General features: G+C 48.8%; 1 protein-coding gene across 1 annotated transcript; it reads left to right on the top strand.

Moving 5' to 3' along the window:
- The first annotated feature begins 37,104 nt into the window (after window positions 1-37,104).
- On the top strand, window positions 37,105-116,688 carry LOC147111558 (unconventional myosin-XVI-like). Its single transcript, XM_085998630.1, has 3 exons — window positions 37,105-37,521; window positions 51,632-52,816; window positions 113,500-116,688. The coding sequence occupies exons 1-3, from the start codon at window positions 37,380-37,382 to the stop codon at window positions 113,688-113,690; spliced, it is 1,518 nt and encodes a 505-aa protein (XP_085854756.1). The 5' UTR covers window positions 37,105-37,379; the 3' UTR covers window positions 113,691-116,688.
- The last annotated feature ends 26,499 nt before the right edge of the window (window positions 116,689-143,187 follow it).

The following is a 143,187-nucleotide window of genomic DNA, read 5'->3' as shown; positions in this document are numbered from 1 at the left end:
AACTGTCGTCTCCAGCTCTCGCTCCTTAAAATGTCCTCTCCAGCTCTCGCTCCTTCAAACTGCTCTCTCCAGCTCTCGCTCCTTCAAACTGCTCTCTCCAGCTCTCACTCCTTCAAACTGTCCTCTCCAGCTCTCGCTCCTTCAAGCTGTCCTCTCCAGCTCTCGCTCCTTCAAACTGCTCTCTCCAGCTCTCGCTCCTTCAAACTGCCTCTCCAGCTCTCGCTCCTTCAAACTGTCCTCTCCAGCTCTCGCTCCTTCAAACTGTCCTCTCCAGCTCTCGCTCCGTCAAACTGTCCTCTGTAGCTCTCGCTCCTTCAAACTGTCCTCTCTCCAGCTCTCGCTCCGTCAAACTGTCCTCTCCAGCTCTCGCTCCTTCAAACTGTCTCTCCAGCACTCGCTCCTTCAAACTGCCCTCTCCAGCTCTCGCTCATTCAAACTGTCCTCTCTCCAGCTCTCGCTCCTTCAAACTGTCCTCTCCAGCTCTCGCTCCTTCAAACTGCTCTCTCCAGCTCTCGCTCCTTCAAACTGCTCTCTCCAGCTCTCGCTCCTTCAAACTGTCCTCTCCAGCTCTCGCTCCTTCAAACTGCTCTCTCCAGCTCTCGCTCCTTCAAACTGTCCTCTCCAGCTCTCGCTCCTTCAAACTGTCCTCTCCAGCTCTCACTCCTTCAAACTGTCCTCTCTCCAGCTCTCGCTCCTTCAAATTGTCCTCACCAGCTCTCGCTCCTTCAAGCTGCCCTCTCCAGCTCTCGCTCCTTCAAACTGCTCTCTCCAGCTCTCGCTCCTTCAAACTGTCCTCTCTCCAGCATTCGCTCCTTCAAACTGTCCTCTCCAGCACTCGCTCCTTCAAACTGTCCTCTCCAGCTCTCGCTCCTTCAAACTGTCCTCTCCAGCTCTCGCTCCTTCAAACTGCGCTCTCCAGCTCTCACTCTTTTATACTGTCCTCTCTCCAGCTCTCGCTCCTTCAAATTGTCCTCACCAGCTCTCGCTCCTTCAAGCTGCCCTCTCCAGCTCTCGCTCCTTCAAACTGCTCTCTCCAGCTCTCGCTCCTTCAAACTGTCCTCTCTCCAGCATTCGCTCCTTCAAACTGTCCTCTCCAGCACTCGCTCCTTCAAACAGTCCTCTCCATCTCTCGCTCCTTCAAACTGTCCTCTCCAACACTCGCTCCTTCAAACTGCGCTCTCCAGCTCTCACTCCTTCAAACTGTCCTCTCTCCAGCTCTCGCTCCTTCAAACTGTCCGCTCCAGCTCTCGCTCCTTCAAACTGTACTCTCTCCAGCACTCGCTCCTTCAAACTGTCCTCTCTCCAGCTCTCGCTCCTTCAAACTGTCCGCTCCAGCTCTCGCTCCTTCAAACTGTCCTCTCCAGCTCTCACTCCTTCAACCTGTCCTCTCCAACTCTCGCTGCTTCAAACTGCTCTCTCCAGCTGTCTCTCCTTCAATCGGCTCTCTCCAGCTCTCGCTCCTTCAAACTGCTCTCTCCATATCTCGCTGCTTCAAACTGTCCTCTCCAGCTCTCGGCCCTTCCAACTGTCCTCTCTCCATCTCTCACTCCTTCAAACTGCCCTCTCCAGCTCTCATCCTTCAAACTGTCCTGTCCAGCTCTCGGTCCTTCAAACTGCTCTCTCCAGCTCTCGCTCCTTCAAACTGTTCTCTCCAGCTCTCGCTCCTTCAAACTGCTCTCTCCAGCTCTCGCTCCTTCAAACTGCTCTCTCCAGCTCTCGCTCCTTCAAACTGTCCTCTCCAGCTCTCGCTCCTTCAAACTTTCCTCTCCAGCTCTCGCTCCTTCAAACTGTCCTCTCCAACTCTCGCTCCTTCAAACAGTCCTCTCCAGCTCTCGCTCCTTCAAACTGCTCTCTCCAGCTCTCGCTCCTTCAAACAGTCCTCTCCAGCTCTCGCTCCTTCAAACTGCTCTCTCCAGCTCTCGCTCCTTCAAACTCTCCTCGCTCCAGCTCTCGCTCCTTCAAACTGTCCTCTCTCCAGCTCTCGCTCCTTCAAACTGTCCTCTCTCCAGCTCTCGCTCCTTCAAACTGCTCACTCCAGCTCTCGCTCCTTCAAACTGTCTCTCCAGCTCTCGCTCCTTCAAACTGCTCTCTCCAGCTCTCGCTCCTTCAATCTGGCTGCTCCAGCTCTCACTCCTCCAAACTGTCCTCTCCAGCTCTCGCTCCTTCAAACTGCCCTCTCTCCAGCTCTCGCTCCTTCAAACTGTCCTCTCCAGCTCTCGCTCCTTCAAACTGTCCTCTCTCCAGCTGTCGCTCCTTCAAACTGTCCTCTCCAGCTCTCGCTCCTTCAAACTGTCCTCTCCAGCTCTCGCTCGTTCAAACTGTCCTCTCCAGCTCTCGCTCCTTCAAACTGTCCTCTCCAGCTCTCACTCCTTCAAACTGTCCTCTCTCCAGCTCTCGCTCCTTCAAACTGTCCTCTCCAGCTCTCGCTCCTTCAAACTGCTCTCTCCAGCTCTGGCTCCTTCAAACTGTCCTCTCCAGCTCTCGCTGCTTCAAACTGTCTCTCCAGCTCTCGCTCCTTCAAACTGTCCTCTCTCCAGCTGTCGCTCCTTCAAACTGCTCTCTCCAGCTGTCGCTCCTTCAAACTGCCCTCTCCAGCTCTTGCTCCTTCAAACTGTCCTCTCTCCAGCTGTCGCTCCTTCAAACTGCTCTCTCCAGCTCTCGCTCCTTCAAACTGTCCTCTCCAGCTCTCGCTCCTTCAAACTGTCCTCTCCAGCTCTTGCTCCTTCAAACTGCTCTACCCAGCTCTCGCTCCTTCAAACTGTCCTCTCCAGCTCTCGCTCCTTCAAACTGCTCTCTCCAGCTCTCTCTCCTTCAAACTGCTCTCTCCAGCTCTCGCTCCTTCAAACTGTCCTCTCTCCAGCTCTCACTCCTTCAAACTGCTCTCTCCAGCTCTCGCTCCTTCAAACTGCTCTCTCCAGCTCTCGCTCCTTCAAACTGCTCTCTCCAGCTCTCGCTCCTTCAAACTGCCCTCTTCAGCTCTCACTCCTTCAAACTGACCTCTCCAGCTCTCGCTCCTTCAAATTGTCCTCTCCAGCTCTTGCTCCTTCAAACTGTCTCTCCAAATCTCGCTCCTTCAAACTGCTCTCTCCAGCTCTTGCTCCTTCAAACTGTCCTCTCTGCAGCTCTCGCTCCTTCAAACTGCTCTCTCCAGCTCTTACTCCTTCAAACTGCTCTCTCCAGCTCTTGCTCCTTCCAACTGCTCTCTCCAGCTCTCGCTCCGTCAAACTGTCCTCTCTCCAGCTCTCGCTCCTTCAAACTGCTCTACCCAGCTCTCGCTCCTTCAAACTGTCGTCTCCAGCTCTCGCTCCTTAAAATGTCCTCTCCAGCTCTCGCTCCTTCAAACTGCTCTCTCCAGCTCTCGCTCCTTCAAACTGCTCTCTCCAGCTCTCACTCCTTCAAACTGTCCTCTCCAGCTCTCGCTCCTTCAAACTGTCCTCTCCAGCTCTCGCTCCGTCAAACTGTCCTCTGTAGCTCTCGCTCCTTCAAACTGTCCTCTCTCCAGCTCTCGCTCCGTCAAACTGTCCTCTCCAGCTCTCGCTCCTTCAAACTGTCTCTCCAGCACTCGCTCCTTCAAACTGCCCTCTCCAGCTCTCGCTCCTTCAAACTGTCCTCTCTCCAGCTCTCGCTCCTTCAAACTGTCCTCTCCAGCTCTCGCTCCTTCAAACTGCTCTCTCCAGCTCTCGCTCCTTCAAACTGCTCTCTCCAGCTCTCGCTCCTTCAAACTGTCCTCTCCAGCTCTCGCTCCTTCAAACTGCTCTCTCCAGCTCTCGCTCCTTCAAACTGTCCTCTCCAGCTCTCGCTCCTTCAAACTGTCCTCTCCAGCTCTCACTCCTTCAAACTGTCCTCTCTCCAGCTCTCGCTCCTTCAAATTGTCCTCACCAGCTCTCGCTCCTTCAAGCTGCCCTCTCCAGCTCTCGCTCCTTCAAACTGCTCTCTCCAGCTCTCGCTCCTTCAAACTGTCCTCTCCAGCTCTCGCTCCTTCAAACTGTCCTCTCCAGCTCTCGCTCCGTCAAACTGTCCTCTGTAGCTCTCGCTCCTTCAAACTGTCCTCTCTCCAGCTCTCGCTCCGTCAAACTGTCCTCTCCAGCTCTCGCTCCTTCAAACTGTCTCTCCAGCACTCGCTCCTTCAAACTGCCCTCTCCAGCTCTCGCTCCTTCAAACTGTCCTCTCTCCAGCTCTCGCTCCTTCAAACTGTCCTCTCCAGCTCTCGCTCCTTCAAACTGCTCTCTCCAGCTCTCGCTCCTTCAAACTGCTCTCTCCAGCTCTCGCTCCTTCAAACTGTCCTCTCCAGCTCTCGCTCCTTCAAACTGCTCTCTCCAGCTCTCGCTCCTTCAAACTGTCCTCTCCAGCTCTCGCTCCTTCAAACTGTCCTCTCCAGCTCTCACTCCTTCAAACTGTCCTCTCTCCAGCTCTCGCTCCTTCAAATTGTCCTCACCAGCTCTCGCTCCTTCAAGCTGCCCTCTCCAGCTCTCGCTCCTTCAAACTGCTCTCTCCAGCTCTCGCTCCTTCAAACTGTCCTCTCTCCAGCATTCGCTCCTTCAAACTGTCCTCTCCAGCACTCGCTCCTTCAAACTGTCCTCTCCAGCTCTCGCTCCTTCAAACTGTCCTCTCCAGCTCTCGCTCCTTCAAACTGTCCTCTCCATCTCTCGCTCCTTCAAACTGTCCTCTCCAAATCTCGCTCCTTTAAACTGCGCTCTCCAGCTCTCACTCCTTCAAACTGTCCTCTCTCCAGCTCTCGCTCCTTCAAACTGTTCTCTCCAGCTCTCGCTCCTTCAAACTGCTCTCTCCAGCTCTCGCTCCTTCAAACTGTCCTCTCCAGCTCTCGCTCCTTCAAACTTTCCTCTCCAGCTCTCGCTCCTTCAAACTGTCCTCTCCAACTCTCGGTCCTTCAAACAGTCCTCTCCAGCTCTCGCTCCTTCAAACTGCTCTCTCCAGCTCTCGCTCCTTCAAACAGTCCTCTCCAGCTCTCGCTCCTTCAAACTGCTCTCTCCAGCTCTCGCTCCTTCAAACTGTCCTCTCTCCAGCTCTCGTTCCTTCAAACTGTCCTCTCTCCAGCTCTCGCTCCTTCAAACTGCTCACTCCAGCTCCCGCTCCTTCAAACTGTCTCTCCAGCTCTCGCTCCTTCAAACTGCTCTCTCCAGCTCTCGCTCCTTCAATCTGGCCGCTCCAGCTCCCACTCCTTCAAACTGTCCTCTCCAGCTCTCGCTCCTTCAAACTGCCCTCTCTCCAGCTCTCGCTCCTTCAAACTGTCCTCTCCAGCTCTCGCTCCTTCAAACTGTCCTCTCTCCAGCTGTCGCTCCTTCAAACTGTCCTCTCCAGCTCTCGCTCCTTCAAACTGTCCTCTCCAGCTCTCGCTCGTTCAAACTGTCCTCTCCAGCTCTCGCTCCTTCAAACTGTCCTCTCCAGCTCTCACTCCTTCAAACTGTCCTCTCTCCAGCTCTCGCTCCTTCAATCTGTCCTCTCCAGCTCTCGCTCCTTTAAACTGCTCTCTCCAGCTCTGGCTCCTTCAAACTGTCCTCTCCAGCTCTCGCTGCTTCAAACTGTCTCTCCAGCTCTCGCTCCTTCAAACTGTCCTCTCTCCAGCTGTCGCTCCTTCAAACTGCTCTCTCCAGCTGTCGCTCCTTCAAACTGCCCTCTCCAGCTCTTGCTCCTTCAAACTGTCCTCTCTCCAGCTGTCGCTCCTTCAAACTGCTCTCTCCAGCTCTCGCTCCTTCAAACTGCCCTCTCCAGCTCTCGCTCCTTCAAACTGTCCTCTCCAGATCTTGCTCCTTCAAACTGCTCTACCCAGCTCTCGCTCCTTTAAACTGTCCTCTCCAGCTCTCGCTCCATCAAACTGTCCTCTCCAGCTCTCGCTCCTTCAAACTGCTCTCTCCAGCTCTCGCTCCTTCAAACTGTCCTCTCCAGCTCTCGCTCCTTCAAACTGTCCTCTCCAGCTCTTGCTGCTTCAAACTGTCCTCTCTCCAGCTGTCGCTCCTTCAACCTGTCCTCTCCATCTCTCGCTCCTTCAAACTGTTCTCTCCAGCTCTCGCTCCTTCAAACTGTTCTCTCCAGCTCTCGCTCCTTCAAACTGCTCTCTCCAGATCTCGCTGCTTCAAACTGTCCTCTCCATCTATCGCTCCTTCAAACTGCTCTCTCCAGCTCTCGCTCCTTCAAACTGTTCTCTCCAGCTCTCGCTCCTTCAAACTGTCCTCTCCAGCTCTCGCTCATTCAAACTGTCCTCTCCAGCTCTCGCTCCTTCAAACTGCTCTCTCCAACTCTCGCTCCTTCAAACTGCTCTCTCCAGCTCTCGCTCCTTCAAACTGTCCTCTCCAGCTCTCGCTCCTTCAAACTGTCCTCTCCAGCTCTCGCTCCTTCAAACTGCTCTCTCCAGCTCTCGCTCCTTCAAACTGTCCTGCCCAGCTCTCGCTCCTTCAAACTGTTCTCTCCAGCTCTCGCTGCTTCAAACTGTCCTCTCCAGCTCTTGCTGCTTCAAACTGTCCTCTCCAGCTCTCGCTCCTTCAAACTGCTCTCTCCAGCTCTCACTCCTTCAAACTGTCCTCTCCAGCTCTCGCTCCTTCAAATTGCTCTATCCAGCTCTCGCTCCTTCAAACTGCTCTCTCCAGTTCTCACTCCTTCAAACTGTCCTCTCCAGCTCTCGCTCCTTCAAACTGTCCTCTCCAGCTCTCGCTCCTTCAAATTGCTCTATCCAGCTCTGGCTCCTGCAAACTGCTCTCTCCAGCTCTCACTCCTTCAAACTGTCCTCTCCAGCTCTCGCTCCTTCAATCTGTCCTCTCCAGCTCTCGCTCCTTCAAAATGCTCTCCAGCTCTCGCTCCTTCAAACTGTCCTCTCTCCAGCTCTCGCTCCTTCAAACTGTCCTCTCCAGCTCTCGCTCCTTCAAACTGTCCTCTCCAGCTCTCGCTCCTTCAAACTGCTCTCTCCAGCTCTCGCTCCTACAAACTGCTCTCTCCAGCTCTCGCTCCTTCAAACTGGTCTCTCCAGATCTCACTCCTTCAAACTGTCCTCTCCAGCTCTCGCTCCTTCAAACTGCTCTCTCCAGCTCTCGCTCCTTCAAACTGTCCTCTCCAGCTCTCGCACCTTTTAACTGTCCTCTCTGCAGCTCTCGCTCCAACAAACTGTCCTCTCCAGCTCTCGCTCCTTCAAACTGCTCTCTCCAGCTCTCGCTCCTTCAAACTGCTCTCTCCAGCTCTCGCTCCTTCAAACTGCTCTCTCCAGCTCTCGCTCCTTCAAACTGCTCTCTCCAGCTCTCGCTCCTTCAAACTGCTCTCTCCAGCTCTCGCTCCTTCAAACTGTCGTCTCTCCAGCTCTCGCTCCTTCAAACTGCTCTCTCCAGCTCTCGCTCCTTCAAACTGTCCTCTCTCCAGCTCTCGCTCCTTCAAACTGTCCTCTCCAGCTCTCGCTGCTTCAAACTGTCCTCTCCATCTCTCGCTCCTTCAAACTGTCATCTCCAGCTCTCGCTCCTTCAAACTGTCCTCTCTCCAGCTCTCGCTCCTTCAAACTGCTCTCTCCAGCTCTCGCTCCTTCAAACTGTCCTCTTCAGCTCTCGCTCCTTCAAACTGTCCTCTCTCCAGCTCTCGCTACTTCAAACTGTCCTCTCCAGCTCTCGCACCTTCAAGCTGCCCTCTCCAGCTCTCGCTCCTTCAAACTGCTCTCTCCAGCTCTCGCTCCTTCAAACTGTCCTCTCTCCAGCATTCGCTCCTTCAAACTGTCCTCTCCAGCACTCGCTCCTTCAAACAGTCCTCTCCATCTCTCGCTCCTTCAAACTGTCCTCTCCAACACTCGCTCCTTCAAACTGCGCTCTCCAGCTCTCACTCCTTCAAACTGTCCTCTCTCCAGCTCTCGCTCCTTCAAACTGTCCGCTCCAGCTCTCGCTCCTTCAAACTGTACTCTCTCCAGCACTCGCTCCTTCAAACTGTCCTCTCTCCAGCTCTCGCTCCTTCAAACTGTCCGCTCCAGCTCTCGCTCCTTCAAACTGTCCTCTCCAGCTCTCACTCCTTCAACCTGTCCTCTCCAACTCTCGCTGCTTCAAACTGCTCTCTCCAGCTGTCTCTCCTTCAATCGGCTCTCTCCAGCTCTCGCTCCTTCAAACTGCTCTCTCCATATCTCGCTGCTTCAAACTGTCCTCTCCAGCTCTCGGCCCTTCCAACTGTCCTCTCTCCATCTCTCACTCCTTCAAACTGCCCTCTCCAGCTCTCATCCTTCAAACTGTCCTGTCCAGCTCTCGGTCCTTCAAACTGCTCTCTCCAGCTCTCGCTCCTTCAAACTGTTCTCTCCAGCTCTCGCTCCTTCAAACTGCTCTCTCCAGCTCTCGCTCCTTCAAACTGCTCTCTCCAGCTCTCGCTCCTTCAAACTGTCCTCTCCAGCTCTCGCTCCTTCAAACTTTCCTCTCCAGCTCTCGCTCCTTCAAACTGTCCTCTCCAACTCTCGCTCCTTCAAACAGTCCTCTCCAGCTCTCGCTCCTTCAAACTGCTCTCTCCAGCTCTCGCTCCTTCAAACAGTCCTCTCCAGCTCTCGCTCCTTCAAACTGCTCTCTCCAGCTCTCGCTCCTTCAAACTCTCCTCGCTCCAGCTCTCGCTCCTTCAAACTGTCCTCTCTCCAGCTCTCGCTCCTTCAAACTGTCCTCTCTCCAGCTCTCGCTCCTTCAAACTGCTCACTCCAGCTCTCGCTCCTTCAAACTGTCTCTCCAGCTCTCGCTCCTTCAAACTGCTCTCTCCAGCTCTCGCTCCTTCAATCTGGCTGCTCCAGCTCTCACTCCTCCAAACTGTCCTCTCCAGCTCTCGCTCCTTCAAACTGCCCTCTCTCCAGCTCTCGCTCCTTCAAACTGTCCTCTCCAGCTCTCGCTCCTTCAAACTGTCCTCTCTCCAGCTGTCGCTCCTTCAAACTGTCCTCTCCAGCTCTCGCTCCTTCAAACTGTCCTCTCCAGCTCTCGCTCGTTCAAACTGTCCTCTCCAGCTCTCGCTCCTTCAAACTGTCCTCTCCAGCTCTCACTCCTTCAAACTGTCCTCTCTCCAGCTCTCGCTCCTTCAAACTGTCCTCTCCAGCTCTCGCTCCTTCAAACTGCTCTCTCCAGCTCTGGCTCCTTCAAACTGTCCTCTCCAGCTCTCGCTGCTTCAAACTGTCTCTCCAGCTCTCGCTCCTTCAAACTGTCCTCTCTCCAGCTGTCGCTCCTTCAAACTGCTCTCTCCAGCTGTCGCTCCTTCAAACTGCCCTCTCCAGCTCTTGCTCCTTCAAACTGTCCTCTCTCCAGCTGTCGCTCCTTCAAACTGCTCTCTCCAGCTCTCGCTCCTTCAAACTGTCCTCTCCAGCTCTCGCTCCTTCAAACTGTCCTCTCCAGCTCTTGCTCCTTCAAACTGCTCTACCCAGCTCTCGCTCCTTCAAACTGTCCTCTCCAGCTCTCGCTCCTTCAAACTGCTCTCTCCAGCTCTCTCTCCTTCAAACTGCTCTCTCCAGCTCTCGCTCCTTCAAACTGTCCTCTCTCCAGCTCTCACTCCTTCAAACTGCTCTCTCCAGCTCTCGCTCCTTCAAACTGCTCTCTCCAGCTCTCGCTCCTTCAAACTGCTCTCTCCAGCTCTCGCTCCTTCAAACTGCCCTCTTCAGCTCTCACTCCTTCAAACTGTCCTCTCCAGCTCTCGCTCCTTCAAATTGTCCTCTCCAGCTCTTGCTCCTTCAAACTGTCTCTCCAAATCTCGCTCCTTCAAACTGCTCTCTCCAGCTCTTGCTCCTTCAAACTGTCCTCTCTGCAGCTCTCGCTCCTTCAAACTGCTCTCTCCAGCTCTTACTCCTTCAAACTGCTCTCTCCAGCTCTTGCTCCTTCCAACTGCTCTCTCCAGCTCTCGCTCCGTCAAACTGTCCTCTCTCCAGCTCTCGCTCCTTCAAACTGCTCTACCCAGCTCTCGCTCCTTCAAACTGTCGTCTCCAGCTCTCGCTCCTTAAAATGTCCTCTCCAGCTCTCGCTCCTTCAAACTGCTCTCTCCAGCTCTCGCTCCTTCAAACTGCTCTCTCCAGCTCTCACTCCTTCAAACTGTCCTCTCCAGCTCTCGCTCCTTCAAACTGTCCTCTCCAGCTCTCGCTCCGTCAAACTGTCCTCTGTAGCTCTCGCTCCTTCAAACTGTCCTCTCTCCAGCTCTCGCTCCGTCAAACTGTCCTCTCCAGCTCTCGCTCCTTCAAACTGTCTCTCCAGCACTCGCTCCTTCAAACTGCCCTCTCCAGCTCTCGCTCCTTCAAACTGTCCTCTCTCCAGCTCTCGCTCCTTCAAACTGTCCTCTCCAGCTCTCGCTCCTTCAAACTGCTCTCTCCAGCTCTCGCTCCTTCAAACTGCTCTCTCCAGCTCTCGCTCCTTCAAACTGTCCTCTCCAGCTCTCGCTCCTTCAAACTGCTCTCTCCAGCTCTCGCTCCTTCAAACTGTCCTCTCCAGCTCTCGCTCCTTCAAACTGTCCTCTCCAGCTCTCACTCCTTCAAACTGTCCTCTCTCCAGCTCTCGCTCCTTCAAATTGTCCTCACCAGCTCTCGCTCCTTCAAGCTGCCCTCTCCAGCTCTCGCTCCTTCAAACTGCTCTCTCCAGCTCTCGCTCCTTCAAACTGTCCTCTCCAGCTCTCGCTCCTTCAAACTGTCCTCTCCAGCTCTCGCTCCGTCAAACTGTCCTCTGTAGCTCTCGCTCCTTCAAACTGTCCTCTCTCCAGCTCTCGCTCCGTCAAACTGTCCTCTCCAGCTCTCGCTCCTTCAAACTGTCTCTCCAGCACTCGCTCCTTCAAACTGCCCTCTCCAGCTCTCGCTCCTTCAAACTGTCCTCTCTCCAGCTCTCGCTCCTTCAAACTGTCCTCTCCAGCTCTCGCTCCTTCAAACTGCTCTCTCCAGCTCTCGCTCCTTCAAACTGCTCTCTCCAGCTCTCGCTCCTTCAAACTGTCCTCTCCAGCTCTCGCTCCTTCAAACTGCTCTCTCCAGCTCTCGCTCCTTCAAACTGTCCTCTCCAGCTCTCGCTCCTTCAAACTGTCCTCTCCAGCTCTCACTCCTTCAAACTGTCCTCTCTCCAGCTCTCGCTCCTTCAAATTGTCCTCACCAGCTCTCGCTCCTTCAAGCTGCCCTCTCCAGCTCTCGCTCCTTCAAACTGCTCTCTCCAGCTCTCGCTCCTTCAAACTGTCCTCTCTCCAGCATTCGCTCCTTCAAACTGTCCTCTCCAGCACTCGCTCCTTCAAACTGTCCTCTCCAGCTCTCGCTCCTTCAAACTGTCCTCTCCAGCTCTCGCTCCTTCAAACTGTCCTCTCCATCTCTCGCTCCTTCAAACTGTCCTCTCCAAATCTCGCTCCTTTAAACTGCGCTCTCCAGCTCTCACTCCTTCAAACTGTCCTCTCTCCAGCTCTCGCTCCTTCAAACTGTTCTCTCCAGCTCTCGCTCCTTCAAACTGCTCTCTCCAGCTCTCGCTCCTTCAAACTGTCCTCTCCAGCTCTCGCTCCTTCAAACTTTCCTCTCCAGCTCTCGCTCCTTCAAACTGTCCTCTCCAACTCTCGGTCCTTCAAACAGTCCTCTCCAGCTCTCGCTCCTTCAAACTGCTCTCTCCAGCTCTCGCTCCTTCAAACAGTCCTCTCCAGCTCTCGCTCCTTCAAACTGCTCTCTCCAGCTCTCGCTCCTTCAAACTGTCCTCTCTCCAGCTCTCGTTCCTTCAAACTGTCCTCTCTCCAGCTCTCGCTCCTTCAAACTGCTCACTCCAGCTCCCGCTCCTTCAAACTGTCTCTCCAGCTCTCGCTCCTTCAAACTGCTCTCTCCAGCTCTCGCTCCTTCAATCTGGCCGCTCCAGCTCCCACTCCTTCAAACTGTCCTCTCCAGCTCTCGCTCCTTCAAACTGCCCTCTCTCCAGCTCTCGCTCCTTCAAACTGTCCTCTCCAGCTCTCGCTCCTTCAAACTGTCCTCTCTCCAGCTGTCGCTCCTTCAAACTGTCCTCTCCAGCTCTCGCTCCTTCAAACTGTCCTCTCCAGCTCTCGCTCGTTCAAACTGTCCTCTCCAGCTCTCGCTCCTTCAAACTGTCCTCTCCAGCTCTCACTCCTTCAAACTGTCCTCTCTCCAGCTCTCGCTCCTTCAATCTGTCCTCTCCAGCTCTCGCTCCTTTAAACTGCTCTCTCCAGCTCTGGCTCCTTCAAACTGTCCTCTCCAGCTCTCGCTGCTTCAAACTGTCTCTCCAGCTCTCGCTCCTTCAAACTGTCCTCTCTCCAGCTGTCGCTCCTTCAAACTGCTCTCTCCAGCTGTCGCTCCTTCAAACTGCCCTCTCCAGCTCTTGCTCCTTCAAACTGTCCTCTCTCCAGCTGTCGCTCCTTCAAACTGCTCTCTCCAGCTCTCGCTCCTTCAAACTGCCCTCTCCAGCTCTCGCTCCTTCAAACTGTCCTCTCCAGATCTTGCTCCTTCAAACTGCTCTACCCAGCTCTCGCTCCTTTAAACTGTCCTCTCCAGCTCTCGCTCCATCAAACTGTCCTCTCCAGCTCTCGCTCCTTCAAACTGCTCTCTCCAGCTCTCGCTCCTTCAAACTGTCCTCTCCAGCTCTCGCTCCTTCAAACTGTCCTCTCCAGCTCTTGCTGCTTCAAACTGTCCTCTCTCCAGCTGTCGCTCCTTCAACCTGTCCTCTCCATCTCTCGCTCCTTCAAACTGTTCTCTCCAGCTCTCGCTCCTTCAAACTGTTCTCTCCAGCTCTCGCTCCTTCAAACTGCTCTCTCCAGATCTCGCTGCTTCAAACTGTCCTCTCCATCTATCGCTCCTTCAAACTGCTCTCTCCAGCTCTCGCTCCTTCAAACTGTTCTCTCCAGCTCTCGCTCCTTCAAACTGTCCTCTCCAGCTCTCGCTCATTCAAACTGTCCTCTCCAGCTCTCGCTCCTTCAAACTGCTCTCTCCAACTCTCGCTCCTTCAAACTGCTCTCTCCAGCTCTCGCTCCTTCAAACTGTCCTCTCCAGCTCTCGCTCCTTCAAACTGTCCTCTCCAGCTCTCGCTCCTTCAAACTGCTCTCTCCAGCTCTCGCTCCTTCAAACTGTCCTGCCCAGCTCTCGCTCCTTCAAACTGTTCTCTCCAGCTCTCGCTGCTTCAAACTGTCCTCTCCAGCTCTTGCTGCTTCAAACTGTCCTCTCCAGCTCTCGCTCCTTCAAACTGCTCTCTCCAGCTCTCACTCCTTCAAACTGTCCTCTCCAGCTCTCGCTCCTTCAAATTGCTCTATCCAGCTCTCGCTCCTTCAAACTGCTCTCTCCAGTTCTCACTCCTTCAAACTGTCCTCTCCAGCTCTCGCTCCTTCAAACTGTCCTCTCCAGCTCTCGCTCCTTCAAATTGCTCTATCCAGCTCTGGCTCCTGCAAACTGCTCTCTCCAGCTCTCACTCCTTCAAACTGTCCTCTCCAGCTCTCGCTCCTTCAATCTGTCCTCTCCAGCTCTCGCTCCTTCAAAATGCTCTCCAGCTCTCGCTCCTTCAAACTGTCCTCTCTCCAGCTCTCGCTCCTTCAAACTGTCCTCTCCAGCTCTCGCTCCTTCAAACTGTCCTCTCCAGCTCTCGCTCCTTCAAACTGCTCTCTCCAGCTCTCGCTCCTACAAACTGCTCTCTCCAGCTCTCGCTCCTTCAAACTGGTCTCTCCAGATCTCACTCCTTCAAACTGTCCTCTCCAGCTCTCGCTCCTTCAAACTGCTCTCTCCAGCTCTCGCTCCTTCAAACTGTCCTCTCCAGCTCTCGCACCTTTTAACTGTCCTCTCTGCAGCTCTCGCTCCAACAAACTGTCCTCTCCAGCTCTCGCTCCTTCAAACTGCTCTCTCCAGCTCTCGCTCCTTCAAACTGCTCTCTCCAGCTCTCGCTCCTTCAAACTGCTCTCTCCAGCTCTCGCTCCTTCAAACTGCTCTCTCCAGCTCTCGCTCCTTCAAACTGCTCTCTCCAGCTCTCGCTCCTTCAAACTGTCGTCTCTCCAGCTCTCGCTCCTTCAAACTGCTCTCTCCAGCTCTCGCTCCTTCAAACTGTCCTCTCTCCAGCTCTCGCTCCTTCAAACTGTCCTCTCCAGCTCTCGCTGCTTCAAACTGTCCTCTCCATCTCTCGCTCCTTCAAACTGTCATCTCCAGCTCTCGCTCCTTCAAACTGTCCTCTCTCCAGCTCTCGCTCCTTCAAACTGCTCTCTCCAGCTCTCGCTCCTTCAAACTGTCCTCTTCAGCTCTCGCTCCTTCAAACTGTCCTCTCTCCAGCTCTCGCTACTTCAAACTGTCCTCTCCAGCTCTCGCACCTTCAAACTGTCCTCTCTGCAGCTCTCGCTCCTTCAAACTGTCCTCTCTCCAGCTCTCGCTACTTCAAACTGTCCTCTCCAGCTCTCGCACCTTCAAACTGTCCTCTCTGCAGCTCTCACTCCTTCAAACTGCTCTCTCCAGCTCTCGCTACTTCAAACTGTCCTCTCCAGCTCTCGCTCCTTCAAACTGCTCTCTCCAGCTCTCGCTACTTCAAACTGTCCTCTCCAGCTCTCACTCCTTCAAACTGCTCTCTCCAGCTCTCGCTACTTCAAACTGCTCTCTCCAGCTCTCGCTCCTTCAAACTGTCCTCTCCAGCTCTCGCACCTGCACACTGTCCTCTCTGCAGCTCTCGCTTCTTCAAACTCTCCTCTCCAGCTCTCGCTCCTTCAAACTGTCCTCTCCAGCTCTCGCTCCTTCAAACTGCTCTCTCCAGCTCTCGCTCCTTCAAACTGTCCTCTCCAGCTCTCGCACCTTCAAACTGCTCTCTCCAGCTCTCGCTCCTTCAAACTGTCCTCTCCAGCTCTCGCTCCTTCAAACTGTCCTCTCTCCAGCTCTCGCTCCTTCAAACTGTCCTCTCTCCAGCTCTCGCTCCTTCAAACTGTCCTCTCCAGCTCTCGCTCCTTCAAACTGCTCTCTCCAGCTCTCGCTCCTTCAAACTGTCCTCTCCAGCTCTCGCTCCTTCAAACTGTCCTCTGCAGCTCTCGCTCCTTCAAACTGTCCTCTCCAGCTCTCGCTCCTTCAAACTGCTCTTTCCAGCTCTCGCTCCTTCAAACTGCTCTCCAGCTCTCGCTCCTTCAAACTGTCCTCTCCAGCTCTCGCTCCTTCAAACTGTCCTCTCCAGCTCTCGCTCCTTCAAACTGTCCTCTCCAGCTCTCGCTCCTTCAAACTGTCCTCTCCAGCTCTCGCTCCTTCAAACTGCTCTCTCCAGCTCTCGCTACTTCAAACTGTCCTCTCCAGCTAACGCTCCTTCAAACTATCCTCTCCAGCTCTCGCTGCTTCAAACTGTCCTCTCTCCAGCTCTCGCTCCTTCAACCTGTCCTCTCCAGCTCTCGCTCCTTCAAACTGCTCTCTCCAGCTCTCGCTCCTTCAAACTGTTCTCTCCAGCTCTCGCTCCTTCAAACTGTCCTCTCCAGCTCTCGCTCCTTCAAACTGTCATCTCCAGCTCTCGCTCCTTCAAACTGCTCTCTCCAGCTCTCGCTCCTTCAAACTGCTCTCTCCAGCTCTCGCTCCTTCAAACTGTCCTCTCCAGCTCTCGCTCCTTCAAACTGCTCTCTCCAGCTCTCACTCCTTCAAACTGTCCTCTCCAAATCTCGCTCCTTCAAACTGCTCTCTCCAGCTCTCGCTCCTTCAAAATGCTCTCTCCAGCTCTCGCTTCTTCAAACTGCTCTCTCCAGCTCTCGCTCCTTCAAACTGTCCTCTCCAGCTCTCCCTCCTTCAAACTGTCCTCTCTCCAGCTCTCGCTCCTTCAAACTGCTCTCTCCAGCTCTCGCTCCTTCAAACTGTCCTCTCTCCAGCTCTCGCTACTTCAAACTGCCCTCTCCAGCTCTCGCACCTTCAAACTGCCCTCTCTGCAGCTCTCGCTCCTTCAAACTGTCCTCTCTCCAGCTCTCGCTACTTCAAACTGTCCTCTCCAGCTCTCGCTCCTTCAAACTGCTCTCTCCAGCTCTCGCTCCTTCAAACTATCCTCTCCATCTCTCGCTCCTTCAAACTGTCCTCTCCAGCTCTTGCTCCTTCAAACTGTCCTCTCCAGCTCTCGCTCCTTCAAACTGCTCTCTCCAGCTCTCGCTCCTTCAAACTGTCCTCTCCAGCTCTCGCTCCTTCAAACTGTCCTCTTTCCAGCTCTCGCTCCTTCAAACTGTCCTCTCTCCAGCTCTCGCTACTTCAAACTGTCCTCTCCAGCTCTCGCACCTTCAAACTGCCCTCTCTGCAGCTCTCGCTCCTTCAAACTGTCCTTTCTCCAGCTCTCGCTACTTCAAACTGTCCTCTCCAGCTCTCGCTCCTTCAAACTGCTCTCTCCAGCTCTCGCTCCTTCAAACTGTCCTCTCCAGCTCTTGCTCCTTCAAACTGATCTCTCCAGCTCTCGCTCCTTGAAACTGTTCCTCTCTAGCTCTCGCTCCTTCAAACTGTCCTCTCGAGCTCTCGCTCCTTCAAACTGTCCTCTCCAGCTCTCGCTCCTTCAAACTGCTCTCTCCAGCTCTCGCTCCTTCAAACTGCTCTCTCCAGCTCTCGCTCCTTCAAACTGTCCTCTCCAGCTCTCGCTCCTTCAAACTGCCCTCTCTGCAGCTCTCGCTCCTTCAAACTGTCCTCTCCAGCTCTCGCTCCTTCAAACTGTCCTCTCCAGCTCTCGCTCCTTCAAACTGTCCTCTGCAGCTCTCGCTCCTTCAAACTCTCCTCTCCAGCTCTCGCTCCTTCAAAGTGCTCTCTCCAGCTCTCGCTCCTTCAAACTGTCCTCTCCAGCTCTCACTCCTTCAAACTGCTCTCTGCAGCTCTTGCTCCTTCAAACTGTCCTCTCTAGCTCTCGCTCCTTCAAACTGTCCTCTCCAGCTCTCGCTCCTACAAACTGTCCTCTTTCCAGCTCTCGCTCCTTCAAACTGTCCTCTTCAGCTCTCGCTCCTTCAAACTGTCCTCTCCAGCTCTCGCTCCTTCAAACTGTCCTCTCCAGCTCTCGCTCCTTCAAACTGTCCTCTCCAGCTCTCGCTGCTTCAAACTGTCCTCTCCATCTCTCGCTCCTTCAAACTGTCCTCTCCAGCTCTCGCTCCTTCAAACTGTTCCTCTCCAGCTCTCGCTCCTTCAAACTGCCCTCTGCAGCTCTCGCTCCTTCAAACTGCCCTCTCCAGCTCTCGCACCTTCAAACTGTCCTCTCCAGCTCTCGCTCCTTCAAACTGCTCTCTCCAGCTCTCGCTCCTTCAAACTGCTCTCCAGCTCCCGCTCCTTCAAACTGCTCTCTCCAGCTCTCGCTCCTTCAAACTGTCCTCTCCAGCTCTCCCTCCTTCAAACTGTCCTCTCTCCAACTCTCGCTCCTTCAAAGCTCTCTCCAGCTCTCGCTCCTTCAAACTGTCCTCTCCAGCTCTCACTCCTTCAAACTGCTCTCTCCAGCTCTCGCTACTTCAAACTGTCCTCTCCAGCTCTCGCACCTTCAAACTGTCCTCTCTCCAGCTCTCGCTCCTTCAAACTGCTCTCTCCAGCTCTCGCTCCTTCAAACTGTCCTCTCCAGCTCTCGCTCCTTCAAACTGTCCTCTTTCCAGCTCTCGCTCCTTCAAACTGTCCTCTCCAGCTCTTGCTCCTTCAAACTGTCCTCTCCAGCTCTCGCTCCTTCAAACTGTCCTCTCCAGCTCTCGCTCCTTCAAACTGCTCTCTCCAGCTCTCGCTCCTTCAAACTGTCCTCTCCAGCTATCGCTCCTTCAAACTGCTCTCTCCAGCTCTCGCTCCTTCAAACTGCTCTCTCCAGCTCTCGCTCCTTCAAACTGCTCTCTCCAGCTCTCGCTCCTTCAAACTGCTCTCTCCAGTTCTCGCTCCTTCAAACTGTCCTCTCTCCAGCTCTCGCTCCTTCAAACTGCTCTCTCCAGCTCTCGCTCCTTCAAACTGTCCTCTCTCCAGCTCTCGCTCCTTCAAACTGTCCTCTTCAGCTCTCGCTGCTTCAAACTGTCCTCTCCACCTCTCGCTCCTTCAAACTGTCATCTCCAGCTCTCGCTCCTTCAAACTGTCCTCTCTCCAGCTCTCGCTCCTTCAAACTGCTCTCTCCAGCTCTCGCTCCTTCAAACTGTCCTCTTCAGCTCTCGCTCCTTCAAACTGTCATCTCCAGCTCTCGCTCCTTCAAACTGTCCTCTCTCCAGCTCTCGCTCCACCAAACTGTCCTCTCTCCAGCTCTCGCTCCTTCAAACTGCCCTCTCCAGCTCTCGCTCCTTCAAACTGTCCTCTCCAGCTCTCGCTCCCTCAAACTGCCCTCTCCAGCTCTTGCTCCTTCAAACTGATCTCTCCAGCTCTCCCTCCTTCAAACTGTCCTCTCTACAGCTCTCGCTCCTTCAAACTGCCCTCTTCAGCTCTCGCTCCTTCAAACTGATCTCTCCAGCTCTCACTCCTTCAAACTGTCCTCTCCAGCTCTCGCTCCTTCAAACTGCCCTCTCCAGCTCTCGCTCCTTCAAACTGATCTCTCCAGCTCTCGCTCCTTCAAACTGTTCCTCTCCAGCTCTCGCTCCTTCAAACTGCCCTCTCCAGCTCTCGCTCCTTCAAACTGTTCCTCTCCAGCTCTCGCTCCTTCAAACTGCTCTCTCCAGCTCTCGCTCCTTCAAACTGTCCTCTCCAGCTCTCGCTCCTTCAAACTCTCCTCTCCAGCTCTCACTCCTTCAAACTGCTCTCTGCAGCTCTCGCTCCTTCAAACTGCTCTACCCAGCTCTCGCTCCTTCAAAATGCTCTCTCCAGCTCTCGCTCCTTCAAACTGTCCTCTCCAGCTCTCACTCCTTCAAACTGCTCTCTGCAGCTCTTGCTCCTTCAAACTGTCCTCTCCAGCTCTCGCTCCTACAAACTGTCCTCTTTCCAGCTCTCGCTCCTTCAAACTGTCCTCTTCAGCTCTCGCTCCTTCAAACTGTCCTCTCCAGCTCTCGCTCCTTCAAACTGTCCTCTCCAGCTCTCGCTCCTTCAAACTGTCCTCTCCAGCTCTCGCTGCTTCAAACTGTCCTCTCCATCTCTCGCTCCTTCAAACTGTCCTCTCCAGCTCTCGCTCCTTCAAACTGTTCCTCTCCAGCTCTCGCTCCTTCAAACTGCCCTCTACAGCTCTCGCTCCTTCAAACTGCCCTCTCCAGATCTCGCACCTTCAAACTGTCCTCTCCAGCTCTCGCTCCTTCAAACTGCCCTCTACAGCTCTCGCTCCTTCAAACTGTCCTCTCCAGCTCTCGCTCCTTCAAACTGCTCTCCAGCTCCCGCTCCTTCAAACTGCTCTCTCCAGCTCTCGCTCCTTCAAACTGTCCTCTGCAGCTCTCCCTCCTTCAAACTGTCCTCTCTCCAGCTCTCGCTCCTTCAAAGCTCTCTCCAGCTCTCGCTCCTTCAAACTGTCCTCTCCAGCTCTCACTCCTTCAAACTGCTCTCTCCAGCTCTCGCTACTTCAAACTGTCCTCTCCAGCTCTCGCACCTTCAAACTGTCCTCTCTGCAGCTCTCGCTCCTTCAAACTGTCCTCTCCAGCTCTTGCTCCTTCAAACTGTCCTCTCCAGATCTTGCTCCTTCAAACTGCTCTACCCAGCTCTCGCTCCTTTAAACTGTCCTCTCCAGCTCTCGCTCCATCAAACTGTCCTCTCCAGCTCTCGCTCCTTCAAACTGCTCACTCCAGCTCTCGCTCCTTCAAACTGTCCTCTCCAGCTCTCGCTCCTTCAAACTGTCCTCTCCAGCTCTTGCTGCTTCAAACTGTCCTCTCTCCAGCTCTCGCTCCTTCAAACTGTCCTCTCCATCTCTCGCTCCTTCAAACTGTTCTCTCCAGCTCTCGCTCCTTCAAACTGTTCTCTCCAGCTCTCGCTCCTTCAAAATGCTCTCTCCAGATCTCGCTGCTTCAAACTGTCCTCTCCATCTATCGCTCCTTCAAACTGCTCTCTCCAGCTCTCGCTCCTTCAAACTGTTCTCTCCAGCTCTCGCTCCTTCAAACTGTCCTCTCCAGCTCTCGCTCCTTCAAACTGTCCTTTCCAGCTCTCGCTCCTTCAAACTGCTCTCTCCAGCTCTCGCTCCTTCAAACTGCTCTCTCCAGCTCTCGCTCCTTCAAACTGTCCTCTCCAGCTCTCGCTCCTTCAAACTGTCCTCTCCAGCTCTCGCTCCTTCAAACTGCTCTCTCCAGCTCTCGCTCCTTCAAACTGTCCTCTCCAGCTCTCGCTCCTTCAAACTGTTCTCTCCAGCTCTCGCTGCTTCAAACTGTCCTCTCCAGCTCTTGCTGCTTCAAACTGTCCTCTCCAGCTCTCGCTCCTTCAAACTGCTCTCTCCAGCTCTCACTCCTTCAAACTGTCCTCTCCAGCTCTCGCTCCTTCAAATTGCTCTATCCAGCTCTCGCTCCTTCAAACTGCTCTCTCCAGTTCTCACTCCTTCAAACTGTCCTCTCCAGCTCTCGCTCCTTCAAACTGTCCTCTCCAGCTCTCGCTCCTTCAAATTGCTCTATCCAGCTCTGGCTCCTGCAAACTGCTCTCTCCAGCTCTCACTCCTTCAAACTGTCCTCTCCAGCTCTCGCTCCTTCAAACTGTCCTCTCCAGCTCTCGCTCCTTCAAAATGCTCTCCAGCTCTCGCTCCTTCAAACTGTCCTCTCTCCAGCTCTCGCTCCTTCAAACTGTCCTCTCCAGCTCTCGCTCCTTCAAACTGTCCTCTCCAGCTCTCGCTCCTTCAAACTGCTCTCTCCAGCTCTCGCTCCTACAAACTGCTCTCTCCAGCTCTCGCTCCTTCAAACTGGTCTCTCCAGATCTCACTCCTTCAAACTGTCCTCTCCAGCTCTCGCTCCCTCAAACTGCTCTCTCCAGCTCTCGCTCCTTCAAACTGTCCTCTCCAGCTCTCGCACCTTTTAACTGTCCTCTCTGCAGCTCTCGCTCCAACAAACTGTCCTCTCCAGCTCTCGCTCCTTCAAACTGCTCTCTCCAGCTCTCGCTCCTTCAAACTGCTCTCTCCAGCTCTCGCTCCTTCAAACTGCTCTCTCCAGCTCTCGCTCCTTCAAACTGCTCTCTCCAGCTATCGCTCCTTCAAACTGCTCTCTCCAGCTCTCGCTCCTTCAAACTGTCGTCTCTCCAGCTCTCGCTCCTTCAAACTGCTCTCTCCAGCTCTCGCTCCTTCAAACTGTCCTCTCTCCAGCTCTCGCTGCTTCAAACTGTCCTCTCCATCTCTCGCTCCTTCAAACTGTCATCTCCAGCTCTCGCTCCTTCAAACTGTCCTCTCTCCAGCTCTCGCTCCTTCAAACTGCTCTCTCCAGCTCTCGCTCCTTCAAACTGTCCTCTTCAGCTCTCGCTCCTTCAAACTGTCCTCTCTCCAGCTCTCGCTACTTCAAACTGTCCTCTCCAGCTCTCGCACCTTCAAACTGTCCTCTCTGCAGCTCTCGCTCCTTCAAACTGTCCTCTCTCCAGCTCTCGCTCCTTCAAACTGGTCTCTCCAGATCTCACTCCTTCAAACTGTCCTCTCCAGCTCTCGCTCCCTCAAACTGCTCTCTCCAGCTCTCGCTCCTTCAAACTGTCCTCTCCAGCTCTCGCACCTTTTAACTGTCCTCTCTGCAGCTCTCGCTCCAACAAACTGTCCTCTCCAGCTCTCGCTCCTTCAAACTGCTCTCTCCAGCTCTCGCTCCTTCAAACTGCTCTCTCCAGCTCTCGCTCCTTCAAACTGCTCTCTCCAGCTCTCGCTCCTTCAAACTGCTCTCTCCAGCTATCGCTCCTTCAAACTGCTCTCTCCAGCTCTCGCTCCTTCAAACTGTCGTCTCTCCAGCTCTCGCTCCTTCAAACTGCTCTCTCCAGCTCTCGCTCCTTCAAACTGTCCTCTCTCCAGCTCTCGCTGCTTCAAACTGTCCTCTCCATCTCTCGCTCCTTCAAACTGTCATCTCCAGCTCTCGCTCCTTCAAACTGTCCTCTCTCCAGCTCTCGCTCCTTCAAACTGCTCTCTCCAGCTCTCGCTCCTTCAAACTGTCCTCTTCAGCTCTCGCTCCTTCAAACTGTCCTCTCTCCAGCTCTCGCTACTTCAAACTGTCCTCTCCAGCTCTCGCACCTTCAAACTGTCCTCTCTGCAGCTCTCGCTCCTTCAAACTGTCCTCTCTCCAGCTCTCGCTACTTCAAACTGTCCTCTCCAGCTCTCGCACCTTCAAACTGTCCTCTCTGCAGCTCTCACTCCTTCAAACTGCTCTCTCCAGCTCTCGCTACTTCAAACTGTCCTCTCCAGCTCTCGCTCCTTCAAACTGCTCTCTCCAGCTCTCGCTACTTCAAACTGTCCTCTCCAGCTCTCACTCCTTCAAACTGCTCTCTCCAGCTCTCGCTACTTCAAACTGCTCTCTCCAGCTCTCGCTCCTTCAAACTGTCCTCTCCAGCTCTCGCACCTGCACACTGTCCTCTCTGCAGCTCTCGCTCCTTCAAACTCTCCTCTCCAGCTCTCGCTCCTTCAAACTGTCCTCTCCAGCTCTCGCTCCTTCAAACTGCTCTCTCCAGCTCTCGCTCCTTCAAACTGTCCTCTCCAGCTCTCGCACCTTCAAACTGCTCTCTCCAGCTCTCGCTCCTTCAAACTGTCCTCTCCAGCTCTCGCTCCTTCAAACTGTCCTCTCTCCAGCTCTCGCTCCTTCAAACTGCTCTCTCCAGCTCTCGCTGCTTCAAACTGTCCTCTCCATCTCTCGCTCCTTCAAACTGTCATCTCCAGCTCTCGCTCCTTCAAACTGTCCTCTCTCCAGCTCTCGCTCCACCAAACTGTCCTCTCTCCAGCTCTCGCTCCTTCAAACTGCCCTCTCCAGCTCTCGCTCCTTCAAACTGTCCTCTCCAGCTCTCGCTCCCTCAAACTGCCCTCTCCAGCTCTTGCTCCTTCAAACTGATCTCTCCAGCTCTCCCTCCTTCAAACTGTCCTCTCTACAGCTCTCGCTCCTTCAAACTGCCCTCTTCAGCTCTCGCTCCTTCAAACTGATCTCTCCAGCTCTCACTCCTTCAAACTGTCCTCTCCAGCTCTCGCTCCTTCAAACTGCCCTCTCCAGCTCTCGCTCCTTCAAACTGATCTCTCCAGCTCTCGCTCCTTCAAACTGTTCCTCTCCAGCTCTCGCTCCTTCAAACTGCCCTCTCCAGCTCTCGCTCCTTCAAACTGTTCCTCTCCAGCTCTCGCTCCTTCAAACTGCTCTCTCCAGCTCTCGCTCCTTCAAACTGTCCTCTCCAGCTCTCGCTCCTTCAAACTGTCCTCTCCAGCTCTCACTCCTTCAAACTGCTCTCTGCAGCTCTCGCTCCTTCAAACTGCTCTACCCAGCTCTCGCTCCTTCAAAATGCTCTCTCCAGCTCTCGCTCCTTCAAACTGTCCTCTCCAGCTCTCACTCCTTCAAACTGCTCTCTGCAGCTCTTGCTCCTTCAAACTGTCCTCTCCAGCTCTCGCTCCTACAAACTGTCCTCTTTCCAGCTCTCGCTCCTTCAAACTGTCCTCTTCAGCTCTCGCTCCTTCAAACTGTCCTCTCCAGCTCTCGCTCCTTCAAACTGTCCTCTCCAGCTCTCGCTCCTTCAAACTGTCCTCTCCAGCTCTCGCTGCTTCAAACTGTCCTCTCCATCTCTCGCTCCTTCAAACTGTCCTCTCCAGCTCTCGCTCCTTCAAACTGTTCCTCTCCAGCTCTCGCTCCTTCAAACTGCCCTCTACAGCTCTCGCTCCTTCAAACTGCCCTCTCCAGATCTCGCACCTTCAAACTGTCCTCTCCAGCTCTCGCTGCTTCAAACTGTCCTCTCCATCTCTCGCTCCTTCAAACTGTCCTCTCCAGCTCTCGCTCCTTCAAACTGTTCCTCTCCAGCTCTCGCTCCTTCAAACTGCCCTCTACAGCTCTCGCTCCTTCAAACTGCCCTCTCCAGATCTCGCACCTTCAAACTGTCCTCTACAGCTCTCGCTCCTTCAAACTGTCCTCTCCAGCTCTCGCTCCTTCAAACTGCTCTCCAGCTCCCGCTCCTTCAAACTGCTCTCTCCAGCTCTCGCTCCTTCAAACTGTCCTCTGCAGCTCTCCCTCCTTCAAACTGTCCTCTCTCCAGCTCTCGCTCCTTCAAAGCTCTCTCCAGCTCTCGCTCCTTCAAACTGTCCTCTCCAGCTCTCACTCCTTCAAACTGCTCTCTCCAGCTCTCGCTACTTCAAACTGTCCTCTCCAGCTCTCGCACCTTCAAACTGTCCTCTCTGCAGCTCTCGCTCCTTCAAACTGTCCTCTCCAGCTCTTGCTCCTTCAAACTGTCCTCTCCAGATCTTGCTCCTTCAAACTGCTCTACCCAGCTCTCGCTCCTTTAAACTGTCCTCTCCAGCTCTCGCTCCATCAAACTGTCCTCTCCAGCTCTCGCTCCTTCAAACTGCTCACTCCAGCTCTCGCTCCTTCAAACTGTCCTCTCCAGCTCTCGCTCCTTCAAACTGTCCTCTCCAGCTCTTGCTGCTTCAAACTGTCCTCTCTCCAGCTCTCGCTCCTTCAAACTGTCCTCTCCATCTCTCGCTCCTTCAAACTGTTCTCTCCAGCTCTCGCTCCTTCAAACTGTTCTCTCCAGCTCTCGCTCCTTCAAACTGCTCTCTCCAGATCTCGCTGCTTCAAACTGTCCTCTCCATCTATCGCTCCTTCAAACTGCTCTCTCCAGCTCTCGCTCCTTCAAACTGTTCTCTCCAGCTCTCGCTCCTTCAAACTGTCCTCTCCAGCTCTCGCTCCTTCAAACTGTCCTCTCCAGCTCTCGCTCCTTCAAACTGCTCTCTTCAGCTCTCGCTCCTTCAAACTGCTCTCTCCAGCTCTCGCTCCTTCAAACTGTCCTCTCCAGCTCTCGCTCCTTCAAACTGTCCTCTCCAGCTCTCGCTCCTTCAAACTGCTCTCTCCAGCTCTCGCTCCTTCAAACTGTCCTCTCCAGCTCTCGCTCCTTCAAACTGTTCTCTCCAGCTCTCGCTGCTTCAAACTGTCCTCTCCAGCTCTTGCTGCTTCAAACTGTCCTCTCCAGCTCTCGCTCCTTCAAACTGCTCTCTCCAGCTCTCACTCCTTCAAACTGTCCTCTCCAGCTCTCGCTCCTTCAAATTGCTCTATCCAGCTCTCGCTCCTTCAAACTGCTCTCTCCAGTTCTCACTCCTTCAAACTGTCCTCTCCAGCTCTCGCCCCTTCAAACTGTCCTCTCCAGCTCTCGCTCCTTCAAATTGCTCTATCCAGCTCTGGCTCCTGCAAACTGCTCTCTCCAGCTCTCACTCCTTCAAACTGTCCTCTCCAGCTCTCGCTCCTTCAAACTGTCCTCTCCAGCTCTCGCTCCTTCAAAATGCTCTCCAGCTCTCGCTCCTTCAAACTGTCCTCGCTCCTTCAAACTGTCCTCTCCAGCTATCGCTCCTTCAAACTGTCCTCTCCAGCTCTCGCTCCTTCAAACTGCTCTCTCCAGCTCTCGCTCCTACAAACTGCTCTCTCCAGCTCTCGCTCCTTCAAACTGGTCTCTCCAGATCTCACTCCTTCAAACTGTCCTCTCCAGCTCTCGCTCCTTCAAACTGCTCTCTCCAGCTCTCGCTCCTTCAAACTGTCCTCTCCAGCTCTCGCACCTTTTAACTGTCCTCTCTGCAGCTCTCGCTCCAACAAACTGTCCTCTCCAGCTCTCGCTCCTTCAAACTGCTCTCTCCAGCTCTCGCTCCTTCAAACTGCTCTCTCCAGCTCTCGCTCCTTCAAACTGCTCTCTCCAGCTCTCGCTCCTTCAAACTGCTCTCTCCAGCTCTCGCTCCTTCAAACTGCTCTCTCCAGCTCTCGCTCCTTCAAACTGTCGTCTCTCCAGCTCTCGCTCCTTCAAACTGCTCTCTCCAGCTCTCGCTCCTTCAAACTGTCCTCTCTCCAGCTCTCGCTGCTTCAAACTGTCCTCTCCATCTCTCGCTCCTTCAAACTGTCATCTCCAGCTCTCGCTCCTTCAAACTGTCCTCTCTCCAGCTCTCGCTCCTTCAAACTGTCCTCTTCAGCTCTCGCTCCTTCAAACTGTCCTCTCTCCAGCTCTCGCTACTTCAAACTGTCCTCTCCAGCTCTCGCACCTTCAAACTGTCCTCTCTGCAGCTCTCGCTCCTTCAAACTGTCCTCTCTCCAGCTCTCGCTACTTCAAACTGTCCTCTCCAGCTCTCGCACCTTCAAACTGTCCTCTCTGCAGCTCTCACTCCTTCAAACTGCTCTCTCCAGCTCTCGCTACTTCAAACTGTCCTCTCCAGCTCTCGCTCCTTCAAACTGCTCTCTCCAGCTCTCGCTACTTCAAACTGTCCTCTCCAGCTCTCACTCCTTCAAACTGCTCTCTCCAGCTCTCGCTACTTCAAACTGCTCTCTCCAGCTCTCGCTCCTTCAAACTGTCCTCTCCAGCTCTCGCACCTGCACACTGTCCTCTCTGCAGCTCTCGCTCCTTCAAACTCTCCTCTCCAGCTCTCGCTCCTTCAAACTGTCCTCTCCAGCTCTCGCTCCTTCAAACTGCTCTCTCCAGCTCTCGCTCCTTCAAACTGTCCTCTCCAGCTCTCGCACCTTCAAACTGCTCTCTCCAGCTCTCGCTCCTTCAAACTGTCCTCTCCAGCTCTCGCTCCTTCAAATTGTCCTCTCTCCAGCTCTCGCTCCTTCAAACTGTCCTCTCTCCAGCTCTCGCTCCTTCAAACTGTCCTCTCCAGCTCTCGCTCCTTCAAACTGCTCTCTCCAGCTCTTGCTCCTTCAAACTGTCCTCTCCAGCTCTCGCTCCTTCAAACTGTCCTCTGCAGCTCTCGCTCCTTCAAACTGTCCTCTCCAGCTCTCGCTCCTTCAAACTGCTCTTTCCAGCTCTCGCTCCTTCAAACTGCTCTCCAGCTCTCGCTCCTTCAAACTGTCCTCTGCAGCTCTCGCTCCTTCAAACTGTCCTCTCCAGCTCTCGCTCCTTCAAACTGTCCTCTCCAGCTCTCGCTCTTTCAAACTGTCCTCTCCAGCTCTCGCTCCTTCAAACTGCTCTCTCCAGCTCTCGCTACTTCAAACTGTCCTCTCCAGCTCTCGCTCCTTCAAACTATCCTCTCCAGCTCTCGCTGCTTCAAACTGTCCTCTCTCCAGCTCTCGCTCCTTCAACCTGTCCTCTCCAGCTCTCGCTGCTTCAAACTGTCCTCTCCATCTCTCGCTCCTTCAAACTGCTCTCTCCAGCTCTCGCTCCTTCAAACTGTTCTCTCCAGCTCTCGCTCCTTCAAACTGTCCTCTCCAGCTCTCGCTCCTTCAAACTGTCCTCTCCAGCTCTCGCTCCTTCAAACTGTCATCTCCAGCTCTCGCTCCTTCAAACTGCTCTCTCCAGCTCTCGCTCCTTCAAACTGCTTTCTCCAGCTCTCGCTCCTTCAAACTGTCCTCTCCAGCTCTCGCTCCTTCAAACTGCTCTCTCCAGCTCTCACTCCTTCAAACTGTCCTCTCCAACTCTCGCTCCTTCAAACTGCTCTCTCCAGCTCTCGCTCCTTCAAAATGCTCTCTCCAGCTCTCGCTTCTTCAAACTGCTCTCTCCAGCTCTCGCTCCTTCAAACTGTCCTCTCCAGCTCTCCCTCCTTCAAACTGTCCTCTCTCCAGCTCTCGCTCCTTCAAACTGCTCTCTCCAGCTCTCGCTCCTTCAAACTGTCCTCTCTCCAGCTCTCGCTACTTCAAACTGCCCTCTCCAGCTCTCGCACCTTCAAACTGCCCTCTCTGCAGCTCTCGCTCCTTCAAACTGTCCTCTCTCCAGCTCTCGCTACTTCAAACTGTCCTCTCCAGCTCTCGCTCCTTCAAACTGCTCTCTCCAGCTCTCGCTCCTTCAAACTATCCTCTCCATCTCTCGCTCCTTCAAACTGTCCTCTCCAGCTCTTGCTCCTTCAAACTGTCCTCTCCAGCTCTCGCTCCTTCAAACTGCTCTCTCCAGCTCTCGCTCCTTCAAACTGTCCTCTCCAGCTCTCGCTCCTTCAAACTGTCCTCTTTCCAGCTCTCGCTCCTTCAAACTGTCCTCTCTCCAGCTCTCGCTACTTCAAGCTGTCCTCTCCAGCTCTCGCTCCTCAAACTGCCCTCTCTGCAGCTCTCGCTCCTTCAAACTGTCCTTTCTCCAGCTCTCGCTACTTCAAACTGTCCTCTCCAGCTCTCGCTCCTTCAAACTGCTCTCTCCAGCTCTCGCTCCTTCAAACTGTCCTCTCCAGCTCTTTCTCCTTCAAACTGATCTCTCCAACTCTCGCTCCTTGAAACTGTTCCTCTCTAGCTCTCGCTCCTTCAAACTGTCCTCTCGAGCTCTCGCTCCTTCAAACTGTCCTCTCCAGCTCTCGCTCCTTCAAACTGCTCTCTCCAGCTCTCGCTCCTTCAAACTGCTCTCTCCAGCTCTCGCTCCTTCAAACTGTCCTCTCCAGCTCTCGCTCCTTCAAACTGCCCTCTCTGCAGCTCTCGCTCCTTCAAACTGTCCTCTCCAGCTCTCGCTCCTTCAAACTGTCCTCTCCAGCTCTCGCTCCTTCAAACTGTCCTCTCCAGCTCTCGCTCCTTCAAACTGTCCTCTGCAGCTCTCGCTCCTTCAAACTCTCCTCTCCAGCTCTCGCTCCTTCAAACTGTCCTCTCCAGCTCTCGCTCCTTCAAAGTGCTCTCTCCAGCTCTCGCTCCTTCAAACTGTCCTCTCCAGCTCTCACTCCTTCAAACTGCTCTCTGCAGCTCTTGCTCCTTCAAACTGTCCTCTCCAGCTCTCGCTCCTTCAAACTGTCCTCTCCAGCTCTCGCTCCTACAAACTGTCCTCTTTCCAGCTCTCGCTCCTTCAAACTGTCCTCTTCAGCTCTCGCTCCTTCAAACTGTCCTCTCCAGCTCTCGCTCCTTCAAACTGTCCTCTCCAGCTCTCGCTCCTTCAAACTGTCCTCTCCAGCTCTCGCTGCTTCAAACTGTCCTCTCCATCTCTCGCTCCTTCAAACTGTCCTCTCCAGCTCTCGCTCCTTCAAACTGTTCCTCTCCAGCTCTCGCTCCTTCAAACTGCCCTCTGCAGCTCTCGCTCCTTCAAACTGCCCTCTCCAGCTCTCGCACCTTCAAACTGTCCTCTCCAGCTCTCGCTCCTTCAAACTGCTCTCTCCAGCTCTCGCTCCTTCAAACTGCTCTCCAGCTCCCGCTCCTTCAAACTGCTCTCTCCAGCTCTCGCTCCTTCAAACTGTCCTCTCCAGCTCTCCCTCCTTCAAACTGTCCTCTCTCCAACTCTCGCTCCTTCAAAGCTCTCTCCAGCTCTCGCTCCTTCAAACTGTCCTCTCCAGCTCTCACTCCTTCAAACTGCTCTCTCCAGCTCTCGCTGCTTCAAACTGTCCTCTCCAGCTCTCGCACCTTCAAACTGTCCCCTCTGCAGCTCTCGCTCCTTCAAACTGTTCTCTCCAGCTCTTGCTCCTTCAAACTGTCCTCTCCAGCTCTCGCTCCTTCAAACTGTCCTCTCCAGCTCTCGCTCCTTCAAACTGCTCTCTCCAGCTCTCGCTCCTTCAAACTGTCCTCTCCAGCTCTCGCTCCTTCAAACTGCTCTCTCCAGCTCTCGCTCCTTCAAACTGCTCTCTCCAGCTCTCGCTCCTTCAAACTGCTCTCTCCAGCTCTCGCTCCTTCAAACTGCTCTCTCCAGTTCTCGCTCCTTCAAACTGTCCTCTCTCCAGCTCTCGCTCCTTCAAACTGCTCTCTCCAGCTCTCGCTCCTTCAAACTGTCCTCTCTCCAGCTCTCGCTCCTTCAAACTGTCCTCTTCAGCTCTCGCTGCTTCAAACTGTCCTCTCCACCTCTCGCTCCTTCAAACTGTCATCTCCAGCTCTCGGTCCTTCAAACTGCTCTCTCCAGCTCTCGCTCCTTCAAACTGTCCTCTCTCCAGCTCTCGCTCCTTCAAACTGCTCTCTCCAGCTCTCGCTCCTTCAAACTGTCCTCTTCAGCTCTCGCTCCTTCAAACTGTCATCTCCAGCTCTCGCTCCTTCAAACTGTCCTCTCTCCAGCTCTCGCTCCACCAAACTGTCCTCTCTCCAGCTCTCGCTCCTTCAAACTGCCCTCTCCAGCTCTCGCTCCTTCAAACTGTCCTCTCCAGCTCTCGCTCCCTCAAACTGCCCTCTCCAGCTCTTGCTCCTTCAAACTGATCTCTCCAGCTCTCCCTCCTTCAAACTGTCCTCTCTACAGCTCTCGCTCCTTCAAACTGCCCTCTTCAGCTCTCGCTCCTTCAAACTGATCTCTCCAGCTCTCACTCCTTCAAACTGTCCTCTCCAGCTCTCGCTCCTTCAAACTGCCCTCTCCAGCTCTCGCTCCTTCAAACTGATCTCTCCAGCTCTCGCTCCTTCAAACTGTTCCTCTCCAGCTCTCGCTCCTTCAAACTGCCCTCTCCAGCTCTCGCTCCTTCAAACTGTTCCTCTCCAGCTCTCGCTCCTTCAAACTGCTCTCTCCAGCTCTCGCTCCTTCAAACTGTCCTCTCCAGCTCTCGCTCCTTCAAACTGTCCTCTCCAGCTCTCACTCCTTCAAACTGCTCTCTGCAGCTCTCGCTCCTTCAAACTGCTCTACCCAGCTCTCGCTCCTTCAAAATGCTCTCTCCAGCTCTCACTCCTTCAAACTGTCCTCTCCAGCTCTCACTCCTTCAAACTGCTCTCTGCAGCTCTTGCTCCTTCAAACTGTCCTCTCCAGCTCTCGCTCCTACAAACTGTCCTCTTTCCAGCTCTCGCTCCTTCAAACTGTCCTCTTCAGCTCTCGCTCCTTCAAACTGTCCTCTCCAGCTCTCGCTCCTTCAAACTGTCCTCTCCAGCTCTCGCTGCTTCAAACTGTCCTCTCCATCTCTCGCTCCTTCAAACTGTCCTCTCCAGCTCTCGCTCCTTCAAACTGTTCCTCTCCAGCTCTCGCTCCTTCAAACTGCCCTCTACAGCTCTCGCTCCTTCAAACTGCCCTCTCCAGATCTCGCACCTTCAAACTGTCCTCTCCAGCTCTCGCTCCTTCAAACTGCCCTCTACAGCTCTCGCTCCTTCAAACTGTCCTCTCCAGCTCTCGCTCCTTCAAACTGCTCTCCAGCTCCCGCTCCTTCAAACTGCTCTCTCCAGCTCTCGCTCCTTCAAACTGTCCTCTGCAGCTCTCCCTCCTTCAAACTGTCCACTCTCCAGCTCTCGCTCCTTCAAAGCTCTCTCCAGCTCTCGCTCCTTCAAACTGTCCTCTCCAGCTCTCACTCCTTCAAACTGCTCTCTCCAGCTCTCGCTACTTCAAACTGTCCTCTCCAGCTCTCGCTCCTACAAACTGTCCTCTTTCCAGCTCTCGCTCCTTCAAACTGTCCTCTTCAGCTCTCGCTCCTTCAAACTGTCCTCTCCAGCTCTCGCTCCTTCAAACTGTCCTCTCCAGCTCTCGCTGCTTCAAACTGTCCTCTCCATCTCTCGCTCCTTCAAACTGTCCTCTCCAGCTCTCGCTCCTTCAAACTGTTCCTCTCCAGCTCTCGCTCCTTCAAACTGCCCTCTACAGCTCTCGCTCCTTCAAACTGCCCTCTCCAGATCTCGCACCTTCAAACTGTCCTCTCCAGCTCTCGCTCCTTCAAACTGCCCTCTACAGCTCTCGCTCCTTCAAACTGTCCTCTCCAGCTCTCGCTCCTTCAAACTGCTCTCCAGCTCCCGCTCCTTCAAACTGCTCTCTCCAGCTCTCGCTCCTTCAAACTGTCCTCTGCAGCTCTCCCTCCTTCAAACTGTCCACTCTCCAGCTCTCGCTCCTTCAAAGCTCTCTCCAGCTCTCGCTCCTTCAAACTGTCCTCTCCAGCTCTCACTCCTTCAAACTGCTCTCTCCAGCTCTCGCTACTTCAAACTGTCCTCTCCAGCTCTCGCACCTTCAAACTGTCCTCTCTGCAGCTCTCGCTCCTTCAAACTGTCCTCTCCAGCTCTTGCTCCTTCAAACTGTCCTCTCCAGCTCTCGCTCCTTCAAACTGTCCTCTCTCCAGCTCTCGCTCCTTCAAACTGCTCTCTCCAGCTCTCGCTCCTTCAAACTGTCCTCTCCAGCTCTCGCTCCTTCAAACTGTCCTCTTTCCAGCTCTCGCTCCTTCAAACTGTCCTCTCCAGCTCTTGCTCCTTCAAACTGTCCTCTCCAGCTCTCGCTCCTTCAAACTGTCCTCTCCAGCTCTCGCTCCTTCAAACTGCTCTCTCCAGCTCTCGCTCCTTCAAACTGTCCTCTTCAGCTCTCGCTCCTTCAAACTGCTCTCTCCAGCTCTCGCTCCTTCAAACTGCTCTCTCTAGCTCTCGCTCCTTCAAACTGTCCTCTCCAGCTCTTGCTCCTTCAAACTGTCCTCTCCAGCTCTCGCTCCTTCAAACTGTCCTCTCTCCAGCTCTCGCTCCTTCAAACTGTCCTCTCTCCAGCTCTCGCTCCTTCAAACTGTCCTCTCCAGCTCTCGCTCCTTCAAACTGTCCTCTCCAGCTCTCGCTCCTTCAAACTGTCCTCTCCAGCGATCGCTCCTTCAAACTGCTCTCTCCAGCTCTCGCTCCTTCAAACTGTCCTCTCCAGCTCTCGCTCCTTCAAACTGACCTCTCCAGCTCTCGCTTCTTCAAACTGCTCTCTCCAGCTCTCGCTCCTTCAAACTGCTCTCTCCAGCTCTCGCTCCTTCAAGCTGCTCTCTCCAGCTCTCGCTCCTTCATTCGGTGTAGCCCATTAACTTTTGTCAGTTTTTACTAGCACTCCGTTCTCTCTGAGTTTGCTAGCTCTTTCTCCACCTGATTTTTCAACACATAGGGGACGGCCTTGCCTTACAACAGACAGACTTGGTGTTGAACTTGATGCAGATTTGTGTGCCATACCCAGTGCGGCCCTCATAACTGTCTGTGAACGTGCTTTCATACTTGTTCAGCATTGTGTCGAGTCGCATCTTTGAAGCATCTGCACTGAAGACGTTTTTCCAGTCCAGTTTTAACTTTCTCACCCAGTCTTTGCCCATGAGAGTTGGCCTGTTGTTATAGCTTGCTACAATAATAGGCAGCTTTACTGACTGGCCATTGTGTTGAATGGCACTTTCCATTTGTTCACATGCTTCTAGGATGTCTGCGGAGTAGGTTTTTAACACTACGGTACTCTTTGTAAGTGGTACTTAATTAAATTTACTCTCATATGTATCCTTACTCATGATAGAGCAGTCCGCTGCTGTGTCGATACATATATCAATATGTTGCTCGTTGATCAAAAGTTTTGTATGGAAATCTTTCTCACGACTGCTAGCGTTGCTGCTAATGGCATAGATACTGTAGATGCCTAGTTTTTCAACATCAGGGGGGAAAAATTCAGTTGCTTTGCGTCTCCCGTTAGTGCCCTAAGAGGGAGCAAAAGGGGCGCAAAGCAACCAGCGCCTGGCGCGGCGCTGCCAACACCTCCTGTGAAATTCAGCGGGCGGTTACTTGCAGCGGTAACTTTTAGCGTCCCGCGGCGCTGCCAGCAATGACGTCATCGCTGTGCACAGCGCCCCACTCGTGCCCCGGCCACGATCTACGGTAAAGCCCCTTGACTTACCTCCGGACGCTATGTCCGACGGGGTTAGGGGGACCTACCTGCAGCCGGGGCGGCGCTAATTAATGCGAGGTGCTGGGTGGCCATTTTTGTTGTTGGCCGCCCGCCAGCTCCTGCCCACATTGCCGTCCCCGCCCTCCTGACCAGCCCCCGCCCCGTGGCGTTCTGGCTGCGCTCCGTGAGCCCTGCACTTCTCTTGAGTGTCGGGCTCTTTTGCCGGCACTCTGACCCCTGGTGGCACAGCTGGGCCCCGGGTCGCGCTGTGCAAGGCCTCTCCCCTTTAAGAAGGGGAGGAAGGCCTGCAGTACCGCGGTGCGATGTGCCACAGTGCATGGCGCTGCGGCAGGTAGCGGCGCGATATTCCCTCGCAGCGCCCCAAGAGGGAGGCAGGGCACTTCCAGTAGCACCCCGCTTCCCTCTTGGGGCGCTACCGATGAATTTCAGCCGCGGGGGCGCTAACTTTTTCAGCCCCGGCGAAGTTAGTGCCCCAAAGGGGGCGCGACTCAATTTTGCAACCCTAGGTGTGTTCACTTCAATATTGTGAACTCCCTTTTGTTGTCACTGCTTTGCATTGCCACTGGACTTCCTGCTTTAGATCTAGCTCTGGAAGCTGTTGAAATATGGCCTTGTTCCTAGCAGTGAAAACACTTTGCATTTCTGTATTGGCAGGATTGTGATGAGTGATTTCTATTGCAGTGATAACAATTCACTGAACTGCTCTCACTGACATGCTTTTGACTCGGTCTCACAGATTTAGGTTTGGTGGTGGCTTTGTAACTGTAGACCGCAACTGCACTAGTCACTTGAGTTGGACAGAGCTCCCTAGCATTCTTAGATGCCACCTCCTTAGATAGGGCAATTTTGCATGCTATGTCAAACGTTAGGTTCGGAGTGTTCAGTAACTTGGACTGTGTGCGCTCATCCACCAGTCCACACACCAACTTATCTCGCAACTCACAATCCAAAAATGTGCCGAAGTTACAATGCAAAGACAGGTTCATAAGGACTACAATGTACTCACTGATGGTTTCATTTTGTTTTTGGTTTCTGGTACCAAGCTTATAGCACTCTGGTATTTCTAATGGCTTTGGGTTGAAATGGTCCTCGAGTTTCTCGACAATGTCTTCAAACGACGCATCCTTTGCTTCCCCTGGCTCGAGTAGGTTTGTCAACATTCCGTAGACATCTGGCCTGATCTCCATTAGAAAAATTGCTTTTTTCCATTCACGAATTATTTTATTTTGAGCTTGAATATTCTTGTCTGCACCTTCGGTCTCAATAATGTTATTGGCCTTAAAAAAATCTCCATCCACTCAATGTAAGAACTGAATGGTTCATGAGCTCGGTCATACATGCCGAGGCTTCTGATGACTCCCATAGGCGCGGCCATGATTGTCCCGTTCCTGTTGAACAGTGACTCAGCACGCTACCTGTGAGAATCAATGCTGCTGTTGCTGTGTATACATACACGTGAAGGCGAAGTGCAGATGATTCTGCATGAGCATTAGCGGTAAAACATCGCAAAAATTCAGTTTAGGTGTCACACATTCACCTTAAACTTGTCCACTCAAAGGTTGAACACTGTGTCCTTCCAAGATCCCTAAAGATGGCTTTGGGATCCCATCCTCGTCGCTAGTCCCATGAAAGCTGCTGCAATACTGTCCGCAGTGGCTGTGATATATGTGGGTAGAACAAATGAAGGATAGAGACACGATGAGTTGCTGGTCCATGTGCTTGCTTTATTAGGCCAGAGCGAACTGTGCATGCTCATTCCAAACTAAGAGATAATAATTTACAGTGGCCTAGATTTATTCTTTTTTCTTCCTTGTCATCATCCTCCCTTCCCTGTGGCTCTGCAAGTAAATAACTTCTCTTATGAATTAAAAGTGGATATAACTTACTTGGTGTTTTGTGGGACACCATTTTTGGTTATCTCACTTTAAATGAAATATGGCTGGCAACAGGTTCAACTGAGAATGTAGATATTCAGATTACACTCTATGCCAGGGGATAACGTAGAACAGCAATTCTAAATATACAAAATAGTGTCTCTAAGGCTCTTATCTGGAGGCTGGGTAACGTTCTCCCTTCATGCTCAGGATGGGAAGTGCTTTGTGGGGTGTGCAGAGAGACTCCAAATGTTCTTGATGCCTAGGGCCCCAAGAATTCTTAATCTGGTTGTAGCTAAAGCCAAACAGCCTTTTAATTACAGAACTGGTTAACATCAGATTAAAAGATATGGCTAAACTTTGATTCGGACACTGTTTATAGTCCCAGTCCCTTTCAACACGGTGACACCATGGAATCCATTCTGAATTACCATCTTACAAACAGGGATTTCTGGCTCATAAAATTCCTATTGTTTTTATTCAGATGGGCCAGAGTGAAGTGTTTATGAAGCACTGGCAAACAGATCACCTCAATGAGCAATGTCTTCATTTGCAGAAGAAAATTATCATCTGTCAGAAAGGTAAAAAACATTAAAATGATGCTATTCAATTTATTTCCTTTCATATTCTCTGTCAACACCGTGTTGTAATTTCAAGTTTTCACAAAGAAAAGGATGTTTTTATTGTAAGGTTTTATATATATATTTGTGATTTAATTTTATAATTGTAACAGTTCAGAAATTAATGAACAGACCAAACCAAATGAACCCAGTACAAGAAGCTGAAACATAATGTGCTATTGAATTTCTCAGGGTTATTAATTGACTATAGTTTTTGTTATCTGTTCACCAGTCAGTAGTATTGTGCTTTTTTCTGCATTATTGACTTGTACATTTTATTGTGTGAACTGCGGATGCATAATTCTGTTCCATAATGGTAGTTGTCAGAGAATTTCTAGCCCGCCAGCGGCTGCTGCAAAAGATGAACATCAAACAGCAAGAGGTCAACTCCATTGAAAGCTTTTTGCAGACTGCGGAAGATATGGGATTGAAAGCGTATGATTCCTTGGTCATTCAAAATGCGTCTGACATTGCACGGGAAAATGACAGGATTAGGAATGAACTTAACGCAGATTACCTGAGGGAAAAGTTAGAGGCACGACACAGAGACGAGCAGGCCACAAAACGGTAAGCATGGACTTCTGATATCCCATTCAGTACGAGAAATGATTGCTGGATTTGCAAGAAGCCAAGGCTTTTAGACCATATATAAGTATGTTAAAATGACTTTAAGGAGTCAAATAATTAACTTGGGCATGTTACAAATCTGAGCGGTGAAAGCCATTCAAAGGGATAAAAGATACTAATTAAATATTGCAGTAAATCTGAGCTACCCCAGTGTGCTGAAAGTTTCTGAGCTAGTGGTTTGATTTATCAAATGCAAGCAAATGTCACTTGAAGGGTTACAGTTCTGGCTATTAATATGCTGCACACAAATCCAATGAATAGGTTCTGTTTAACACCCAGGTGCTTCGAAAGTCTGGTTGCCACTAAATACTGGTTTGCTCCAGTGAAAGAGTTAACCGTTTTGTGTCATCCCACCAGCCTGTTTCAGGCAGGCTCGCAGCATCTGCAGCAGCCACGGTATTAGCGGGACTGCTTGCTGTCGTCTATTTTCCTATTTGCAAGCAGCCAAATAGATGGCATTGGAGGAACCTCAGCTCCCATTACAATGCATGACAATAAACTATTCAGAAACGTGTGTTTCTTTTTAAATCATAACTTATCAGTGTTTCTTTAAAGTCTTATATATAATAGAGGTAAAATAGTTAAAAGTGTTTTGATTTGCACAGAGCAGAAATGAACAGCAGAAGACAGCTGGCTTTCTGTGGATTTGTGTTTGACAGGAGCAGTGCTTCCACCCTCACCTCACAGTGGGGGTGTTGGTTGCCTGTTTTTTGTGAAAAGCTGGCATTACGTTTCCATGAACAAGTTCATTGTTCTAATTCAGCATCTGGACATCATTTTAATTTCAGATCTGGCATCGGGAGTGGAAAGGTCAATGAAGACAGTCTTTCGGGCTGCCGAGCGCCGAAGCCTTTTCACTCGAGCTCGGTGTCGGCACCTACCTTTGTCGATGGGTTGGCACATTCTGTGATTGGATCATCCATCAGATCACCCTCCCTTCACTCAGTATTCAGTATGGATGATAGCAATGGCCTGCAGTCACCACGGAAACAACCTCCTCCTAAACCAAAGAGGGACCCCAATACGCGGCTGAGTGCTTCATATGAGGCTGTGACTGCATGTATATCGGCGGCTTCTAAAGAAGCAGCAAATGAAGGTTTGAAGAATGATTGTTCACATTGAGAAATAGTGTAAAATTAGACTAAAATGGACAAATCTTCTTCATGATTAATCTGTCCATTTATGTGACATTTAGTAGCGTCATGGGTGATTTAACTGCCAGACTATAATATATATACCTTCTCAGGATATTGCCTTTTTTTTCCTGTAACTGAGACTTGTATGATATTTACTGAAAACAGCAAATCCTAGTAACCAGCTGCAAAATAAAGTGATAACACTGCCGTGGTGATGTCACAAAGCAGAAGTAGTATTTTGGGAACGTCACAGCCTCTTAAATAATAGTGAATAGTGCATCCAGTTTGTCATCGCTAGTGTAAAAACCACGCAGAAATTGAGTTAATGACTCCAACATATATATATCCTAAAATCATAGAATCTTACAGCACAGAAGGAGGCCATTCGGCCCATTGTGACTGTGCCAGCTCTTTGAAAGAGCTATCCAATTAGTCTGACTCCCCTGCTCTTTCTCCATAGCCCTGCAAATTTTTCCTTTTCAGGTATATATCCAAGTACTGAATCTGCTTCCACCACCCTTTCAGGCAGTGTGTGTGTATATACATATTTATATTCAAGGCATCATAATTCTGTGGGACAGGCTGGTTGGACCAGAGGGTCATTCTCCTGCGTGTCATTTTTTGTATGTTTATAGAGATATCAAAGAGTGAGCTTCTGTAATTTAAGCCCGGGAAATAGAATACATTTCTACATCACTTGAATTTTGCTGTTGCTGTCCCGCCATTAGACTACCACACTGTAAACGCACATTATTCACTCCATAAGGTAAATTTGCCAATTCTGTGGTCGCAGGAGGGAGCCTCACTCAAAGGGACCACTGGTCAGAGGGACAGTGCTATAGTGTTGTAGCTCTGTCTCCAACCCATGCTCCATTCATGTGTGACTTCCCACTTGGAGCATGAGATTGGATAATTGACCCTTTTCTGTCCAATAACAGCATAATTCACATAGTGAATGTTAAAGTATTCAACATTGTGTGTCAGAGGTAAATACAAATATTTCACATATACATTTTCTAATTAATCTCAGTTGTATGTAGAAATTAATTTAGCAGTGAAATTCTAATTTTGTTTTTAAGGAATTCTGCCCAATGTGCTCTTAAATACAGATAATTAGTTAATTATATATGACATCCAAACAGTGAGTTCAAGGAAGTAATTTAATTCTCTGGAGTATGTACCTCCCTCCTCAACATCATTAACATCAAGTAAAAAGAAAAAAAGAAAGACTTGCATTTATATAGTGTCTTTCATGACCTTAGGACATCCCTAAGCACTTTATTTTTGAAGTGTAGTCACTGTTGTAATGTAGGAAACATGGCAGCCAATGTGCGCACAGCAAGGTTCCACAAACAGCAATTTGATAATGACCAGATAATCTGTTTTAGTGATGTTGGTTGAGGGATAAATATTGGCCAGGACACCGGGGATAACTCCACTGCTCTTCTTCGAAACAGTGCCTTGGGATCGTTTATGTCCATCTGAAAGGGCAGACAGGGACTCTGTTTAATGTCTCATCCAAAAGACAACACTTCTGATAGTGCAGCACTGCCTCCGTACTACTTTGGAGTGCCAGTCTAGATTTGGTGCTCAAGTCTCTGGAGTGAGACTGTGACCCCACAACCTTCTGACTCAGAGGCATGTGTACTACCACTGAGCCACAGCTGACACTAATAAGTAAGTACAACATAAACACTCACAACCCACCACTGTCTCTAAGGTGCCCAAAATTGTACCCATTGCATCTGCATTTTCAGTTCTAATATTTTTCCAACATTCCTGTTATCTTCACAATTTTTGATTCTGTCTATTTCTATTTCCATCTTTAGTCATTACACCCTCATCTACTCTTATTGAAACCCAGCTTTCATCTTTTTCAACTCTCTCTTACACTCTTACATTTTCTTCTCCAACTTCTGACCCAAAGGAGGTGCACGTACTTATGTTTACTCTGGCATCCCTGCTGCTTGTCTAAACTCCCTTGAGTTTGATCCCCATTGGGTTAAAATATTCCTTGCTTCATTCATTTCTTTTGCTGTCTCTGTTACTCTTCAAACTTTACATCGCACTTGAACATCAGCATTTTATCAATCAAATGGAAGGTATCAAATCTTAACTTTCCCTATGCTGAAATCACTAATCTTACAGGATGATTTTCTTATATGTTGTAACAGTGTGAACAAACTCGAGAAATCAGTATTTCGAGCAAAATTGGAAAGATGGGACCGATTTTCCCCTTTTGAATCTGGGAGGAGCATGTAGAGGCAGATTGCATGTGGAGGATCACATGACCATAACGGATCCCAGTTGATTTTCCTGTACATGTTCAGCCAGATAATATTTTGTGCCCAAGTGTAAGAGAGTAAAATCTGACCCCCATTCTTTTTGCTTCTGATGTTACGATATTTAGAGATAAATATTCATTTTCAGGTTAGCCGGTGCCGAAGTTTGCATTCCAGGATTTCCAATCAGGAATTCAAGCTCACACCTGTAATTTAATGGTCAGAATGTCACAGGGACTTGTGCCTGAGTTCTTGATATGTGCTCCTGGTGCATGAATCATGGCACCAGGAGCGCTAAAGATAAGTTTGGCAAGAAAAAACTATCCCCACTGCCATCTTCATTCTCCACCACCAGTAATAGCCAATGCCCAGTCTTTCGCTATCCTGAAAAATGACAACCAACTCATCATTCAGCCTACCTGTATCATTGATTGGCCTAATAATTCACCTACACCTGGACTTTCTGTGGGCATTTTCTCAATCTGTGCCGTAACTTCAGCAGAAAATCAGCAGAACTCTAGGAGAAATGGGACAGGTGGCTAAAGATGATCATTTCTCCAGTGTTTCCACTGACATTGCAGTGAGATATCGGAGGACCCTGTGGAAATTCTCCCACCCCAATCTCCTAGGACATTTTCTTACCTCCAATCAACTCTGATATTGCATCTGTCTCTTCGCCTTTGGGATTTGCTGCCCACTGCCCCATATCTATGGGGAAAATGATTTGGAAGTCTTTCATTATTCTGTGAAAATGGTAATTGAGTGGCCTTCTTATTTTCTATATGGATTAATTATTTAAATGAGTACAAAAGCTTTCTGAATTAAATGTGGCTTTACTGAAGATTCAAGTGAATTTAATTAAATAAAGTGAGACGTGGAGATCAAAAAATAATTAATTAATTAAGCAGTTGGGCTTTACGAATTAGAAATGGCTTGCAGAGAATGAGAGGAAATGACAATAAATTAATAAAGTAAATAGAACTGGAAATGGAGCAGATAAAGCAGCCTTACACCAAATAGCGATCAAGACAAATGTTTCCAAAAAACCAGGACATAATGACTAAATTCATCAAATAAAGATCGATTTCAGCAAAATGAATTAAATAAAAGATAGATGAATTTAAAGTGGCCTTACATAGAATTGTTAGAAACTGCAGCAAATATATTAATTGAAGTCAGAGTGGCATTTATATAAGTTGGGGAGAAGCTTGTCAAAATTAATTAAATAAGGAGGTGGGCTTGAAGAATTCAGAGTAGCCTTACACATCAGCAAAAGACATGGGGGTTAATGAATTCCAAGCGGCCTTGCAGATTGTCTAAATTAATTAAAGGCGCAGGCTTCATTCGGCAAAATTAATTAAATAGAGAGGTGGCCTTTAAGAATTCAAAACTGGCCTTATGCATTACCAAAATTAATTAAGAGGGGGCTCTTAAGAATTCAAAATGACCTTTCACAACATCAGCTAAACAGCAGGTGTATTTGTCAGTTATACATGGAGTTGAAATAAAAGTGTAAAAGTAAATTTAATTTACCTGAAAATTTACAGAAAAGTAAAAAAAAAATCCTGGAAATCCACAGCAGGTCAGTCAGTAACTGTTGTGAACGTGTACCTGTTTTTTCTCTTTACAGATGCCGACTAATCTGCTTTATAATTTCAGCAGTTTCTGTTTTATTTCAGATATACAGCATTTTTAGTTTTCCTTACCATTTTATCTGAGAACTTAGCTGGCAAGAAAAGGAGGGAAAAAATGGCAGTCAGAGCTGCGAGACAGAATTCAGAGGCGCATCAAGGTGTCATCTAGTGCCCAGGGGATTGTATTACAATGGGATTGTTGATAAAGCAAAACTGAATGGGAATTTTAACATTGCAATTTACAATAGTAATGGCCCAGAATTCGGGTCGGGGGCTTCCCGCGGGTGTAAGCCCCCGACCTGCACTTACCTTGCGCACCGGCCGTTGTGCTGTGGGCCCCCGTGGAATTCCAATCCGGGGCCTGCTCCAACTGCCGGCGTGCAGTGCTTGCGTATCCCAGGGGCGCAGTTAGTTCGAAGCGTCCCCTGGGATCACGTGGGCCATGGGGAGCCAATCGGAGCAGGGAAATGCCCATTCATAAGTTTGACAGGAAGAGCTGTCAAAACTTAGAAATACTACGAGCCCCAAAACATCACTAAATCTTCAAATAAATTTTTTAAAAACATCACATTTTTTAAATAAACTATAAATTACATGAAATAACTTTTAAACAATAATTTTAATTTTTGAAAAAAATAATTTTATTCTCTAAAGGGGCTAATAATAAACTTATCTTTCTTTAAAGTATTTAAATATAATAAAACTGTGGAAAAAATGTTTTAATTTTAGTTAATTCACCACTTACCTTGAAAAAAACAGGCCTTACGCCTGCTTTTTAAATGTGTAACTTCTGGAGACTTACCCTCCCGGGAAAACCTGTAAAAAAAACCTAAGTTCGATGCGCACGCGCAGCCTCTCCCGTGCACGCATTCGAACTCTGAACCCCTTCTTTCAGGGGAACGGAAGTGCCGGTTTCCCACGCATGCGCGGTGCATGCAGGAAACTGGCACTTCCATTGGGCCTACGGGTGAGTACCCCGTGCGTACTCACCCATGGAGACCCGAAGTTCTGGATTAGTTCATGCAGAAGTATGACCAAAAATTGTGCAACAAGAAGTGAGGTTTCTGCACTGTGCAAGAGAGAGAGAGATGGATAGATACCTTTGACAGGTTTTTTATGTAAATGTCAGTGTTTCATAAACTCAACAGTTCAATAATATTTACTGAGGTCACAATATTTCCACATCATCAGTCGCATAATTACACCAAGATCAGACTCTAATTTTAAAACCTCAGGGAAGGGATGTAACCACACTAAATGGATAACAACTTATGCCTACTTTCAAATGGACTACATAAATTGTTATTAAATTGCTCTATAAATGTGACAGTTTATGTCAAATTTATTATTTCCAACTACCATTTTTACCATGAGATTACCTGGACTTGCTTACTTTAATGGATTTAGTCATATAAACCTCCAGAAGATTGCAATGGAAGTCTGTAATAAAGGGGTATTATAATTTGGTAAAAAGTGTCTTACAGGTCAACTTAGATGGTTTACTAACAAGGGAATGTGCAACGATGTGACTGACATTATTGCTTCAACGATTGTGTCTGCAGCTACAGTTCTTACACTTTACAGCTTATTGAGTTTGTTAGTGCCACTTTAGTTCATGCTGTCAGGGTGTGAGTAGGGATTTCACCCTCAGACCAATGTCAGGGAGCCCATGAAAACAAAATGGTGGGGATCTCTCTGCCTATACAGCATGGCTCAAATTAACTGTCGAGCCAAAAGGGGAGCTCACCTATGCCCTTCCACTCTATGACATGTTGGTAACTCAACCCAAGGCTCACTGTGCCACTATTCTAGTGATGACACACTTTGCGCTGTGGATGGGGGTATTGTTGCTCAGGGTAGGTTTTGGTTTGGGGGGAAGAATGTTGGAAGGGTGCAAGGCATTTTCTTCCCTGCCCCTTCACAAAACTCCTTAGAATCATAGAATCGTACAGCATAGAAGGAGGCCATTCGTCCCATCATGCCTGTGCCGGCTCTTTGAAAGAGCTATCCAATGGTCCCACATCCTTGCTTTTCCCCCATAGCCCTACAAATTTTCCTTTATAAGTATATATCCAATTCCCTTTTGAAAGTTATTATTGAATCTGCTTCCACCACCCTTTCAAGCAGTGCATTTCAGATCATAACAACTCACTGCGTTAAATAATTCTGCTCATACTCTTTTGCCAATTATCTTAAACCTGTGTCCTCTGGTTACCAACCCTCCTGCCGGTGGAAACAGTTTATCCTTATTTACTTTTTAAAAATCTAATCAAACTTTGTTAACATTGCTTCCTATTCCTTTCAATTACTCATTACTGTATGCATCCTGTCGCTTGCATGTATATTTCATTCCCTTTCCCAACACCCCTTCGCATTTCCTGTTATGTTGTGCTTCCTGCATCACAAACCCATCCACTGAACTTTTCTGTCACTGACTCCCCATTGGAATTCCTACCTCTTGCCTTTGCCACCACTCACTCCCCTAATCAGTACAGCCTCACTCCCATATTTTCTCTTGTGCAATGCCGCTTATATATTGCCATTCCCGTCATTCTGTGCCTTTAATCACTATAGCCTCCCAATAGCAAGACAACTCCCCTTTGTTATCTGTTGTTTGAAGTGGGTGATACATATTTAAATGCAGAACACAGCACTTTGGATTAGTTTACCTGTGGCACTGACTGATGCGCTTTGCCTCTGGTTCTTGCTTACAATTGACAGGAAGCAAGTGACGAGCACAATTCAGTGTCATCGAAAGATAGACCATATGGGACCCAATTTCAATCACAGCTGCTGAATGATGAAATTATAAAGCTATAACTCCTGTTGACGTCAGTGCAAGTTATTTTGTTTCATAAATGTTTAATAGGACAGAGGCAATGTAGCTCATTTCATCTCAGTTATGATTTGCTGCAACTTTCAAGGGAAGTCACCACAGTTTAACCTTTCACATTTCACTGAGACAGGTTAAAACCTAATAAACTGCATTTCAACTGGCTGAAAGCACGACAGGATTCAGGGAATGAGTTGTATTTTATGGAGTAACCCTTGGGCTTTAGAGGCAGTGTAGAAAACATAAATTTCTAATTGAAACATTAGTGAAGCGATACTTTGAAAAATTATCATCAGACCTTAGTATAAATACTTGTAGTAGCATGGATATATAACCTATGGTTAGCTATGTGTGAAACAGGCTCAAGTTCTGAAGAAGAAATAAGTTGTAATAATTCGCCTCCACCTAAGGTTCATTAGGCAGAATGTCTCTGTAACTCAGTAGCATGCATGGTTCATTACAGACATTCAAGATGCACAACTTCTGGTGAATGCAAACACATTTCTTTCTGTAACTGAAGTAAAATTCCATCTTCACCAATGTTCACTAGGTTTCAGCTCACACAAGAAAAGTAATTATTAAAGGACTATTCATGCAATATAAAGTGCTGTCACTCTAGCAATAGGTATATACTTGAACCATTCATTGCAAAATCAAAATTCATAAGGTTACTGATAGCACAGCATAAAGCTTAATCATAGATTCTCTGTTTTTGACTGTGGATAAGTTTCCAGTTTGTATTTCCTGTTTTTTCCTCCTGCATCTTGGTGCCAGCTTGATGCGCTCACCCTCATATGCCTGATTGTTTTACCTCATGGTCTCGTGCTATTAACCACTAGGGTTTATGCTCTCTGCTCAGCGTTTAACCTTTTTTCCCTTGTTCCAGATTTAATTTGGTACCTACCTGCTCTGACCAGCTTTCTGTTACCTGGATCCTCCAACTTGTTTCTTTGTTCCTCTTCATTTATTTCTCTGTAACTTCACTTCCTCTATCCCCTTTTCAGGTTCTCCTATCTTTATCTCTAGCTCTAGATCAATCTCTAACACCTTTTCAGGTTCTTCTGTCTCCATATTTATCTATATCTCTATCCCTCTTTCAGGTTCTCCTTTTTTCCATATTTATCTCCATCTATCTTTATCTCTGATTCAAGTTCTCCTATCTCCATTTCTAACTATATCTCTGTTTTAGGTATTTCATTGTCAGTCTATCTCTATGTCCGTCTCAGGTTCTCTTCTTTCTACTTTGGTTTCTTATCCTCCCATTTCTATCGCAGCTTCAAATCTCCTCTTTCTTTCTCAATTTCAGGTTCCCTTTTCTCTGTTTACTGGATCCTCCTCCTCTCCCCTTTTAACTCTTTAGTTTTGTTTCACACAAACATCACTGGTCTCTTACTTTTACTTCCTTTTTTGCCCATTCACTTGTTATGCCTTATCTTGTGATCCTATTGTTGATATCTCTCTTCACACTTTAATTTTTTAAAAATCTTTCATTACATTCTGCTAGCAAATATGCTATATTTTAATTTTGATATACTAACACATCACCTACATATTAAATGTTAGTACTTAACCAGGCTATTATTCAACAATCTTTGCCCCACCCTGTTCAGACAAAGATTTTACAACCACTTTACAACCTTTATTTTTCTTTTCAGATTTTGATGGAGCAACTCCATTTTCAGCACTTTTTATTTTTATTTCTGAGTTCTATCATTTGCAGTTTTTTTCTCTTTGCCTGAGTTCGATACTTTGTCTGATACACTAAGGATTGGCGATCAACTCAAACAGAAACTCCAGGTCTCCCTAATCTACTGCAATAAGAATAAAGGAATTAGGAGCAGGAGTAGGCCATATGGCCCTTCGAGCCTGCGCCACCATTCAATAAAATCATGGCTGATCTTCAACCTCAACTCTACTTTTCCGCCCGATCTCCATATCCCTTAATTCCCCGCGAGTCCATAAATCTATCTAGCTCAGCCTTGAATATAATTAGCAGCTCAGCATCCACAGCCCTTTGGGGCAGAGAATTCCGAAGATTCACAACCCTCTGAGTGAAGAAATTCCTCCTCATCTCAGTCTTAAATGGCCGAGCCCTTATCCTGAGACTATGCCCGCTAGCTCTAGACTCTCCAGCCAGGGAAAACAGCCTCTCAGCATCTACCCTGTCAATCCCCTTCAGAATCTTGTATGTTTCATTAAATCACCTCTCATCCTTCTAAACTCTAGAAAGTATAGGCCAAATCTACTCAATGTCTCCTCATAGGTCAACCCTCTAATCCCAGGGATCAATCTAGTGAACCTTCGTTGCACCGCCTCTACGGCAAGTATGTCCTTCCTCAGATAAGGAGACCTAAACTGTCCATAGTACTCCAGGTGTGACCTTACCAAAGCCCTGTACAATTGTAGTAAGACTTCCTTACTCTTGTTCTCCAGCCCCCTTGCAATAAAGGCCAACTTTTAATTTGCCTTCCTAATTGCTTGCTGTACCTGCATGCTAACTTTCTGTGTTTCCTGTACAAGGACACCTAAATCTCTCTGAACACCAACATTTAATAGTTTCTCACCATTTAAAAAATATTCTGTTTTTTTATTCTTCCTAACGAAGTGAATAACCTCACATTTCCCCCCATCTGCTACCTTATTGCCCACTCACTTAACCTGTCTATATCCCTTTTCAGGCTCTTTGGCCTAGAAATTGGGTTGAGGCGCCAAACTGACGCCAAGTTCGCCTGGGCGCTGGTTTTTGCACAGCGTTCGGAGCTGTAGCAATCGTCAGAAATTCAGTTGAAGTGTCCCTAGAGGGAGACGGGGCGAAGCTCGAGGCGCTCCGCGTCCCTCTTAGGGCGCTGAAACTGAATTTCGCAGCGCAACGTGTCGCAGCGCCACACTCTGCGGCACGGCACGCTGCGGTACTGCAGGCCTTCCTCCCACTGTTAAGGGGGAGGGGCCTGCAACAGCGCGAACCCCGATCGCTAGTGCCGGCAAAAGAGCCCGGCACCAAGGAGAAGTGCCGGGCTCGCGGGAAACAGCCAGCAATGCTGCGGGGGTGGGGGGGAGGGACCAGGAGGCCGGGGACGGAGGTGCTGGCAGGCGGCCGCCGAAAAAGGAGGCCGCCCTGCACCTCCACCTTAACTTGCGCCTCTGCCGGCGCAGCAAGGCCCCGTGAACCGGGTGCGGGTAGCGAACGGCGCTACAGCGGCGTTCGCTACCAAATATCGCGATCGGGGTGCTGCGCACACCGATGACATCATCGGTGGCGGCACAGCGCAACAGGCTAATGCCACCATTAGTGCCCCTGCTGAATATCGCGGGAGGCGCAGCAGCCACTGACTGCCTCTTTAGGCGCTAACAGGTGGCGCTACTCACCCAATTTCTCCCCCTTTGTGTCCTACTCACAGCTCACTTTCCCACCTAGCTTTGTATCATCAGCAAACTTTGATACATTGCACTCGGTCCCTTCATCTATGTCATTAATATAGATTGCAAATAGTTGAGGCCCAAGCACTGATACTTGCGGTACCCCACTAGTTACAGTCTGCCAACTGGAAAATGACCCATTTATCCCTGCTCTCTGTTTTCTATCCGTTAACCAATCCTCTATCCATGATAATCTATCCATGATAATATATTACCCGCAACCCCATAAAGTAAGTAATGTCAGAAGTGGGATTCAAAGCCATATCTCCAGAGGAGATTGTAACCTGAACACAGTGCCTTAGACGGCTTGGCCATCCTGACTCAGCACTAATCTACTGCAAAATGCAGTGCTTATAATAGGGAGCTTAACTGAAATCACAGAGGCTACAGCATGGTGTGGGCCTTTCTGATCAGCAAAAAACTCAAAACCAAATGACAAAAAACTTTACAGTTGAGCTTGATTTCATCTAGTGCTACTTCTTCTTCTTCTTAGGCAGTCCCTCGGAACCGAGGATGATATAACTTTTTGCATGTTTGAGTTTTTACAATCATCGAGATTAGGGATGCCAGTGATGGGTAAGGAGACACTTTCCATTTCAAGCATCCACTCTCAGCACCAAGTGCTCCCAGGTCAAGCAATAGCAAGGTTAGATGCAAATAAAAGTTCTTTAGAATTTAATGTAAAATATGGGACCATTTATTTTGGCTAAGTCTCTGTGTTTATCTCTATTCTAATTGGTTATTTTCATTACTCACCTTTCATATCAAGCTAAGTCTACCTAGTTTCAATTTTTTCCCAATCACATTCCACCAAAAAAACTCAACCCAATTACATTGCTGAAAAAACAAGATCTGAGATACATCTACTCTGACGGTCCCTGACTAGACTCCAGCTAAAAGGAAGATTATTAATAATAGATAAACTTTCCGTTTGGACTGAAAATTACAGTCCTTCTATTGATTTAAATGTGAATTATGAAGTGAGCAGGTTATTGTGTTCCTCTATGAACAAAATAACAGAGAGATTATCTGCACATTAATATAAAGACCAGGCCTACCATAAGCCTCAGATTCAATTTATGGAGTCTGTGTCCTATTCTGCACCTAGATCCATGTAATGGCCTCTGCCTGCTGCTCTGTTCTGAGATCCACCTGTGAGCCTCTCTTCACCTTAACGTTTTTAAAGTTTAAATTTAATTCTCTTTCTTTTACAAACCACCTGCCTCCCACAGATCTAATACCTCAACCCGTCACATTCTCTCACCATACGTCTCAGTGATGGCTTCCATCCAGCTGCCTTCCCTGCATCTGGCTCAGTCCATCGCACAACCCTCCTGTTCTTCTCTTACTAATTGCCATGGGTAATCCTTCAAACAGGACTCTCAATGTTCAAAATAAAACAACTTGAGATCGCTTCACCAATGGTGCTTGCAACAGTGGAGATTAATCTTAAATTCTTGGAGACTCTATGACAAGCCAGGGGACCAACCCTAGTTCAATAAGGAGTGTAGAAGAGCATGCCAGGAGCAGCACCAGATGTACCTAAAAATGAGGTGCCAGCCTGAGGAAGCTGCAACCTGAGGACTACATGCATGCTAAAAAGTGGAAGCAGCATGCTATAGACAGGGCTAAGAGATCCCACAATCAACAGATCAGATCAAAGCTCTGCAGTCCTGCCACATCCAGTCGTGAATGGTGGTGGACCATTAAACAACTAACGGGAGGAGGAGGCTCCATGAATATCACCATTCTCAATGATGGCGGAGCCCAGCACGTGAGTGCAAAAGACAAGGCTGAAGTGTTTGCAACCATCTTCAACCAGAAGTGCCGAGTGGATGATCCATATCGGCCTCCTCCTGAGATCCCCACCTTCACAGAAACCAGTCTTCAGCCAATTTGATTCACTCCACGTGATATCAAGAAACGGCTGAACGCACTGGATACAACAAAGGCTATGGGCCCCAACAACATCCCGGCTATCGTGTTGAAGACTTGTGATCCAGAACTAGCCGCGCCTCTAGCCAAGCAGTTCCATACAACACTGGCATCTATCTGACAATGTGGAAAACTGCCCAGGCATGTCCTGTCCACAAAAAGCAGGACAACTCCAAGCCTGCCAATTACCACCCCATCAGTCTACTCTCAATCATCAATAAAGTGATGGAAGGTGTCATCGATAGTGCTATCAAGCTGCACTTATTCACCAATAACATGCTCACTGATGCCCAGTTTGGGATCTCCCAAGACCACTCGGTGCCTGACCTCATTACAGCCTTGGTCCAAATATGGACAAAGGAGCTGAATTCCAGAAGTGAGGTGAGAGTGACTGCCCTTGACATCAAGGCAGCAGTTGACCGAGTGTGGCATCAAGGAGCCCTAGTAAAACTGAAGTCAATGGGAATCGGGGGGAAATCTCTCCACTGGCTGGAGCCATACCTAGCACAAAGGAAGATGGTTGTAGTGGTTGAAGGTCAATCATCACAGCCCCAGAACATCGCTGCAGAAGTTCCTCAGGGCAGTGTCCTCGCCCCAACCATCTTCAGCTGCTTCATCAATGGCCTTCCCTCCAACATAAGGTCAGAAATGGGGATGTTCACAACTCCTCAGATAATGAAGCAGTCCATGCCCACATTCACCAAGACCTGGATGACGTTCAGGCTTGGGCTGATAAGTGGCAGGTAACATTTGCGCCACACAAGTGCCAGGCAATGACTATCTCCAACAAGCGAGAGTCTAACCACCTCCCCTTGATATTCAATGGCATTACCATCACCGAATCCCCCACTATCAACATCCTGGAGGTCACCATTGACCAGAAACTTAACTGGACCAGCCACATAAATACTGTGGCAACAAGAGCAGGTCAGAGGCTAGGTATTCTGCGGCAAGTGTCTCTCCTCCTGACTCCCCAAAGCCTTTCCACCATCTACAAGGCACAAGTCAGGTGTGTGATGGAATACTCTCCACTTGCCTGGATGAGTGCAGCTCCAACAACACTCAAGAAGCTCGACACCATCCAGGACAAAGCAGCCCCCTTAATTGGCACCCCATGCACCACCTTAAACATTCACTCCCTCCACCGCTGGCGTACTGTGGCTGCAGTGTGCACCATCTACAAGATGCACTGCAGCAACTCGCCAAGGCTTCTTCGGCAGCACCTCCTAAACCCGCAAACTCTTCCACCTAGAAGGACAAAGGCAGCAGGTGCATGGGAACACCACCACCTCCATGTTCCCCTCCAAGTCACACATCATCCTGACTTAGAAGTATATCGTCAATCCTCATTGTCGCTGGGTCAAAATCCTGGAACTCCCTACCTTACAGCGCTGTGGGAGTACCATCACCACACCGACTGCAGCGGTTCAGGAAGGCAGCTCACCACCACCTTCTCAAGGGAAATTAGGGATGGGCAATAAATGCTGGCGTTGCCAGCGATGCCCACATCCCATAAAACAATTTTTTTTTTAATCCACCAGGAGTGTTGGCAACCCTAGTCAGGGAGGAGAAAATTGACCAGCGTTCCTGAACCTGGTAGAAGTTCCCACTGAAAAGAAGTGGACCGCAGAGGCAAACAGGAGTCAGCTTGGCCGATAAGTCTCACCCACCCCGCCCCCCCCCCCCGCCCCACCCCACTGATGTAGAGCACCAAGATCACTGCCTAAGCCTCACTAATGAATAATGTCCGACAAGGTGCGGTATCGAAGAAATACTAATACCTTTGGAACTGCACCTCAGCAAAAAGAGGCTGAGGGGAGGGGTAATAAGCACTATTTTAAAAAGATCCAAAGAAATGCAATGCTTTTTGTACCTATTACACTTACAAACATTTAATTACAGCAGGAAGATAGGAAGTGAAATAATTGCTTTTTGATTTACCTAATTTTTTATTCTTTTTCATCCACAGTTCTGACTAAACCAAGACCCCACAGCGATGATTACAGCACAATGAAAAAGATTCCCCCACCAAAGCCTAAAAGAAGTCCCAACACCAGACTGACAGGTTCATATGAAGAGATCTGCACAAGGAAACCAGCAGCACCTAAATTCACAAGCACAATGACTAAAGTAGCTCACAGCACTGGAACAATTCAACGAGCCGCATCTGCTGATGGGCCCCACTACTGCAGGTTAAGTCTCCATCTGTCACAAGAAGAAGACATGGAGCCTGTTTATATAGAAATGGGAGGGACTGGTGGGACAGGTGGAAATTATCTGACAGAGGTGGAGAGTCCGGATCACGGAGAATCTGTTTATGAAGAGATGAAATATTGTTTGCTGGAAGGCAGCTTAGGCTCTTCTATCTTTTCAAAGCAGGCAGCTTGTCCTCCTCCTCGTTCAGAAAGCAAAACCCCGACATTGTCTGAGGATTTCACAACAGGCTGCCCTACAGGCTGCAAAGAATTAGTATGTGACATTCCACCGCCATTTCCAAACCTCCTCCCCCACCGACCCCCTCTGCTGGTATTCCCTCCAACACCAGTGCAGTGTTCACCTGCCTCTGATGAATCGCCGCTTACACCACTTGAGGTCAAAAGGTTGCCGGTGCTGGAAACTAATTTGAATTACTCTGTGCAATCGGATGGCATATCACCCGCTTCTCCACAATACTCAAGCCATCAAAAAGGAGAAAATGAGCCACCAGCATCTCCTGGACTGGGTGTGTTCAGTATATCAGGAAAGATGTCTCCTCCCCCAACGCCTCCTCCTCTTCCATTAATTGCCACTCCTCCTTACAGGCCAACTTCACATTTTATTTTCCCACCAGACACTTCCTCCCCTTGTTTTGCCAATACAGGAAAACTAGCTATGAGCACAGATATTCCCAAAGTACCTCAGAAACCGAATCCCTTACAAGGAGGAGCTTCATCTACAAACTCTACAAGGTTGCCTTGCTCACCAGTAAAAACCTGCAGGACAGAACCTGGGAAGCACTTTTCCTCCTCAGCAGGGAACACATCGCTATTTCCTTACTCTTCCACTATCCCTAGGCCAATTACCAGCCCACTTGATGAGCTGAACAGTCTCTTCAGCTCAGGTCGAAGTCTTCTGCGAAAATCAGCAGCGGGAAGGAAGATACGGGAACAAGCAAGTGAGTAGATCTAACTTCTGTACAATAAATCTAAGAAGTCAACTGCGTTAGGAGGAGGGAGATATATCTGTCTATAAGTAATGGAGTAATGGTGTTAGACTTGGCTCAGTGGTAGCACTCTTCTATCTGAGTCAGATTGAAGGGATAATTACAGTCATAGAGTCATAGAGTATTACAGCACGGATAGAGGCCCTTCGGCCCATCGTGTCCGCGCCGGCCATCAAGCCCTGTCTAATCTAATCCCATATTCCAGCATTTGGCCCGTAGCCTTGTATGCTATGGCATTTCAAGTGCTCATCCAAATGCTTCTTAAATGTTGTGAGGGTTTCTGCCTCCACAACCCTTTCAGGCAGTGAGTTCCAGACTCCAACCACCCTCTGGGTGAAAAAGTTCTTTCTCAAATCCCCTCTAAACCTCCCGCCCTTTACCTTGAATCTATGCCCCCTAGTTATTGACCCCTCTACTAAGGGAAAAAGCTCCTCAGCATCCATCCTATCTATGCCCCTCATAATTTTGTACACCTCAATCATGTCCCCCCTCAGCCTCCTCTGCTCCAAGGAAAACAAACCCAATCTGCCCAGTCTCTCTTCATAGCTGAAGTGCTCCAGCCCTGGTAACATCCTGGTGAACCTCCTCTGCACCCTCTCTAACGCGATCACATCCTTCCTGTAGTGTGGCACCCAGAACTGCACACAGTATTCCAGCTGTGGCCTAACCAGTGTTTTATACAGCTCCATCATAACCTCCTTGCTCTTATATTCAATGCCTCGGCTAATGAAGGCAAGTATCCCATATGCCTTTTTTACCACCTTATCCACCTGTTCCGCCGCCTTCAGGGATCTGTGTACTTGCACACCCAGATCCCTCTGACCCTCCGTCTTGCCTAGGGTCTTTCCATTCATTGTGTATTCCCTTGCCTTGTTAGTCCCCCCAAAGTGCATCACCTCGCACTTTTCCGGGTTAAATTCCATTTGCCACTGTTCTGCCCATCTGACCAACCCATCTATATCGTCCTGCAGACTGAGGCTACCCTCCTCGCTATTTACCACCCTACCAATTTTTGTATCATCCGCGAACTTACTGATCATACCTTTTACATTCATATCCAAGTCATTAATGTAGACCACAAACAGCAAGGGACCCAGCACCGATCCCTGTGGTACCCCACTGGCCACAGGCTTCCAGTCACAAAAACAACCTTCGACCATCACCCTCTGCCTTCTGCCACTAAGCCAGTTTTGTATCCAATGTGCCAAGGCACCCTGGATTCCATGGGCTCTTACCTTCTTGACCAGTCTCCTGTGCAGGACTTTATCGAAGGCCTTACTGAAATCCATGTATACCACATCCACTGCGTTACCCTCATCCACACACCTAGTCACCCCCTCAAAAAATTCAATCAAATTAGTCAGACATGATCTTCCCTTGACAAAGCCATGCTGACTATCTCTGATTAATCCTTGCCTCTCCAAGTGGAGACAAATTTTGTCCCTCAGAATTTTTTCCAATAATTTTCCTACCACTGATGTTAGGCTCACTGGCCTGTAGTTCCCCGGTTTTTCCCTACTACCCTTCTTGAATAATGGTACTACATTAGCGGTTCTCCAGTCCTCTGGCACATCCCCTGTGGCCAGAGAGGTCCTGAATATATGTGTTAGAGCCCCCGCAATCTCTTCCTTTGCCTCACACAGCAGCCTGGGATACATTTCATCCGGGCCTGGGGATTTATCCATTTTTAGGCCAGCTAAAACCGCCAATACCTCCTCCCTCTCGATGTTAATATGTTCGAGCATATCACAGTCCCCCCGCCCTATTTCTATGTCTACATCGTCCTTCTCCATAGTGAAAACAGATGCAAAAAATTCATTTAGAACCCCTCCTACATCTTCCGGCTCCACACACAGATTGCCACTTTTGTCCCTAATGGGCCCTATCTTTTCCCTAGTTATCCTCTTACCCTTAATATACTTATAAAACATCTTCGGATTTTCCTTTATTTTGCTCGCCAGTGTTATTTCATGGCCCCTCCTTGATCTCCTAATTTCTTTTTTAAGTATCCCCCTGCACTTTTTGTACTCCTCTAGGGCTTCCTCCGTCTTTAGCCTTTTGTATCTACCAAAAGCCCTCCTTTTTTTCCTAATCCATTCTCGTATATCCCCTGACATCCAAGGTTCCCTGTGGTTTTTGGAACCACTCGTGACCTTTACGGGAACATGTTGCCATTGTATGATCTCAATCTCCCTTCTGAAAGCCTCCCATTGCTCCGATGCGGATTTTCCTACAAGTAGCTGATCCCAGTCCATTTTGGCCAGATCCTGCCTTATCCTATTAAAATCGGCCTTCCCCCAATTTAGAACCTTTATTTCCGGCCCATCCCTGTCCTTTTCCATGACCACCTTAAATCTTACCATATTATGGTCACTATCACCAAAGTGCTCACCTACTATCACTTTTTCCACTTTGCCGGCCACATTCCCTAGAATTAGGTCCAGTACCGCCCCCTCTCTTGTAGGACTTTCTACATGCTGGCTCAAAAGCTCTCCTGGATGCACTTTAAGAATTCTACACCCTCTGAGCCTTTCACACTCTGACTATCCCAGTTAATATTGGGGAAGTTGAAATCCCCCATTATTATTACCCTATTATTTGCACATTTCTCTGAGATTTGCCTACATATCTGTTCCTCTATCTCCCCCTGACTGTTTGGAGGCCTATAGTACACTCCCAGCAAAGTGCTTGCCCCCTTTTTGTTTTTAAGCTCCACCCATATGGCCTCATTAGAGGACCCTGCTAATATATCATCCCTCCTTACTGCTGTAATTGACTCCTTAATTAATATTGCGACACCCCCTCCTCTTATACCTCCCCCTCTGTCTCGCCTGAAGATTCTGTACCCCGGAATATTGAGCTGCCAGTCTTGCCCCTCCCTCAACCATGTCTCCGTGATAGCAACAATATCATACTCCCATGTGTTTATCAACACCTTCAGTTCATCCACCTTATTTGCAAGACTCCTTGCATTAAAATAGATGCCATCCAGCCTTGCCCTTATATATTTGCCCTGTCTACCAAGCTGACTTGTTTTATTCTCTATAATTGGCAGCACATCACCCCCTATTTCAGCTCCCCTCTGTATCCCATCCCCCTGCCAAGTTAGTTTAAACCCCCCCCAACAGTGCTAGCAAACCTCCCCGCAAGGATCTTTGTCCCGCTCTGGTTCAGGTGCAACCCGTCTGACTTGTACAAGTCCCACCTTTCCCAGAAGCAGGCCCAGTGATCCAGGAAAGTAAAACCCTCCCCCCTACACCAACTTTTTAGCCACGCATTCATCTGCTCTATCCTCCCATTCCTATACTTACTAGCACGTGGCACTGGGAGTAATCCAGAGATTACAACCTTTGAGGTCCTGCTCTTTAATCTGTTACCTAGCTCCCTAAATTCTTGATGCAGGACCTCATCCCCCTTCCTTCCTATGTTGTTGGTCCCAATGTGGACCACGACCTCTGCCTGCTCCCCCTCCCCCTTAAGAATGCCCTGTAGCCGCTCAGTGACATCCCAGACCCTAGCCCCAGGGAGGCAACAAACCATCCTGGAGTCACGTTTGCGGCCACAGAAACGCCTTTCTGTTCCCCTTACGATAGAATCCCCTACCACTATTGCTCTCCCCCTCTTTTTCCTCCCTTTCTGAGCAGCAGAAGCGTCCCTGGTGCCAGGAAGCTGGCTGCTGCTGCCTTCCCCTGGTGAGTCATCCCCCTCAACAGTATCCAACTTGGTATAATTGTTTGAAAGGGGGATGTCCGCAGGCGTTCCCTGCACTTCCTGCCTGCCTCTGTTGCTCCGCCTGATGGTCACCCCCTGTGCAGCCCTACCCTGAGGCGTGAACAACTCGCTAAACGTGCTATCCACGACCCTCTCAGCATCGCGCATGCTCCAAAATTCATCCACCCGCAGCTCGAGCGCCGCAATGCGGTCTACAAGTAGCTGCAGCTGGATGCATTTCCCGCACACATGGTCGTCAGGGACACTGGCAGCGTCCCTGATTTCCCACATGGAGCAGGAGGAGCAGAACACGGGTCTGAGCTCTCCTGCCATGACTTACTCCTTTAATTAATTTAAAAATGTATTCAATACCCCAGTTACAGGTATACTCTAGGGCGCTTTATTTACCAACTGTCCCCACTACACCAGAGACCCTAGAAATTTAACACCACAGAAGTCAAGCTTGTATTGAAAAGAGAGAAATACTCACCAACCAATCACTTACCTGCTCCCTGGTGACGTCACACTCTGATTACTTTTTACCTCTCTCCTCTGCTGTTGATTTGGTGTGCCTCACCTCACCTCGCTGCTCCCTGTGGTTGGGCCTCGTTGGTGGAGCCGGTTTTTAAGCCGGGCTCCGCCTCACCTCGCCTCGCTGCTCCCTGTGGTCGGGCCTCGTTGGTGGAGCCGGTTTTTAAGCCGGGCTCCGCCTCACCTCGCCTCGCTGCTCCCTGTGGTCGGGCCTCGTTGGTGGAGCCGGTTTTTAAGCCGGGCTCCGCCTCACCTCGCCTCGCTGCTCCCTGTGGTCGGGCCTCGTTGGTGGAGCCGGTTTTTAAGCCGGGCTCCGCCTCACCTCGCCTCGCTGCTCCCTGTGGTCGGGCCTCGTTGGTGGAGCCGGTTTTTAAGCCGGGCTCCGCCTCACCTCGCCTCGCTGCTCCCTCTGGTCGGGCCTCGTTGGTGGAGCCGGTTTTTAAGCCGGGCTCCGCCTCACCTCGCCTCGCTGCTCCCTGTGGTCGGGCCTCGTTGGTGGAGCCGGTTTTTAAGCCGGGCTCCGCCTCACCTCGCCTCGCTGCTCCCTGTGGTCGGGCCTCGTTGGTGGAGCCGGTTTTTAAGCCGGGCTCCGCCTCACCTCGCCTCGCTGCTCCCTGTGGTCGGGCCTCGTTGGTGGAGCCGGTTTTTAAGCCGGGCTCTGCCTCACCTCGCCTCGCTGCTCCCTGTGGTCCTAGCCCTTTTGGGCTATCCCAGATCAGGCGTATTGCCCAGATGTTCACTCTCAACTTAAGTTAGAGATAGCCGAATTCCATAAGATGCTTAAATGGGTCTAAAGGTTCAGGCTATCTTTCCCTAAAGGAAAGGAACAACTGAAGATATTACCACCCTCCAGATAGTACTTTTAATAAGTTGAACTAGACTGTAACCTTCCGGATATTATGAGGGTCCAGAATACCCCCCAGAATTCTGCAACTCCTTACAAAATAATGTACAGAATTTGGGTTTGCGAGTTTGTACAGAATTACTCTGAGACAATTCTAAAAATATATCGTTTTATTTAAGTGTCAACATTCAGTTAACATCTGTTGAATCAGTCTCAACATTAACAATTCAAATTAAAATTAGCTTACATTTCTTATTTCTCAGAGATCCTTATTCTCAAATCTTTATTTCGTTACATTTCTTATTTCTTACTTATTTCAAAATCCAGAACATCCACCAAAATCAATTGCTTTGACTCCCCGAGACTCATAGTTAAAGACTTACAGAGATGCCTCTGAAGAGTTGAGAAATGCTTTGCCCGTTCAGCGAGTTCTGCCTTTCTGTTGAAAAGGTCTATGTTTTATACTCTTTTGGCAGTGGTTTCTTCTTTGATGTTCTCTGCTGATGTCAGCTAATTGTCTTTATTGATACCTCTTTCGAATGCTTTCTATTCTTACTGTCAATTCAACTATTGCATGCATAATTATTTCTCTACCTTTAGGTGTTCCAAAAACTATCATAAAAACAATGACAGCAATGGTTTCTGTTTGATGCCATTCTTATCGAAGATTCTTCATTCAACTTTTAATATTGGCTTTACTGGTTTTTAGCCGACATTGTGACTCTCCTTACTGCTCCAAGTTCCATACAAACACAATGTAATTGCTTGGTGCATCTATTGAAGTTATATCTTCAACGTCTCCTTGTTGGTATCATATTTACTATATCTATATTAAAGACACTTTGACCAGAGTGTTTCATGCATTTCTAGCTATCTCAATTGGTTGCATATTTAATCATGTTTCCTGTCATCCAAGTTCAACATAAAACTATTTGATCAGTATTGAGTCTGTGTTTCCAAATGTAGTTATGCTGAATAACTGGACACAGACTACAGAAATAATTAAACAGGTCTTTAGTAATTGAGGGTCAGGGCTGAACTGGAATACACTTTGCTCCACAGGGTTTATATACCGGTGTGGTCACCACCGGTACTACAATGTACAGGAGCCATCAAAAAGTAGTCCATCACCTTAAGGTATCCTCTTAAGGTGGTACAGGTTACATACACTGCAATTCCTCCCCTGTTAGCTTAACAGTGTACACCCCAATTTAAACATTACATGGATAACATATATACAACTTTCACACAAAACTGTTCAAAGATTCAGGCCTAGAAATTCAGTTGCGTTCGCCAGCCGTTAGCGCCATAAGAGGGGTAGATTTTGAGCGCTAGGCACTTAGCGCCTGGGCGCAGACCGATCTGCGCCTACGCCCAACTTCAGTTGACATTTAGCGCCGGCGCAAAGTGTTTGCGCGCAGCTTATGACGTCACTTCGTCGTGCAACGCCGTTTGTGCGCCCCAAACCGGAACTTCAGTGGCGCCCGCCCAATGTGGGCGTGGCGCTGTTAAGAACTGTGAAGTGGAACGCAGCAGAGGCCCTGCGGGCCTCGGGGAGCGCTAATTAAAGGGCACTTAGACTGAACTATAAAGGCCAGCCATTTTGCTGCAATGACTTTAGTGCTACGGATTTCTGGACAGAGACCAAGGAAGAGACCTTACTGAATTGGGCCAACATAGGAGAGGTATTTTTGGCTTCTGGCCAGAGCTTGCAAATTTGTCTCATTGTGATTTCACTGTTTGCAAGTATATTATGGGGGCTGCATGGGGTTCCAACCCTCAGTTCCAGCATTATGTGCGAAGGGCTCGCAGACGCTGTGTGAGAGGGGCAGCCATGCCTAGACGCAGAGGGGCCATCAGGCGTCGGCAACGTAGGCCTTACCCACTCAGGGAATACCGCCAGCAGGTGTCCTATCTCACCATGACTGCCGCGCAGTGTGTTAAGAGGCTGCGCTTCAGAAGGGAGGTGGTTGCAGAGATCTGCCAGCTGCTTCACAGAGATCTGCGTCCACAGCTGATGTGCAGGACGTCTCTGTCGGTGGAAGTGAAGGTCACGGTGGCTCTGAACTTTTATGCAAGCGGCTCCTTCCAAGCCGCTGCTGGGGACATAGCGAACATCTCCCAGTTCGCCGTGCATCGCTGCATCCGGCAGGTCACCGATGCCCTTTTCGCAAGGAGACACCAATTCATCTCCTTCCCCATGACCCTAGAGAGGCAGGAGCAGCGTGCAGTCGGATTTGCGAGGATCGCCGACTTCCCCATGGTGCAGGGCGCCATTGACTGCACGCATGTGGCTATGCGGGCACCTATCGACAATGCCGAGGATTACCGCAACCGGAAGGGCTACCATCCCCTCAATGTACAGCTGGTGTGTGACCACAGGCAGCGCATCCTAGCTGTCAATGCCCGCTTTCCAGGAAGCAGCCACGATGCATTTATCCTGCGCCAGACTACTGTGGCTGACATGTTCCAGGCACAGCCTCCCCCAAGAGGATGGCTTATCGGGGACAAAGGCTATCCTTTGTGTACATGGCTCATGACCCCGCTCCGCGCGCCCAGGACCCCTGCTGAGGAGGCATACAACGAAAGCCATCAAGCCACAAGGAACATCATAGAGCAAACGATTGGCGTCCTCAAGCAACGGTTCCGCTGCCTGGATCATTCCGGCGGATCTCTACAGTATTCGCCGGATAGAGTCTCCCAGTTCGTCGTCGTTTGCTGCATGCTGCACAACCTGGCTATCCGCAGGACTCAGGCACTGCCACCTCACGTTGGACCACCACCTCAGGAGGACGAGCAGGAGGACCATGAGGAGGAGGAGGAGGAGGAGGAGGAGTACCAGCCCAGGAGGGAGCCACAAGGTCCAAGGGCCGTCCGTCGGCGGCTTATTGAACAACACTTCTAGGCCCCCTGTCAGGGAATGGCTTGCGGCAATGAACGCACCTGAATGCAGCCGCTCCGCAAGCCCTCAGCCGGTTAACGCAACAACCACTTGAAACATCACACATGGACAAGCTGAATAAATAAAAAACTTTATTGAACAAACTCAGGGCCCTTCCCACATGAAACCCAAAAACAGGCAAGACCCCCAAAAAACAGTCAAAAACATATCTCACTCCCACAACCTGGGGAGGAATAACAAAACTTGTCCATCCAAATGGCCTTCATCCTCGGCCTTACCAAGACAAACCCCCCCATAGAGAACACAAACACCCCCATCTAAAAAAACATTTGCCTTCATCTTCGGCCTTACCAAAATAAACCCCCCCATAGAGAACACAAACACCCCCATATAAAAAAACATTTGCCTTCATCTTCGGCCTTACCAAAATAAACCCCCCCCCATAGAGAACACAAACACCCCCATATAAAAAAACATTTGGCAACACACTCTACTTTGTGTGCCGAGAGGGCGAGTCCTTGTCCAGGCTTTTCCGGCCCCTGGCCGACCTGCTGCTTCGCCTCAACCTGGGCCCTGTGGGTGTTGCAAGGCTGGGGGAAGGCTCCTGAGGGGCACAATGCGTGACGGCAGATGCCCTTGGGGGTCGGCCTAGACGAGCTCCGGCCCTGGAGGGGCCGGCTGCTGACTGCTGCAGCTGTGGCTGGGCAGCATCAGTCTCTCCAGCAGCTCGTCGCAGCTTTGCTGGGGGAGTGGCAGTGGCGGCTGCAGCAATGGGGGCAAGCTGGCTGATGCCAGGCGCTCGCTGGTCGCCAGAGACACTGGCAGTCGGCCGGGCTGGCACTGCAGCAAGCGCAGCAATCTGGTGAAGCCCAGACCGCTGTGCTGCAGCAGCGCGGCGGGTGCCCTGGCGATGCGTGCGTGACACAGCGAGTGTGGCAGCAGTGAGTGCCCGTACTGCCCTGGTCTGTGCCCGCATCAGACCAGCCAGTGACTGCACGGCACCACTCATCAACTCTGCACTCGCTGCCTGTGCTGCCCTGAAATCGGCCCGACTCGCGTCCTGTGATGCCCTGAATTCTTCGTGACCCCTGCCCTGTGCTGCCCCGAATTGTTCGTGACCCCTGGCCTGTGCTGCCGCGAGTTCTTCTAAACCCCTGGCCTGTGAGGCCCCGAAGTCGGCCACACTATGAGCCAGGGACTCAATGGCCTCAGGCAACCGTCCCACAACCCCCATGAACTCGGTGTGCCGACGATCCGAGTCCGCGGACATTTGATCAAGGAGGTGCACCTCCTGGGCGAGGACCGTCTCCGGACTGGAGGCCGGACTCTCCCTCTGGGGAGAAGGCCGCCGAGCTGGCCGACCCTTCTCGCGTGGCTGGACGCCACTGGGCCCAGCAACTGCACTCCCCTGCAACACTTCCCCCCTCTGGGGAGAAGGCCGCCGAGCTGTCCGACCCTTCCCGCGTGGCAGGATGCCACTGGGCACAGGAGCTACACCCCCCTGCAACACTTCCCCCTGGCTCTCCTCCAGGCAAGACGTGTCCCCTCCATTGCCATCCCCTGGCGCGGATGAGGGTTCCCCCGATGTGCCGCCTTCCTCTTGCTCCTCGTCGTCCTCCTCTTCCGAGGGACTGACACTCGCAGCTTCAGGGACCTCCTCCTCACCAGCTGAAAGCAGGAAGGCACAAGAGTAGCTTTAGAGTGAGGACAGGGCGTCAGCGAGGGAGGCATGAGTGGTGGCATTATGCGCATTGGTCGGACAGTGGCAAAGGATGTAGATCTGAAGCGCAAGGGGAACGAGAGAGGTCCAAATGGTCATGTCCTTACCATTGGGGCCCAGCACAGGGTTGGCATCTCCAATTGCAACGGGGCCAATCACCCGGGCACCCATGAGTCGACCCACGCGCTCCTCCAGGTCACTGAGCTCCTGGAACTGGGCACGGCCTCCCCCGGTGACAGTCCGGCTCTTCAGATTCTCAGCCAGCTTGGCCTGCAAGAGAAAGGACGGCTTCTAAGTACAGTGTGGTGCCCTGTTGTTGTGTACACTGCCTCCCATGGTCGAATAGCTTGGCCAGTGTGGTGCCCTGTTGTTGTGTGCACTGCCTCCCATGGTGGAATAGCTTGGCCAGTGTGGTGCCCTGTTGTTGTGTGCACTGCCTCCCATGGTGGAATAGCTTGGCCAGTGTGGTGCCCTGTTGTTGTGTGCACTGCCTCCCATGGTCGAATAGCTTGGCCAGTGTGTAAAGTGCAATTGATGTTCATGCCAGTGCCATAGCTGCTGGAGGAGGGCTGGCCATTAGGCCTTTGAGGTCCCTTTGCCCATAATGTGAGGTGCACATGCAAGGATGAGGAGGACACTGGAAAGGGTACTCACCCTGACCAACCGAGTGAGGTCGTTAAACTTTTTCCGGCATTGGTCACCAGTCCTGGGGACATCGCTGTTGGCTGTGACCCTCTGGCCGATTCCCTCCAGGCTCTCCTGTACAGCCTCTTTGGAGTCTTCTTGCCACTGTCCGGGAACAAGATATCTCTTCTCCTCTCCAAAGCCCTAACCAGCACCTTTAAATCATGGGCAGAGAAGCGCTGCGCTCGCTCACGGGCCCTCTGCATCCTTGCTGGTGCTATTTCTCTCCAGCAGCAGTGTTTAGGCCTAGCTGGAGGGCTGCAGTATCCAGGGTGTGGCAGCAGACCAAGTCGATCCTTCCCCCTTTAAGAGCTGGCCGGCGCCAGGGTGTCTGCTGTCAATCAAAACATGACCGCACCTGCGCTGCGCCCGGCCTCGGCGGTATCAGTCTGCACCGCCGGCTTAGCGCCTAAAGATAGGGGTGCAACGCCAGTTTTAGCGCTCGAGCAAACTCCTTGGCCAAAGCTACTGAATATCGGCGAAGTGGCCTCCACTTTCCGGCGGGCGCAAACTTTAGCGCCCGCCCGACTTTACCGCCCCAAAAGTGGCTATACTGAATTTCTAGGCCTCAGTCTCTGAGGAGGCCTCCTGATCCGGGCCGGATAACGCCTTTCAGGGGTCTCTGGTTCTCGTTGCTGGGGTGACTCATCCATTTGATCTCCTATGGATTGAACATCATCATGTACGTTCGAGTCTGAGGTAGATGCTACAGGCTCAATAACTTCTTCAACTGGTGTCTCTGCCGTAGACATGGGGTCGACCCTTGTTCTCGATTCCACAAGTTGGTCAGCATGACGTCGTATTACGTTCTCTCCAACGTCTACCGTGTACATCAAGGGTCCTTGTCGGGCACGAATTGTTCCGGATTGCCATTTATCATTCCTATAGTCCCTGGCCAACACTGGTTGTCCTATTTTGAAACTCCGAGTGGCCTTGTTATTTACGTGCTGGAATTGCTTGTTTTCGACTTCCCTACGCACATTGGGTTTTAACAAATCCAAACGGGACCGCAACCTCCTGTTATAGAACATTATGGCAGGGCTTTGATTTGTCACTGCATGCGTGGCGTTTCGATATGCCATCAGGAAATTGTCCACCTTGTGTTGTAGTGGAATATGGTCTTCGCTCATGGCCTTTATCGCCTTTTTGAACGTTTGTACAAATCTCTCGGCCAACCCATTTGTAGCCGGATGATATGGGGCAGATGTATAGTGTTTCACCCCATTCTTTTTCATGAATTTCTGGAATTCTTCTGACACGAACTGTGGTCCGTCGTCTGAACACATTTGTTCCGGCAACCCATTCCTTGCAAATATGGTTCTTAGAACTGCGATCGTCTTTTCAGAGGTAGTGGTCGACATCTTAATCACTTCTGGCCATTTAGAATGTGCGTCTACTGCTATCAAAAACATGGAATCCATGAATGGACCTGCAAAGTCGATATGCACAGGTTGCCATGGGGTTGAAGGCCATTCCCACGGATGCAGCGATGCAATTGGAGGTGTGTTTTGAACTTTTTGGCACCCTGAGCAGCTTTTAGTCAGATCCTCTATTTGTTTGTCGATACCTGGCCACCACACATAAGCCCTAGCAAGGCTTTTCATCTTGACTCCCCCCAGATGACCTTCATGCAATTCCTTCAGAACTCTCTCCCTTAATTTAGGAGGAATAATCACCCTTGTTCCATACATCAATGTTCCTTGACAGACGGACAGCTGTTCTCGTCTGGCTGAGAATGCTGGTAACAGTGGGTCGCCATGTGCTGGCCACCCCTTCACTGTCAAATCGTAGACCCGAGACAGTGTCGGGTCGTTTCGGGTCTCTCTCTCAATACCCGCATTGGTGACTGGTAAGCATTCGATGATGGTCGAGTGAAATATCTCGACAGGGTCAACTGCCGGTGCCTCTTCCGCTGTAGGTAGTGGCAGGCGCGACAGCCCATCAGCATTACCATGTTGCTTTGTACCTTTGAATTCAATATCATATTGATGTGCCCCTAGGAAAAAGGACCATCTCTGAAGCCTCTGCGCCGTCATAACCGGAACACCCTTCTTAGGGTTAAAAATGGAAACCAACGGCTGGTGATCTGTCAGCAGCATAAACTTTTGGCCTTGCAGGTAATGGTTAAATTTCTTAACTCCCCACACGAGGCTGAGAGCCTCCCTATCTATCTGAGCATAGTTGCGCTCTGCGGAGGTCAATGATCTGGATGCGAACGCGACTGGCCTTTCCAAGCCATTTGGAAACTTATGTGAGAGCACTGCCCCGATACCATATGGAGAAGCATCACAAGCTAAGCGAATAGGCAGCGTTGGGTTAAAGTGAGCCAACACTTCCTTAGAGGTGATCAGTGCCTTGCTTTTTTGAAAAGCCCGCTTACAATCATCGCTCCACTTCCATGGTATTCCCATTTGCAAAAGAGTGTTCAGCGGGTGTAACACCGTGGATAAATTTGGAAGAAACTTGTGGTAATAGTTAACCAACCCAAGGAACGACCTCAACTGGGATACATTTTCCGGAGCGGGAGCTTTCACAACAGCTTCGATCTTGTCAGGTGATTTCTGGAGCCCCTCCTGGTCAATGACGTGGCCGCAGTACGAGATTCGCTTTTGAAAGAACTCACATTTCTGGCGATTAACTCTGAGCCCATATTCTTTCAATCTGGTGAGCACCTGCTCCAAATTTGCGAGGTGATCCTTATCATCATCTCCTGTAATCAGAATGTCGTCCAGGTAGCATTGTGTGCCTGGGATTCCCTGCAATACCTGCTCCATGGCCCTTTGCCAAATCGCTGGAGCCGATGCCACTCCAAAAACCAGTCTATTATACCGATATAAGCCCTTATGTGTGTTGATCGTGAGATACTGGCGTGACGCTTCATCAACTTCCATCTGTAGGTACGCCTGCGCCAGGCCTATCTTGGTGAAGTGTTTCCCGCTAGACAGCGAAGCGAAGATATCTTCAATCCGCGGAAGCGGATATTGCACCGTGTGAAGAACCGGATTAATAGTGATCTTGAAATCGCCACAGATGCGAACCTTCCCAGGTTCCCCCGGCTTGTTGCTCAACGAACGCTTCATGACAGGAACAATGGGTGTGGCCCATTCGCTCCAGTCCACCTTTGACAGTACTCCTGAACGTTCTAGCCCTTCCAGCTCTGCTTCCACAGCAGGTCGTAACGCATAAGGTACCGGTCTGGCTTTGAAAAATTTTGGGTTTGCATGTTCTTCAACCTTGATGTTTGCCGTAATTCCTTTCAGTGTTCCCAGTCCCTGTTGGAACACCTCCTTAGCATCGTCCAATATTTTGGACAGTCGTTTAGGTTTGACGTCGTCCTCTTTACAGGAATCTACAGTCAGTGCTTGTATGGAATGCCAGTCCACATTTATTCTCCGGATCCATTCCCATCCCAGTAGTGGCGGACCTCCATCAGGTAACACATACAAGTCCATTTCCTGACTTTCTTTACCATTGTAGACCACATTTACTTTTATCTTTCCGATGGGGTATACTATTTGCCCCGTGTATGTTTTCAATACAATCTCCGTATCCCTCAGGGGAATGTGCGAGAATAACCTTTTGTAATCTTGCTTATTCATGACCGTCAATGCCGATCCAGTGTCCAATTCCATCTTCACTTGGACTCCTGCTATCCGAAGCATGACCCAGATAGTTTGGTGGTCTGCTGTGTTACCCACATTATGTATTTTTAGACAACCCAGTTCCTTACTGCTGGAGTCTGAATCCATCTTCTGTTCATCCGAACTGTTCTCTGCCACCTTGTGTACTTTTTTGTACTTCTCCTGCGGCGACTTTTTGCTGCTGGTCTTCTTTCCTGACCGGCATACTCTCGCTATGTGACCAAGTTTGCCACATTGCCTGCATTCTTTATCTTTGAACCGGCACTGGTTCTGGTCATGCGTTGTCCTTCCGCAACGATAGCACTTTACTGCGCCCAATGCCATTTCATTGGTGCTGAATTCCAATGGCCTTTGCTGTATCTCTGCAGCGCCTCGTGCTGCTGCCTCGTGCGATGCTGCAACACTGAAAGCTTTGTCCAGCGTAAGATCCTTTTCCTCTAGCAGTCGCTTCTGGGTTCCTTCCCTTAGGAGCCCACACACAAACTTATCTCTCAGTGCGTCTGTTAGTCCTGTACCGAACTGACAGTACTTTGATAACTTGCGCAGTTCGATTAAGAATTCAGAGTTGCTTTCCTCTTTAAGTTGAATTCTTTTGTAGAATTTAAATCGTTCCGCTATCAGCAGCGGCGTGGGGTTTAAATGCTCTTGCAGGATAGTAACAATATCCGCAAAACTCTTTCCTACCGGTTTATCTGGTGTTACAAGGTTCCTTAATAACCCGTACGTCTTCGCACCCATCGAGTTTAATAGGGTTAGTGCTTTCTTATCCTCTGGTACCTCATTCGTTGTACAGTAAACTTCGACGCGTTCCACATAAGTGGCCCAATCTTCCACATCGCTATCAAAAGCAGTGATGTTACCCGTTTTTGGCATCCTTGTTGAGTTTCCTTTCCTTCGGATATGATTATTATTTTATTTTATTTTTTTCAAAATGGCGGCTTCCCGCACTTGGCGGCTTTTCCCGCGCTTGTCTTCTTCCCCCGCCGACTCAAAATGGCGATTACCGCGCTGTTGCCGTTCTCGCCTCCCAGCGGTCCTTTATTTTCCCCTACGCTGCTGCTATTGTTCCCTGCCGCTCCCGCGGTCCTTGTGGACATAAACGCTTTTCTGGCTGCTGCGCGTCTCTGCCCCGATTGCAGTCCGGCACCTGACACCGGCTGCAGTCGTGTTCTCCGCCCTTTTCGTCGTTTCCCTCCCCTTCTCTTACTGACAACTCGGCCGACTTCCCCCCCGTGCCGCTCGATCGGGCTTACCCGCCGCTGTTGTCGAAGGGATGTTCACTGATGTTTGACTTCGTGGCCAGAAACCAACCCGGGTTCCCTATTGCCTCCCGTGCTATGCAGTGCCCAGCAGGATGTTGAGGGTGGATGTCCTTGATCGACGCCCGTTTCAGAGGCGAAGCTTCCTTTGATGCAACTGCCGCTAGGTAAGATCAGACTCGTCGCCACTGTTGAGTCTGTGTTTCCAAATGTAGTTATGCTGAATAACTGGACACAGACTACAGAAATAATTAAACAGGTCTTTAGTAATTGAGGGTCAGGGCTGAACTGGAATACACTTTGCTCCACAGGGTTTATATACCGGTGTGGTCACCACCGGTACTACAATGTACAGGAGCCATTAAAAAGTAGTCCATCACCTTAAGGTATCCTCTTAAGGTGGTACAGGTTACATACACTCCAATCAGCAGGTGTTTCTTTTACTTGATGTCATGTTTCGAAGGCACATGGTTCTTTTAATATTTGTGTTTCTGTTTTACGTGTTAGCTTCTTAACACTTTAAACTGGGTCTTCTCATTGTGTTACCTCCAAACTCTAGACCTTTCGGAAGCACCAATGATTTGCTTCAATCTTTCATTGTTTTAGTATATTTATCTAATTCCCATTTCAAAGCTTGTTTACAACTTTGTTATCAATTGATCTTTATCTCAGAAGCCTGTTATCTGTTTACAGCCTATGTCTCTGAGATTTTACAGCTTGTGTCTCTGAGGCTTTAGATTTTTAAACCCAATATATCATGTATTAATAATATTAGAAATCTGTTCATGGTATCGTGCATTTCTCTGAATCATGGCTATTCCTTCACAAGATGGTCATGGGTTCAAGCTCCCACTCCAGAGACTTGAGCACATAATCCAGGCTGACACTTCAGCACAGTATTAAGGGTGTGCTGCACTGTCAGGGGTGCCATCTTTCAGACGAAACGTTTGCCCTTTCAGGTGAGTGTAAAAGATCCCACTGCTCCATTCAAAGTAGAGCAGGGGAGTTCTCCCCAGTGTTCTGACCAACATTTATCCCTCAACGAACATCACTAAAACAGATTATTTGGCCATATATCTCATTGCCATTTTCTGGGACCGATTTATGTGCAAATTGGCTGCCATGTTTCCCTACATTACAACAGTGACTACACTGATTGTAAAGCACTTTGGAACATCCTGAGGTCATGAAAGGTGCAATATAAATGCACGTTCTTTCATTCCCTTTTTTTAACGACATTCATGCAGTTCATTGAGCAGCTTTGGAAAACTATTTGGCCTAGAAATTGGGTGGCTAGCGCCACCTTTTAGCGCCTAAAGAGGCAGTCAGTGGCTGTAGCGCCACTGGCTGCGCCTTGCACCATATTGAGTTGGGGTGCTAATGGTGGGGTTAACCTGTTGCGCTGCGCTGCCACCGGTGACGTCATCGGTGTGCGCAGCGCCCCATTCGCACCCCAATCGCGATATTGGGTAGCGATCGCCGCTGCTGCGCCGATCGCTACCCGCGCCCGGTTCTCGGGGCCTTACTGCGCCGGCAGAGGCACAAGTTAAGGTGGAGGTGCAGGGCGGCCGGTTTTTCCGGCGGGCCGCCTGCCAGCACCTCCGTCCCCGGCCTCCAGATCCCCCCACCGTGCCATTGCCGGCTGTTTCCCAAGAGCCCGGCACTTCTCCGTGGTGCCGGGCTCTTTTGCCGGCATTCGCGATCGGGGATCGCGCTGTTGCAGGCTCCTCCCCCCTTAACATTGGGAGGAAGGCCTGCAGTACCGCAGCATGCCGTGCCGCAGCGTGTGGCGCTGCAGCACGTTGCGCTGCGAAATTCAGTTTCAACACCCTAAGAGGGACGCGGAGCGCCTCGAGCCGCACCGCGTCCCCTCTAGGCGCACTGAAACCGAATTTCCGACGATCGATAATGCTCGAAACGCTGCGCAAAATCTAGCGCCCAGGCGATTTTTGCCACGCTTTGGCACCTCACCCCAATTTCTAGGCCTATATATTTATAAAATAAATGGTCCTCCCTGAATAAATAGGTACCTACTTAAACATTTAGAGTAAGAACTTGCATTTATAAAACACCTTATCACATCTTTAAGACATCGCAAAGTTGTCTACTCCAGTGAATTACTTTTGAAGTGAATCACTGTTGTTTTGTAGGCAACTATGGTGACCAATTTGCACACAGCTAGATCCCACAAACAGCAATTTGATAAATGACCAGTTAATCCTTTTGTTTCTGCCTCATGGACAATAAATTTTAGATAAACCCCCAGTCCTGATTACTGCACATTGACATGCAAGCATTCATAGGCTGGACAGAACGATTGCTGCACCACTTTGATTGGACTGCCAGATAATGACAGAACCATGATACTAACAGAGAAATGGCACAAGCTCTTGTTGTAGGACTGATTGCACGATCGGGCGGGAGGTAGAGATGAGGGTCTGGTTGTGCCCCTGCTGTATGAGGAGAATGGGGTGGAGACGTGGGTCTGGTTGTGCTCCTGCTGTGGATGTGGTGTATTTGGACTTTCAGAAGGCTTTCGATAAGGTCCCACATAAGAGATTAGTGTGTAAAGTTAAGGCACATGGGATTGGGGCAAGGTATTGACTTGGATAGAGAACTGGTTGGCAGATAGAAAGCAAAGAGTTGGAATAAACGGGTCTTTTTCCGAGTGGCAGGCAGTGACTAGTGGGGTATGGCAGGGATCGGTCCTTGGACCCCAGCTATTCACAATATATATTAATGATCTAGACAAGGGAACTAGATGTAATATCTCCAAATTTGCAGACAACACAAAGCTGGGTGGTCGTGTGTGCTGTGAGGAGGATGCCGAGAAACTACAGGATGATTTGGACAGGTTGGGTGATTGGGCAGAAGCATGGCAGATGCAATATAACGTGGATAAATGTGAGGTTATCCACTTTGGTGGCAAAAACAGGAAGGCAGATTATTATCTGAATGGCAATAGATTGGGAGAAGGGGAAGTGCAACGAGACCTGGGTGTCCTTGTGCACCATTTGACAAGGTGCCACACAAAAGATTATTGCTTAAGATAAAAAATCATGGGATTGGGGGTAATATTCTGGCATGGGTGGAGGATTGGCTCTCTAACAGAAAGCAGAGAGTTGGGATAAATGGTTCATTCTCAGATTGGCAACCAGTAACTAGTGGTGTTCCGCAGGGGTCAGTGCTGGGTCCCCAACTCTTTACAATCTATATTAACGATTTGGAGGAGGGGACCGAGTATAACATATCAAAGTTTGCAGATGATACAAAGATGGGACGGAAAGTAGTGAGTGAGGAGGACATAAAAAACCTGCAAAGGGACATAGACAGGCTAAGTAAGTGGGCAGAGATTTGGCAGATGGAATACAATACTGGAAAGTGTGAGGTTATGCACATTGGCAGGAAAAATCATAGAGCAAGTTATTATCTTAATGGCAAGAAACTGGAAAGTACTGTAGTACAAAGGGATCTGGGGGTCCTGGTGCACGAAACTCAAAAAGTTAGTATGCAGGTGCAGCAAGTGATTAAGAAGGCCAATGGAATGTTGGCTTTTATTGTTAGGGGGATGGAATATAAAAATAGGGAGGTATTGCTGCAGTTGTACAAGGTATTGGTGAGACCGCACCTGGAATACTGCATACAGTTTTGGTGTCCATACTTAAGAAAAGACATACTTGCTCTCGAGTCAGTACAAAGAAGGTTCACTCGGTTAATCCCGGGGATGAGGGGGTGGTCATATGAGGAGAGGTTGAGTAGATTGGGACTCTACTCATTGGAGTTCAGAAGAATGAGAGGCGATCTTATTGAAACATATAAGATTGTGAAGGGGCTTGATCGGTTGGATGCGGTGAGGATGTTCCCAATGATGGGTGAAACTAGAACTAGGGGGCATAATCTTAAAATAAGGGGCTGCTCATTCAAAACTGAGATGAGGAGAAACTTCTTCACTCAGAGGGTGGTAGGTTTGTGGAATTTGCTGCCCCAGAAAGCTGTGGAAGCTACATCATTAAATAAATTTAAAACAGAAATAGATCGTTTCCTACAAGTAAAGGGAATTAAGGGTTACGGGGAGCGGGCAGGAAATTGGACATGAGTCTAGGTTCGGAATGGTCATGGCCCTGTGGGTAGTGGAGTGGGCCCAGGGGCCGTGTAGCCTTGTTCTGCTCCTACTGTGTTCTAATTCTGTGTTAGATTTCAGGAGATGGTTTTATTCCTGTTCCTGGCTGGGGTGGAGATCGCCTTTACAGAAGGTAAGTACTGTAGAAAATATAGGGACAGAGTAATCTCCTGAAGAATTTCGATTGCCTAGATGAGTCGGAGAGGAATTGCCCAGATTTTTTTCTCCCAAATTGGCCATTGGGTCTTTATCTGGTTTTTCGCCTCTCCCGGGAGATCACATGGGTTCGGGTGGATGCAGAGTGATAGAAGATTTGAGGTTAGGATCAGATCAGCCATGATCTTATTGAATGGTGGAGCAGGCCTGAGGGGCCGATTGGCCTACTCCTGCTCCTATTTCTTATGTTCTTATGTATGTTCGCTGAAGGTAAGCATGCAGGTGCAGCAGGCGGTTAAGAAGGCAAATGGTATGTTGGCCTTCATAGCGAGAGGGTTTGAGTACAGGAACAAGGATGTCTTGCTGCAGTTGTACAGGGCCTTGGTGAGACCACATCTTGAGTATTGTGTGCAGTTTTGGTCGCCTTGGCCTAGAAATTAGGTATAGCCCCGCCAGGTCTTTAGCGCCCGAAATTTAGCGCTCGGCTGGATTCCCGTAGCGCCCGCCTGAAATTCAGTTGCGCCGCCCCAACACGGAGGCGGGCGCTATTGGAGGGTTTGGCCGCCTCGTTTGGGGCGAAGAATGTCAGTTTCAGGCGTCCAGCTGCCGCTGCGGCACCCGATGCGGTGCGGCAGGCTGGGGTACTGCAGGCCTCCTCCTTCTCTTAAGGAGGAGCTGCCTGCAGCCGTGAGATCGCCGCTGGATTCCCCCGGCAAATGAGCCCGGCACCACGGAGAAGTGCCGGGCTCGCGGGAGTGACACACCAATGCCGCGGGGGGGTGGTGCAGGAGTCCGGGGAGGGAGGTGCGGCCAGGCGGCCGCCGGGAAAGCGGCCGGCCGCCCCTCCACCTTTATGCGCCGGCCTCTCGGAGCTGCAAGGCACCGTTTTGCAAACGCTGTTTGCGGCCGCCACGGGAGAGGCGGCCGCAACTGAATTTGGCGGTCGGACCGGAATTGCATTGGAACCGGGGCGCTGCGTACACCGATGACGTCATCGGTGCCGGCGCAGCGCTACCGGCTAACGTCGATGTTACGGACCAACTGAATTTCGGGCGCGAAAAAACTTCCGGCGCAAACCACTTTATAGCCCATAAGTGGGCGCAAACGCGACTGAATTTCTAGGCCCTTATCTGAGGAAGGATATTCTTGCCATGGAAGGAGTTCAGCGAAGATTCACCAGGCTGATACCTGGGATGGCAGGAATGACGTATGAGGAGAGATTGGGTCGATTGGGCTTGTACTCGCTGGAGTTTAGAAGAATGAGAGGGGATCTCATTGAAACTTATAAAATTCTGGCAGGACTGGACAGACTAGATGCAGGGAGAATGTTCCCGATGGTCGGGGAGTCCAGAACCAGGGGTCACAGTCTAAGGATAAGGTGTAAGCATTTTAGGACAGAATTGAGGAGGAATTTCTTCACCCAGTGAGTGGTGAACCTGTGGAATTCTCTATCACAGAAGGCAGTAGAGGCCAATACATTAAATATATTCAAGAAGGAGTTGGATATATTTCTTAAGGCTAAAGGGATCAAGGGGTATGGGGAGAAAGCAGGGAGCGGGTACTGAACTTGCATGATCAGCCATGATCGCATTGAACGGCGGAGCAGGCCCGAGGGGCCGAATGGCCTACTCCTGCTCCTATCTTCTATGTTTCTATGTTTCTATGTATGAGGGGAATGGGGTGGCGACGAGGGTCTGGTTTTGCCCCTGGAGCTGGATAGGTATGTCTGTTCAGAGAATCACCCCTTATATTCAACAAGAAATTAGACCTGTCTCCTCCCACAGACCATGAGCAGAGATTTAAAAATGTTAATGTGTGTAAAGAAAAAAGTCACTCTGCCCCATGACATTCATATCTGGTGACAGCTGCTTGTCTACCGACCACCACAAATTATTGCAAGGACACAAGTGAATACCTGAGAGATAATTTTATAAAACTGCACTCCCTGCTTGGATTCTCACCCGTCGGGAGTTCAGATTGCAGCCGAGTTATCGTTAGGTGCTCCCAGCAGCATAGCAGTTCCTGTAACTACCCCTCATATGGTCATATGAAAAGTGCCATGTTGTCTCTCAAAAGTGGTAGAACCTGTTAATGAGAGACCAACATATCAGCTCGGAGTGTTCAAATTGGAAAGAAAAAGCTTGTCAGAAGGGTGGTATAATTAGTAAACATACTGTCATTTTATCTCTGGGACCTATGTTTGAATATATCCCATAAAAATAGGATGAAAGTCTGTTAGGAATAACAATCCTACTTCAAATAAGTTTAGGTAGTCTCATCCCAAATTCTAGAGGGTGTGGACTTCAACCCAAGCCTACCCCTAGTTTGACACTAATTTGGCATCTCACTCAGAGCGGCCACAGGGATGATTGGTGTGAGAAATGGAAAACATCCAAGAGCAGACACCTTTACTGAAGTGGTGCTTCATACTTGGCATCTAATGCTGGCACGTGAGAAAGGATTAGCACTGTCCATGCTTTGGCAGTATTTATACAGATTACTGATGCTATAGTCGATTAGCACTATCCACGCTTTGGCAGTATTTATACAGATTACTGATGCTATAGTCGATTTGCACTGTCCATGCTTTGGCAGTATTTATACAGATTACTGATGCTATAGTCGATTAGCACTATCCACGCTTTGGCAGTATTTATACAGATTACTGATGCTATAGTCGATTTGCACTATCCACGCTTTGGCAGTATTTATACAGATTACTGATGCTATAGTCGATTAGCACTATCCATGCTTTGGCAGTATTTATACAGATTACTGATGCTATAGTCGATTAGCACTATCCATGCTTTGGCAGTATTTATACAGATTACTGATGCTATAGTCGATTAGCACTATCCACGCTTTGGCAGTATTTATACAGATTACTGATGCTATAATCGATTAGCACTATCCACGCTTTGGCAGTATTTATACAGATTACTGATGCTATAGTCGATTAGCACTGTCCATGCTTTGGCAGTATTTATACAGATTACTGATGCTATAATCGATTAGCACTGTCCATGCTTTGGCAGTATTTATACAGATTACTGATGCTATAGTCGATTAGCACTATCCATGCTTTGGCAGTATTTATACAGATTACTGATGCTATAGTCGATTTGCACTATCCACGCTTTGGCAGTATTTATACAGATTACTGATGCTATAGTCGATTTGCACTATCCACGCTTTGGCAGTATTTATACAGATTACTGATGCTATAGTCGATTAGCACTATCCACGCTTTGGCAGTATTTATACAGATTACTGATGCTATAGTCGATTAGCACTAGCCACGCTTTGGCAGTATTTATACAGATTACTGATGCTATAGTCGATTAGCACTAGCCACGCTTTGGCAGTATTTATACAGATTACTGATGCTATAGTCGATTAGCACTAGCCACGCTTTGGCAGTATTTATACAGATTACTGATGCTATAGTCGATTAGCACTATCCACGCTTTGGCAGTATTTATACAGATTACTGATGCTATAGTCGATTAGCACTATCCACGCTTTGGCAGTATTTATACAGATTACTGATGCTATAGTCGATTAGCACTATCCACGCTTTGGCAGTATTTATACAGATTACTGATGCTATAGTCGATTAGCACTATCCACGCTTTGGCAGTATTTATACAGATTACTGATGCTATAGTCGATTAGCACTATCCACGCTTTGGCAGTATTTATACAGATTACTGATGCGATAGTCGATTAGCACTATCCACGCTTTGGCAGTATTTATACAGATTACTGATGCTATAGTCGATTAGCACTATCCACGCTTTGGCAGTATTTATACAGATTACTGATGCTATAGTCGATTAGCACTATCCACGCTTTGGCAGTATTTATACAGATTACTGATGCTATAGTCGATTTGCACTATCCACGCTTTGGCAGTATTTATACAGATTACTGATGCTATAGTCGATTTGCACTATCCACGCTTTGGCAGTATTTATACAGATTACTGATGCTATAGTCGATTTGCACTATCCACGCTTTGGCAGTATTTATACAGATTACTGATGCTATAGTCGATTTGCACTATCCACGCTTTGGCAGTATTTATACAGATTACTGATGCTATAGTCGATTTGCACTATCCACGCTTTGGCAGTATTTATACAGATTACTGATGCTATAGTCGATTAGCAATATCCATGCTTTGGCAGTATTTATACAGATTACTGATGCTATAGTCGATTTGCCATGTCCAGCTGTTTTGATTCCTGACGTGCAATCAGACACAGACTTCATTATACCTATTCTTCTCAGGAAGGTGACTAATACAAACTGGCAGCAATGAGCCTTGAAATACCCTGTCTTCATTGGCAAAGGCTGCTTCGTTTGAAAGTGGTTGGCAGCTATAGCTGAGCCTTTCAACTTGAAAAGTGCTGATAACATTAAATATGTGGAGAGTTTATTGCTCGGAGAGTAGCAGATTTGCAGCCCTTATACAAGCCATAAGTGTCAGCCTTGGCTCAGTGGTAGCTGTCTCACCTCTGAGTTAGAATGTTGTGGGTTCAAGTACTACTCCAGAGACTTGAGCACACGTCCAGGCTGACACTGCAGTGCAGTACTGATAGAGTGCTGCACTGTTGAAGGTGTCATCTTTCGAATAAAACGTAAAACCAAGGCTCCGTCTGCCCTCAGATGGATGTAAAAGATTCCATGGCACTATTTGAAGATGAGCAGGTGAGTTCTCCTTGGTGTCCTGGCCAATATTTATCCCTCAACCAACACCAAAAACAGATGATCCGGTAAATATTTCATTGTTTTTTGTGGGACTTTGCTGTGTGTAAATTGGCTGCTGCATTTCTATACATTACAACAGTGACTGCACTTCATTGGCTGTAAAGCGCTTTGGGACATCCTGCTGTCGTGAAAGGCACTTTATAAATGGAAGTTCTTTCTTTCATTAAAGAGCTCATAGGTCAACTAAGGTGAAGTTATTTAAATCAGTTTTTGTGCAAGATATATGACATATAAGAGCATTAGGGCTCGATAAATGATCTTTCTTGCAGCACTGAAAGTTCTTTTATGCTTTCCAAACATTCCCTCTGATTCCCAAAGTTATTGAAAAATTAGGAGAAAAAAGACCGCAACTACCTTAGTACCTTCACTGCCTCAGGAAGACATATCAACTGGAACTCGTAACCCCCTGAAAACTTAATTTACCAATCAAGTTGGTCTTACTGGCCCTGATATCCAAGTCTCATCCTTGCAGAAAGTGGGCCAAGGCCGGGAAATCAGGGCTGCCTGCACTGGATTTCTGACATGCCCGATTTCCTTGTTTGGCTGTTTCAAGGGTGTAAATGAGGCCACATGGTGAGGGTATCATTAATAACCAATAAATATTCAAATGTGGTTCTTGGCTGGGGCTCCTGACTCAGGGCAAGGAACTGCCCAAGCTGTGCTTTTCACCCATTCCAACTGAGCAGATAAGGGATTCTGAGGCCTCATCTAACACATTGGGCTGGATCTTGCTGAAGCAGGGCAGGTAGGTTTGGGTTGAAATCCAAACCCTCTAGTATTTGGGATGAGACTACCTGAAGGGTGCCCTGTTAGTTAGACTTTTTTCTGCACTCTTCAGCTTAAAAATTTTTTGTGCCCTAACTTGCTGGAAATGCGAGTTGATAACACTGTGGGCCGCGATTTCCCCAACCTGAGTGGGTCCGTAGCGTGCAATGTCTGTGGCGCTCAGGCTCTCCCATGACTCCCCCCATATGATTATGGAGGGATTCACAGCAAGCAGGGAGGTCCTCTTCCCTCCCCATGGGCAGAAGAGACCTCAACAGGAGACCAACGCAGCCTGGTTGCACATTGCACAGGAGGGCACAAGCAGGGATGTGGTCAGGAGGACCAGGCTGCAGTGGCACAAACCTTTCAATGATCGCAATAGATCACGAAATGTTACTGCAAAGCCACACTCAACCTCATCCTGCTGTGCCACTCATTACATCCCAATCACTCTGCCTTCCCAACCCTACTCCTGCACCACCAGCTCATACCAACTTACCTTGCACCTCCACCCATCCCTCTCTATCTATATTATCACTTCCCCATCTTACTAGCAGCCCCTCACACTCACCCTCATCCTAGTGCAAGCATACCAACTAACAACACACAAGGGTAGGCACTTGGGCGTTTTATCCAATGTTCATGTAAAGTTTCTGTTAATGTGCTGTCAAACATTGAAACCTTTATTTTCAACACTTTGCATTCTAGGACAGATTTGTGTGCATCTTTGGTAGTAGCTTAGTGAGTTGCAGTAAATGGTGAGACATAATGTTACCCCCCGCAATGGTCATGAGTGTGAATGGAATGGCTTGATCATTGTAGGGATGCTTTATCGTGTTGGTGTGGGGTGGTGCCAACCTGGCACATCATGTGGCAGCCAGGGTGTACATCGTCAATTGAAGTAAATCTGGCCATGGTGAGGCCATCCCTGGCCTCCCAGGCAGCAATGCGGTCAGGTGCTGATACACTCTGTCCTGTGCAGCATCAGTTGATTGCGGAGAAGGTTGGTGTTGTTGTTGGTGCCGCTGGTGTGCCTGGTGCTGCTGGTGTTGGTGCTGTTCATGGTGGGATTCTGAGGACCAAGGGGAGATAGTTTCAAGGGCACTGATGCTGATGTAATAGATGGCAGGTGAACTTGAGATGACAGAAGCCATCTGTCAATGGTGAGAAAGGTTGGTCCAATAAGGTGACACTGGATACAGAGTTTGCTCCAAACACTTGCAACCTGCATAAAGCTCAATCTGTCTTCCAAATGCAGTAAACAACAGCTTCTGAGCTTAGAAAGTGAACAGCTTTGAGATGGGAGCTTTTATAGAATATTTGCAGCTGTCAAGTAATGAGATGATCCCATGGTCATACAATTCCCAAGCTCCTTACCTGACGTGATCCCCAAGCAGCGTGGACCCCATGGGCAACCTCGTAAAATGGTAAGATGAGCTCAAAATACTTATTCATGGGCTGTTAACAAGGTCATAATGACCTGAATTGCCTCCCCTGCCGCTGTGTGTTGGGTCTGTTCAGCCCTGACATCTGGGAAAGTCGCGTGGCGGCGGATTGACAGCGGGTAACAGGGAGGCTAGGGACGAGATGCCATTTGTGCATAGCAAACAACCGAGTCGTGTAAATCGACTGGCAAATTCTGGAGATTCGCAATTCACACCATATCTCTCAATCCCATGAATGTTAACATGCTGTTATTTTTACAGCAAGTTCCGGCTCATTATGTTCATTGGAAAAGATTTTTTGCATTTTCCGTTCAATGTTGTTGAATTTTGGCCCATGCATTAGTTGCTTTTGCTGGGAACTTTTTGTGGCTTTGTGGTGCCAATGTTTTCCTTCAGTAATCTTAGTTGCTGTAGGCATTTAGATGGACTGATAAGGGATGTCGATGATGGTATGGGCTGTAAAAATAAATGGTCCATTTTTTCCCTGAGTAGCCCACTCTTCCAAATAGGGACAGCTTTAATTTTAACAACTCCATATACTTTGTTTTCAAAAGCCAATCCATAAAAGGGTAATTGTATCCAAATTATTTTTGCTGCAGCTTTAAAGACAACTAGCAGCCCTTTAATAACTGCTGATCCCTGATAAGGTGGGCCCCAAGCCCCGTGACATTCCCACTGTGTCAAGCTTGCCTTGCAATACTAGTGATATCAGTCTGGTTGGAGCAGGTGCATGCTTTTAAGACTCCTAGGTCTTTTTCAGTCTTATTTATTTCAACTCTATTCATAGAGTTATTGTGTTGTTTATTTTTTTGCTCCTAACTGTAGTAATTTACATTTGACTGCATTGAATTTAATTTGTCATCACTCTGTCCACTGACAGGAAACTTTCTGATATCCGGCACTGACGGGACCGAGCTGGTGCCGTAACATCAAAATTGCCGGACATACCAGAGTTAATGTTTAAACATACGAAACTGAGAAGCTCCGTGTGAATCAACAAACCTTGTTGGTTAGCAACAGCTTCAAAACAGTCAGCTGCAGCTGCAAGCGTCTGTAGCTGAAGCTGTTGCTACAGCTACAGACCTTGCAGTGCTTGACTGGGAAAAAAAAAGCAACGAGAACTAAAAAAAATATAGAAAACGGCTCTTGATTTTTGCCGTTAGATTGAGTATTCCGGACATATAAGCTCTGGATAAACCAAAGTTTCCTGTACATATTTGATCCAACTCATTCTGTCTAATAACAGAATAAACTGCATCCTCTGCCCCTTCCAGTTCAGTCATCTAGAGTCAGGAATACAAATTGGAGAATCAACCACAGTGTTTAGCAATCCTGATTCACAGCACTACCCACTTTCCGGCCTTCTTCTCCAATTTGCATTCCTTTCAAGCGAGACTCTGTTGGAGCAATTGAATCATATTACTCAATTGTTTTTTTCAAGCCCAACCATCTGGAACCAACAAGTGCCACAAAACAAACCAATCAGATTTCTCCAATAATTTCTTCATGCTGTTTTTGGCAGTCATTTTCCTTCTTCATTTAGTTCACTGTAATACAGATAAAAGCATTACTAACAGGACAAAAAAAATTACACATTTCTAAAAACAAAAAAACAGAAATTCAACCATAGATTTGATTAATTGATGTTAGAAAAGCTTGCAGGAAATTTCTATGCCTAAGCTTTACCATCTGTCTGAGCTGAGGCATGAATCTGCTTAGGAACATGGGAAAATAGGAAGAGGAGGAGGCCATTGAGCCCCTCGAGCCTGTTCCGCCATTCAATGAGATCATGACTGATCTGCGACCTAACTCCATATACCCGCCTTTGACCCATATCCCTTAATACCTTTAGTTAACAAAAAGCTATCAATGTCCGATTTAAAATTAACAGTTCATCTAGCATCAATTGCCATTTGCAGAAGAGAATTCCAAGCTTCTACCACTCTTTGTGTGTAGAAGTGTTTCCTAATTTCACTCCTGAAAGATCTGGCTCTAAATTTTAGACTATGTCCCCTAGTCTTAGAATCCCCAACCAGCGGAGATAGTTTTTCTCTATCTTCCCTATCTGTTCCCCTTAATATCTTGAAAACTTTGATCAGAGCAACCTTCTAAATTCTAGGGAATACAATCCTAACTTGTGTAATCGATCCTCGTAACCCTTGAAGTCCGGGTATCATTCTGATAAACCTACACCGCACTCCCTCCAAGGCCAATATATCCTTCTTAAGGTGTGGTGCCCAGAACTGCTCATAGTACTCCAGGTGTGGTCTTACCAGGATTTTGTATAGCTGCAGCATAACTTCTGCCCCCTTGTACTTTAGTCCTCTAGATATAAAGGCCAGCATTCCATTAGCCTTTTTGATTATTTTTTGTACCTGTTCATGACATTTTAATGATCTATGTACAGGGACAAGTTTCTTTGGACCTCCACTGTTTTTAGCTTTTCACCCTTTAGATAGTACCCTGTTCTATCCTTTTTAGGTCCAAAGTGGATGACCTCACATTTGCCTACATTGAAATCCATTTGCCACAGATTTGCCCATTCACTTAATCTGTCGATATCTCTTTGTAATTTTATGCTTTCATCTACATTGCCCACAATGCTGCCTATTTTTGTGTCATCGGCAAGTATGGATATATGATTTTCTATGCCATCATCTAAGTTGTTAATAAATACTATGAATAGTTGCGGCCCCAACACAAATCTCTGTGGGGCACCACTAGTCACATCCTGCCAATTTGAGTACCTGCCCATTATCCCTCCTGCCTGTCTCCTGCCACTCAGCCAATTTCCTAACCAGGTCAATAATTTGCCCTCAATTCTGCGGGCTTCTACCTTCATTATCAGTTTCTTATGTATAACTTTATCAAATGCCTTCTGGAAGTCTATATAAATAACATCCATAGACATTTCCCTGTCCACTACTTTAAGTCACCTCCTCAAAAATTTCAGTCGGGTTTGTCAGGCATGACCTACCTTTCACAAATCCATACTGGCTCTCTCTGATCAACTGAAAATTTTCAAGGTGTTCAGTCACCCTATCCTTAATTATAGACTCTAGCAATTTCCCAACAACAGATGTTAGGCTAACTGGTCTAAAATTTCCTGGTTTCCCTCTCTCGCCATTCTTAAATAGTGGAGTGACATACGCAATTTTCCAATCTAAAGGAACTTAGGCTTTGTGTAACCAGAATTTCTAGATTGTAATATACTCAGGTAGAACAAATGAAGGACAGAGACACGATGAGTTGCTGGTCCATGTACTTGCTTTATTAGGCCAGAGTGAACTGAGCATGCTCATACCAAACCATGTGCTAATACATTACACTGCTTTCCCCCTAAAGAAAATTATGTATTCCCCTCTCAAATGCAACAAACCTATGGTCCCACCTTTTCCAACAATACATGTACCACATAACAAAAACTCCTGGCTTTTTTTCTTTTAAATGAACTACAAATCCAGTTTAATAAGAGGTTTGCGGAGCCTTCCTGATCTCCTTACAGAAGGTTTTGGTGTTGAATCAATTTTCGGGCTGTTTTGTTTTGGTTCCGAACTCAAAGATGATCCTGTTTCTATCTCAGACTTGTTTGAACTTGATACTTCAGTTATTGAAGTCTGAACTGCGTCAAACTCATGTATGAGTTCATGATCAATTGGTTAAAGATCATGTCTCGGTTCATCTCTAGCAGAGATCATTTGATCTACATGAACACTTCAGATTTTGTCACCAATTTCAAGCAAACATCTCTTGGTTCCACCAACCTCTACTATGGTTCCTACATCGTACATCCCACTCGTGTGAACTCGACTTTCCTGGGGGACTGAGAACACAAACACACCATTTTGTTTGAAACTGCATTCTTTCTGATTGGTGTCATAATAACATTACTGTCTCAACTGTTTCTGTTCAACTCTTGAGGCCAAATTCGGTTGAACAAGTCTCAATCTCCTCTTCATCAAGAGTTCTGCTGGGGGTATGTCCAGTTGTAGTGGGCGGAGTAGTTATATACTTCAGCAAGAAATTTGCCAAATGTTGCTTCATGCTGAGTCCCAAACAACCCTGTAACACTTGCTTTTTGAGAGCTTCTTTCACTATTCTGACTGACCTTTCAGCTGCTCCGTTTGCAGCTGGATGATATGGTGGAACGAGAGTGTGTTTGATACCGTTCCGTTTCATGAATTCTTGGTATAGAACAGAACGGAACTGAGGGCCATTGTCAGAAACATGCTCTTCTGGTAAGCCGTGACATGCAAAGATAGACCTCAATTCATCTATGGTACGTTCAGTTGTGGTAGTTCAACCCATGTGTTTCACTTCAGTCCACTTTGAGTGACTATCTACAAGTACCAGGAAATAATTATTTGCTTTCTCACAGAAGTCTACATGTACTCTCTGAAAAGGTCTACTTGGCCATGACCGTGGTTGTAGTGGAATTGTGGGTGGTTTGTTTCTACAATTTTGGCAAAAGCTGCATTTGCTGACAAGTGATTCAAGATCACTGTCCAATCCAAGCCAGTAAACAAAGCTTCTTGCAATTCATTACATACTGACGATCCCTGGATGTTCGAAATTCGCCAGAATTCCATCTCTCGAAGAAGTTAGGTTGGTTGGCTATGATAAATTGACCCTTAGTGTTAGGGGGATTAAATACGTGGGGTTACGGGGATAGGGTGGGATATGTGTTGGTGTAGGGGTTACGGGGATCGGGTGGGATATGTGTCGGTGCAGGCTCGATGGGCCGAAATGGCCTCTATCTGCACTGTGAGGTTTCTGTGATTCTGTTTCTGTGAAGTAGGTAACACCACTCTTTTTCCCCACTTGACACAACTTTCCTCACAAGACAATTCAGTACGACATATATGGATTGGTTTCAATTCTGTGTCCATATACTGATCAGTCCATCTATTCAAGGTGTTTTCATACACTATTTTCAGTACTGAGTCCTTTTGAGTCTCATCTGCAATCTCAATTGCATTCACGGGAAAGTCTTTGTCAACTGCACCTAGCGTGAAAATTGCATCTTCACTCCCAACACATGAGTCCTCATCTGGCAACCTGGACGAGGCATCTGCTATTGCGTTTTGCTTTGAAGTGTGATATTCAATCGTGTAGTCATGTTGTGACAACAACACAGCCCAACGTTGCATTCTCAATGCAGCCATTGCAGGGTTGGCAGATTTGGGCCCCAATATTGCTAGGAGCGGTTTGTGATCGGTTATCAGGGTAAATTTTCTCCCAATCAGGAGCTGTTGGAATTTCTTGATTCCAAACACTATGTCGAGTGCGTCCTTTTCAATTTGCGCGTAGTTTCTTTAGCTCTTTGTGAGGGCTCGTCATGCGAATGTGATTGGTTTCTCTTGGCCATCATCCATTAAGTGGCTTATGACAGCTCCCACACCATAGCTGGAAGCATCACACACTAACTTAAGTTCACGCTCTGTGTCGTAGTGCACAAGTACAGCATAGCTAGAGAGACATCTCTTACAAGCGTCGAAAGCTTCCTGTTGCGCTTTCGTCCACTTCCACTGGACATCCTTCTTGAAGAGTTTGTGCAATAGAGCTAACATGGTCACTAACTCAGATAAGAAATGTACATAGTTTCTGACCTGGGCAAGGAAAGATCTTAACTCAGACACATTCTGAGGACTTTACACCATATGGCAGCTTGGTGTATGAATACAGTCCCTTGTGTGTGTTGATGGTGCGATACTGTTGATTCTATTTGTCAACATTCAGCGTGCGACAAGTCAAGCTTGGAGAAAACCTTTGACCCAGAGAGTGCTGCATACAAATCTTGCGATGTAGGTAATGGGTACTGCTCATCATCAACTGCTTGGTTGATAGTAACGTTGTAGTCACTGCAAAAGCGTACAGTTTTGTTTGCTTTGGGCACTACCACAATCGGGGTAGCCCATTCACTTTTGTCAGTTTTTACTAGCACTCCATTCTCTCTGAGCTTCGCTAGCTCTTCCTGCACCTGACTTTTCCACAATAGAAAGGCTTTGCGTTGGACTTGGTGCGGATATGCATGTCAAACCCAGTGATGCCCTCATAACTGTCTGTGAAAATGCTTTCCTACTTGTTCAGCATTGTGTCAAGTCGCTTCTTTGAAGCATCTACACTGAAGACATTTTTCCAGTCTAGTTTTAACTTTCTCAGCCAGTCTTTGCCAATGAGAGTTGGCCTGTTGTTGTAGCTCGTTACAATAATAGGCAGCTTTAATGACTGGCCATTGTGTTGAACTGTACATTCCCTTTGTCCACATGTCTCTAGGATATCTCCGGAGTAGGTTTTTAACTCTATGGTACTTTTTGTAAGAGGTACAAGAAACTCTTTTGTATCCGGCACCTACGGGACCGGGATGGTGCCGGTTGATTAAAAATTCCGGATAACGGAGAGGTATACCTACCAAGGTACAAGAGCCCCGTTACACAGCACACCGGTTACACAGCCACAGACCCAGGAGTCCCGGTTACACGGCCACAGATCCAGGAGTCCCTGTTACACGGCCACAGGTGCAGGAACCCCGGTTACATGGCCACTAATATACAGTAAAACTTACCTGAACCTACTCCTGAATTTTGCCGGTTAATAGAGACTCCCGGATATTTAGGTGCTGTTTAAACGAGAGTTGCCTGTATTTGATTAAACTTACTCTCATATGTGTCCTCACTCATGATAGAGCAGTCTGCCGCCGTGCTGATACACATCAATATATTGCTCATTGATCAAAAGTTTTGTACGGAAGTATTTCTCATGACTAATAGCATTGCCACTAGTGGAATAAATACTCTAGATCCTTCGCTTCCCCTGGCATGAGTAGGTTTGTCAACATTCCGTAGACATCTGGCCCAATCTCCATTAGAAAAATTGCTTTTTTCCATTCACGAATTACTTTATTTTGAGTTTGAACATTCTCATGTTCACCTTTGGTCTCAGTAATGTTATTGGCCTTAAAAAACATCTCCACTCAGTGTAAGAACTGAATAGTTCGCAAGATCGGTCATACATGCCGAGGCTTCTGATGCCGAGGCACGGTGGCATAGTGGTTAGCACTGTTGCCTCACAGCGCCAGGGACCCGGGTTCAAATCCGGCCTCGGGCGACTGTCTGTGTGGAGTTTGCACATTCTCCCTGTGTCTGCGTGGGTTTCCTCCGGGTGCTCCGGTTTCCTCCCACAGTCCAAAGATGTGCGGGTTTGGTTGATTTGGCTATGATAAATTGACCCTTAGTGTTAGGGGATTAAATACGTGGGGTTACGGGGATAGGGTGGGATATGTGTCGGTGCAGGCTCGATGGGCCGACATGGCCTCTATCTGCACTGTGGGGATTCTGTGATTCTGTGAATCCTGTAGGCGAGGCCATGATTATCCCGATCCCATTGAACAGTGACTCAGCACGCTACCTGTGTACATGTGCAAATCAATGCCGCTGTTGCTGTGTGAAGGCGAAGCACAGATGATTCTGTATGAGCATTAACGGTAAAACATCGCAAAAATTCAGTTTAGGTGTCACAAATTCACCTTAAACCTGTCCACTCGAAGATTGAACACTGTGTCCTTCCATGATCCCTAAAAATGGCTTTGGGATCCCATCCTCGTTGCCAAAATGTAATATATGTGGGTAGAACAAATGAAGGACAGAGCCACGATGAGTTGCTGGTCCATGTGCTTGCTTTATTAGGCCAGAGTGAACTGACCAAATCATGTGATAATACATTACACAGGTTGATGTGGAATTCACTGCGTGAGGGATCGTTGAGTTGTAGTTTTCGCCATTCTCCTGTGGAACTACAATATCTAAAGTGCATCATGACCCCACAGCACATGACTACCAGGTAGAAAATCAAGAGGGAATTGCAGCTGCTGTTCGTGAATTGTGTGTGTGTGATGCACCATCGGAGTTGCAGTTTTTAACCTGCTGTTTATCTAGAATACCCAGAGAGTTTGTGTTATATGACAACCAGGAAGAAAATTTACAAATAACTACAGCTGGCAGGAATTTTTTTTTAATGTTTTATACAGATTAAACCATTAAATAAAAATTGTGAGCTAACAGTATTGTTAGAAATTAGGTTTTGTTTGTTCACTGAGGGATAACAATGTTTGCAACAGAACCATGATAAACATACTCCAGGTGCCAGACTACCATCAGCTACACCATGAGAGGTCTACTAGTCCTAGTTATTTGAAGTTTATGAAAACATTATCCTTGATGTCCATGGCTGGCATGTTAACAAAACCCTAAAAGAATCATGCATTCCATTCATGATGTAGCTACTCTCTGGGCTAACCTCAGGCATTTGACATACTCCTACAGTGCCTGTAAGGTAGCTACTTGAAGTAATTCACATACGTAAACTAACCATCGGTGCCTGGATTTAACTGATTAGAGAAACATACAGTTGTGAAAGTTGTACTTAACAGTCCGGATCCCAGCCTGATGGGTCCTCCCTCTTTTCTTTCAGGTACTGCTGTGGGAAAGTTTCTCTTGGTATTTGAAATGTAATCGGTTAAAACAAAAGTTCATCGCTCACTTTAATGTGCAGGATGATTGCATTGTTGAAATGACGATAGTACTTCACATGTACTTTTTCTGTCTGATTACACTCCTATGAAGTGCTTTGGGCCATTTTACTATGTTAAAGGCGCTATATAAATGCAAGTTGTTGATGTTGTTATACTACAATCCCTGCTCTCATTCTCTATGAATATGTCTGTCGGCCTCTGGGTTGTGCATACTTTTTCACCTATTTAGTTTTTCAGGCGCATTTATTAACATCTCCTAGTTTTTATGTTGACCTTTCTGTGTGTTGTCTTCTCTCTTATGTCCCAAGTTATTTAAACGTTCAAATACTTTGCGCACAAATATTGGCCTGGAATGTGAGGTCAACTGCTGGCCCCGAAATACGCTTCACACTCGGATCTCGCGATCCCTATGTCGAGAATTTGGGGTTTTCCAACCTTCAATTCAAATCAACGGAAATTAATGGGGATTCCCTTGTGCAAACTGCTGTGATGTCAACAACCTGTTGAAGCAGCCAATCAAAAGACAGAATTATCCCAGAGAGCAAACAAGGAAGTGAGTAAACTCTTAAAATTCTAAGGGCTAAAATTTATGGGGCTTAACGTCACCTGTTACTGGTAAAAGGTTGTGTAAAGAGGGGTCACGGCTCTTTCTGCAGCTGGTGGCGGGTTTCACGGCATCCTCCATTTTCCCAGGCCTGGCATCGCTGCCGGTAAGATCCATCACCCTGGAAATTAAAATGAGAGAGAGGTGACATCAGTCGGCATGCAACGCCGACTTAACGTCTCCTCAGCGAACTTGGATGTTTGCATTGCAGGTGGAAGGCTGCTGACTTTCACTGGGGGACACGGCAAATGGTCTTGCTGGTCGACCTTGAGGAGCTGGTGGCTGGGAGTGTGAAACCAAGTGACAATATTTCTTATTATTCTTCTTCTTCACTCTCCTCTCCCTCTTCTAGGTCAACCACAGGCTGGGCAGACTGCATTTCTTGGGTGTGTGAAATGAGGAAGGCAAAAGTGTGGAGTTGTGGTGAGGGGAGGGCGGGAAAGCAAGAGATGCATGCCAGGAGGATAACTTATGAGGATACCAGCATCTTGTATCCTTTCTGCCCCGTCGCTGGCCAAGGGCTCAGCCATGCCCCTGCCAAGAATGGCCTGCACCGCCTCCTCCAAGGGCGTGAGGTGAGGCTAGGAATGAGAGCTGTGCCTCGTGATTGGTACAGATTGTTGGTAGGTGAGTGATCAGGGTGGGGGGGAGTCATGCATTGAGCAGTGTGTAAGGCTAGTGGTGCAGTTGGTAGGAGATGACATTTGATGATGAATTCACTGATCTTGACCAGTCTGAGGTCATGGAGCTTCTTTGGGCACTGGAGCGAGGTGGTGGGGGTGAAACCGCTGGTAGTGACGACCTCGGTGATGCACTCCCATATTGTTCTTTCTGGAGGGCCTCCTGGCCCCTGTGGGTAGAGGACCTCTCTTGCAGTGTTGACCCCCTGCACAAAGCTGGAGTGCTGTGTGCGAGACCCTGGGCGCTCCTTCCCTGGCTTGCTGAGCTATTTATGTTAGTGCTGAAGCACTTTTCCCATTTTTTGTGTTGAGGAAGGGAATTCAGCAGCAGCAGAATTGTATTCCACCACAATCTGTAACCTCATGGCCCGGCATATCCCTCGCTCTACCCTTACTTGGATAGAGAACTGGTTGGCAGACAGAAAGCAAAGAGTTGGAATAAACGGGTCTTTTTCCAAGTGGCAGGCAGTGACTAGTGGGGTACTGCAGGGATCGGTCCTTGGACCCCAGCTATTCACAATATATATTAATGATTTAGACAAGGGAACTAGATGTAATATCTCCAAATATGCAGACGACACAAAGGTGTGTGGGTGTGTGTGCTGTGAGGAGGATGCCGAGAAACTCCAGGATGATTTGGACAGGTTGGGTGATTGGGCAGAAGCATGGCAGATGCAATATAATGTGGATAAATGTGAGGTTATCCACTTTGGTGGCAAAAACAAGAAGGCAGATTATTATCTGAATGGCAATAGATTGGGAGAAGGGGAAGTGCAACGAGACCTGGGCATCCTTGTGCACCAGTCGTTGAAGGTAAGCATGCAGGTGCAGCAGGCGGTTAAGAAGGCAAATGGTATGTTGGCCTTCGTAGCGAAAGGGTTTGAGTACAGGAACAAGGATGTCTTTCTGCAGTTGTACAGGGCCTTGGTGAGACCACATCTTGAGTATTGTGTGCAGTTTTGGTTGCCTTTTCTGAGGAAGGATGTTCTTGCCATGGAAGGAGTTCAGTGAAGATTCACCAGGCTGATACCTGGGATGGCAGGAATGACGTATGAGGAGAGATTGGGTCGATTGGGCTTGTACTCGCTGGAGTTTAGAAGAATGAGAGGGATCTCATTGAAACTTATACTGACAGGAGTGGACAGACTAGATGCAGGAAGGATGTTCCCGATGGTCAGGGAGTCCAGAACCAGGGGTCACAGTCTAAGGATAAGGGGTAGGCCATTTAGGACAGAAATGAGGAGGAATTTCTTCACCCAGAAAGTGGTGAACCTGTGGAATTCTCTACCACAGAAGGCAGTAGAGGCCAATTCATTAAATATATTCAAGAAGGAGTTGGATATATTTCTTAAGGCTAAAGGGATCAAGGGATATGGGGAGAAAGCAGGGACGGGGTACTGAATTTGGATGATCAGCCATGATCGCATTGAATGGAGGAGCAGGCTCGAGGGGCCAAATGGCCTACTCCTGCTCCTATCTTCTATGTTTCTATGTTTCTTGTCATCAAGCCAGGGGACCAATCCTGGTTCAATAAGGAGTGTAGAAGAGCATGACAGGAGCAGTACCAGGCATACCTAAAAAGAGTTGAAGACTTCCATTTGGGGCTTCTTTATAATGTTATTTTTTTTTTAAAGGCTGTAAGGGTTGAAAAGTGCATTTTTTTTGCTTCATCAACCTGAGGCCGCAGTGACACCAGCAACTCTAGTTTAATTGTTATTAAAATGGATAAATTTCACACTGCACAAAATTTAAATTAGTTTAGCAGGCCCTTAACATTTGTTTAGCAGTAATAACGTTGTTAAAACCCCAGTTAAGAACATAAGAACATAAGAAATAGGAGCAGGAGTAGGCCATTCGGCCCTTCGAGCCTGCTCCGCCATTCAATGAGATTATGGTTGATCTTCTGCCTCAACTCCATTCACCGGCCCTATCGTCACATCCCTTGATGCCCTCACTAGTCAGAAATATATCGACTTCTGTTTTGAATATACCCAATGACTGAGCCTCCACCGCCCTCTGGGGTAGAGAATTCCAAAGATTCACCACCCTCTGTGTGAAGGAATTTCTTCTCATCTCAGTCCTGAATGGCCTACCCTTTATCCTGAGGCTGTGGCCCCTGGTTCTAGACACCCCAGCCAAGGGAAACATCCTCCCAGCATCCACAATATCAAGCCCTGTAATAATTTTGTATGCTTCAATGAGATCCCCTCTCATTCTTCTGATTTCAAGAGAATACAGGCCTAGTTTACTCAATCTCTTCTTATACGACAGTCCCGCCATCCCAGGAATTAATCTCATGAACTTCCGTTGCACTCCCTCTATGGCAAGTATATCCTTCCTTAGGTAAGGAGACCAAAATTGTACACAGTACTCCAGGTGTAGTCTCACCAAGGCCCTATATAATTGGAGTAAGACTTCTTTATTCTTGTACTCAAATCCTCTTGTAATGAAGGCCAGCATACCATTTGCCTTCCTAATGGCTTGCTGCACCTGCACATTCACTTTCAGTGACTCATGTACAAGGACACCCAGGTCCCTTTGAGCATCTGCATTCCCCAATCTTTCACCGTTTAGGAAATACTCTGCCTTTCAGTTTTTTCTACCAAAGTGGATAACTTCACATTTATCCACATTATATTCCACCTGCCATGTTCTCGCCCACTCACTGAGCCTGTCGCGATCCCCTTGAAGCCTCTTCACATCCTCTTCACAACTGACACTGCCACCTAGCTTTGTATCATCAGCAAATTTGGAAATGTTACATTTAGCCCCCTCATCCAAATCATTGATATAGATTGTGAATAGTTACACCTAATCCCTTTGGGTTTAACTTTTAGTGAAAAATTTAACAGCGTAATTACTGCGCAAGTGCTGACATTTTTGTCAATTTCCCTGATTTGAATTATTACACAGATTGCCGGCTCTGTGGGTTGGACAGGGTGGGGGGAAGAGTGCAGCCTGCTTCGGAGCTGTCATTGACAGACCACAACTTTGCGATTTCTGCATGCGCCTGCACATGCGCCAAATCCCAACGTTGCGGTCAGTTTCAAAGGCGGAATGATGGCGATCGCTGCCAATTCGTCATCATCCTGACCATAAATTCCGTGTCAATATATCCAAAGTACTACTATAGTAAACTCTTTGGTATCCGGCACCGACGGGACCAGGATGGTGCCGGTTGATTAAAAATTCCGGATGACGGAGAGGGTTATCTACTGAGGCTATTTTTAACAAACAAAAATTTAAAAAATCAAGAAATGTGCAGTATACAGTAATTGGGTACTCAGCTACAGCGCGGGAGTGTCAGACTCCTGTTATTGGGGTGTTCAGACTTCCGACAGCGCCAAGAAGCCAAGTAGTGGCAGTTTGGAAAACTACCCCCACTGACTAACTCGGCGGGAGACTCGGACTCGGTTATTGAGGTGTTGTTTTCGGAGTATGAATTTTGCCGATTGATAGAGAATTCCGGATATTTAGGTGCTGTTTAAACGAGAGTTTCCTGTACTTTGATTTATTGACGCTATCTTTCTAACCATAAGCAATGTGTTCTGATAAATGGAGTATTTCTACATTATTCAGGATGTAGATTTTGTCTTCGGCGTTCCTGGTGCAGAGCTTGCTGTGCCAGGAGAATACATCGAGAATTGTCCTCATCCAGCATCCAAACATCATGCACTTCCAGAAAGTGTTGTTGGATTGCAATCAGTGGGAGGAACTTTTGATGATTAAAGGATTTGATAGGGTGGATAGAGAGAAACTACTTCCACTGTTGGGGGAACTCAGAACAACCTTAAAATTACAGCTAGGCCATTCAGGAGTAATGTCAGAAAGCACTTCTTCATACATAGGATAGTGGCAATCTGGAGTTCTCTTCCCCCATAAAGCTGTTGAGGCTAGGTCAATTGAAAATTTCAAAACTGAGATTGATAGATTTTTGTTACGCATGGGTATCAAGGGTTACGGAACCAAGGCTGGTAGACAGAGTTAAAATACAGATCAACCATGGCTCAAGGGGTTTAATGGCCTACTCCCGTTCCTATGTTCCTTCCTATGACGTTGAGCTCTCTGGTCCTGAGCACTGATGAAGCAGGAGTACTAGTGTGCCAGAGGCTGATCCAGGCAGAAATGGGGCCCTATTTTTCCTTTAAAGACCAGTTTAAAGGCTGGCAGAGCAATCGGTTGTTGTTGGGAAAGCGACAAGTTCAAAATAAAAAAATTTCCCCAAAGATCTTCAGCTGTCACTTATGATGCGGTGAGGTACTACAGCGATATCCCTTCCCTCCTCCCCACCCCCAGCAAAGGCAGACACCCCAAGCATGCAGAAAGTGGTGGGGGTATTCACCAAAATATGCTAATGCCCCATGATCCCAAGATTTCGGACAAGGTTGAGGATGATGATGCGGGCAGAAATTCCTCTCTGCCCCCGACTGTTCCAAGAGGCAGTCACTCACTATAAGACCAGAGTGAAGTTGAATAGATCACATTGTGGCTCAGAGCCAGAGTAGGGAATGTAAAATGATTCCACCAAATTTCATTCCTTTTATTGTACATTCCATTTTGTTGTTTTTGACAGTTGCTGCTAGGTATCCTGTCAATCAACACCTTTCAATGATTGTAAGAATTATATACAAGTTATCTGCACAGAGGTATTGCATCTAAAGCAGCAGGGATATTTATTATTGTAACATCACTGCTGTTAACACTAGTAAAAATAGCAGATCCCACCTTCAGTGACCACAATATTGTACATTTATGGATGAGATCCTACAGGATGTAAGAAATGGAGAAAATGACTGCTCTCTGAGGCAGTAATGTAGTTATTTGTAGTGTTGATGCACAATGAACACGCAGAATCCATATTACTGGGCACTGAGCCCAGCTGTAGCATGAGATAATGCACCGGGGAAGTTGGTTGTGGGATTGATGACCCATGCACCAGGCATGTCCTAAGTTTATTAAGGTCTCAAAATAGAAACATTGATGAGGTTCATGCCTGATATGCAGTCTCGCTGTGCAAACGATTCTGCTGGAATTCAGTACCCTGAAATAGACACTGAAAAGTTAATCTGCTTGAGCATTTGGTTCATGTTCTTTAAATGGGGTGTCTGTTTGATGGTTGCCTCAGGTAACTGTGTGTTGACCCAGCAGTTTAATTGTTTATTTCAATCTACCCTTGGGTTTCTGTAACTAATTGCACCTTCTTAAAGCTACACCACGTCCGTGGATTTTAGCCAGGGGAACTATAATTGAGCTCTGACTAAATAGGACCTAAATTTATCCTGTTGAGTTTCCTGCTTTATCTGCTGGTTCTGGAGGAGGAAGGGCAGGATCAGAAGAGGCATGCAGTACACAATTTCACCCTGAAAGGGCTAATACCATGGAATAGGTGAAGAAGAAGAGAATCTGTGTCGACCACCGATGGAAGAGGGCTATGGTCATCAACCACCTTATGTGAGTCTGTGAACATGCAACATGCAGATCCTTTGTGCTGGCCATGTGTCTGGTGTTTGTTCATTGTTATATTTCAATTGCCACAGAGTAAATGTATTTGTATGGCAGCAGTACAGAGGGTAGTGCTAAAACATAGGCATGACCATGCATTTGGGAAGTAGATGAACAGTTGGCAGAATGTTGTGCATTCTCCCTTTGTGATACTCCACTGAGTGAAGAAGTGAAGTGCCGTTAAGATTCATTAGAAGGCAACACCAAGCAAACCGCAAGCAACCTCTTAGAGACCAGCAAATTTTGTCTGCTCCCAAGATCTGGTCACAGATGAGACAGCATTCATTCTGTCAGTCACGCCCATCCTAGGCTAATGATATGTTATTCTTCGGAGGTGGGGTGGAGGGGGGTGGTGGCCGTGGTGGCTTTCAATAAAGCCCACCTTTCGTTCCAGTACCTCTTACAGCAGGACCTCCAAAGATGCATTCTAAAATGGAGTCATTTGTCTTCCTGATCTTGTTTCAAGCTATAATTATTTTATCACATGGTTTGTCTCATGGTTTAGTATGAGCATGCTCAGTTCGCTCTGGCCTAGTAAAGCAAGCACCAGCAATTCATCGTGTCTCTGTCCTTCATTTGTTCTACCCACATATATTACACAAGCATTTCTACTCCTCGTAGCAGGATGCCTTAAAGGCGACCAGCAGCCCTTTAAGAACTGCTGGTGCCTGATGAGATATCCCTTTGCTTCATGCGCTGTATACATGGGGTGCTGTGATATTATGCAATGGAGCTGATACCCCTGCAGGTGTACACAGTTCCCAAAAAGCAGCAAGCCCACTGCTATCATGCTGAGACTGTGTTATTGACCCCTTTATTCTCTGGGAATTATTTTCAATGTGATTCAGTGGTTTCTTAGATTTTCACTCATGCTGTGAAAGTGAAAGTGCTTATCGTGCTGGACTAACAACCCAGGAGTCACGAGTTCAAATCCTCCCATGGCAAGTTATGAAATGGAGTTCAATAAATTGGATAATTTGCAGGCTTGCACCAGAAAAATGACCATGAAATACCCCACAGGTCCATTAATGTCCTTCAGGGAAGAACATTTTCCATCCTACCTGGTATGGCCTATGCGTAACTCCAATCCCACACTATGTGGCTGACTCTTAATGCCCTCTGACATGGCCCAGGAAGCTTTCAAGAACAGTTCAAGAAGAAGGCCTGCCACCAGCTTCCCAGGATGACTAGGAATGGGCAATATATACAGCCTTGTCAGTATCGCTCACAAGAACAAATAAAAAAAATGTTGAAATGCGCTGAACAAAAAATAATCTTTTGTCTCTGTGCCAAATTTTGGGAGCTGAGTGTAAGATAATGTGTTAGATAATAAATTTATATAAGACAGTTGAGTACAAAAGCTTGGTTTCACTTAGGCCATGATTTTGTCATTGCATGCGGGTTGGGAGCGGGTCAGATGGTTTCCAGGTTCCAGTCCTGTCCCCAACTGCATCCGACCCACGGACGTGATTTTTCCTTGATTGACCTTGTAGGCTTGACAGCCAATTAAGAGGAAGCCGGTTAGATGATGTCTTTTGATGACGCATCATCTGCTGGTTTTCTTAAAGGGACCATGCACAATTTTATTTTGACAGCTCATTTCTCAGTGTTTGACAGCAGGCTCTCCAATGACTCCCCCCATAGGCTAGAATGGATGGCAGCTGCAGGTAAGGTGACAGAGCCACTGGTGAGAGAGGTTCTCCCAGTGAGGCGGGACTACAGCCAATTCGAAACTTCTTACCTACAGAAAAGTGTAAATGGATTAAAAATGATTTTCCCAACATTTTCTTACCTCTGAAACTCACCAGTGCACCTTTGGATCCTTTGCACCACTTCTACAGCTGTCATCAGTGAAGAAACATTACAGCAGACTCACAACATGCTACACTTACCTAGCGTGGTGTCCGGACGTCAGGAAGCCCGAGGCAGAAGCGGCAAAATTGAAAAAGAGCCTGTTAACTACTATCGAGTACCTGTTAACAGGCAGGTAAGTGGCTTTAATCCTCTTCCCGCTGCTAGGTGTCAGGTCTATGCGCACATTGGGGACCCGACACTTGGGACGATTGATTGGAGGCGGGTTGACAGTGGGTTTGACAGCGGTCCCGCCTCCAATCCCGCACTCTGAGCGCTGGCAAAATTCCGGCCTTAGTTTCTGGTTGTAATTCTATTTATTTACCTGTATATTGTATACCAACTTCATACCATTGTAAGTGTAATTGGCAAATGAATTTCAATATAGATAAATGTGAGGTGGTGCATTTTGGTGGAAAGAATGAAGAGGTCACATACTCCTTGGATAATAAGGGGGAAAAATTCAGTTGTTTTTGCCTCCCGTTAGCGCCTTAAGAGGGCGCTAATGGGGCGCAAAGCAACTAGCGACCGGGCACGGCAATGTTTGCGCGGCTCGCGAAATTAACTAGACATTTTGCGGCAGCACTAAACACTACCGCCACGATCTCCTGCGCCAGCAGATCGTGATGTCAGTCGAGTGCGCAACGCCCCGGTAGTGCCCTGGACTGGATATTGAGTGGCTCCCCCTGCCTTACCGCCTGCCGTTAGCAACGACAGGTTGAGGGGAGCATTTTGCAGTCAGAAAGGGACTGGGGGAGCGCTATTTAAAGGCGACCACTTTCTGCCTTTTTTTGTTGGTGACATTTTTGCACCACGCATTCTGAGAGAGAGAGAGAGAGACTTCTAGAGAGATTCAACGCTGTGTGAAAGAGTTTTGGGTACTGAGCAGCACTTTGCAGGTTCATTTTGATTTGCCCTTCCTTGCTTCGCCAGCGCTCTGAGGCAACGCTTCGCTCCTCAGCCTTTGCGCCTTAAGACAGGTGTGAGGTGCCTGATTTAGCGCTCCAATCACCTCCAGGGGCGATAAAAGCCAAGTTTGCCATCGGAGGCGATAATTAGCGCCAGGCGCTAAACTTTGCGCACGGCCAATGGCGCCCCAAACAGGGCGATACTGAATTTTTCCCCCTAAGAGTCTAAATGGAATAGAGGAGCAAAGGATCTAGTGGTACAGATATACTAAATCACTAAAAGGTTAATAAGGCCATAAAAATAGCAAACAAAGCACAGGGGTTCATTTCTAGAGGGATATAATTGAAAAGCAGGAAGTTATGTTAAACTTGTATAGAACCTTAGTTAGACCACACTTGGAGTACTGTACACAGTTCTAGTCTCCATATTATAAAAGGTATATAGAGGCATTGGAGAAGGGGCGAAGCAGACATTGCTATCAAGGGGGAGGAGTGTGAAATATTAGATGAAATAAACATAGTGAGAGAGGAAGTATTAAGGGGTTTAGCAGCTTTAAAAGTGGATAAATCCCCAGGCCCGGATGAAATGTATCCCAGGCTGTTAAGTGAAGCAAAAGAGGAAATAGCAGAGGCCCTGACTATAATTTTTCAATCCTCTCTGGCTTCAGGTGTGGTGCTGGAGGACTGGAGGACTGCTAATGTGGTTCCCTTGTTTAAAAAGGGAGAAAAGGATAGACTGAGTAATTACAGGCCAGTCAGCCTAACCTCGGTGGTGGGAAAATTATTGGAAAGAATTCTGAAACAGGATCAATCTTCATTTAGAAAGACACGGATTAATCAAGGATAGTCAGCACGGATTTGTTAAGGGAAGGTTGTGTCTGACATAGAAACATAGAAGATAGAGCAGAAGTAGGCCATTCGGCCCCTCGAGCCTGTTCCGCCATTTAATGAGATCATGGCTGATCATCCAAATGTAGTACCCTGTCCCTGCTTTCTCCCCATATCCCTTGATCCCTTTAGCCTTAAGAAACATATCTAACTCCTTCTTGAATATATTTAATGAATTGGCCTCAACTGCCTTCTGTGGTAGAGAATTCCACAGGTTCACCACTCTCTGGGTGAAGAAATTCCTCCTCATCTCAGTCCTAAATGGTTTACCCCTTATCCTTAAACTGTGACCCCTGGTTCTGGACTCCCCTGCCATCGGGAACATCTTTCCTGCATCTAGTCCTGTTGGAATTTAATAAGTTTCAATGAGATCCCCTCTCATTCTTCTAATCTCTAGCGAATACAAGCCCAATCGACCCAATCTCTCTTCATACGTCATTCCTACCATCCCAGGTATCAGCCTGATGAATCTTCGCTGCATTCCCTCCATGGCAAGAACATCCTTCCTCAGATAAAGCGACTAAAACTGCACACAATACTCAAGGTGTGGTTTCAGCAAAGCTCTGTACAACTGCAGCAAGACATCCTTGCTCCTGTACTCGAATCCTCTCGGTATGAAGGCCAACATACCATTTGCCTTCTTAGCCGCCTGCTGCACCTGCATGCTTACCTTCAGCGACTGGTGCACAAGGACACCCAGGTCTCGTTGCACTTCCCCTTTTCCCAATCTATTGCCGTTCAGATAATAATCTGCCTTCCTGTTTTTACCACCAAAGTGGATAACCTCGCATTTATCCACATTATACTGCATCTGCCATGCATCTTCCCAATCACCCAACCTGTCCAAATCATACTGGAGTTTCTCTGCATCCTCCTCACAGCACACACGCCCACCCAGCTTTGTGTCGTCTGCAAACTTGGAGGTATTACATCTAGTTTCCTCATCTAGATCATTAATATATAATGTGAATAACTGGGGTCCTAGCACCGATCCCTGCGGTACCCCACTAATCACTGCCTGCCACTCGGAAAAAGACCCATTTATTCCAACTGTTTGCTTCCTGTCTGCCAACCAGTTTTCTATCCAAGTCAGTACCTTATCCCCAATCCCATGTGCTTTAACTTTGCACGCTAATCTCTTATGCGGGACCTTATCAAAAGCCTTCTGAAAGTCCAAATATACCACATCCACTGATTCTCCATTATCTATTCTACCAGTTACATCCTCAAAAAATTCCAGTAGATTAGTCAAGCATGATTTACCTTTTGTAAATCCATGTTGACTTTGTTCGATCCTGTCACTGTTTTCCAAGTGCTCTACTATTACATCTTTTATAATGGACTCTAGCATTTTCCCCACTACCGATGTCAGGCTTACCGATCTATAATTCCCCATTTTCTCTCTACCACCTTTTTTAAATAGTGGGGTTACATTAGCTACCCTCCAATCCATGGGAACTGTTCCAGAGTCTATAGAATTTTGGAAGATGACCAGCAATGCATTTATTATTTCTAGGGCCACTTCCTTAAGTACGCTAGGATGTAGATTATCAGGCCCATGGGATTTATCGGCCTTTAATCCCGTCAATTTCCCTAACACCATTTCCCTACAAATACTGATTTCATTCAGTTCCTCCTTCTCTTTAGACCCTATGTTCCCCGACATCTCTGGGAGGTTATTTGTGTCCTCCTTTGTGAAGACAGAACCAAAGTATGTATTTAATTGGTCTGCCATTTCTTTGTTCCCCATTATAAATTCCCCTGATTCTGACCGCAAGGGACCTATAGCTTGACTTCACCAATCTTTTTCTCCTCATATATCTATAGAAGCTTTTACAGTCACTTTTTATGTTCCCTGCAAGCTTACTCTCATACTCTATTTCCCCCCTCTTAATTAATCCCTTTGTCCTCCTTTGCTGAATCCTAAACTGCTCCCAATCCTCAGGTTTGCTGCTTTTTCCGGACAATTTATATGTCCTCTCCTTGGCTCTTATGCTATCCCTAAATTCCCTTGTTAGCCACAGTTAAGTCACCTTTTTTGTTTTTTGATAAACTTGATTGAATTTTTTGAGGAGGTAACAAAGAGGGTAGATGAGGGTAGTGCATTTGATTTAGTGTATATGGACTTTAGCAAGGCTTTTGATAAGGTTCCACATGGCAGACTGGTCATGAAGTTAAAAGCCCAGGGGACCCAGGGCAAAGTGTCAAGTTGAATTCAAAACTGGCTCGGAGACAGGAAGCAGAGGGTAATGGTTGATTGGTGTTCTTGTGACTAGAAGGCTGTTTCCAGTCAGGTTCCGCAGGATCAGTACTAGGTCCCTTACTTTTTGTGCTATATATCGATGATCTAGACTTGAATATAGGAGGTATGATTAAGAAGTTTGCAGATGATACTAAAATCGGCTATGTGGTAGATACTAAAGAAGGAAGCTATAGACTGCAGGAAGATATCAATAAATTGGTCAGATGGGCAGAACAGTGGCAAATGGAATTCATTCCAGAGAAATGTGAGGTAATGCATTTGGGGTCCTGGCTCACATCAAAGCCAGTGTTCCCGCCTCTCTTGACCAACACCAGTTTGCCTATCGTGCAAACAGATCAACGGAGGATGCAATCACAACTGCTCTACACTCGGCATTGAATCACTTAGATGGTAAGGAGACCTACATCAGAATGCTGTTCATAGACTACAGCTCAGCATTCAACACTATCGTCCCCAACAAGCTGGCCACCAAACTCCAAACTCTTGGCCTGAACACTTTTCTCTGCAACTGGACCCTGGACTTCCTAACAAACAGACCCCAGTCTGTCAAATTAGGTAACCACACCTCCCCCCCCCCTGACCCTGAACATGGGGGCCCCACAAGGATGTGTGCTGAGCCCCCTCCTCTACTCCCTCTTCACCCACGACTGTGTGGCTGTTCATGGTTCCAACACCATCATCAAGTTTGCGGATGATACCACGGTAGTAGGCCAGATCGCCAACAACGATGAGTCAGCCTACAGGGAGGAGGTCCAGCATCTCGTGAAGTGGTGCGTCGATAACAACCTGGCCCTTAACATCAAGAAAACCAAAGAAATCATTGTGGACTTCAGGAAGTCCAAAGGCGGAAGTCACCCCCATCCACATCCATGGGGCTGTGGTGGAAAGGGTGGACAGCTTTAAGTTCCTCGGAGTCCACATCACGGAAGACCTCTCCTGGTCCCTCAATACCTCCTCTCTGGTAAAGAAGGCCCAGCAGCGCCTATATTTCCTAAGGAGGCTGAAGGGATGTAACCTGTCACCCCTGATCCTCTCTAACTTTTACCGCTGCACAATAGAGAGCATCCTGACAAACTGTATCACAGTATGGTATGGCAGCTGTAGCTACTATGACCGGAAAGCCCTGCAGCGGGTAGTCAAAACTGCCCAACGCATTACCGGCACCCGGCTACCGACCATAGAGCACATATACCAGAAACGCTGTTTACGGAGGTCACGGTCCATCATCAAAGACCCTACCCACCCCAGCCACAGTCTGTTCGCCCTCCTGCCATCTGGGAGACGCTACAGATGCATTCGCACCCGTACGACCAGATTTAGGAACAGCTTCTTTCCCAGGGCTGTCATCCTACTGAACTCCACAAATAAACTCTAAAGCCTGCACACCTGCCAATGCACTTTATTATGGTTATGTTTATGTTAATGTATTGCAAGCCAAATGTATGTTGAATGTTTAAATGTCTTAATCTAAATGTACACTCTCGGGAGCCGCAAGCCTACATTTCGTTGTACTGCACTTGTGCACTAACAATGACAATAAAAGTTGATTTGATTTGATTTGATTTTGATTTGGGGAGGGCTACCAAGGAAAGGGAATACACATTAAATGGTAGGACATTGAGTAGTGTAGAGGAACAAAGGGACCTTGGAGTGCATATCCACAGATCCCTGAAGGTAGGAGGCCAGGTAGATAAGGTGATTAAGAAGGTATACGGAATGCTTGCCTTTATTAGCCGTGGCATAGAATACAAGAGCAGGGGGGTTACGCTTCAACTGTATAAAACACCAGTTAGGCCTTAGCTAGAGTACTGTGTGCAGTTCTGGTCACCACATTACAGGAAAAATGTGATTGCATTAGAGAGGGGACAGAGGAGATTTACAAGGATGTTGCCAGGAGTAGAGAATCTCAGCTATGAGGAAAGATTGGATAGGCTGGGTCTGTTTTCCTTGGAACAGAGGAGGCTGAGGGGAGATCTTATTGAGGTGTATAAAATTATGAGGAGCATAGATAAAGTGGATAGAAAGGACCTATTTCCCTTAGCAGTGGGTTCAAAAACCAGGGGGCACAGATTTAAAGTAATTGGTGGAAGGTTTAGAGGGGAGTTGAGGGGAAATTTCTTCACCCAGAGGGTTGTGGGAGACAGGAACCCTAACCACATTTAAAAAGTACTTGAACGTGCACTTGGGATGCTCTAACCTGCAGGGCTACGGACCAAGAGCTTGGAAGTGGGATTAGGCTGGATAGCTCATTGTTGGCCGGCGCAAACACGATGGGCCGAAATGGCCTCCTTCCGTGCTGTAACTTTCTATGATTCTATGATTCTAAGGAGCAAAAAAGATTGATAAGGATGATACCAGAACTGAGAGGTTAAACCTATCAGGAAAGATTGAACAGGCTGGGGCTGTTTTCTCTAGAAAAGAAAAGGCTGAGCGGTGACCTGATAGAGGGCTTTAAGAATATGAAAGGGTTTGATGGAGTAGATGTAGCGAAGGTGTTTCCACTTGTGCGGTAGACCAAAACTGTGGGCCATAAATATAAGGTGCTCACTAATGAATCCAATAGGGAATTCAGGAAAAACTTCTTTACCCAGAGAGTGGTTAGAATATGAAACTCACTACTACAAAGAGTAGTTGAGGCAAATAGCAGAGATGCATTTAAAAAGAAGCTAGATAAACACATGCTGAAGAAAGGAATAGAAGGTTATGCCAATAGGGTTAGATAAAGAGGGATGGGATGAGGCTCATGTGGAGCATAATCACCAGCATGGACCAGTTGGGCTGAATGGCTTGTATCTGTGCTGTTCATTCTAAATAATTCTATGTAAAACAGCAAGTTATGTAATTAAATTGTGATAAGTTGTGGCACCAGACTTAACCATAAAAACTGCTGGCTTGTCATAAAAACCCAACTGGTTCACTAATGTTTTTCAGGGAAGTAACCTGCCACCCATACTTGATCCAGGCCTACATGTGTCTCGAGTCTCACACACTGTGCTTGAGTCTTAATTCCCTCTGAAGCGGCCTAGCAAGCTACTCAATTGTAAAATAATTGCTCCACTGGAATTCCCTACTGAACACCGTCACCATAAGGACTGCAGTAGTTCCAGGAGAAGGTCCACCACAACCTTCTCAGGACAACTAGGAATGGGTAATAAATGCTGCCATACCCACATGATAAAAAATATGAGGGCTGTTTGTATTTAAAGTTATCTCTGCTATGGTTCTGTTCTTACTGTGTCATGGGAGAGATATGAATGAGGAAGGTAATTTGATCAATCCTAGTTCATCCATTAAGATAAAAATCCTCATGCATGATAGCATCCAGCTCCTTCTGAAATGATTCTATGGGCTAGAAATTCATTATAGCCCAGGAATGGGCGGTATCATTAGAAAAGTTAGAGAATTAGTACCAGGCGCTAATGCTTTAAACTGCATGCAAAATTTGTGCTCACTGCTCAAAGACATGATTGGAGTCTGATTTCAAGTCTTTAAGCCCAAGCTCATTAGTGTTACACTCAAAGGGTGGACCAATATCAGGTACAGTCTAATCGCAAGTCATGATTGCCACAGGCTTTTTTCACTACTTAAAAGGGAGGTTCATTGATGCTGCAGAACCTCATTCTCAGCATTGCTGACTATGCAGCTGCCTCAGCAAGCAGCAGCAGGTCAAGGAGAAGGAGCTGGAGGACTGAAGCAGCTGTACACATGGCAGATCCATGCCCCAGGGAGAGAGCCCACTAATTCTGCGATCAAGCAGTGTTTGCTGTAGCGAGATGGAGGGCGGTGCTATACCCGGAAAATAGCAGGAGGCCCTTACCGCAAGTCTTCCACACCATGTGGAGGGAGGTAACGCGGCATGTCTCGAGCAGCACTGTCGTCCCCAGGACCCAGGCACAGTGCAGGAACAAATTCAACAACCTCACTCGAGTGAATGCTTCAAAAAATGCTATATACCACCATATGAACCACAGTCATCACACACTACCCAAAACAGCACACCACCAGCACTCACCCACCAACAATCACTACCTACCTATGCTCACACCTTGCACACAATGACAGTTTTTCAACTATGGCAGGCACATCACCCAAACACATTGCTCCACACTAATTCACACATTTTCCTTTCTCTTGCAGGCCAAGGTGGCTCACAACAGGAGGGAGCAGGAGCGCACAGGCGGGGGACAAGCTGACACCCAACCACTGTCTGCGCTGGAGAATAAAGTGCTGCAGATTATTGGGCGCCAAATGGTGGAGGCCGTGGCCACCGGTGACATTGACCCCCTTGGGGACAACAATGGCATGTTCATCTCTACTCCTTCTCACATCCCACTTTCTCCTCACCCCACAAGCATTTCGCACTTTCCAGCTAATCATGCTGTATGCATGCATTTTTCCCTTCCTGCCCCCCTCCCCTCACCTTAAACCGACTCTTGTGCCTTTATGCTTTCAGATAATGAGCAAGCACCTGAGCAGCCTGTCCCTCAGGGCACCATAGCGAGCGAGGCGGGAGAAGAGGTGGGGGAAGAACACACCACGTTACTGCAAGTCTCACCCGCAGGCACCAGCTCAGATACTGGCACTACGCGTTCTTTAGAGGCTAGCGTAGTAGCAGGATCTGCACAGGGTGAGACACAAGGGACGAGTGGGCTGCACCAAGATCAGGGGAAAAGGGTAGCTCGGGTGCCAGCTCCCCAGAGGGCGAGTTTGCGCACGAGTTCTGCTGCACAGGACTCAGACGAGGACCTCATTGCGGGAGCGTTTAGACGAAGGGTAATGGGGATGCACACGGAGATGATAGGTGCAATGGCAAGGGTACCCGAGAGCCTCTCGGCAATGAACAGGAGCATGGAGGAGTCCGCCTCCAACATTGCACAAGGCTCTGCACACACCAGTCTGCAAAGGATGGTAGATTCCCAGTGCGACTATGGCGACCCAGACCTGATGCTGCGTGTGATGGGCGATCTGGCAGATTCCATTGCAGCACAGGCGGAAGCAGCTCAACGTTTTAGTGCTGTAATGCAGTCTATGCTTGGCGGCATCCAATCTCAGACTGCTCTGATGCAGTCTCAGCTTGATGCCACGCAAGATCTGACTGCTGCCATCGTGGCTGGGTCTTCCACCATTGGCTGGGGCTTTCACGGTGTCGCAGCAGGCCAGCAAGCTGTGTTCCAACAGATTGCTAGGGATGCTGAGGTGCAGCCCCAGGGCAGTGACAGTGGGTCAGTGGAGCAGGAACCTGCTGTCCTCTCTCAGGATGACAGCATTACTGCTCCCACTACTGCCCTAGTAAAACTGAAGTCAATGGGAATCAGGGGAAAACTGGCTGGAGTCATACCTAGCACATAGGAGGATGGTTGTGGTGGTTGAAGGTCAATCATCACAGCCCCAGGACATCACTGCAGGAGTTCTTCAAGGCAGTGTCCTAGGCCCAACCATCTTCAACTGCTTCATCAATGACCTTCCCTCCAATATAAGGTCAGAAATGGGGATGTTCGCTGATGACTGCACCATGTTCAGTGTCATTCACAACGCCACAGATAATGAATCGGTCCATGCCCGCATGCAACAAGACCTAGACGACGTTCAGGCTTGGGCTGATAAGTTGCAGGTAACATTCGCGCCACAGAAGTGCCAGGCAATGACTATCTCCAACAAGCGAGAATCTAACCATCGCCCCTTGACATTCAATGGCATTACCATCGTCGAATCCCCCACTATCAACATCCTGGGGGTCACCATTAACCAGAAACTTAACTGGACCAGCCACATAAAAACAGTGGCAAGAGCAGGTCAGAGGCTAGGTATTCTGCGGCGAGTGTCTCACCTCCTGACTCCCCAAAGCCTTTCCACCATCTACACGGCACAAGTAAGGAGTACTCTTCACTTGCCTGGATGAGTGCAGCTCCAACAACACTCAAGAAGCTCGATACCATCCAGGACAAAGCATCCATCCACCACCTTAAACATCCACTTCCTCCAACACTGGTGTACTGTGGCTGCAGTGTGTACTATCTACAAGATGCACTGCAGCAACTCGCCAAGGCTTCTTCGGCAGCACCTCCCAAACCTGCGACCTCTTCCACCTAGAAGGACAAGGGCAGCAGGCGCATGGGAATACCACCACCTCCAAGTTCCCCTCCAAGTCACACACCATCCTGACTTAGAAGTGTATCGCCGATCCTTCATTGTCGCTGGGTCAGAATCCTGGAACTCCCGACCTAACAGCACTGTGGGAGTACCATCACCACACAGACCGCAGCGGTTCAAGAAGGCGGCTCACCACCACCTTCTCAAAGGCAACTAGGGATGGGCAACAAATGCTGGCATTGCCAGCGACGCCCTGATCCCATAAACACATTTTTTAAAACTCCGCCATTGCCCTTGTCGCTGCCTGTTATCCAGCCAGCCCAAACTGCTGCCACCCATGCGAAGTGGTGCAGTCTACAGCCAGGCCTTACAGGGCAAGAGCTTGTCAAGGACATCCTGCAAGGCCATCTGAAGTCTCTGGCACTGACACTCAGCAGCCTTCCACCAGCCCTGCTGCAGCCATTCAGCCAACACTTCGTAGGAGCACAAGAGTAGACAAAGGCAGAGTAACGACAGGCACTAAGGGATTGCACAAGGGTGAATAACTAATATTTTTGTTGTAAATATATGTTCACTGATTTTTGATAATTTTATTAATTCAGTTTGGATTCTTTTGTGGTGTGTCTCATTTCAGCTTTGCCTTGTGACATGGCCTGCGACAGGGATGGAATGATGGAGATGTGGTGAGCAATGGGGTTCTGGGGTTTAATTCATTCGAATCACAGACTGATGAGGTGGTCTCGGACCGCCCTTTGAGAAGGCCGATTGAGTGGCTGCCTCCTCCATCGCTCCTGTACCTCCTCCTCCTCCTCATCTTCCTCTTCCTCCTCGTCCACCTCCTCCTCCTCTCCCACTTCCTCCTCCTGAGGTGGTCCCGCAATCCCTGGTGGCAAGGGCTGGGCATTCATGATAGCCAAGTTGTGGAGCATGCAGCAGACCACCACAAAATGGGACACCAGCTCAGCCGAGTACTGGAGGGTTCCTCCCAAGCGGTTAAGGCAGTGGAACCGTTGCTTCAGCAGGCCGATGGTTTGCTCGATGATGTTCCTGGTGGCAGCATGGCTCTCATTATATGAGTGCTAGGCAGGAATGCTGGGGTTGTGGAGGGGAGTCATGAGCCAAGTGGAGAGCGGATAGCTCTTGTCTCCGACCAGCCAGCCGCGACCTTGACGTAGTGGCTGGAAGAGTGCCGACACACCAGTCTGGCACAGGACGAAGGCATCGTGGCTGCTGCCAGGATAGCGGGCATTCACATTGAGGATTCGCTGTCTGTGGTCGCACACCAACTGGACATTATGTGAGTGGTAGACTTTGCGGTTACAGAAGATGTCTGGGTTGTTAAGCCACATGGGTGCAGTCAATGGCACCCTATACCATGGGGAATCCTGCTATCCTGGCAACGCCACATGCATGCTCATCCTGCTTCTCTCTGGTGATAGGGAAGGAAATTTAGCCCCTTCACCTACTGCAGAGAGCCTCTGTGACCTCCTGGATGCAGCGATGGATGGCGAACTGCGAGATGTTAGCTATGTCTCTGTTGCAGACTGGAATGATCCACTGTCAAAGAAATTGAGGGCGACAGTGACCTTGACTGCCACTAGGAGAGCCGTGGTCACCCAGATCTGAGGCTGGAGGTCTGGTTGCAGGAGGTGGCCACCTCCTTGGTGAAGCGGAGCCTTCTAATACACTGCTCCTCGCTTAATTGGAGGTAGGAGAAGTGCTCTCGGAATACCCTTGGAGAGTAAGGCCTCCTGTTGAGAGCCCTGATGGCCCTCCTCCTCCCTCTGGCCACATGTTTCAGTCTTACTCGCTGCCTCTGCTCCCTTCATCGTAGATCCTGGAGGGCAAGGTCGACTGCCAGTACAGCCCCCAATTATGTAACCAATTGCACACTCACTGACGTCATGATCCACCTGCTGGCGCTAATGGGAGGCGCTAAAGTACCGAATTTGCCCCCCTATGTTTTTTCCCTTCATGACTATCTGGAAGTCCATTCCATGTGTTGACTGTTGTATGAAGAAGGACTTCCTGATGTGATGTCCAAGTTTGCCTTTCACCATTTTGTGCATGTATCCCCTTGTCCTACTGTCACTGTTTAATTTGACCATATTAATTTCATCTGCTATTGTGTATAAATAATCAGTCTATCTTCAAGATGATCAGCATGTCCCCTCACCTAAGTAGCGATACAACCTTTCTTGCCCCTACTGTGAGGGAGAGAGAGGATATTTACACATTGTTGCAAAATTTATGTTTATATTTGTTTCAGAAACAAACTCTATTCACGTTAAAATGTGTCCAATAGTTGAAAGGGACATAACATAAGAACATAAGAATTAAGAGCAGGAGTAGGCCATACAGCCCTGCGAGCCTGCTCCACCGTTCAATAAGATCATGGCTGATCTTCAACCTCAACTCCACTTTCCTGCCCAATCCCCATATCCCTTGATTCCCCTAGAATCCAAAAATCTATCGATCTCAGCCTTGAATATACTCAACGATTCAGCACCCACAGCCTTTTGGGGTAGAGAATTCCAAAGATTCACAGCCTTCTGAGTGAAGAAATTCCTCCTCATTTCAGTCTTAAATAGCCGACCCCTTATTCTGAGACTATGCCTCCTAGTTCTAGACTCTCCAGCCAGGGGAAACAATGGGCGCGATCATGCCAGCCCTGGGGAGGCAGGTATGTAGGCGGGAATGCCGGGAAAATGGCATAATTTTGGGGCAGGTGCCCAACCTGCCCCCAACCTGCCTCCATGCCATCTTCCTAGGAGGCGGGTAGCTGTCCCGCGCCGGGTCCTGTCTCCTTGGAGGCGGGAAGGGATTAAAGCCTATTTTCTGCCTGTTAACAGGCAGAAAATAGGATTATCCCCTTTTTGCCCTCACAAGTGCGAGCTTCCCAAAGGCTCTGAAACCCGCCAGGTCAGCGAGGCGAGTACTGGGTCTGCGGGAGTCGGGGGGGTGCAAAAGTGTGCTGTGAAGGTAAGTGATGGGTGCAAGAGTGGAGAGGTGAGTGTCTGAGGTAAGTGCAAAGTGTTGGTAAAAATTTACTTACCTTTGTTTCTTCCTGCAGGCTTCAGTTGGTGTGTATGCGGAGAGTTTCGCACCTCCGCGTTGGAGATGACAGATGGCCGTTGCATTCTCCAATGCAGCAACCATCTCATTTCTGCAAAAGAAAACTGTTTGATGAGGTCTTAAATTCGAGAACTCATCAAACTATAGAGAATGTCACTGTTTGGCAGCTTCACAGAGCTGTCAAACGATGACAATTCATCTGTCAAAAATTTGACAGATGAAATGTCATACGTTGTCGTTCTCTGCAACCTGCTTTCCCGTAATTGGCCTGCTAAGCCTGCTGGGCGGGCTTAACAAGGTCAATCAAGGGAAAATAGCGTGGGTTTGCCAGAAGTTGATGGAGGCGGGACTGAAACCCGACAAGTGGGAGTCCCGCCTCCAAAAGCTCCCCATTGGCAAAATCACCCCCAACCTCTCAGCATTTACCCTGTCAATCCCCCTCAGAGTCTTATATGTTTCAATGAGATCACCTCTCATTCTTCTAAACTCCAGAGTATAGGCTCAACCTACTCAATCTCTCCTCAAAGGACAACCCACTCATCCCATAGGCTAGAGAGCACTGATGATTCTAGATCTGGGTCATTGAACCATAACCTAGGCTTACCAGCTAATTTGTCAATAGGTTCTGTGATCATTTATGTCATTAATTAGATCTGACAGGTCAGATATTTAAGAATGTGATACTTTCCCTTGGATAAAGTCTTCACCACGAACCCTGTTCCTTGGATGCAGAACTTTAAACACAGAGTTAACCATCATTTATTGAACCAAATTTATCGAACATGCATTATGCTATGGAACTTACATAGTTACATAGTTGTTAATTTTGTTTTGTTAACTTACCAACTCCACTCCGGCAGATGTTGATTCTTTGCTGGGACCTGGTTCCATGATTTGGGCATTCTCCAGTAAATACCCAATTGTCCATTATTCTTCTGTGTGCTTTGATACTGAATATCAAAAGGCTATTTAACTGCAGGGTGCTTGATCTTGTCCTCAGCCAAATCTCGCATGCACACTTCCAGCAGTGATCAGGAACCAAAACACTGGATGATTTTCCACTCTCTATCTCAGTAACACAGGCTAATTGTAGCAAGCTTACTGTTGCGCTGGCTGATGATAAACGCCTGAGCACAGAGCTAAATTATGGTCCAGCGTCTCGCTGCAAAACTCAAGAAAGAAGAAAAAAAGACTTGCATTCATATAGCGCCTTTCACGACCACTGGACGTCCCAAAGCACTTTACAGCCATTGAAGTACTGTTTTTTGAAGTGTAGTCACTGTTGTAATGTAGGAAACACGGCAGCCAGTTTGCGCACAGCAAGCTCTCACAAACAGCAATGTGATAAGGACCAGATAATCTGTTTTAAAGATGTTGATTGAGGGATAAAAATTAGCTAGGACACCGTGGGTATAACTCCCCAGCTCTTCTTCGAGAGCATTCACCTGAGAGGGCAGACGGGGCCTTGGCTTAGCGTCTCATCCAAAAGACAGCATCCTTTGACAGTGCAGCACTCACTACTGCACTGGAGTGTCAGCCTAGATTTTTGGGCTCAAGTCTCTGGAGTGGGGCTTGAACCCACAACCGTCTGATTTAGAGGCAATGGTGCTACCAACTGAGCCACAGCTGACATATGGTTGTAAATTTTAAATCTAGTTAAAATACAAAAGAAGACAATGTAGTGTAGAATCCTCCTGTTGTGTTTTTACTGCTTTAACTAAAAGGCTTAACATCTAGGGGGAGAAATTGGGTTTGTAGCGCCACCTGTTAGCGCCTAAAGAGGGCAGTCAGTGGCTGTAGCACCACTGGCCGCGCCGCCCGCGATATTCAGCGGGGGCGCTAATGGTGGCGTTAGCCTGTTGCGCTGCGCCGCCACCGATGACGTCATCGGTGTGCACAGCACCCCAATAGCGCCCCGATAGCGATATTTGGTAGCGAATGCCGCTGTAGCGCCGTTCGCTACCCGCGCCCAGTTCACGGGGCCTTGCTGTGCCGGCAGTGGCGCAAGTTAAGGTGGAGGTGCGGGGCGGCCGCTTTTTTCGGCGGCCACCTGCCAGCACCTCCGTCCCCGGCCTCCTGATCCCCGCCCCGCGGCATTGCCGGCTGTTTCCCGAGAGCCCGGCACTTCTCCTCGGTGCCGGGCTCTTTTGCCGGCATTCGCGATCGGGGATCGCGCTGTTGCAGGCCCCTCCCCCTTAACAATGGGAGGAAGGCCTGCAGTACCGCAGCGTGCCGTGCCGCAGCGTGTGGCGCTGTGGTACGTTGCACTGCGATATTCAGTTTCAACGCCCTAAGAGGGACGCGGAGCGCCTCGAGCCTCGCCCCGTCTCCCTCTAGGGGCGCTGAAACTGAATTTCTGGCGATCGGTATTAAGAACATACATAAGAACATAAGAAATAGGAGCAGGAGTAGGCCAATTGGCCCCTCGAGCCTGCTCCACCATTTAATAAGATCATGGCTGATCTGATCCTAACCGCCAATCTACTATCACAGAACCATCTCCTGAATCTAACAGAATTAGACACACGAAATAGGAGCAGGATCAGGCTACACGGCCCCTGGGCCCGCTCCGCTACCCACAGGGCCATGTCCGATCCGAACCTAGACTCATGTCCAAATTCCTGCCCGCTCCCCGTAACCCTTAATTCCCTTTACTTCTAGGAAACTGTCTATTTCTGTTTTAAATTTATGTAATGATGTAGCTTCTACAGCTTTTTGGGGCAGCATATTCCATGGACCTACCACCCTCTGAGTGAAGTAGCTCCTCCTCATCTCAGTTTTGAAAGAGCAGCCCCTTATTCTAAGACTATGCCCCCTAGTTCTAGTTTCACCCATCATCGGGAACATCCTCCCCGCATCCACCCGATCCAACCCCTTCACAATCTTATATGTTTCAATAAGATCGCCTCTCATTCTTCTGAACTCCAATGAGTAGAGTCCCAATCTACTCAACCTCTCCTCATATGTCCATCCCCTCATCCCCGGGATTAACCGAGTGAACCTTCTTTGTACTGACTTGAGAGCAAGTATGTCTTTTCTTAAGTATGGACATCAAAACTGAATGCAGTATTCCAGGTGCAGTCTCACCAATACCTTGTACAACTGAAGCAATACCTCCCTATTTTTATATTCTATCCCCCTAGCAATGAAAGCCAACATTCCATTGGCCTTCTTAATCACTTGCTGCACCTGCATACTAACCTTTTGAGTTTCGTGCACCAGGACCCCCAGATCCCTTTGTACTTCAGTACTTTCCAGTTTCTTGCCATTAAGATAATAGCTCCGAACGCTGCGCAAAAATCAGCGCCCAGGCGAACTTGGCGCCACTTTGGCGCCTCAACCGAATTTCTAGGCCCTACTCTTTAGGGAGCAGGCCAAATAGGGACACGGGGATGGGGAATCAGGAAGCGAAGATGTAATTAGAGTGGGAGGAAGCTCGTGTGGAGAATAATCACCAGCATAGACAAGGGCGAATGGCCTGTTTCTGTGCTACAGATTCTATGCAATTCTGTGTCTACAATTTATGTTAGTACCCAGCATATTTTCTCTACACCACATGTATAATTTGCAAGTGCGCATGAGTTGGCATTGTTCCGTTTTCTGATTTTTCAGAACCAAAATGCTTGTAAGATTGAGACATTTATGGAAAATATGCTTTCAGTCACTTTACTGTTATTTATTTTTCTTTATTAGGCACAAGTAACGAAGGGAACCTGAGCCTGTCTAACAGAGAAGAGAACTGTGGAACAAGAAATATATCAGAGACGCAGGATAGAAATGCTAATAACCCTGTGACCAACCTGTCTCCTGCAGTAACTGCAGCTCCAGCAGTAGAGAATGGAAATCAACTGTTGAATGGTAATTTGTATTTCACTTATCAGTGAGCTGTTACAGCTGTGCATGCAGTGAATATTTGCAAATGAAGCCATTGTCCAGAAAAAACATGTTCTAGCTGTCTATCCTTGAGATCCGATGGTCTCCACAAGCATTAAACATGTAAAATCCTCGAGGGCCTGCGAGCAGCAACACTCGTATCTTACACAGTACACTCGAGCAGGAACTCAGGACGCTCATGAATTCCTGGATGGTTGGAATTCCTCCAAATGACAAATGGAAAATAGCAGATGATCAGTACCATGCTGTAAGATTTACTGGCACGTACTTTTTAAGATTATTAGGAAACCTGATTTTTTTTCAAAGGTTGCAAAGTTTTCAAGAATGAAAATCTGAATTGCTCAGAATTGTAAAGCTGAAGGCTATCATATTTCCTTTGTATGGGCCTTTTATAAATCTTGATTAAGTGTATTATATAACATAAAACTTGTTTACAGTATAATGTATTCATCTTAATAGATAGGAGGACGTGGGTTCTGTCTAGTTTCTTGACTTCCACTAATTAATTCACTCATTGCTCTTCATTTGAAAATTTCCATTCAAACTGTTGGATTCTGCACTGGATTTGATACTTGAGTCGGCCTGTAGCCAGTTTACTTTCAACTGACATAGGTAATGTACAAAATAACATGAAAACAAGGGATGCTTAAACTTCAATGGGGAAAGTAACTTATGCCTTATGCTTGCAAGCTCACTCCTGTTCCATGTAAATATGATTTGAAAAAAATAACTGATGTGATTTTGCAAGCTTCATTGCATCTTAAAAAGGGACAAAGGTAAAAAAAGTGAAGGACTAGAAATTACACAATGAGATACTAATATACAATGACACTTGTGTCAGATCTCTCTCGTCATGGAGCAAATTTTCAGGAATTACAATTGAATTCCCAGCTTGGAGTCTCACTCGAGAAGAACATGGATCGGAGAATCAGGCACTGAGGTCAACGCGTCGGATTCATGCTGCTCATTTCCTTGCGGAGTTTGCGATCCGTGCTCTGATTGAATGAGACTGCGCCGGGAAGTTTTCTGAAAATTTTACCCTAATTCTTCTATTTTGCAGAGGCAATAAGGGATTACCTCCTCTGCTTAAATCCCAGACAAAGGAATTTCAGATTGCCTTGCTAAACGATCTTGTGCTAATATCCCATGGTGTCATTTCTTTCCCTTTCCATATAGGATCATATTAATGACAATTGGACCTCCCAAATTATGTCTGACATTGCCTACATTAAAGGTGGAGTCAAAATAAGACTAAATTGTAAAATGTAATGGTAGTCATTTTAAAGAACATGGTGAGGAATTTGCATGGTGAGAGTGTCGCCCGTTGGAGGTCTAACTGCTGGACCATCCCCAACATTCTTCACATACTGGGACCTATATTTAATACCCATAAAACAGAGTCAAAATGGACACAACAATAACCAGTTTGGCAGGGCAGATGCTTGGGGGTATGGGCCACTGCTAAATTGGTTAGGGCCTTTTTTCAGGCATCCCTGGTGGCCACTTGAAATGAATGCAAGCCTTATTTCAATATTAAAGTGAGCGCATATCCCCATTTCAGACTTGGACTCCTAAATTAGCTTAGACTAGTCGGTTCTTGCTCTCCACAAGCTCCGACTAGTATTTCTGGGCCCGAGCAGCCTAACCAGAGCTCCTTAAAGAGATCACTGGAGGCTGCTCAAAAAAGGTCCCAAAATTTTGTGAAATGTAATGCTCCTCCTGGCTGCACAAAACAACTGCCTACTTCTGTGGGCCTGCCCTTGCCCCCTCCCCGGGCATGCCCATGGGCCTCGGCACTTTTGAAATTTGCCGTTAATGATTGGGATCCGCAGCTCACCTAAATTAAGTCCATGGGGCCTGAGGACGAATTTAGGACGGTCCTCAGTCCTCAACGTTCTGGCATGCCATCGTTGCATGCCATTGGAATCCCGACTGGTGTTGGGCACTAACGGCTTTAGGCCCCACTAAGTCTTCAATGTAGCCTTGCTATTAATGAAATGCCGAGCTAGATGCCAAGTGGAGGCCAGGTGCTTCCTTACAAGATGAAAGAGAACTCTGGTTCTCCTCACATCTGAGATGCTGGATCAGGAGCAGCATTGGAACCTGAGCTGAGTAATGATTTATTTCATGGGGTGATCTGGAGAGGGGAAACCAAAAATGACCCTAGAAGCAAAATGGGAATTTTCACCATTTAGTGTCCCTTTTTTTCTAACTTCACACAGGAAGACTTTGTAGCTCATATAGCTTTTACTGTACATAAATTCAGGATCTGAACTCACATTGTGTAGCAGAATTATAAGAATACTGAAACATTTTAATTCTCTGACTAGTGATTGAGAAGATGATGAAGCAAAAAGGGGTCATAGTTGATGCACCTAAACAGTTGATCAGATGTAACACAAAGAACAGCACTACACCCCAAAATGATCTAACTGCTTTTTTCACTTCCTACCCTCAACCTTTCTGGTGCAAAAAAATCTTCACAAGTAAAATTTAATGTGTACTTTACAAAATGTTCAAAAATATTTATGTTGTATCATAAGTTATGTTTACAATTTAACTGTGTTTGATGGTAACATGTTGGGGGATACGTGCCTCTTTTGCATGTTTTTGGTGCTTTTTTCATTTCAGACTGGATCTATCTTTCAGGAAACTGCATTTCTCTGGGTGATGTGGTTTATGCAGTCAAATAAACTGATATTGATTCTTTGCATATTTTAGTAACACCTTGCTTTTGTAAATTCCAGTGTAATATTATTGATCAAATGCTGGTCTAAAATTTCTATCAGTGTCTTATCTCTGATGAATTACATTTTCAATAAAAAGAATATATTTCAGTGTATTTCTGTTGTCAATTCAAAGAAATTAAATGGATAGGTTTTTCAGTTTCTGGACTGTTATCGAAGATGCTATTTGTCATGACCCTGCTTCTCCTGGTCTGAATTTCAGTACCATTACAAATTGTTTATTACATTGTTCAGATGTATTGCTTAATACAAAAAAAACAAAGTAAAGGAAGTTTCAGTGTTATGCTGTTCAGTCATTTATAGCCGCATTGTAACATAGAGGCTTTGAATGATTAGGAATTGGGTGTGTTATTATATATATATATATATTGACCTATCACCTCTAGGACCCGGGTTCAAATCTAACCCAAACTGTTGTGACAAATGTCTGTTGGAGGTACCAGTCTGTCCCCTCAGGTGGACATAAAAGATCCCACGAGTTTTCCTGGTATCCTGGCCAGCATTTATCCCTCAACCAACACCTAAAACAGATGGTATAGTCATTTAGCACATTGCTGGTTGTGGGATCTTGCTGTGTGTAAATTGGCTGCCACGTTTCCTACATTACAGCAGTGTCTACACTTCAAAAATACTTCACTGGCTGTAACGTGCTTTGGGACGTCCTGAATTCATGAAATGCACAATATAAATGTGAGGGGGAAAAATTCAGTTGGTAGTGCCACCCATTAGCGCCTTAAGAGGGCGTTGCCGCTGGCGTTGATGTCATTGGTGTGCGCTGCGCCACGCTCACGCCCCGGCCGCGATCTTTGGGAGCGCCTCCTGACTTATGATGTCCGACAGGGTCAGGGGGGCATACCTGCGGCCGGGGAGGCGCAATTTAAAGGCGAGGTGCGGGGCGGCCATTTTTGTTGCTGGCCATCTGCCAGCACCTGCCTGTGCTCCCGTCCCCGGCCTCCTGAACCGTGCCCCCCCCCGTGAAGTGCTGGCTGCGCTCCAAGAGCCCAGCACTTCTCTTGGGTGCCGGGCTCTTTTGCCTGCACTCCCAATCCCTGGGGGCCCAGCTGGGCCCCAGGCCGCGCTGCACAAGGCCCCTCCCCTTTAAGAAGGGGAGGAAGGCCTGCAATACCGCAGTGTGACATGCCGCAGCGTGGGGCGCTGCGGCACGTAGTGCCACGATATTCACTCGCAGCGCCCCAAGAGGGAGGCGGGGCACAACCACTCAATTTCCGGCGCGGAGGCGCTAATTTTTCCGCCTTTTAGCGCCCCGGCGAAGTTAGTGCCTCAATTGGGGTGCTACTCAATATTTAGCCCTGAGTCTTTTTCATTCTTTTTCTCTTTCACTTTTCATGGCTCATGTATCATTTGTAACAACTGTGACTTCTAAAGATGGAATTTTAACTTAATCCTAAATTAAAGTCATTTGCCTTATCCTAGGCATTTTCAGTCTGCAGATCAGTTACAGTTCTGTGTGTATATCAGGTGTGTATTTGGGTTTTGTTCACCAGTTAGTTTCCACGTTGAACACAAGCCTTTCCCCAGGTTTAGTTGAAGTGAAACACGATGGAAGGGAAATCACGGGCAGTGCATCCACGGTTTTAGGATAGGCCATCCATTGTAGGCAAGGCCTCGGCAATGTATCGGGGTCTCAGGAAATTCCTCCCACGATCTCTATACTGAAGCCGTGACATAACAGGGCAGAACCAAAGCAAAGGTCTGTGCAGGAAAAACGGAACATCAGTTTGTCTAAGATTTGAAATACTGAACAAATTTAGTTTTGGGGGGAGCAGGCCCCTTGCTCCCACGTTGCCTATCAGTTGATATCCACTGCTCCATGCCAGGGAAAAACAGAACTCGCTAGATGGGTTAAATGTATTTTTCCTTTTTTCATTTGTATTTGTAGAAAGCTCCAGCGCCTTCAAATTACACTATTTGATAGATAATATTTGCCTTTTATTTTTAATGCATCAAAGCTTTGTTAAATTAGTGACTTAAGAATGTCATACGAATGTGTCAATGCATTTATTACTGATATTGCACAATGAAATCCGCGATTTTATTAATGGAGGCGGGTTGGGTGCAGGTCAGGTGCTTTCCGGCTTCCGCCCCCAGCTGCATATGGCTTGATTGACCTTGTTAAGCCCGCCCTGAAGCGGGTCAATTACGTCATTTGGTGACGCGTCATCTGCCGGTTTCCTTAAAGGGACCAAGCACAATTTTAGTTTGACAGTTGATTTCCCGGTGTTTGACAGCATTGAGGTGCTGAAAACACTGACAAGCACTGCACAAAGGTGAACTCTTGCACCCAGGCTCTCCAATGACTCCCTCCATAGGCTGGAATAGATGGCAGCTGCAGGTGAGGTGGCAGAAGCGATCAGTCACTAGTGAGAGAGGTTCTCCCAATGAGGTGGCACAGGACATGGATTTAAAAACTTGTAACCTAAAGAAAAGTGTAAGGCCTAGAAATTCAGTTAGGGGCGCCCAGCTCGCCTGGGTGCCGGAATTACCGCTGCGCGCGGAGCCACTTGCGCCAGCGGGAAATTCAGTTTCAGCGCCCCAAGTGGAAGCCGGCCGCTAAACAAGGGTTTCGGCGCCCCGCTTGGGGCGCTTAAACTGAATATCGGCGTGTAAAGTGCCGCAGCGCCACCCGCTGCGGCATGGCAGCCTGCGGTACTGCAGGCCTTCCTCTCATTCTTAAGGGGGAGGTGCCTGCAACAGCGCGATCCCCGCTCGCGAGTGCCGGAAAATGAGCCCGGCACCAAGGAGAAGTGCCGGGCTCTCTGGAAACAGCCGGCAATGCCGCGGGGGGGTGGTGTAGGAGGCCGGGGAAGGAGGTGCGGGCAGGCGGCCGCCGAAAAAGCGGCTGGCCGCACCTCCACCTTAACTCGCCCCACTACTGGCACAGGTAGGCCCCGTGTACCGGTCGCTGTTTGCGGCCGGCGCGGGGGAGGCGGCAGCAACCAAATATGGCCAGCGGGGCGCTGCGCACACCGATGATGTCATCGGTGGTGGCGCAGCGCTACTGGCTAACGCCGCCATTAGCGCCCCGCTAAATGTCACGGTAGGTTTGCACAGTGGCGCAAAAGCCCTCTTTGGGCGAAAACTGGTGGCGCAGGCCACTGAATTTTTAGCCCTAAATGTATTAAAAATGCAGTTCCCAACATTTATTTTCCTCTGAGACTCACCATGTGCAATATTGGATCCTTCACACCACTTCTGCAGCTGCCATCAATCCAGAAACATTACAGCAGACTCACAACACGCCACACTTAAATGGCGTGGTGTGCGGACATCAGGAAACCTGAGCCAGAAGCGGCAAAATCCAAAAATAGGCTGTCAACTACTGCCAACTACCTGTTAATAGGCAGGTAATTGCCTTTAATCCTCTTCCCGCCGCTACGTGTCGGGTCCATTTGTAAATCGGGGACCCGACACTTGGGAAAATTGTTTGGAAGCAGGTTAACAGCAGGATTGCAACCTTTGACCCACCTACAAACCCACCCTCTGAGCGCCAGCAAAATCCAGCCCGCAGTTTCAAGCTAGTGCATGAGTGTCCGTTGGTAGCACTCTTGCCTCAGTTAGTAAGTTGTGGGTTCAAGACCTACTCCAGGTCTTGAACAGATACTGTAGGCTGACACTTCAGTGCAGTACTGCAGTGTTGGACTTACTGGGCTGGATTTTGTCAATGGGGATGTGATGGAGGCGGGACTCCCACTTTTTGGGTTGTAGTCCTGCCTCCATCGACTTGTGGTCAACCCACGCTATTTTCCCTTGATTGACCTTGTTAAGCCCGCCCAGTGGGCTCAGCAGGCCAATTAAGGGACACCTGGTTACTGGTGACGTCAGTGATTGACATTTCATCTGTCAAGAGCTTTTGACAGATGGACAATCAGCATTTGACAGCTCTGTGAAGCTGTCAAACACTGAAAATCTGTCTTCTAACTTGAGTCCTTCTATTCAGATCAGTTAGAGATCTCTCCAGACCAGAAAGCAGAATGCTGCAACTTTTGACAGTTCAGCGGCCATTCTGCTTTCTGTGCCGGTGAACTGAGGGACTCCCGAGAAATGAAGGAAGGAAGCCTGCAGGAGAAAGTAAAGGTAAGTAAAACTTATTAAAACACTTTACACTCACCTCACACACTTACCTCTGCACACATGCACCCATCACTCACCTGCACAACGGACATCTCGACCCCTCCAACCCCTTCAGACCGACGGTCCGCCTCGTTAACTTGGCGTGGTTCGGGGCCTTTGGGAAGCCCACACTTCAGGGCTAAAAATAGGGATTAGGCAAAAAACTGCCTGTTAACTACCTGTTAACAGGCAGTTAATTGGCACTAATCCCCTTCCCACCTTGGGGAGGCGGCTCCCAGCACAGGTCGGATAACCGCCTCCTGGGACATTGGCACGGAGGTGGATTGGGGGCGGGATGGGTTCCTGTCCCCCCGATTCTGCAATTTTCCCACCACTCCCACCTCCAAACCCCCCTCCACAGGGCTTGGAAATTTGAGCCCATTGTCTTTCTAGTGAGACATTAAACCAAGTCTGTCTGTTCAGGTGAACCTAAGAGATCCCCTGGCACGATAAAAGAACAGGGCAGTTCTCGCAATGTCCTGGCCAAAATTTTGGGATATCTGTGATGTGATAAAGCACTACATAAATGCAGTTCCTTCTTACTGATTACCTATCAATTACTGCTGTCTTCATTATTTTCAAGCCATTAATGAAAATAATAAAAATCAGCAGAAACACAACAAACTGTAATACAGATTTATAAAGAATGCTAAAAATTATGCATCTTAAAGGGAAAATCTTACTATTGTTTTACAGTACTATAATGTATACAAACACAGGTAGGAATTTGGATCAAACAGTCTGATTTTTGAGTAAGCTGATTACATTTTAAAAATTGTAGACACCAAGGTCGGAATTTTAATTGGGAGACGGGTTGGGAGCAGGGGAGCTTGTCGGGAAACCCGGGAGAACGTGTTTCCCACAGACCCTGCCAAATTTAACGGCAGGGCCTGATTTGCATTTGAAACCTTTATATCCCACCCACAGATGGAGAGGCTGGCTGGCTGTGGGTGGGTAGGCCTGTGGCACTAGGTCGCACAGAGGAAGGAGGGAGGGATCGATTGTTGTTGGGGGCCGGACTTGAGCATCGGGGGGCCGGAGGTGCATTGGGTGAGAGGCGGGGGTGCGGTAGGCAGAGAACATTGGGGGGCTGGAGGAGAATCGGAGACCTGGGGCTGGAGATCAGAGGCCTGGGTTGGGGGGGGATCGGAGGCCTGGGGGGGTGTTCTCCAATCGCGGGGGGTGGAATCAGGCACATACTTCTTGGATCCAGCAGTCCTTACCTTCTATTAGCTGTCAGGTTTCCTGAGGCCTGCGAAACCCGACAAGCCACAGTTAAATAAAAATGCTGGTTAAATCTGAGGCATGCCAGCTTCATTATAATATTTAAATAGCCGACCCGCTTCCTGGGAGCTGGTTAGCTGCCCAGCTCCCATCCTGCCTCTGTTAAAACCACAAGTGGGCGGGTTGGAGGTGGGTTCTGGTCCGGATTCAGATTTTTGACACTTTGGTCAGGATTTTCTCAGGGGAGGTGAGAGGCCTCCAAGGCAGGATGGAAATCCAGGAGGCTGGTTTTCCTGCAGGCTCTGCCAACTTTAACGACAGGGCCTGATTTGAAAGTGAGGCCTCAGATTCCCGCCCATAGCCAGCCAGATTGAGAGGCTGGCTGGCTGCGAGCGGGTAGGCCTCAGATGGAAGGGGCTGGTACAGGGGAGAAATCGCAGGGTCGGCATGGTCAGGGATTGGTGGTGGGGGGTTGGGGGTCGACATGGTCGGGGATCATGGGGGGTCGGGGGTCAGCATGGCCGGGGATCGTGGAGGGTGGAATTGGGTCGACATGGTCGGGGATCATGGGGGGGTCGGGGATCAGTGTAGTGATCAATAGCATGTCATTCTATAGTGGACACTAGGTGGAGCTGTGTAGAGCTGTATATAGCTGTATGTATAAGACTACACTACCCAGCTGTATGATATTAAGACTACATTACCCATGAGGCACTAGGCTACCCACAAGGCAACAGTCAAGATGGCAGCCTGCACACAGGAGCACAATGCTGCATCTCTACAGATACTGTACCAAGTCCACATGGCTCAATAAAGTAACTAGCAAAAGCTAGCTGTGTTCATAATAAGAATGTCTAGTTATTAATGAACATAACATGGTACCAGGGTGGTGAAGATCTGCTGAAAATTGTGAAAAGCGACAGGGAGAATTTGAAGCCACCAGAGCGTTTGAATCTCACCGAAAAAATCGACTACAACTGGCAGACTTTTAAACAGCAATTCGAACTCTACATTGCAGCCATCGGATTCGGTACGAAGCCAGATGCAAGGAAGATAGCGTTGCTGCTTACGGTTGCAGGCCCACAGGTGATAGAGGTATTTAATACATTTGTATTTAATCCAGCGGAGAACAGAGAAAAATTAGAAGATGTGCTAAAAAAATTTGATGCACATTGCTCTCCCAAAAAGAATGAGACCTATGAAAGATACATCGGCCTAGAAATTGAGTGGGGTTAGCGCCCATTTTGAGGCGCTAGAGGGCCTAGCGCCGCAAGTACAGCCGATTGAGAAATTCACTTGGGCGCTGCCATCGGCGTTAGCCGGTTGCGCTGCGCCGGCACCGATGACGTCATCGGTGTGCGCAGCGTCCCGGTTGCCGTGGCAACGCGCCCGAACGCCGAAATTGAGTTGCGGCCGCTTCGCCCGTGGCAGCCGCAACCAACGATTTTTCAAAAGTTCGCTACGGATCTTAGCGCCGGCGCATTAAGGTCGCCCGGCGGCCGGCCGCTTTCCCGGCGGCCGCCTGCCCGCACCTCCCTCCCCGGACTCCTCCAACACCCCCCCGCGGCACAGATGCGTGTGGGCCGTGAGCCCGGCACTTCTCCGAGGTGCCGGGCTCATTTTTCTCCACAGATCAACGGCCAGCGGTCGGGTGCAGGCAGCTCCTCCTTAACGGAAGGAGGAGGCCTGCACTTCCCCAGCCTGCCGCACCGCATCGGGTGCCGCAGCGGTGGATTAGCGCCGCAATGCGGCAGTCAGCGCCCATTGCGAGGCGCTGACACCCTCCAGTAGCGCCGGCAGCCATCTGGGCGCGGCGCTACTGAATTTTTGGCGCGCGCAGGGGGACTTAGCGCCGGCGCTAAATTTCCAGCGCTAAAGCCCTGGCGCGGCGCCAACTCAATTTCTAGGCCATCTTCTGTTCTCGGACACAGCAACAAAATGAGACTTTTGATAGCTTTATAACTGATCTGAAACTGAAAGCACAGACATGTAATTTCTCTGAGCTCAAAGCATCCATGATTCGTGACCAGATTGTGTTTGGTATTCATGATAAAAAAGTCACGGAACGTCTGTTGAGAGACACCGAACTAACATTGGAAAATGCTGTGACAATATGCAAAGCCAGCGAGCTAGCTTGAAATCACGCGAAGACTTTCAGTGAAATCAATAATGATGCGAATGTAATGAGTGATAATGCTACTGTCGGTGCTGTGTCCTACAAGGGGAAGAAACGTGGGCAGAACAGAAATGGAAAGCAATCGGAGGATGAAATTTTTAATTGTAAACGCTGTGGTTACAAACACCAGTTAAGACAATGCCCAGCGTTTGCAAAGATATGCACAAAGTGTAATGGAAAGAATCACTTTGCCAAACAATGATTTTCAAAAGTAAAAACGACGAAAGGGCAACGAGTTAATGTGATTGAGGACACTGATATAAGTGACACATTTTTTGTAGGAATGGTGTCATGTGACGATATCAAAAAAGATACAGAAAATGTGCAGCCCTCAGAAATAGACAATGCTGAACATAAAGTTAATGCAGTAAAAGAGGACAAATGGATGATCCCACTGCAGATAAATGGAGCATTAGTTACATTGAAACTGGACACTGGGGCAAAAGCAAACTTAATCAGTATGAGTGACATTAACAATATGAAAGAAAAGCCCAAAATACAGAAAAAGTCAGTACTACTGAAGGACTATAATGGACAGAAAATAGATAGCTTAGGTGTATGCAGACTTAAAGTGACAGTCAAAGACAAAGTGCATCATCTCATGTTTTCTGTTGTGGCTGAAAGACTTGATTCGATACTAGGTGACAAAGCTTGTGAAGACTTAGAACTGGTCAAGAGAGTCTACTGTATAAACTGTGCCATAAGCAGACCAGATGACTCAGGTGATGAAGCAGAGAGCCCATCAAGGATGAAAAGGCCAAAGGGTATCCATGTCTGATGTAAGAAAAGGGAGACTTACCATCAAGTAACTTTAAAGTAAGCTTTAAGTAACTTATAAACACACTATATACAAGAGAGGTCTTTACCATGCCTCTGGTAGAAGCCTCTTACAATACTGAACAGACCAGTATTTATACCAGTCCAACAGGAAGTGACATTTACAGGAAGTGAGGTATGTACACAGTTCATAGTTCATAGTTCACAGGAAGTGATGACATAACTTCTCGGAAGTTAGCATTTTTATCACATTCTTCCCTCCTGCAGGATTAGGAGGCTGTGGTCTACCTTTTGGTCCGCAGCCGCCGAACAAGGAAGAGTCGCACCCGTTTGGATTCCCGTCGTAGAGGGTCGCTGGTCCGCTTACATGCGGTTGGCCATTGGTCAGAGTCTGTGTGGCCTGGATTGCCCTCTGAAGGGTCGGGGAGATCATGGCTTCGAGTACGAGCCCCAATAGGTTCAAAGTCGGACTGCCTCTGTTCAGAGGGAGGTGCAGAGCTGGTCTGTGGCGGATCAGTACTTTCATGCGCGGTACTGGGAGGGTCGCAACCTTGAGCACGGGGTTCTACCGGCACCAAGCTAGTTGGTGTCCGATCAGGATCCTGGAGAGGGGTACCCGATAGGTCCCAAGAGTTTCCTGGTGAAATGCCATCACCCGATGTCCCACTAGGTCCTGGTGGGCAGGGAGCCAGATCCCGTAATGATACGGTAGATTCTCGGCCGTCGGAATATCGTATGTTTGCATAGGTGGGGTTGGCATCGGTTAGTTCGACCTCGTCTACAAGAGGGTCATTTTTAGACGTCCGAACGTATCTTCGGAGTAAAACAGGTCCAGGAGTAGTTAGCCATGACGGGAGTGATGTCCCATGAGATGAGCGACGCTGGAATCCAAAGAACCGCTCATGAGGTGTAGTATTTGTGGCTGTAGAAAGCAGGGACCGTATAGAGTGCAATGCATCCGGAAGCACTGTTTCCCATTGCTGGTCTGGTAGGCCCCGAGATCTTAAAGCGAGACGTACGGAATTCCAGATGATACCGTTATACCTCTCTACCTGCCCATTTCCGATGGGATGGTATGGTGTTGTTTTGCTTGTAGCAATTCCCCGTTCTGAGAGGTAGTCCTTGAGTTCCCTTGACATAAAGGATGGACCCCGATCTGAGTGAATATAAGCCGGCATGCCACAGAGAGAAAATACCTGCTCAAGGCAGCAGATTACTGTGGACGCCAGCATATTGGAGCAGGGGAAGGCAAACGGAAAACGTGAATATTCGTCGATCATGGTGAGCAAATATGTGTTCCGAGTTGAAGAGGGCACTGGGCCCTTAAAATCGATGCTAAGTCGTTGCATCGGTTGGGTTGCATGTATGAGTATACCATCTGAGGGGCGGAAGAACTGAGGTTTTAATTCCGCACAAAGCCGGCATTCTGAGCATATTTTTTTTACATCTCCAGTGGAAAAAGGGAGATTCCGTGATCGTACGAAATGTAGCATGCGCGTAACGCCAGGATGACACAAACCATTGTGGACATCCATGAGAGTGGAGGATGACATAGTGGAGCAGAATGCCCGTGTGAGGGTGTCCGGGGCCACATTCTCCTTGCCAGGCCGATAGAGAATGGTATAACCAAAAGAGGCCAGTTCCATCCTCCAAAGTTGTATTTTATTATTCTTAATTTTGGTTCGTTTTCGATTATCGAGCATGAAGGCGACTGATCGTTGGTCCGTGATCAATGTAAAGTGCTGGCGAGCTAGAAAATGGTTCCACTTCCGTACTGCCTCTATGATGGCTGTGGCTTCTTTCTCAACCGGAGGATAATGTAGCTCGGCACCTTGTAAGGTCCTGGACATAAATGCTACAGGACGACCTTCCTGATTCAGAGTAGCCGAGATCGCCACCTCCGAGGCATCACATTCAACCACGAAAGGGAGATTCTCATCGATGGAGTGAAGAGCCGCTTTCTCCAACTGTTTTTTGAGAAGGTTAAAGGCTGCAACAGCCGCTGTTCCCAGTGGAAATGATCTAGCATGCAGCAAGGGTTGGATTTTGTCTGAAAAATGAGGAATCCATTTAGCGTAGTATGCAAACAGACCGAGAGCCCGACGTAAAGAAGCCGGATTCTTAGGTGACGGGAGCTCTTGGAGCGGGCGAAGTCTTTCTGGGTCTGGCTTAATGATACCATTGCCTACGCAGTAGCCAAGGATGTTGATGGTCGGTTGCGACTCAACAGATTTGGATTCATTCAGGGTCAAATTACGGCGATGGAGGGCATCCCGAAATTTTTGGAGGTTGGAGTCATGTTCCTGTTGATCGTGACCTGCAATGGTAATGTTATCAAGATAGGGAAAAGTGTCCCTTAGGTTTTCCTGCTTAACCAGGCCATCCATTGCCCGTTGAAAGACAGCCACTCCATTAGTAACCCCGAATGGGAGACGACGAAATTGGTACAGCCGTCCATTAGCCTCAAAGGCTGTGTACTGCTTATCTGAGACCTTCAAGGGTAACTGATGATAGGCACTTTTTAAATCGTAAGTTGAGAACACTTTGTATTCGGCCAGTTTATTAACCATATCATCAATGCGTGGCAATGGGTAGGCGTCCAAGTCGGTATATTGATTGATGGTTTGCGAATAATCGATGCATAGTCGTTGTTTGTGAGGTTTTAGAGGGTTCTTGACAATGACGACTTGAGCCCGCCAGGGCGACGAACATGGTTCAATGATACCCTCTGCTAGAAGTCGAGAGATTTCAGCCGCAATAAAAGATTGGTCTCCCTGATTAAAGCGCCGCGATTTCGTTATTATCGGTTGGCATTGAGGCGGAATACTGGCAAATAATGAGGGTTCATCAAGTGAAGCTGCTGATAGTGCACAAAATGGTAATTTAGATGGTATATTAGAAATAGTAAGTCCGGGTTTGGATCCACCAAACTCAATGGTGAGTTTCTTATGCTGTTTTTGGAAGTCCAGCCCTAAGAGGAGATCACTACATAAGTCTTTGAGCACTGAAAGTCGGGTGGAGGGATACATACGACCATGAAGTGTCATATCAACAACACAAAAGCCGGAGATTCTGGTATTAAGTGATGACTGGGCCATCGCAATTGCCTGGTCCGATGGGAAGACATGTAGTTTCAATTTCGCAACAATCTGTTCCTTAATGAAACTATCAGTACTTCCTGAGTCAATTAAGGCATCTAAGGTATGCCCTTTAATTGAAATTTTTGTGGCTGCCTGAGACAGGTTCTGTGGGCAAGCAGCTGTAATTGGTGTCGTTGCACAGAGAGTGGCTAAAACTCTCGGTGTGCTTCTTCGGGAGAGAGCTCGAGAGGAAGCTTGATAGGTCCTAGCTGGAGCATCTTGATAGGCCCTAATTGGGGCAGTTCGGTAGGCCTTAGCTGGATTGGCCCTCGTAGAGGCCCTTGATAGGCAAACTTTAGCAAAGTGTCCTTTTTTTCCGCAATAACTGCAGATTGCATTGCGAGCAGGGCAGGTTTTCCTAGGGTGAAAAGCATCTCCACAAAAGAAGCATTCCTTCCTAGATTGCCAAGAGGCTGCTAAAGTGGGGTCGTCCTCCTCTTCTTCATCAGAATTATCAGAATTAGATTCCCCCATGATAGGGTTCACCTGAGACCGCTTGAATTGTCTGGTTGCAGCTACAGCAGCAGATCGAGATCTGGGCAGCTGATAGAGGTCTGCATTTCTCTTTGCCAAATCCAGTGAACAAGCTAGTTCAAAAGCTTTTTGTAGCTCAAGTGTTTTACTTTCTAGTAGACGCTGGCGTATAAATGGAGAGGCAATCCCGCAGATGAAAGCATCACGAATCATTTCTTGGCGGTACAGCTCAGCTGAGGCTGCCTGAAAGTTACAATCTACGCTGAGCCTGCGAAGTTCTTGCAGGAATTCGTCAATTGATTCCCCTGGCCCTTGTCGGGCTGTGGCCAGTAGATGTCTAGCATAGACCTCATTTGGGGTCTTCGCATACAGTTTCTTAAGTGCCCGAATCACCTCTTCGTAATTATCCCAGTCATCAACATATTCGAACACTTTTGGGGTCACATAGTTGACAAGTATCTTCAATTTAGCAGGAGCATCCGCTTTACATTCATCCAGAAAATTCTCAAAAGTACGATACCAATGCTTCCATACCCTGCCAGCTGCTGGTGTATTCGGGTCCAAGTCCAGACGAATAGGTCTAAGGATTTTCTCCATGATGGGTGGTTCCCTGGATCCTTAACTTCCGAGTTTGTCTGAAGGTCTAGTATTTGTCAGTGTAAATACTAAGTTACTTAAATTGATGTAAGAAAAGGGAGACTTACCATCAAGTAACTTTAAAGTAAGCTTTAAGTAACTTATAAACACACTATATACAAGAGAGGTCTTTACCATGCCTCTGGTAGAAGCCTCTTACAATACTGAACAGACCAGTATTTATACCAGTCCAACAGGAAGTGACATTTACAGGAAGTGAGGTATGTACACAGTTCATAGTTCATAGTTCATAGTTCACAGGAAGTGATGACATAACTTCTCGGAAGTTAGCATTTTTATCACAATGTCTTAAAAAAGCCTAGTTTCCCCAAGAAGAAAGAAAAAGACTTTAAGGTCAAAGAGAAGCCAAAGGAAGAAAAGCACAAAGAGGAAAAACACAAGGAGAAAAAGTCCAAAGATATAACCGCAGCAGATGTTGTTAAGCAGTGGAAAGAGAAAAAGAAAAAGAAGAAGCCTGCACCAGAGCAGGAAGCAGTTCCAGTGGATACTCCTTCTTCCCTCAGGCCAATCTTTGGTGTTCCATTAGCCAAGACTGCTGAGAGGACTATGCTGTATGATGGGATCCAGCTGCCAGCAGTTTTTCGAGAGTGCATTGACTACATTGAGAGTTATGGCATGAAGAGTGAAGGAAACACTGAAACCCTCTCCAAGCAAAGATCGCAAGGAGACTTCGATCTATACAAGAGCAGATTGATGACAATGCCGCAACTGCATCTTGTCATTCACCACCAGAACAATCTCATGAAGACACATCAGACTTACCCGTGTTGAGAAGATCCACACGTGAAGTAAACGAGCCTGATAGACTTAATCTTTGAGTACAATGTAAAGCTTTGAAAATGTGTTGACTGTTTTGAAAATGTTTATGTTTATAGAGCACTAACAAAAGTGTTACTGATATTATCTTTATTGTTTTCTTGAAAGTTGATTGATATTGATTTTGTTAAACCTCAAAGAAAGGGGGATGTAGTGATCAATAGCATGTCATTCTATAGTGGACACTAGGTGGAGCTGTGTAGAGCTGTATATAGCTGTATGTATAAGACTACACTACCCAGCTGTACGATATTAAGACTACATTACCCATGAGGCACTAGGCTACCCACAAGGCAACAGTCAAGATGGCAGCCTGCACACAGGAGCACAATGCTGCATCTCTACCGATACTGTACCAAGTCCACATGGCTCAATAAATAACTAGCTAGAAGCTAGCTGTGTTCATAATAAGAATGTCTAGTTATTAATGAACATAACAGTCAGCATGGTCGGGGATCGTGGAGGGTGGAATTGGGTCGACATGGTCGGGGATCATGGGGGGGGTCGGGGGTCAGCATGGTCGGGGATCGTGGGGGGTGGAATCAGGTCAACATGCTCGGGATCATGGGGGGGTCAGGGGTCAGTATGGTCGGGGATCGTGGGAGGTGGAATCAGGTTGACATGGTCGGGGATCATGGGGGGTCGGGGGAGGTGGACGGGGGTCGGTATTGTCGGGGAATCGGGTCGGGGGGTCGCTGGGGGGGTGATCGGCTGGAGGATCGTCGGGGGTGGTGATTGGTTGCGGGTTCGGCCTGGGTTTGGGGATCAACGGGGGGGTGTAGGGGATTGTGGGTGATCAGGGATCGGGACGGGATTGCAGGATCAGTAGGGGGTCGGGGATCGGGAGGTGGGGACGGCGATCGTGGGGGTTGATGAGGGGCGTCGGCCGGGGATCAGCAGGTGAGGAGAGAAGATCGGGGCTGGCCATTGGAGGATTGCGGATTGTGGGGTGGGGGAAGGCCTCAAGGTGGGGATCGGAGGCCTGGGGAGGGTGATCAGAGGCCTCGTGAGGGGGTCTCCGATCATGGGGTTGGGTTAGGTAAGGACCCTGGATCCAGGAGGTAAGTATAAAGCCACTTACCTCCTGGATGCAGCAGTCCCCACCTCAGTTTAACTGCCGGTTTCACAAATTGTGTGAAACCCATCCACAGGCAGTTAAATTCAAAATGGTGGTGAAAAAAGAGGCTGCCAGGCTCATTACAATATTTAAGTTAAGGTAATGCTCCCCGGAATCGGGCTGGCTGCCCGCCCTCCTGTCCCGCCCTGTTAAAGCCTGAAGTGCTGGATGGCGGGATGAGGTCGGGAATCCCATTTTTAACAATTTAACTGCCCCCACACTCCAAACCCACCCATTTTTATGGGTAAAATTCCGGCTTTTAACTTCCCATCTGACCCCAGCCCACCTATTTTCTGGGGTTAAAATTCACCACCAAACATCTGCTTTTCAAAATAGAAATCCATTTTCTCCTACTCATTTTATGCCTTGTGATGTTTAGGCATTGCTTACTACAGGAGTTTCATTTAAAAAAAACAAACAGCAGAACTCAGGGACCGATTCCACCCCCTTCTCCACCCCTCTTACGGATACCCCACCCCCTGCCCCTCCGAAACACAATTAGCCCTCACATTATCATTTTTGCACTGTCACAACATAATCATTACACCATTGCGCCGCATATTTCGTTGTTCAAAACATATTCAAGGGAAGATTAATCTTTGGCCGTCCTGTACAAACTCCAGAAGTTGTGCACTCAACAGGAAAACTCCATTCCAATTACCCACCCAATAAACGTGGTGTGCAAACATTGATTTCTTGATTTGAAAATCTCAAAGCCGGGCATCAAAAGCTGACTTGCCAAAAAAAAGGAAATACTACCAGTCACTTTGGTCACTGGACTCTGAGTGGATGCTGTACTGCATGGCTCTCCATGCCACATTATAAATCAAGGGCTGCAAGGTGTGAAACATTCGAACAATCATAGTACAAGAAGGTTAGAAATGCAGAGCTTATTCAGAAAGTACAAGAAACTGGAGTAATTTAAAAAACGTAATATGGTTGCGCTCCATTCCTCTGTATACTATTTCTTAGGCATGCACTAATAAACATTTAAAATAAAAGAGCGACACAGGTCTAACAAAACACATAGAGAAATGTAGTAAAGGCACTTTACTGATCTTAATTACTTTAAGTTCCTCACTCTCATTAGACCCTTGGTTCCCCACTATTTCTGGTGTGTTTTTTGTGTTTTCTACTGTGAAGACAGATACAAAATATTTGTTTAACGTCTCTGCTGTTTCCTTATCCACCATTATAATTTCTCCTGTCTGAGCCTCGAAGGGACCCATGTTTACTTTTGCGTACTCAAGAGATTATACTTGTACGGTAACTTGCACCTTGTTACTAGACACTCCTTTCAGCTCAACAGAAAATGCTGGAAAAACTCAGCAGGTCAGGCAACATCCGTGGAGAGAAATTTGAGTTGACGTTTCGGGTTGGACCCTTCTTCAAAGTTTTGAAGAAGGGTCCAACCCGAAACGTCAACTCAAATTTCTCTCCACAGATGTTGCCTGACCTGCTGAGTTTTTCCAGCATTTTCTGTTGTTATTTCGGATTTCCAACATCTGCAGTATTTTGCTATCGTACTCCTTTCAGCTCCCTATTTGCAGAAGCTGCAGGTCAGTCGTAGAGGATTCCCTGGAGCTTCATAACACAATTTATGAATCAGAAAACTACATCATTAACTAAGAAGGGACTCCTTGGATGTCTTATCATCACAAGCTATGAATTGGAAAGCTACATCACTGGCTAAGAAGGTTTGTGTAACAGTTTGGTATTATGCCCTCAACTTTGGGTTCTACCATTGTCAGAGAAACTTGAATATAAGGCGAGAAATTTATGCCACTGCATGGGGTTTAAGCTGGAGGTGTGGGTGATCATCTTATACGTGAATATGAAGTAGAGTGGGAGATCGGTGTTGGACATAGTGGAATGGGAGACCAGTGAATGGAGGTTGAGAACTGTGGCTGCAATGCTTTTTTTGATCTCCTGCTGGATGAACATTGCTTGGTAGATTCTTTCAAACATTTATCACTCTGGGTAAAGAAAGTTTACACAATATATCTGTTCTAAATTTACTTGGCGCCCCTTTCCATTTATGTTTTCTGAGCTTATTATCTTGGCGTCATTTAAGTAATAATCTAGGTTTACGTTATCTATACCATTTAGTATTTTTTATAGTACATAGGAACAGGAGTAGGCCATTCAGCCCCTCGAGCCTGCTCTGGCATTCAGTTAGATCATGGCTGATCTGTATCTCATATCAATTTACCCACCTTTGATCCATATCCCTTGATATCCTTACCTAACAAAAATCTATCAATCTCAGTACTGAACATTTCAATTGAGAGTAGAGCTCAAAAGAATTCTGCTTAATGATCTATACACAAAACATTCATCCACCTTTTGACAGAGAATGATGGACCTGCTGTGTATCTCCAAAAGTTTTTGTTTTTATTGAATATTTTATAAACTTGAAATGAAGTCCCCTCTTAAACACATAAGCCTTTGTAACTTTTCATTGTAGTGTTGCAATAAGATGTACGATAATGGATTGTAAATTCAAAAGGCATTACAGAAAAAAGTGAACGGTATTTGAAAAGTATATAACAACAACAACTTGCATTTATATAGTGCCTTTAACATAGTAAAACATCCCAAGGCACTTCACAGGAGCATTATCAGACAAAATTGGACACTGAACCACATGGAGAGCTATTAGGACAAGTGACCAAAAGCTTGGTCAAGGAGACTGGGTGAGCAATTGGTCTCAGTAATGCCCATTTTTGGGGCGCTATGAGTACTGTTAAGGATCCAAAATGGCGTCCACAGCGCACACGCACACTTCTGATGCAAAGCGCGCCGGACGCCATCTTGTTAAAGGTGTTAGCTCGCGCGCAGTTAATGACCACCGGAAGTATGGAGAGCAGGCAGATCATGACGTCAATCAGCATGCATTGCTGATTTGATACCAGCACTGCCATTTTGGAGCTCCATGCTCCAGCCGATGCCCTTTCTTAAGCACACACAGCTGAACACATATTAAGTAGCATGAAGGACCCTCCACCAGCGCTATTTAAAGTAATCATCAACTACTTACAGGTTAGTTGCTGGTTGATTTCTTCTGGCTGTTGCTACAATTCTACATGTTTTTGGTGCTTTCCATAGTTGTTTCAAGTTTCAAACGTCTACAGGGAGTGGTGTGGCAGGTGCTGAAGTACTTTTTGGTGACTTCAAGGCTTCTGCACAAACCAGTTGCTCGCAGACATGGGTACACTAGTAGACCTTCCTCTTGGAATCGAGCATGACTGGGAGAATGAGCAGAGGCCTTGCAAAGCAGGACAAGCTGCTAGAAGAGGGAGGAGGAGAGGGGTAAAGGGCTATCAGCAAGAGGCCATATCTGCCCAGGGTGTTCAGGAACCAATTCTCCTACCTGAATCCCAGCAATGACCAACGTAAGAAATGTTTGCGCTTCGCTAAGGAGGTCTGCCAACTGCTGCAGCCACAACTCCAACCTCAGAGCAGGCTAAGGACTGCATTGCCAGTGGCTGTGAACGTAACTGTGGCTATGAACTTTTATGCGTCTGGCTCCTTTCAGGCTGATGCTGGAGATATTAGCAACATCTCACAGTTTGTAGTCCACTGTTGCATAAGGGAGGTCACTGAGGCTCTCTATTCAAAGAGAGATAACTTCATTTCATTCCCTCTTGCCAGAGACAAGCAGGCAGAGTGAGTACGAGGGATTGCAAGGATTGCAGGTTTCCCCATGGTGCAGAGTGCCATTGACTGCACGCATATTGCTTTGCGCATGCCGCATGTCAACTCTGCCATGTATCGGAACCGAAAGGGATTTCAATCCCTCAACCTACTGTTGGTGTGTGACCATAGTAAGCGCAACATGCACGTCAATGCCTAGTATCCCGGCAGTAGTCATGATGCCTTCAGTCTGCTGTGCCAGCTGTATTTCAGCCACCACGGCAAACCAAAGGGTGGCTACTGGGCGACAAGGGCTATTCACTGACAACATGGCTCATGACTCCAGTTCGCAACCCACGCACACATGCACAGCATGCATACAATGAGAGTCATGCTGCCACAAGAAATGTGATAGAGCAGACATAAAAACAGAAAATGCTGGAAATACTCAGCAGGTCAGGCAGCATCTGTGGAGAGAGAAACAGAGTTAACGTTCCAGGTCGATGCCTGGAAAAAGTTAGCGATACAGCAGGTTTTAAGTAAGTACAGAGGCATGGGCAAGGGGGAGGGGAGGAAAGATTAAAAGGGAAGGTTTGTGATAGTTTGGAAGGAGAGATTAAATGACAAAAGGTATGATTGGCAAGCTGAAGCAACGATTCCGCTGCCTGGACTGCTCTGGAGGAGTACCTGGCTGAGCGGGTCTCAAGATTTGTGGTGGTATGCTGCGTACTGCACAACCTTGCCATCATGAGGGAGCAGCCTTTGCCACCAACTATCAGGCGAGAAGCTGAGGAGCAGCAGCATGAGGAGGAGGAGGAAGAAGAGGATGTGGAAGAGGAAGAGCAGGAAGGGACGCTACAACTTAGACAGCCCCTTTCTGACCTGGCTGTACATGAAGAGCTAATTCAAGTGTGATAGCTTTAATCTGAACCCCAATTTTCCATTCACCAACACTCTCACACTCCTTATCTTTCCTCTGTCACTGACTATCACTTGGCCACAATGCAAAAATAAAAGCCAACACAAAATACTTATTCCAAACCAAATTTGTAAATGAAATCTGTGAGGGTGCCAGTCAGTTCCTTCAGTAACCCCTAGATGGCACCTTCACTGGTTGGTTCCTCTTTTGCGAGACAATAAGTTAAACAAATAAACTGTAAACAAAACTCTAATAACCCTTTAAATAAACCTTAACAAATCAAATTAAAATTTGGTTGTTTGAACTAATTATGCACTCCAGTCCCCGCGGCGCCCACCGGTCACGAAATTGCTCGAGCGCGCCGGTGGACACCGCGTGCTCCATCTCTAGGGCCACCCGGGCGCAAACATGGCCACGGAAGAGAGGGAGGCAATCCGGTCGGACGACCCCCTCGACCGCCCGCTGCCTGGACCAATTAATGGCCTTCTTGGCCAGGCCCAGGAGCAGACCCACGAGGAGGTCCTCCAACCTGCCCGCTCCCCTCCGCACCGGGTGACCGTAGATCAAGAGCGTGGGACTGAAGTGCAACCAAAACTTGAGGAGCAGCCCCTTCAAATAATGAAAGAGGGGCTGCAACCTCTCACACTCACTATATGCGTGAAACACGGACTCCTCCAGACCGCAAAACAAACAGGCGGCCTGGGAGTCCGTAAACAAACTTAAGAGTCTATTGCACGGGACTGCTCTGTGCAACACCCTCCAGGCCAAGTCCCCAATAGAACAAGGGAGGACTCCCGCATAGAGAGCCCCCCATTGGGGACCTCCGCCTCCGTTGGAAGGTAAAACGGCACGCCACGGCGTGTCCGGACGGCAGGCGAAGATGGCAAAGTGGAAGGTGTGCAGGAGCAGCCCGTACAGGAAACCCCTCCGTGCGGAATGAAAAGGCACAGAGGGCATTTCCTCGAGACGGCTCAGGTTGTGAGGCGCCGATCCCCGAGGGGAGTTTCGGGGCAGGGCGCCGATAAGGAACTCCGTCCGAACGGGGGTAAGCTCGGACGGAATCGCCCCACGCGCCTGAGCCGCCTCGTTACACCTCGTGGTGCCGGGGGGCAGCATCGCTTTCACCGCCCCGATGGCATTGGCCGCGAGCCGGACGCTGTTCCAGGACATGCGCTGCGCCAACTCCTCTGGCGCCATCCAGCCTGCTCCTCCGCCATCAAGTAGGTCCCCGACTCTAGTCAACCTGGCAGGCACAGCCCTGCGCTCCGCCAGCCACCCGAATCCGCGGACGTGGAGGTGCGGATTCCTGAACAGCGGCTCCCGGAGGACAGCCGCCATTCCTGACGGGGGAGAGCTCCGCCTGGAGGCGACGCAGCTCCAAACCCATAGTAGTTCCTGGTAGAAGACAGGCAGCTCCCGCAGGCTGGCATGCCTGCCGCTCAGTTCCAAAAACAGGAGCTGCATGTCGTAATTGAGGCCGTGCAGCTGGCGGAAAAAATACGTCGCCAGCGCACACCATCTCGGAGGATTCTCGACGTACAGGTATCTCTGCAGCGCCTGAAGACGGAAAGTCGCAGCCTGGGTGCGGAGGGACACCAACGCCTGACCGCCCTCCCTAAGCGGGAGACTCAGAACCACGGCAGAGACCCAGTGCTTCCTTTTGTCCCAGAAGAAGTCGACGAGCTTCTTCGGTATCTTGGCGACAAACGCAGGGGGAGGGATCAAAGTGACGAACCACTACCAAACATGGCGGCCACCAGTTGGTTTATGACCATCGCTCGACCCCTGTAGGACAACACTCGGAGCAATCCTGTCCAGCGTCCTAAGCGAGCGGTGACTTTGGCCTCCAACTCTTGCCAGTTCGCCGGCCAGGCGTCCTCGGCAGGGCTGAGGTAGACTCCCAAGTAGAGGAGGTGTGTAGTGCTCCAGGCAAAGGGCCTGAACTCCTCCGGCAGGGAGTCCACCCGCCACTGACCCACCAGGTGTCCGGAACATTTCTCCCAGTTGATCCTGGCGGAGGATGCGTCCGAGTAAATCTGCTGGCATTCCCGCATCCTCCGCAAGTCAACGGGATCTGTGACCATGAGGAGCACGTCATCGGCGTAAGCCGAGAGGACCACCTCCACGCCCGGCCCTTGCAGAGCCAGTCCCGCCAACCTTCCGCAAGAGGCGCAGGAAAGGCTCTACGCAAATGGCATATAACTGGCCGGACATGGGGCATCCCTGACGCACCCCCCTCCCGAAACGAAGGGGCGCCGTCAAGGACCCGTTAACTTTAATCAGACACTCCGCGGCAGCGTACAGAAGTTGGATCCGGGCGACAAAATGCGTTCCGAACCCGAATGCGCGCAGAGTCCCGAGAAGATACTCGTGATCCACCCTGTCGAACGCCTTCTCCTGATCCAGGGAAAGGAAGGCGACCGACAGACCAGCCCTCTGGGAGTGGTGGACCAGGTCCCGGACCAGATGGATGTTATCATAAATGGTCCGGCCCGGGACCATGTAGGACTGGTCGGGGTGGATCATGTGGGCCAGCACGGCGCCAAGGCGAACAGACATGGCCCTGGCAAAGATTTTGTAATCCGTGCTGAGGAGGGAGACCGGGCGCCAGTTCTTAAGGAGGCGGAGATCACCCCTCTTAGGCAGCAGGACAATCGCCGCCCTGTGCCAAGAGAGGGGCATCTCCCCGGTCGCCAAACATTCCCCCAGGACCCGCGCGAAGTGGCCACCCAGGACGCCGCAGAACGCCCTGTGGAACTCCACGGTCAGCCCGTCCAGCCCCGGGGACTTCCCCCTAGAGAGCTGGCGGAGGGCGCCGGACAGCTCCTCCAAACTCAGAGGAGCGTCCAATTTTTCGGCGCCCTCCAGGCCGACCTTCGGCAGGTCCTCCCACAAAACTCTGCGCGCGTCCTCGCTGGACGGATCCGGAGAGAACAGAGCCCCGTAATAGGCGCGGGTCTCCGCGCGGATTCCCTCCGGATCCGAGACCAGAGATCCGTCGTCGGCCAGCAGCTCCAAGAGCTGCTTACGGACCCCCCGTCTTTTTTCCAGCGAGTAGAAGGGGGAGCCGCGGTCCAGGTCCCGCAGGAACTGGATCCGCGACCTCACGTACGCGCCTCGGGACCCGACGAGCTGCAGGTCCTTCAGCACGCCCTTCTTCTCTTCGTACACCAGCCGCAGGGCCGGATCCTCGACGAGTTGACCGAGACGGGACTCCAGGTCGAGCACCTCCTTCTCCAACTGCCCGACCCGGGCCTCCCGCCTCTTGGTCGACCCCTTCGCGTACTCCTGACAGAAGAGACGGATGTGAGCCTTGCCCACATCCCACCATAGCCTCAAGGAGGGGAAGCCCCCCTGCTTCCTTCTCCAGCCGGCCCAGAACCGACTAAATGAATCCCGGAACCGTGCGTCCTCCAGCAGCAGATTGTTAAAGTGCCAATACGCGGACCCCCCCCGTGCGCGCGGCAGAACGAGCTCCGCCCACACCAGGTGGTGGTCCGTGCACGGCACCGGCCGCATGGAAGCTGCCGGAACGCAGGAGACGTATGCCCGAGAAATGTAGAGGCAGTTGATCCTGGACGCTCCTCTCCCAGACCTCACGCAAGTGAAGGCGCTGGAGTCGGGATGGAGATTTCGCCAGACGTCCACCAAGTCGAGGGACCCGACCAGGTCCCTCAACTTTTCCGTCGCCGCCGGGCAAGGCAGGGCACCCGTGCGGTCCCTCGCCTCGAGGGTACAATTAAAATCCCCCCTGAGGATAACGCACTCGCCCGCGTCGATTGAGCCCAAAAGAGTGGACACTTCTTCAAAGAAGCGCGCCTGCTGCGCACCGGCCTGAGGGGCGTACACGTTCACTAGATGGAGCGGCACGCCCCCCCGGCGAACAGTGACCTGGAGCAAGCGGCCCGGCACGAGCTCCTTGACCCCCAAGATCTCCGGCTGAAAATGCAGGGCCAACAAGATAGCCACCCCACTGGAAACACTGGAGAGGTGACTCATGTTGACCCCTCCTTGCCACTCCAGGAGCCACGTGGCCTCGTCTCCCGGAACGGTGTGGGTTTCTTGCAGGAAGCACACCGCATACTTCCCGTCCCGAAGGACCGAAAAGTTATTAAATCTGCGGCTAGCTTCCCTGCTGCCGTTAATGTTGAGGCTGGCTATGGTTATCTTCATTTCAGAAGCATAAACCAACCCCTACTTATCACTAACGGGGGAAGGAAGGGCGGCCGCTAGTCGACCGCCACTTCCTTAGCAGCCCAGTGAGAAGCAACCGGAACTGACACAGCTCGAGCAGGTTCACGCCCGTGTCCTCGCCCATGGTCTTGTAGGCGACGCGGGCCGACCCGATGAGCAGCGCCAGCTCCGACCATCTGTCGAGGGCCTGCCGGGTGTTGTGGCGACCCTGGCACGCGGCCACAAAGTCCCGGAGCTCCCTGATGGGAATAAGAATGAGGGGGGTCCCGAGGGGCGCGAGGTCATCCATCGCCTCATCGGCGAAGGAATCTAAGTCCTCCTCCGCCCCTACCACCGAGTCCCCGTCCTCATTCGGGGGGTCGCCACTGGCGGCCGAACCATCCGCCACGCAGTGCGCATCGGGCGGCCCGGCCGCGACGGCCGGCCACGCCTCCGCCCGGATCCCACCCCCAGGATTGGTAGCGGAGGATTCCTCCCTGGGCTCCTCTAGGGGGGCCGGGCCAGAAGACGGCGGCGGTTCGGAGACCCCCTCCGCCCCAGGCGCCGGGACGACCGGAGAAACCGGAAAGTCGGGAGAATACGTGGACCCGGCCTCCTCCAAGTCGCCCGGCGCCGGAGACACAGACAGAGGGCCCTCCCCTGCTACGCCACCGGCCTCCGACCCAGCAGATGGGGTGATTTTCCCGCAGACCTCGACGAAGTCGAGCAGCACCTGGGAAAGGTCCGTGCCGCTCTGGGCGAGCTCATCATCGGATGACTCGCCCGGCCCGGTCCCCTGGCCGCCCGACCCGTCGAGGGGTAATGCCACCATTAGAGGGTCAATCCCCGCCGCGGGTTGTTCCGCGACCCCCCCCACGGGCAGGGTCTCGTCCCCGTCCCCGGGAGGCACGAGCTGGGCAGACGCTTCTGCCTCAGCCTCCCCGGGGACAGGCGACCCCTGCCATTCGCTCGCGATGGTGATAGCGGTGGGGTGGGGCGCAGCGCCCGCGGCGGGCGACGACTCCCCCTGACCGGAGGGACCTTCCACCTCCCGGTCCCCCCCCTCGTCCCGGGAGTCGCGCCTTCGCTTGAGTGCGGAGGGGTAGAGGGAGGCCTCCATGTCTTCAGGGGCCTCCCCTGCTCCCTCCAGAGGAGCGAGTTCTTTGGGTCCCCCGGGCCCAAGCCCGGCCGCAGGTTCTGGCGTTACCGCCTCGGCGGTCGCGGCCACAGGCCCGGGCACGAGGTCCCCCCCACCTCCGCACTCTGCGATTATTTGAATGACGCGCTCGGGCGTCAGGGCCTCCAAATTCAGGGGTACGCCCTCCGCGGGGGGACCCACCCTACGGTTTCTGATCTTGTCCCACGCCTTCTTTTTGACCGGACCTCCCTCCTCCCCCCCCGCCGGAGGCCTGGATGTCGTTGGCCTCCGACGACGACCGCGCCCCGGTTGCGTTTGATTGAGAGGGGGCGCGGCTAGACCCGGAGGGAGGAGCGGCGGCGGCGCCAGCCTTGGCCACTCCAGATGACTTGGCGGCCTTGGAGGCGGGGCAGTTTTTCCGAACGTGCCCCGCCTCCCTACAGGCGTGGCACCGCACGCCGTCCAGAAGACGCGGTACGGGGTCCCCCCGTGGAGGACCGTGAAAGCCCCGTCCGTCTCCCCCTCCCGCGCCAGCTGGAGAAAGGCCTGGCGCCGGAAGGAGAAGACATGGCGAAGGCTGCTCTCCCCGAGTCCGAGCGGGATCGGGGAAATCCCCGACCTCACCTCCCCAAGTTGGTGTAGGTGGGGGAGGAGGAGCTCACTGGTGATAAAGGGTGGGACGTTCGATAAAACAGCCCTCTGCGCGGTGGCCTCCAGCGGGTCCACCGGCAGGAAAGTCCCGCCCACGGTGAGCCCCTGGGCGATGGCCAGGGCCACCGCCCGCTCGGACTCCAGGAAGAAGACAGCCTTCCCGTACATTTTTGAGGCGGCGACTATGGCCGGAGGGCCGACAACCCCGGCCATAGCCTTCACGCACGCCTCAATAGTCATATTGGGGTGGGTGTAGCTCTTCACCCCGAGCTTCATGGTCATTAGTTGGAACGGCGACGGGGCCGCAGCAGCAGCGGGAGCAGCCCCGGCCTTGGCCGCCGCATAGGTCATTGCTGACCCCGTCACCGCCGAAGTGCTCGCCATAATGGGGCGGTTTTTAAGGAAGAGCCACACACACCCCAAAAGTCACAGGCCCTAAGATGTTAATGGCCTCGGTAAGTGTGTCTTTCCCAGAGCAGAGGGAGTGTAAATTAACTGGCCCGCCTCTCCCCTTGATGGTAATAATTGGGAGGGGGGCCCTTCCTTCCCTCTGCTCAATGGGTAATTAGAAAAAATAAGAGGTGCCTTTTGGAGAGGCAGAGGACAAGGAGAGAGAAAGAGGGGGATGGGAAGGAGGGGGGGCCGCAAAGGCAGGGTCCCCACTTAAGGTGTTGGTCAGTGGGTGGGCGTCGGCTGGGTGCACTCCCCCGATGGAATAAAAGTCTTTCCCGATGGTCTTCGGGCAGGGGGAGAGGATGTCTTCACCCGGGTAGGCTGGGAAAAAGCCCAGGCTCAGCCCACACCAGGTCTTCTTGGTATGGAGGAAACAAAACTTCACCTGGGCAGGCTCCAGCCAACCCAGGCCAGGCTTTTGGCCCGTCTTCTTTCCTCCCCCCGCCTAGGATGTAAAGTCTTTAGGGGGTAATGCACATAGACACCCACCTGCAGATGTTTCGAGTTGCAGCTCCTCCCCTCCTTCCACGTGGAGCTGTTTGGTCGCCTCTCTCCCTCTCCTGGGCTGGAGGCCGACTTGGGAGGCAGTGATGAAAAAAAAAGCCCCTCCTGTTGGAATGCTGGCCTCCTCCTCTGTCCTCTCCTCCGTCCTCCCCAGGCACCTCTGTAAATGATGTAGGCTGCTAGTAGTAGTGGTGCTCCCCACAGCAGCAGGAGCTCAGGAACAGCACAGCCTTCTCCTCTCACTGCTGCAACACAATGAGCTCCTCTGAGGGTGCCGGTCAGTTGCTTCACTAACCCCTAGATGGCACCTTCACTGGTGGGTTTCCCTTTGTTAATTGTTACTTGTTTCTCCTCTGTGTTTAAACCATAAAAAATACATTAAACAAATAAACTGTAACAAAAAGTCCAATAAACCCCTAAACTAAACTTGACAAATCAAATAAAAATTTGGTTACTTAAATCGATTACGCACTCCAGTCCCCGCGGCGCCCACCGGTCACGAAAGAGCTCGAGCTCGCCGGCGGACACCGCGTGCTCCATTTCCAGGGCCACCCGGCCACGAACATGGCCGCGGAAGAGAGGGAGGCAATCCGGCCGGACGACCCCCCCGACCGCCCGCTGCCTGGACCAATTAATGGCTTTCTTGGCCAGGCCCAGGAGCAGGCCCACGAGGAGGTCCTCCGACCTGCCCGCTCCCCTCCGCACCGGGTGACCGTAGATCAAGAGCGTGGGACTGAAGTGCAACCAAAATTTG

This window comes from Somniosus microcephalus, chromosome 10, assembly GCF_052327205.1.
Source record: "Somniosus microcephalus isolate GS21.2 chromosome 10, FLI_Smic_1.0, whole genome shotgun sequence".
Classification (NCBI taxonomy): Eukaryota; Metazoa; Chordata; class Chondrichthyes; order Squaliformes; family Somniosidae; genus Somniosus; species Somniosus microcephalus.
This window is presented reverse-complemented; position numbering and strand designations above follow the sequence as displayed.

Excerpts from the sequence above, each read along its gene's own strand:
- LOC147111558 (XM_085998630.1), top strand. The coding sequence starts at position 37,380 with ATGGATGATAGCAATGGCCTGCAGTCACCACGGAAACAACCTCCTCCT. Across the intron at positions 37,522-51,631 it reads TAAAGAAGCAGCAAATGAAG|TTCTGACTAAACCAAGACCC; the intron begins GTTTGAAGAATG and ends TTTCATCCACAG. Across the intron at positions 52,817-113,499 it reads GAAGATACGGGAACAAGCAA|GCACAAGTAACGAAGGGAAC; the intron begins GTGAGTAGATCT and ends TTTCTTTATTAG.